General features: G+C 43.4%; 7 protein-coding genes and 1 long non-coding RNA gene across 12 annotated transcripts; 5 read left to right on the top strand and 3 right to left on the bottom strand.

Moving 5' to 3' along the window:
• Positions 1-738: 738 nt before the first annotated feature.
• LOC125021362 lies at positions 739-13,427 on the top strand. Its single transcript, XR_007114337.1, has 4 exons — positions 739-873; positions 6,536-6,707; positions 12,390-12,512; positions 13,146-13,427. It is a non-coding gene; the product is annotated as an uncharacterized LOC125021362 (long non-coding RNA).
• A 27,138-nt stretch (positions 13,428-40,565) lies between these two features.
• bhlhe23 (basic helix-loop-helix family, member e23) lies at positions 40,566-42,491 on the top strand. Its single transcript, XM_047593984.1, has one exon. It carries the CDS (start codon positions 41,102-41,104, stop codon positions 41,783-41,785), a length of 684 nt encoding a protein of 227 aa, XP_047449940.1. The 5' UTR covers positions 40,566-41,101; the 3' UTR covers positions 41,786-42,491.
• A 24,142-nt stretch (positions 42,492-66,633) lies between these two features.
• slc17a9b (solute carrier family 17 member 9b) lies at positions 66,634-79,319 on the bottom strand. The gene is made up of 13 exons (XM_047571435.1): positions 78,223-79,319; positions 77,098-77,295; positions 76,402-76,541; positions 75,071-75,170; positions 74,722-74,852; positions 74,504-74,600; positions 72,890-72,986; positions 72,062-72,149; positions 71,941-71,975; positions 71,666-71,781; positions 69,706-69,761; positions 69,555-69,584; positions 66,634-69,193 (listed from the first exon to the last, which is right to left on the bottom strand). The coding sequence occupies exons 1-13, from the start codon at positions 78,354-78,356 to the stop codon at positions 69,015-69,017; spliced, it is 1,401 nt and encodes a 466-aa protein (XP_047427391.1). The 5' UTR covers positions 78,357-79,319; the 3' UTR covers positions 66,634-69,014.
• A 900-nt stretch (positions 79,320-80,219) lies between these two features.
• LOC124997512 (glucose-induced degradation protein 8-B homolog) lies at positions 80,220-82,769 on the bottom strand. The gene is made up of 5 exons (XM_047571267.1): positions 82,666-82,769; positions 82,210-82,334; positions 81,914-82,110; positions 81,601-81,798; positions 80,220-81,262 (listed from the first exon to the last, which is right to left on the bottom strand). Exons 2-5 carry the CDS (start codon positions 82,325-82,327, stop codon positions 81,089-81,091), a joined length of 687 nt encoding a protein of 228 aa, XP_047427223.1. The 5' UTR covers positions 82,328-82,334; positions 82,666-82,769; the 3' UTR covers positions 80,220-81,088.
• Positions 82,770-87,057: 4,288 nt separating this feature from the next.
• dnah12 (dynein, axonemal, heavy chain 12) lies at positions 87,058-109,669 on the top strand. Its single transcript, XM_047571091.1, is given in 72 exon segments — positions 87,058-87,233; positions 87,400-87,636; positions 87,782-87,869; positions 87,946-87,972; positions 88,082-88,271; positions 88,566-88,629; positions 88,712-88,870; positions 88,970-89,165; positions 89,459-89,647; positions 89,736-89,889; positions 89,981-90,072; positions 90,174-90,352; positions 90,454-90,589; positions 90,673-90,933; positions 91,353-91,546; positions 91,625-91,868; positions 91,968-92,153; positions 92,244-92,444; positions 92,554-92,748; positions 92,834-92,955; positions 93,050-93,410; positions 93,617-93,736; positions 94,000-94,156; positions 94,259-94,431; positions 94,541-94,693; positions 94,802-95,041; positions 95,185-95,430; positions 95,526-95,645; positions 95,758-95,867; positions 95,991-96,174; positions 96,303-96,443; positions 96,523-96,606; positions 96,818-97,006; positions 97,121-97,240; positions 97,401-97,589; positions 97,666-97,817; positions 97,995-98,133; positions 98,286-98,452; positions 98,568-98,823; positions 98,943-99,239; positions 99,440-99,618; positions 99,718-99,910; positions 100,051-100,212; positions 100,300-100,494; positions 100,726-100,859; positions 100,945-101,107; positions 101,204-101,284; positions 101,378-101,554; positions 101,658-101,789; positions 101,866-101,955; positions 102,036-102,176; positions 102,285-102,526; positions 102,616-102,763; positions 102,863-103,008; positions 103,093-103,307; positions 103,396-103,588; positions 103,668-103,860; positions 103,939-104,111; positions 104,268-104,408; positions 104,535-104,693; positions 104,814-105,109; positions 105,186-105,439; positions 105,538-105,678; positions 105,773-105,910; positions 105,991-106,224; positions 106,308-106,496; positions 106,974-107,077; positions 107,166-107,370; positions 107,505-107,642; positions 108,737-108,828; positions 109,144-109,211; positions 109,344-109,669. Coding segments are annotated over 71 exon segments (12,006 nt in total). The 5' UTR covers positions 87,058-87,233; positions 87,400-87,415; the 3' UTR covers positions 109,538-109,669.
• Positions 109,670-110,439: 770 nt separating this feature from the next.
• On the top strand, positions 110,440-113,858 carry asb14b (ankyrin repeat and SOCS box containing 14b). Of its 3 annotated transcripts, none has more exons than XM_047571101.1 (10): positions 110,440-110,537; positions 110,964-111,118; positions 111,215-111,267; positions 111,353-111,484; positions 111,573-111,731; positions 111,816-112,061; positions 112,274-112,442; positions 112,535-113,069; positions 113,181-113,334; positions 113,436-113,858. In XM_047571101.1, exons 2-10 carry the CDS (start codon positions 110,994-110,996, stop codon positions 113,609-113,611), a joined length of 1,749 nt encoding a protein of 582 aa, XP_047427057.1. In that variant the 5' UTR covers positions 110,440-110,537; positions 110,964-110,993; the 3' UTR covers positions 113,612-113,858. The 3 variants fall into 3 exon arrangements, with proteins under 3 accessions (XP_047427057.1, XP_047427067.1, XP_047427075.1); XM_047571111.1 differs by having other exon boundaries at positions 110,459-110,537; positions 110,967-111,118; XM_047571119.1 differs by having other exon boundaries at positions 110,477-110,537; positions 110,994-111,118.
• Positions 113,859-114,272: 414 nt separating this feature from the next.
• Positions 114,273-127,565, top strand: tasorb (transcription activation suppressor b). 3 transcript variants are annotated; one of them, XM_047595403.1, is made up of 23 exons: positions 114,273-114,691; positions 116,052-116,197; positions 116,402-116,494; positions 116,587-116,659; positions 116,742-116,833; positions 116,914-117,048; positions 117,131-117,255; positions 117,351-117,382; positions 117,680-117,785; positions 117,970-118,073; positions 118,219-118,328; positions 118,669-118,741; positions 118,867-118,941; positions 119,055-119,987; positions 120,666-120,973; positions 121,061-121,160; positions 121,259-122,118; positions 124,141-124,263; positions 124,626-124,785; positions 124,863-124,971; positions 125,058-125,236; positions 125,411-125,545; positions 125,806-127,565. In XM_047595403.1, the coding sequence occupies exons 1-23, from the start codon at positions 114,388-114,390 to the stop codon at positions 127,044-127,046; spliced, it is 5,616 nt and encodes a 1,871-aa protein (XP_047451359.1). In that variant the 5' UTR covers positions 114,273-114,387; the 3' UTR covers positions 127,047-127,565. The 3 variants fall into 3 exon arrangements, with proteins under 3 accessions (XP_047451359.1, XP_047451350.1, XP_047451341.1); XM_047595394.1 differs by having other exon boundaries at positions 121,058-121,160; positions 125,809-127,565; XM_047595385.1 differs by having other exon boundaries at positions 121,058-121,160.
• Positions 127,566-134,535: 6,970 nt separating this feature from the next.
• LOC125003695 (amphoterin-induced protein 3) lies at positions 134,536-139,210 on the bottom strand. The gene is made up of 2 exons (XM_047577787.1): positions 138,692-139,210; positions 134,536-138,195 (listed from the first exon to the last, which is right to left on the bottom strand). Exon 2 carries the CDS (start codon positions 138,151-138,153, stop codon positions 136,771-136,773), a length of 1,383 nt encoding a protein of 460 aa, XP_047433743.1. The 5' UTR covers positions 138,154-138,195; positions 138,692-139,210; the 3' UTR covers positions 134,536-136,770.
• Positions 139,211-140,381: the final 1,171 nt, after the last annotated feature.

Genomic DNA, 140,381 nt, shown 5'->3' with positions numbered 1-140,381 from the left:
TCCGGTTTAACACAGTCAAGTTTAAAACAACAAATAACCTTATTTAACTGATCAGTTATCTCATAACCATTTATGGAGTTAACCTAATGTCTTATAAAATATTTTATTTTGAAATCCTGTATCGTCATCATTATTATTATATTTAAAAAAAAAAAAAAAAAAAAAAAAACGGGGTTTCCTTTTTTCTTGTATAATATAAATATTATATTTATCTCGCCTTTGCATTTATTTTTCCTACCTTTACGTATTTATACTTTTAGTCTATATCAGACGTAAACATTTCAAATTAGCGTAGGGCTCCAGGAGAGGCGTTCTGAAACACAGGAAATTTCCTATAAAACAGTGGCTGAAGTTTATCAAAGAGCAAAGAAACGAATCTCCGGTGCATTTTCCGTCTAAACCTCCCACACTTTTATACTGGCACTGCTACTTGTTTTGAGAGGCATATAAAGAGGTGTAATTTTGCAAACATTTCTTAAGTGCAGAGAGCCAGAAGGACCCTCTAGTATTGTCCAGGGAGAGAAAGAGAAACACGTTGACAAAGGAATCCATTGTTCCTGGTGAACAATTCAAGGGGCCTAGTAAGCTGTCCTCCGCGATCAGGCAGCCGGCCGCTGATTTGAATGCAAGGGGCCCTTCCAAGGAGAAATGGTAATATATGGCGAGATGCTACAAACACCAGCCTATATTAAACCATGCGGACCGGCTACTGCCAAGTCCCGTACACGCACAAGCACACGCAGAGCAGGCAGACAGAGAGACAACGTGAACGCTGGAAGTTTGAAACTTTACTGTACTTTGGATGCAGGATGTGACACCTGCTCTCTGTCTTATAGAGCCTCAGTAACGCTACTGTGGACCACGTGGTCACAGGTAAGCTAATATCGATGCAGAGATGTTGCCTTCAATTAAATAGCTATATATTTAAATTCTAACATTCAATCTAGTTTTGCTCTTAGAAAATTAAGTATACTTTAAGTTAATTTACAACAGCCTTGTCTTGTTACTGAAGATATCTTTGTTCCCGAGGTACCCTAAAATAATATAATATAATACCTTCAGGGTTAGCTCACAGGGTATCATTGCTGCAGAGTTACTCTGAAATATATATTTTTTAATTTCAAATTAAATATTTTGAATTATGTATAACTTGCTTACATTTTTTGTGTAACAAAAACTGCTAGTGTTGGCTAATTTAATTTAATTTAATATAATTTAATTTAATTTAATTTAATTTAGATTTTCTTGCAATAAAAAAAATTGTGCAGTAACACACCATTTATTTTGTGCACACGTAAAATTTGCAAACTTTTTCCAAAAGAGCAAAGCGAGGTGTGTTTGTGTTTGCATTCAAACTTGTCCTAAATGTAGTTTTTGTGAGTTTCTCAGTGTGAGCTCTGGAGGCGGACAGTTATCATTGTTTATCATTTCACAATGAGAAATATGTCACTGTACATTTGCTGGCGATGGACTGTCATTTGTGCCTCTCAGAACAATGACTCACGCGCACTCACTCTGTCATGCCGCAGAGACAAAAAGTTCCTCAAATTATCATGTTTTGTAGATGAATGAATTACATCTGTCCTTTGCTTTGTGGGTATCAATAACGCTGGGGCCACTCGACTATAGCGCGGTGAGCATCAGCACTAATATGGAGGTCCTTGACTCTATCTGATAAATGTCATGAGCTGTTTGCATTGATCTGTTTGTCACACTGTAGAAAAGGATCATTATCCTGACTGTTTCTATACATTTATCGTACGTTTGAAAGGTTGCTGAATCTCAGATCTCCCTTGCAGATGTGTGTTTTCAAATACATATCATGTCTGCACCCACTTACACGTGTGTGTGTGTGTGTGTGTGTGTGTGTGTGTGTGTGTGTGTGTGTGTGTGTGTGTGTGTGTGTGTTCGCGTGTTCGCTCAAACTACAGCTTTGAATAGATAAGAGCTATATGTTGATTGGGATGCTCGTTGTGAGCGGCACATATTTACGTATACAGTGAGTGGGGCAAATTTTTATTTGATTGTATGACTATGTTCATATGACTCCACTCATGCATGCATACATGCATGCCCTCTATTCATACACGTTGCAATTAGCCTGTACATCACTGCTGCCCGGTCATGTACTGCAGCTCCAGCTAGAGAGGACACAGACTCCTGAACATTAACTGCCTCCACAGCTACTTATTACTGTTGTAAAACAAGTCAAATTCCAATGAACGTAACGCAGTGGCAGCAAAGACTTTTTTTTTTCTTTGTATACGACAGAGATAGAGAGCAGAGGTGACGGCAGTGCCGAGGTGAGTTTTACACAAATCTTGCATGTCAGCCGTTCACATGAAAACAAAGGCACACGCTTAACCTCCCTTCAAAGCGTTGCTCTTACTGATGCTCATTCATGCCCAGCGGATGACACACACACACATACACACACACACACACACACACACACACACACACACACACAGCATGCAAACCTGCAACAATTCAATAAACTTATGCACAGCCCCCCAACCCCACCCCCACGCCCCCATCTGCACACTGTGACTAAAACCTCACTTTCGTCTCATATTCGCAGCACTGCTCCTCTTACGCTGTCAGTTAACCCTGCAATTAACCCACACCTCAGCCAAACATCATTAGAGAGAGAAGAAGACGAAAGATGGATAAAATGACATGCATTAGTGACGTGCATATGTGGGAGATTTGACCGTAAACGATAAACAAATCATCAAAGGAAGTTTTAGTTTCTAAATTCTTAATGTTCAAACATAAATCTTACGTTGTACCTAATGCATGGTGGCGTATGTATCTTTTTCAGAAATGGATTGTGAATAATTGAGCTACAATAACCACACAGCATCGCCCCATGACCTCTCCCATCCCCCACTTTTTTTTTTTTTTTTTTTTCCAGACTGGGTAGGCCTCCATAGAGAGGTTTGGGCGTTGGAGCACCAGGGAGATTTTGCATACAGCTGTATTGAAGTTAGCTGACAGGCTGTCGAACGGGTACATTGGAGATTTAAAAAAAAAAAAAAAAAAAAAAGCGAGGGGTGAAGGGGGGGCATACACTGAAACATACCATTTCAGATAATTTAATACATCAATTTGTTGCGGCTGTCGTCAGAATAACCATCGCGTTGGAACTGCTCCAACGCCGAGTATCTGAAGGGTGGTCTTCGATGAGGCGGTGGAAGCTAAATGCTAAAAGGATGAGGGTGCTGACCTTTAATCATCACTGATGTGCGTGTGTTTTTTTTTAAGGGGAATCTGACTCACAACAAAGCAAAACGAAGGGGACAACGGTGTACGTTTACACCGTTATTCTTGAGAATAGGAGGGTATAAACGGTGGCTTTAAAAGTCTGCTCCTCACTTGCACATAATTAAACAAATCCGTGCGCTGTGCTTGAACTGTTTATGGATATTAGATTTTCAAAATTGTACATCACAAGGCAAATTAAATATAAATATATATATGTGTGTGTGTGTTCTAAGTGTATATCCGACAATCTTTACCTGATTCTATATCCTAAAGAACTTACACCAGTGCTGCTGCAGATAAAATTGATGAGGTCGTACACTGAGGTTGCGATTCAGCCATTGTTTCACCCTGCGATGATGCAGTCCTCGTACTGCTACAGTGCGGCGCGAATTGTGTCTAGTGGGCATTGTGGAGTTCTTATGGGGAACTGTTTAGTCCCCCATAAGAAGATTAGAGATGATTGGTTTTATTGACCGGCCTATGCTGCGGTTATCAGGGCGACTTTCAGAGCACGGAGCCACGCTTTTGTCTGGCCCTCATTGTTCTTCCCAGCCCAAGACCCTGCACTGATATGAATTTGATATGACAGTAAAGTGCCAATTACGTACATACATGCAAGGCCCCGCTCCTTTTCAGCTCTATGTGGAGCGAAAAAGACGGGGAGGTGAGGAAGAGGAGAGGGAGGAGAGATAAGGTGAAGGTATATCTTGAAGGGTTGGCGAGCGGGGTCTTGAGGATAATTTGCCGCGAGAATAAGGTGTCGGTTATTTTCCCAGATCCCCTTATTGTCAATAAAACGCCGACATTGAAGCATCGATGAGTGATAAAGAGGGCACGCATCTGGTTTCTTTTCCACCCACGGGCCTGTCATATCTTATCAGCATCAGCTGCATCTGTGATGGACTGATTATTGTGATCAGTTCAGAGGTTAGTAAATTACAGATGGATGTTGCAGAGGTTACATTCAGCTATTAGATTTACTGGTTACTTACCTCCATGTGCGCATTAAAGGTATCTGAACTTATTCTAAATTATGCCTGATTACAAATTTAAATGAGATGAATATGTAGCTCCTGTGAGATACGTGCACCTGTGCGTGAGCTTGTGTTTACATCTGCATTGGTGTTCTCTGTAGTGTGGGTGGACCTGAAGCGGTCTGCCATTTGAAATCAAAGTTGGAAACGGGGTGTAAGTCCATTTCTAATTCCCTTTTATTCCCCTCTTCCTTTTTCTCTCTCTTTTATGTACTCGTCTTGGAAAAAAGGTGTTAAATCATCTAAATCATTCCCTGGCTATTATATCCAATTAATGCCTCCTCATGGTGTTTTATTGTGTTATAAACTGCTATTGCTTGTGGTTCAGTAGACAAACACAATGTGTGTCTGTGCCGCCTGCCACCGGGGCTGGCTGTGGCTGTGCTGGGGAGGGACAGAGGGGGACTTGGCCACTGCCCACGGGGGCCCTGGCCACTCTAAATCAGTTAGTTTTGGAGGAGATCCTAGTCGGCTTTTTAAGAGGGTCCATTATAGGCTTGTTAATGCCTCAGCCGAGGGGGAAACACTACTAACTGCACTCAATTCTCTATGCACTCAGTCCCCTTCTCACTCACTAGCACAAACACATACACCTACAAACACACGCAGACGTTTTTTTTTTTTCTTTTCCCCTCTTGCTTCCCCTGCACCGCGTGCTCCTCCTGAGGTGTGTGAGCGACCGCGCGTTGTCTGCTCTCAGCATGCAGTGTGTTTTTCGTTCACACGACGCGCCCGTCTCCGCCTCTGTACCCTCTTCATGAATTTCATGGGTTTGGCCTTCGCTGAAAGCAACACAATATCACAAAGTCTGCCCATTCCTTGCGTTGATCTGCGAGTCCCCTCCTTTGTGCGTGCACGTGCGCAGCTATGACCGTCCATGTGCGTGTGTGTGTGTGAAGTGTGTAAAATGTGTTAAGCAGATTGAGAGTTCCTTTGAAGATGTATTTTGGAGCCTAGAGGAGGATTCTGGACTGTGTTATTGCATATTTAGGACAGAGTGTGAGGGTCTTTTGAGGGAGTATGTGTGTGTGAAATTTTAATTCACACTATAAGTGTGAAGCGACTTACTTCATTTATCACTGAGAGGAGATACCCAGAGAGCTGTTTCAACTCCCAGTAGGTCCTCTGTCACACCAAGCTCAGGAGGATCCTAACTAGGTGCAAAACCAAAAACTGCAAAGTTCTTCAATTGCTTTTAGGTTACAACAGTCCCTACCATTACGCTTATATGATGTGTTTTCTTTCGCTGCTTTATGTCAGATTGTGTGTTTCTCCTCTCGAGCAGAGCGGTCATGGTTGCTTTGTTCTGCTCTTGGTCGAGCCATAGGCGCCAATATTGCCACACCTGAGGTGCAAGCTAATGTCCTCCATCTCCGCATTCTGAACTGTCGTCAAGGAAAGGTGCCTCTCGGTCGCCCTGGAAACCATGCCTCCCAGCATGCTTTGTGTGAGTGACAGGAGGAAGGTGTGACAGAGTGAGAGCTTTGTGTGAATGGACATCTTGTGAGCCGGACTAGCAGCTAAAGCCTGTTCTATTCATCGGCGGCGGCTACTGTTTCCTCCTCATGTTTTCACATTCTGAAGGCAATATTGTTACTTTTAACCACAGTTTATGCTGTCAATCCGCCGCATCGCTGTGTTCGAGGCGAACGCAAAGCCTTAAAGATATGCTGTAATTATCTTGTTCTTCTCGTGCTCAAATTCTCATTCTCGGGGATAAGACGTGCAAATTTTCTGTGACAATAGCTGCAACATAATTTTGCCGTTGAGGAGAATGAGCAGGATAAGTGGCTGCCATGATTGGTTACAGCAGTGGCAGCCTGTGTTCATCTCACTCCCCTCTGTGCTTGCTCATGCGAGACACTCCGAGAGTGTGTCCTGCTACAGGAAGACATGTGTGTCCTCTTGAATGTCACCAGAGCACACAAGTATGCTTCCTCCTCAGAACAAGTGCGACACTTACAGTAGCTTACCTTTTTGTCTATGTAGCGTTTCATGCACGTGTTTGTGCTTTTTGTGTGTGTGTGTGTGTGTGTGTGTGTGAACAATTCTGCCAGAAGTGTGCACGATGAAGTTAAGGGTGGTTCATCAAAACACATCTTGCGCAGTAGTTTGCAAAAGAATACATGTGTAAATAACTTCTGAAGTGTCGGCACTGAGATCAGCACAATCTACTGTTGAATTTTAAATATTTTATTTTCTGTGTGTGTGTGTGTGTGTGTGTGTGTGTGCAGGGTTCAGTCTCAGAAGCTGATAAAGAGCGAAACCAATAACTGATAAAGTATCAGACATCAGGCAGCGCTGTCCAGTGAGGACCTGGAGATGGACCCTTTCCTGAACACTGACCAGATAAGCAAAATCTGAAATAACTGACTCCTTGGAGCAACTGCCAGGACTTACTGATACGTGAGTTTAACTCTCAGTGCACTTTCAGTTTGTGCAGAGCTTTGCACGTACTTGTTTCCTCTTTTTTCTTAATTAAAAATCATCATGATGTTAACAAACGCTGCACCTTCCAAGCTGCCAAAAAGCAACTCAAAGTAGAGTACCTCTCACAACACGACACTGCGTCACGCATATGCAAACATCAGTATGAACTCGCCGTACTTCCAACATGCCCTCGTGGCATGGCATTTTGCACTCGTCTGAAAACTTTTAACAGCCGACAGACATAAACTTATCAACCTCATTTGAGACATTTTTAAACGCGCTCCATTAATCACAAATCCCCCAATCCCCACATCCACACATTTTCCCAGCCCATTATCATTATCACCATCTTATCACCACTTTGCGATTAGCTGTATCTAACTGTGATGGCGTCTGCGTTGTTTTCTTGTCTGCGTTGTGCCTTTAAATAGTTTCAGGGTTCGCTCGGTTGTTGCTGCTGCTGCATTAGGCGTCTTCAACAGACACATTTCGTGACATAAACGTGGCGCTGTGTTTGTTCTTGGTCTGATGGGAGGAGTAATGTTTGAGCTATTTCTGTCTTCTTCTCGTCTTCATATTTTTCCTTTGGCTTAAATCTGTTCATCTGTCCAGCTGGAGTATTTCTCATTAAGCTTATTCCTGTCTTTCTGGCCTCCTACTTATTTTTCTCATCCCTCCATTTTTTGCCCATTAGCCTACTTTCCTCTCCTCTCTCCTCCTCTTCTCTCCTCCTCTCCTCTCCTCTCCTCTCCTCTGCATCCTGCATGCCTCAGCAGCCTCTCCTTCCTGTCTGTCTGTGCTGGCATGAGCCTCCCTGGCTCTGCCCCCGCCTGCCCGCACTTTATGCTGATTGGACCAGCTGTTCCACTTAAATTCACCATGGCAACCACAACCTGTCGCCTAGCAACCCGGCTCTTCTCCCTGATTCCTGCCAGTGTTCTCCACAGGCAGAGGGAGAGAGAAAGGGAGAAGAAGAGATTGAAAATTCCTACTCAGATTTTTGTGTGTGTGTATGTGTGTGTGTGTGTGTGTGTGTGTGTGTGTGTGTGTGTGTGTGTTGTACATGGGTATGTTTGGCTCCTCTTCTGTGAGTCAGAAGGAAATGTGTTGAGTGTGCTGATGAGATGGTTAAATGCAGCCTGTGTTTGCATGTAGGCCAGAGGGACCTTCAGTTAGCTCCGAGTAGGCTCAAGGGCATAGATGTATGCACCAAATTAAAGTTTCCCTGCGTGCGTGCGAGTACATTTATGTGTGTCTCCGTGTCTCTTCTTGACTGGACTTGTCCTCTCAGGCGTGATGAGAGCAAGGGTACACGGAGGCTCATGCTAAAGAATTCATGGCGCTGCTGCTCTCAGAGGCCCCACTGTCAGAGTAGCCTCATAGCCCGAGAATACTAATCAGAAATACTGGATGGACACACACCCATAAACACCACAATGGCCTGAGTAGGCACTCTGTTCTGGCATGCCGCTGCATGCAGGAAGATTACCCAGGCACTAATAGACTTTTCCCGTGGCCTGGAAACCAGTCCCATGGCCAGGTAATCCCACGCATCAACACCAGCAGGTGAACTATCATCCCGGGGAGAGCACTGGAGAGAGCACGAAGCTCCCGTTCACCTCATAATTGGATCTCATTCAAGTCCAGAGCTGCTGTCTGGTTTGTTCTCACTTCACTTTTGAGTCGGAGAAAGATTAAAGACCTCATCCGCTTCTGTACAAGACATGTAACAAGAATTTGCCTTCATTGAATATTCGGTCAAGACATACACATAATTAATTATGTTACACCTTTATTATTACCTTTGTGGAGAATTTACTCTGGCTGTTTTAACGTGTATTTTTATCCTGTAATATAACCATGGCGTACACTTACGGGTCTTAACGCCCATTTTCAGCATACATTTTTTTGTCTGAGGTAAAAGTTGACAATCGTGTAAGATAAGCTGTAAAATCTTTAGTCAAGTCCAAAATAGATCAAACTGCAGAACAAGACACGTGGACTGATGGACAGTTTGGAGCGTTAGCATCTACAGGAAGCCTTTCATTCTGACAGCAACAGAAATGTTCGGCCGCATTGTTACGGTTTGACTGCTGCAAAACATCATTCAATCAGAAAGCAACAAAAAAATGAGTGATGGGCGATGTCATACGTCACAGTACCATTTTTAACATACAGGGAAAGAAAACACACAAAAACCGATGGGAATGAAAACAATGAAAAGTTGTGCAAAAAGCTGTGGCAAAAAAGTTTTAAAAAATTCTTATATTGTAACCTAACTTCAACATTTACTAGGCATTTTGTCACACAGTCTGACATGTCTCAAATTAATATTTTAATTTACTTTAATAGGTGTGGTTGCTAAAGTTGGCAATAAGTTGACTGGATCGTCTTAGTAATCAACCTAGTTTAAAAACACTGTAGGGAAAAGTGTAGCACTGATCCAACCACTTAACTTTATAACTGTTCCATAAATACACGATAGTGTTTCCCTACTGAATCAATGACTGATTCGATTGATCGAGATTACAACTAGGGGACAGTGTAAGCTTTATTAAGGAGATTTTTCTTCAGTTTAGTACATTTAATGGACACATTTGAATTTCTGATTCCACTTGTGTTAAGGCAGTGTGGCATTTTCCCTATATTTTATTTGTTTTTGCCGTGGATTAATATTTTATCCCGCAGCTGTCCATTTTGCAAAGCAACCACTTACTATTAAGTACACTAGTGTAAACCCAATGCATTCAAATGTAACAGTCCTGCAATTTTAGCTTCACGGAGGTTATGGTATTCAGCATTTGTTTAAAATAACTGAGAGCTGTTGATTCAATTGTGTTGTCATTTTGGAGGTTGTGGTTTGTAGTGCTATTGAATTGCATCGTTGGGCAAGCTACCTGCCATACTCATGAAGATAATGAACGCGGTAAGCATGCTGTAGGTGCTAACAACATGTTGACAGCATTACTGTGAGTGTATTACTTTCAGCATTTAGCTTCATTTCCATTGTCCAGCCTTAAATAAACCTCCTTGCATGGCTGATGTTAAAGGTTCTGATATTATGGATTCCATCTCACTTTGTGTTATTGCACACTTTGAGTGGTTTATGGCTATGGTTCCTGTTCAAATGAAATTATGTGGTTTTGAACTTTTTTTGTTTTCATCGAATTTCTGAAAACACTGCAACCACAGGGTCAGAGATGTGTCAGGGATAAAAGCTGATATCTCTTATAGTTAAGCAAACACTAGTACGTCTATAGACACACGTGGAGAGGCACAGATTAAGAGAATCTTGTGAAAAGCAACACCACTAAAAAGGACCTTGCTATCTGTGATTTGCATAAGATGTTACATACGTAGCCCATTAAAGAATAGGATGAATGGAAACAAGCCAAGGCTCTTACGGTAATTGAAATACGTTTCCTGAGAGGCTGCCAGTTGGCCCACCAGGATTTGAAGCAACACTTGGCCCTTGTGTCAAATGGGGCCCCAATGCCAATCTATCTGATTGGAAACCCCAAGTTCAAAACATGAAGGAACTGCCCTTGAGCACAGGGAGAGGGGTTCTGAGGGGTTTGAGATTTGTAACCTTCACAATGTGCTGGTTCCATTCAGCTATACGTTTTCTTTTTTTCCCGTCAAGGAACACAAGGTCTGGTTGAGCATTCACAGCACTTGTAAAGCCGCAGAAGATTGACGACCTGTGCCTCACAATGATTAAAATACTGGGCCAAAATCTTGATAATTTGGGTTATTTCAGGTAACCAGAGATTTTTTTCTCTTCTCAGTTGCTGCATTTACACAGGCACTATGGTCCTCTAACCACCTCAGTCATATCAGATCCTACTCAGTTCAATTGTATGAATAAAGGAATAAATGCAATCTTCTCTCCATGTTTGCTGCATTAGACGAATAGATAGATAGATAGATAGATAGATAGATAGATAGATAGATAGATAGATAGATAGATAGATAGATAGATAGATAGATAGATAGATAGATAGATAGAAAGTCAATACAGACAATATAAAATGCTATAAAATCATGGTAAAGTGGACATCTGAGAATGATTAGTTTAAAAAGATGACAACTATTAAAATAAGATATATGTTAAAAAAGTGGTGTGAATAATAATAAATATGTAGATAAAATGCAGCTATGAACATGAGCTGGCAAGTCTGGATACATAAATCTGCACAAGGGCAATGGGTTTGGAGACCTGAAGGCATTTTGCCTCCTATGTAAGTAGCTTCTTTGGTGGAACCCATTTAGAAAAGCAGATCTGTTTTCCTGTCTTCCAAAGTTTTAAAAGAAACTATGTTTCAATTATTATCCGAGGACAGTTATACTAATTTTGTTTAAACCACCCTCAATGAGCCATGTTGGAAGTTGACCGTTGTGTATTAAATCTAAAATATTTTATGGTCAGAAAAAGTGTCAGGGACCTATATGAGGGCTTTAATCTTCTTGCAACAACAGACAATACAAATCTGCCCTGATTTGTTAAGAACATAAAGTATACTAAGAGTTGATTTGCGAGGCCATTAGACCTTCTTTCTGAGCAAACTTCCAGCAGAGGAGCATGAACACAGAGATTACACAGGGATTAGTTGGTGTAATCTTTCACGTTGCTCTGTGATGCAGTCCAAAAAAAAAAAAAAAAAGTAGTACGAATCATTTTTGACTCACAGAACACAGATTCATGCAGACTTGGCAGTACACTGCTGAGACAATTTCCTTTAAAAGACAAACAGTAAACAAAAACAAAAAGCTGATGCTTACTTCTTGAACGAGTGAACAAAAAGGAAGCAGAAACTTGATAATACCTGCAGTCTGACAGCATTTTATCTTTCTGTTTTCTTTTTTTTTTCCAGAGCACAACACATATATAAAATGGCAAGGTTTTTGAAATTTCTCCATCGATCTCTTCTTTCGTCTATCCTTCTTTATCTGCTGCTGACAGATCGTTGACCTTCCTCATCTTTGCTTTTTTCTTTCTTCGGAGGAGGAGATAAAAGAAAAGCTGGAACTCTTGGAGGTTCTGCCGTGTTTGGGAGGATTGAGGATGATTATTTTGGGGGATGGAGGAGGGAAGAGGTTGCGGGATAAAACAGAGGTCCTGGCTTTGCCTTAAGTGATGCTTTGATTGCTGTGACAGTTTATCTTTATTATAAAATTCCATAATGGAAAATCGACCCTGTCCACTAAGCCTGGGACCTTATCTGGTGGAGTGTGCACTGGGTGGAAGTGTGTGTTCACATGGGTGTGTGCATCTGGGGCGTTATTCAAGAGATAAAAACGGCAAATCAAAAACGGGCAAAACTAATAACTGTTTGAATAATAATCAATCCAACATTACTGTTAGAGTTTAACCATATGCATATTCCTAGTCTCTTTGGGATTTGGGCTGCGTGCGCGTGATGAACAATGCTACCATTACTAAAGGGTACGTCACTGCGGTGAGGCCCGACGATGAGGGGCCCTACATTCACCCACGAGCCTGAAGGACAATAGCAGGCTGGGGCCTTGTTGCCGTCTCGGCAGCCTGGCTCTCCTTTGTCTGTGTGGATGTGTGAAGCTCAAGTGACAGATGGCAGGGACACACTGCCATATTTGTTACCTTTCCGAGTGACGTGCAATATGTACTCTTTCCTGCAGACGACCACAGAGAGACGGCAGCTGTCCATCCCTCTCCCCACACTGCCCTGCAAGGACGCAAACACACAGTTCACCAACAGCCAAATCCAAGAGCGGCTGGAAATTTCCATAAAGGATATTTAGGTAAGTGATATGTGAAAATCATATCACCGTGAAAATATTAAAATGGACTATTTGTGGTAAATTAGAGCATTTTGTTGGTAGACAGTGCTATTTTTCGGTTTATGCTAAAGTCATTCTTTGTTGTATGCTTTCAAATTTACATCAAATCAGTCCCCAGGGCTCCTCCGTGCAGAATAATATTGTGGAATTTCATAACCTATGTCGTCCTTATTCTGAAAGTTTCTCTTCTCCCGTAACACGGGTACATATAACGTTAATTTCTTTGAGCCTCTAGACAGAATCAAAAGCTATCTGTAATAAGCAGGCCTGATGAAAATATGTATGAATCACCAAGGGCAAGCCTGAGAAATTTCATTCTTTTAGCTTATATGACTCACAGTAAAACACTACCAATAAAAGTGTCTGCTTGCTCTCTCCATGTATCTGTCTGCGCTTATTTGTGTGTATGTGTGTGTGCGCGTCTCCTCCGCCCCTTTGATTTATAATGGCATAGTTCTAGCAAGGGCCTTTGGAGGCAGATCGAGGGGAATTGGTCTAATTTGCGTGAACTGCTGTTGATTTATAGCCCAGCCAGAGGTTAATGACGGTGTCGCTCATTGCTGCTTGTTCTTTCCACTGTAATGTCATTAAAAGGAGGCGATGCCAAGACCCCGCGGCATTGTATCCATCGTTTCTTTCCTCCCAGTGACCCTGCCGTCCTCCCATCTTTGCTATTCGCCGCCGCCACCTCACCTACAGCTCCACAGTTCATTCACTGGTGATGTACTGCGGGGGTTGATTATCTTTAAAAACAGACTCTTTTCGACAGATGCCTTGACCAAGTGCTCTGTTTTGACATGTAAGCTGCAGCAAAACATATTTTACTTAAGTGAAAATAGCAGTAACATTCAAAATGCATCGAGGTTTCGGCCACAGAGCCTATTAGAGTACCAAAGTATGCAATATGCAGCTGATTTGTACGTATTTATCCGTATAGTGTTATTATTAATGTTAACAGAATTTCAGTGGAACAAACACTATTTGTCTCCAAGGTCAAGAATGAATCCCCACCAAGTGGATTATATTTTAGCTAGTCACGATGCAGTATATACTGGTGCATAGTGTGAACGTAAATGCTTGTGGTGGAAAAATTACTCAGATGCTTTGCTTCAGTAAAAGTTGCAGTAGAAGTAGTAGTAGTCGTCAAAAATTAAGAATTTAAAATGTTTAATATTAAAATATTAATATTAAAAGCAAAGCTTCTAATTATGCCTCTATCAGATTATCTTTATTTATTTGGTTTAATATTGTAGTTATATTGATACCGAATCTAAATGGTGGGTGGGTGGGTGGTTCAGAAGGTATCGTAGTTCATTAAGCTGGACTTTTAAATGGAAATGAAAGTTTGTTACGTCACTGCCCTTTCCAAACAAGTTCACACAGTGTTAATTCTGATAATCAGGACAACGTCAATCTGTCTGTATTAATGTAGGATGAGGTGAGGTCAGTTAACGGTGGAAAAACAAGATGATACAGAAAGAGACTGACGACAAACACAGATTTCCATTGGTGTGGAGAACGGAGAGTCACCAACGTCGCCTTACTGCTCTTGGATGCTCAGGCTGGTCTATGCAAGATATTTGTAGGCTATGTAGCAGTTACATATGTTCAGTGTAAATATTGGATTGTTGTATTTTTGTCCCTATTGAAGAAAACAGCAAGTACAATCTTGCAAAATGTACAATCGCACATTGAATCACAGTAGACTTAATGTCAAAAATATATACATAAAATATATATCCTGTATGTCAAAGTGAAAACAAATTTCTACAAACAATAAAAATTGGGGACAAATACAAATAACAAGACGTACATACAATACAAGAGTCCTCTTGAATTCAAAGTGTAAATGCATGTTTGTCAGCAATTTGTACGTTCTCATGAGGATTAAGTTGCATGCAGGTCTTTTCTCAACACTCAACGACAAAAAAATAAATAAAAAAATAAAAATAAAACAAGACTTTCAGGACAGAATTGTTTGTTTATAGGCCTCATACAGTAAAATGAGTGCTTTTTCAAACTATGTGGCCTTTAAAACAAACTGACTGCAGGAGTGATTCAGCAGTGTCCAGGGTTGAATGGTTATCCAACCATGTCGTTTTTTATATATATATATATATATATATATCGTGTTATATTGTTTACTTTCTGTAAACAGCATTCTGTAGAGCACTTACAATTTGAACTACTTCATCTGTTGATCAGCGTCAAGGTAGCGAGTTCCTTCTATAAGCCCTGTGAAGTACATCAAATTTCATTCATGGATGATATAGGAAACTGTACAAACAGAACACTGCTACTCATAAACAAATGGACTTAAGTAAGAAGTGCATTTCTATCTGAAAAACAGCCTAGCACAAAAAGAAAGCACTCTACTCATGTTACATTTGGGATACACTGGTAAAAATACAGTGCTCCATCTACTTGAAAAAGTAAGGCAACTTTTTGCATCATTCTATCCCATAGGTAAAACAAGAGTAGTCTTTGTTGGTACAACAAAGCAAAATCAATTTACTTTTGCAGATGATGTAAACTCACTTTAACAAGTTTGCTTTACTCACAAAAGTCAGTTGACTTTACTAACAAAAGTTTGTTGAAAAACTTACTTTTGCAATTAAAGTCAATTTGCAAAAGTAAATTGACTAACAAAAACTACCCTTGTTTGATCTACGGGATAAAATCATGCAAAACGTTGCCTTACCTTTTTTAAAAGTCGTTTTTTAAGTATTTGGAGCACCATATTTTTATCGGTGCACCCCTTGCTAACGGTGCTAACTAACGGCTAACCGGTGTTAGCTCCGTAAGCTAACGTTATGTAGATAAGAAAACACATCTCTGCTTACTTTAAATGACAGTCATTTGCAAACGTTAGCTTGAAATTAAATTTGAATCAAGTGCCTCAAAACAACTTATTAACATTAGTTTTGTATGAAGCCTTTTGAAGCCTCTTGCTATTGTTAATTCCAAATTGCATCAAGAGTCTCTAGTTATTTTAGTCATTTCTACAACGTGAAACTTCAAAGACTGCAGCAATTATCAACTATATCAGTAACATTAACTTAATTCTTACCTTAAAGTTCAGTTCCCACTTTTCCCCTCTTTTCTTCTTTTGCAGAGCTAAATAGGGGCACAGTTGGAGCAGACTCAATACAACAAGGAAATTGCTGCTGTGGGGGTCTTCCATAAGATTTGTTGAGTCACTTAAATACAGCTTGTTAATGGAAAAATATCCATGTCAAGAGACAAACTTTGTTTTTTTTAATTGTTATCACAGGCTTAGTTATGTTAAAATTACATATTCTTAGATTGACCTTTTTTTAATGTATATAACTGTTAATTTTTTTTATTCATTTTACAATTACACAAGATAATAGGCAAAAGTTATACTGCAAACATAATAATAAACGTCTTCCTGACGACCATGGTCAAAAGTATCCGGTCCGTTTCACTATTTATAAAGACTAAAATAAAATGTATCACCTATTTCTCTGTTACATATTTTTAGCCAGAGTCTTGTAATTACTGTATAAATTGTATGCTTTTTTTCAGAATTCAAGGGCAGTAAAAAAAAAAAAATTAAATTATATGCAAATCTTGTGATTTAAAAATATTCAAGATAGTTAAGTACTATGCATAAGTAAAAATTCTCACTTACTTTCTGCAGTAAACATACATGCACGTACACACACCAGGACTTTGACACAGACACTCTGAAACTAATGCAGTGTTTCCAGACAGGGCTCATTTGTGTGTCTCCAGAAACAAGGAACGTTGGTAGCATCAACCCAGGAGAGGTTGGGTCTGTCTGCGCATGGATGCTGCCCTGTCACCCACCCCGCTGCTCCCAATCCATGCCTACTTCTGCCTCCCTGAGCAGCAGCATGAGGACCTTGAGACAGAGTCTGCATACAGAAGACAGAAGAGATGGCGGTGGGGAAGCAAAAACACACAAATGTGCACGGTGGAAGGCCACAAGTAATAATTTGCTCCTCCATCCAGCTTTCATTAATCTATATAAAATTCCTCCTCCCACATTAAACCATGAAAATGCTTCCTTTTTTTTTTTTTCGCTTGACCTGTGATACAGGAGGCTTTGGTGTATTTGTCACAGCGGCAGCGCTTTGACAGGAGGCAGTAAAAGTCTAATGTTGGGGGAGGATAATATCCAAAGTATTTACAAAACACCCGTGACACGTGTCAAATCAGCGTTGCTTTGCTGTTTGTAGTCGGCTCTTGATGGTACCAAAGCGTTGCCAAAAGGAATTCGGTGGCGCCGCGGCTCGTCATCTGGGTACTGCATCTTCTGCTTTCATGAAATCAAATCTGCGTGCGAGTCTTCCCCAAGAAACACTCATGAATTTTAAAATACTTTCACAGATTTTTCAGAGGCGTGAATGTATCTTTCTTGTGTGGACCCTTTCATCGCCCTCATTCCCTTTATTTGTGATTTCAGTCATATTTTTCAGTGAATCCACAAAGTAAACTGAAACTAATTATAAGTAAAATCAAGAGAAATGTGATCTATCTGTCTATCTATCTATCTATCTATCTATCTATCTATCTATCTATCTATCTATCTATCTATCTATCTATCTATCTATCTATCTATCTCCTCTCCCTCCGTGCCTGTGAAAATTTATCTGGAAATGTCAAACCTCTTGTTCTGTCATTTCTGCAAGCCCATTTAGGACAGTTATTAAATATCACCGAACAAGTGCAACAAAGGATCAGACAATATCATTTTCCCTGTCATTACGCATTGAGCTGCAGCGCGAGTGATACCGTCAGGTTCGCATCTTTCAAACGTGTTTGCAGTAGATGTGTATCGGCCGTCTGAAGGGAGCATTTACAGCCCAACGCGCTGTCGGCCACGGACTGAACGGTGGAACACTTCCCGTCGCTTTGACGCAACATGCATTCAGCCGCGTCTTACATTTCACCTGGCACATGTTTATCTGTTATTTATCTATTATTTAAAACCAACGCTGAATTTTTTTTTGCTCCTGAAGTTGGAAGGAACCATCCTTGAGATCTGATGAATGTTTTGGGGTTGAGTCAGGGTTACTCTTTGAGATTAAAGCTGCAAAGACAACTAATAGCCAACGTCAAAGGGTTGGCTGTAGCTATCCTGTATAATTGTGTAATGCATCACTGGAATTGTTTGCTGCAAAAGTTTTCTTATTAGACAAATGATTTTATTTTCAGGATAAAATATAACACATATTAATGCATTCCCTATATGTGATTCAAGGCTTTGGAAATTCTACTGTGTTTCAACACATGAATTTGCCTCTGAACTAACATGTTAACACACTGAAGGCCCAACATAAAACAGACAAACTAATGGTGATGAGACACCAGCAGCTCCCTCACCATCTAGGTACCGAAGTATAAGTGGGCCTTGTTGAAAATATCCTGCTGCTCCCTTTATTAAGTAAGAGTTTAGCGTAAACTGGGTGTAATAACACTATATATAATGTTATTACATTATCAGTCAAATAAACAAATACGAAACATTTTCCTTCATATGAAGCAAAAACATATGCTTCACCAGTTTCACGCAATTAAAGCTTTCTCATGGTTGCAGGTCAAAATAAGATGATACAGGAGGTGAAGGAAAAAACACTGGAAGACTGGAAGGTTAGGCTGAAAGCAGTTGGCTTGATGCATCATGGAGAGACAAGGTGCTCCTGCCAGACTTTGTAGGAAACACATACACACACACACATACATACAAACACACACACACACACACACACACACACACACACACACACACCATCTGTTATGGACACACATGCAATTCAGGGGCCAGACATTTACTTCACATGACTCAGACAGAGACACATCCACGTACCATATGCAGTTAATGCGCATACCACTTATAAATGCAGTAAATCTAGTTTGGGGGCAAAGGGTCTGTATTAGATTATTTGTTTGAATGAACCGTTTTGCAATTAGCTTTTTTTTACTCAAATGCGTTTTTGCTCATATTCTGCTCATATTCTATATGTTCCGTTCATTACTTTTTTTTTTTTTTTACTTATTCAACTTTATATTTCGCCAAAGGGGCGCATGATTGCAAGGTGCTGTTGATCGCGTCTTAAAATTGCTGTCAAAAACGTGGAGATCCTTGAAATGCAGTTGGCAGCAGACACGCTGTGAGCTAAAAACCTCCAGGAGTGTGTTTTAGATTGATTTTATGTGAAACAAACGACATCAGTCAAAGCATGATGCGAGATGGATGATAAATGCAACTATGCAACTTTGTGTTGTTGCTCATTTGCATGAGCCAAAACTCATAAATGGCCATAAATTGTGTTGTTTCAAAAACCATTTTACATCTCTGGAAAATTCAGAGCACTGTGCCTTTTTTCACATACATATAATTAAACCTAAAAAAAAAAATATTTAATTTCAGCTGCAATGAGCAAATGAAACTAGTTAGCATAACAATAATTGCTTCCCTTGCATATGTATGGTGTTTGATGGTATTGACTTTCTGCCACTTTGATGGATGAGTGTAGCGTCGGTCCTGCTTCATTATCTGAATGTGTGCGCGTGTGTCGGTGGGGCAGGTTGTGTTTGGCTTCAGATGGAGTTTGGGTCAGGACTGGAGGCCTGGAGGTCAGAGTGTAGCGCTGGCTTTGGGCTCCACCGTGTCATCTGTCATTTTTTTTGGGGGGGTGAGTGGGGGTAAATCAGATGCCTTCTGCTGGGGTCAAGGTTTGGTTAAGGTCAAAGGTCACCAACAACAGCGGGTATCTTACGAGGCAAGGTGCTGCGTCTGCCGCGTCTGCCGCGTCACAGACACAAAGAGCGCACACAAAGCTTTGAGGGCCTTATCTGACGACGCAACAGCCAGACGTCTCCCCCTGATGTAATGCTCATGTTTAAACTGCTGCTTATTCCGTCTGATCTCCATATCTAATTGTCAACCCCCACAACGCACACTCTGACCTCTACCCCCACAACACACGCTCATTACCATCACATTTTATAGACTTTCATCCGTGCCGCCTTCAAAACTGTCCTCTTCAACCCTCCATTATTCCTTTTTTTATGTTCACCTCTAGTGCTCCGTCTCAAAAAAAAAAAGAAAAAAAGAAAATACAACGCAAAAATGCTGCTCACTAAATGGTCTTCCTGCTACCTGCCCTACCCCCCATTTATCCATCCATCCATTGCTTCATCTCTCAGCTCAGCCCCCCACCCTTCCTCTCCCAGCCACCAGCTGAGCCCGCTGACGGCGGCGGCGGCAGCGTCGGGGTTGAGAGCTGTTTGTGGGTGAGGGGAAGGAGCAGAGGGATTTTGGGGTTGCTGGGGATGAATGAGGTCGTCTGAATGTGTGACACGTGCCGGGGCGACTGCCGCTCCTGCTGCTGATTCATACTATCACCCCCCCCCCCCTCCCCCTCCAAAAAACACAAGCTGGCACAAACGCACGCACGCATGCACGCACGCACACAATCAAACCTCGCAGCATTACCCTTTATATCTCACTTAATCCATCTATTGGAGCGTAAACGCTCGGGACGGACGCTCTCGACAAACATGGCGGTCTCCATGTAAAGGCACACAAATATGCGCGACATACATGCCCGGCTCATCCCTAATCCTGATTGGCTGAGCACAGCAGAAGCAGGCAGGGGGGAATTAAGGTCACATGGTGCATGCTGCTATAATCCTTTACTGCACCCAAGGACAGGTTGGCCTCCACCAGCAGCAGCGGTCGACCCCGACAGGAAAAGAAACAGGGACGGTCGGCGTGTGTAGGTCATGGGGATGCTTTAATATGAAGATCACACATGTTTCACGCACAAATATCTGGCGTCGCTGCTCTGTCTGCCCGGCGCTCCGTACAGTACAGTAAACAACATGGTGTGTGTGTGTGTGTGTGTGTGTGGGGACAAATTCTCTGTATATATCTGCGTATTCTTATAAATTTGAGCAATAGATGCAGAGACAGAGGGGAGAGTACAGTAGTACAGTATGAGGTGTTGTTTCTCTGGGGAGGCTGAGGTGACAGACCGGTACGCCTCTCACTCCAGTGATTTCGCCTGCCGCCTGCTGCCTCACATACCCACAGCTCTACAGTCAGTTGCCATGGAAACAAGCGGAAAGGGTGTATATTTTTTTGGTGAAATGTACATTTGCGTGTCGAGGAAGAAGGGGTCCGGCTAAGGCAGGGTGGAGTAGCGCCTCATTTGTCTGGCTTATTCATTTGTCTGCGCGTATATATGTGTATATACATTTATATACATCAAACACATAAATATATAACGCACACGTGTGCACGTGCGTGCGGGTTTCATGTTGTCGAGCCTCCGTTTTTGTCAAGTAGCTGCTCCCTTCCTGTCCGCTCACCTGAGGGACGGAGGATTAGATGATTAGTGTGAGATTATCGGGAGGTGAATTCCCTGGTTCTGCTAACGACTCAACAGCGGTTTCCACTTAAGACATCCACACATTCGCATGCACACACGTGCGCACGCACGGCAGGCACTGAAGCATCCCGCGCTCATTTCCCAGCTCCATCAGCGCCCCTTGTTCTGTCACACTCCTGAACGAACCGAAAGGCCCAGGCGAGCCTTCGAGTTCGCCAAAGTGCGAGCAAGAGTGTTTGCGCAGGCATCATAGGCATTCTTGTATTTTCAGTTACGTGCACCGTACATGTACATGTGTGCGCGTGTATCAGTCAAATTCCTGCGTATCACTGTTTGTGTGTCATTTCCCCTGAATCAGCAGACTCTGGGTAAACAGAAGCACGACTAGTTTTAATTACAATGTTAATTGATAGGAAACAAAAGGGGCTTAATTAGGTGCAATGAGGCAATGGGCACAGTGGCACTGTGGACTTAATGATTCAATGCACTCAGCCTGCCGATGCACGCACACACAAACACACACAGAAAATAGAGGGCACACTCAGAGAGACAGAAAATGCACGGGGGAAACCCAGAGTAGGGAGCGGACGAGGCAGCGAGGCAGAAATTTTAAGTTGTCGTAGTCATTTATTCAATCTGCCTGTTCTCGTTAACAATTTACTGATATGCTGTTGTTCCACATACTAATGTTGTGGAATCGCCAGAGAGCAGAGGAGGAGCAAAGAGAGAGAAGAGAGAAGGGGGGGGAGAAAAAAAAAAAGAAATCAGTGGAGCTGCAGCGGAACACGTTGCACAATCTAATCAATATTTTCTAGTCACAGCAGCCGGCATCGGTCTCAGAAATAAAGCAAGCTTGATAAACCACATGGACAATCCCAGCCAAACTCTGACGAATACACTTCTGAAAATTCCTCACAGTGATGGGGGGGTGGGCTTTGCGTGACGTTAAGGTAAACAGGGTGTCCGTCTATTTGCTTGGCTAAGCACACATGTTTGATGACTGTGATAATTGAGCTTTTGTTTGGGGCCTCCCTCCTCCTTCTCTCTGCTAACCCCCACCTCCTCCTCCTCCTCCTTCTCCTCGCCTCCCCTCATCCCTGGTGCCGTTATTGCTGTGATATTTTTCTCTCCTCCATCCCAGAAGTAATTTGGCTTGTGAAATTGCACCTTTTTCCTCGACCCCCCCTTGGAGTGCTCCTCTTCGATTTCCTGTCTGGGTGGCTGCAATCACTCTCGCCTTGTCCTTGGTCCGCGACCTTGGCGGCCGGCATCGACTCCAATCCATCGTCATGGAGATGACCCCACATCTATCACCATGGAGACAACCTTTGAACAGCAGCGTGCCACACCCACCCTAAGGACTCAGCAGGGTCACCGGTGCGTCTGCGCGTGCACATGCGCCATCGGCGAGCCCGTTTTTTTTTTTTTTTTTTTGCGTAAGATGCAGGGAGGACGTAGCCGCTTGTTTTTATTTTTCCGCGCTCCCTGCGAGCGGCCGCCTCGCTGCGAGACGTCTGAAAGTCAAGCGAGAGCAGTGTGATGGAATTCAAACGGAACTTTCTCACAAAGTGAACAGCACGCAAATAGATCTCTTAGATGCATCAGTCACAATGATATGCTGTGATTAAAGAAGGGAGAGATAAGGCGAATGAAAAGAGATGGAGATGGGCACATGAAAGGACAGAGCAGTGGCCCTTCAAGCCGCTTGATTAACTTCTCTGAATGCAGCTCTCCTAGTTCTATTTCCAGATATTAACATCAACAACAAGAAACAAAACAAAAAAAGGGCAAATAAGCATTACCAAGATTGTCATCCTCTTCCTCACCTTCGTCGTCAGCACCCTTCTTGTTAAGTGCATAATTGCCCTAATCGACAAAATAGTTGTCATCGCTCTTCTTCAAAATTTCAGATTGTGCTAAACGCACCACACATTTTTACCCGGGGACATCTTAGAGCAAGCGTATTGCGCTGAATTGCGGCTAAAATAAAAAATAAGCATAGCAGTAATTAATAAGCAATTAGCTTTTCCTAACACAAGGCACACACAGTCCTCCAGTGTGTCCATGTCTGGTCACTCAGAATCAAGTATAAGTCACTTGTGACTGGGCTGAATCTGAGACGCCACCATTGTCTTCTGTGTGTGTGTGTGTGTTTTTAAGAGCTCTGCCAAATAGACTTCCTCCATCTCTATTGCTGAAAGCCCAATTGGTCTCATGGCATGTGTGCATCTTTCATTACTTCCAATTCAACACTAAACCCCAGAGAAAAGAGGAGTTGGCAGTTAGGGAGAACGGGAGAGAGAGAGAGAGAAGAGGATGAAAGGAAGGAGAAAAGCGAGAGGACTAAAAATAACGCGCCACCCCTCCGTTTACACCCCCCCTCACCCTCAACCCCACCCTCTCACAGAAAGAGAGGGAAAAATCTGTGGACCCCTGTCGGAATTGCCGGTACCACTCAAGCGTACTCTTATGCAAATTTTGCTGTGTCTGTGTCAACGGTTGCCGTGTTAACAGGGGGAGCTGTGGTACGCAGGCCCTCCTCACTGCCACATCATTTGTTTAAGTCATCCAAACAAAAGCCAGGGGAGAGAGCCACATGATTGGTGAAATATGCTTGTGTGGGACCACTGCAGTGGAATAATGATTGCGGCATTACTCCTGCGTGTGCCAGGGGCTGTGTGGCCATTTCATGCCAGCACTGAGTGAATGTAAGGGATGTTTATTCATGAGGGAGAGACAGAAAAAGAGGGGTAATCAAGGATATTGGGAAGGTGGGAGACACCGATATTACTCCTCCGCGAGCTGCTAGAGCCTGTATGTGCGGAGACTTTGGACCAGCAGAGGGAGGAAGAGCTGGGAGGAAAACGGGAGGCCTGCTGGTGCATGTGGAAATGTGAAAAGCTTTTTTTTCCCCCTCTTTTCTCCCCTCTGAACACTTACCTGTGGGGTATGTTACATCGCTCGTTACGTCCGCGACCTTTGTTTGGACTTCGGCGCACACGGAGATTATTTCACGAGTTTCAAATCAAAGCCGTTGTTCCAATCCGTAGCGACTCGGTTGTGCTTGCAGGGGTACGATGCCCCACGCTCACTTTTATACTTTAGAGGCGACTTCAGACACACATTGCGCAGAATTCGTGTCTGTATATTGAATTTAACAGCACCAACATGTAAGATTTAATAACAGAATGTGCGCAACACGAGCCAGAAAACACTGAAATCGTACCATTCTCTCTGACCATCACCTGTAAGTGACACTATGGTCAACGCAACAGACTGCTATCAATAGTTTATAGGGTGATAGTTTAATTCTGTTCATCTCCCTTCTTGATCACCCTCCTCTCACATTTAACACCGAGCTAATTACAGCATGGAGAGAACAGTCTCACTCAGATGATCAAACACAGAGTTCTGTGTGTTTGCTCAGTGCTTCAGTGGGGGAATGTGACACTGCAAACAAAAACACACACTCTCTATCTCTCTCTCACACACACACACACACACACACACTGCGAGCTCTTGTGATTGGCAGCAGAGCTCAATTAGAGGCCTGCCTCGTACGCACCCATCAAGAGGAGCGCTCACAGAGACCTATCAGTCACCCATACGATGACATGCATATTTTAGGCTCCCCTTCCTGCACTCCACCTCTCGCCACTCCTCTCCCTCCACTCCTCCCCTTCCATGTTTGCCTCCCTCACATTTCCCACCTCATTATCAGCCCGAGAAATGACACGCTATCTACCTGTTCAGTAAATATGCCATCAGCCCTCAAACTCATTTGCAAACGGGGCCACTCCCTTCCGCCTTGAAGTGTCCTTTGAAATATAGATGGCGCGACGAACAGGGGCGAGATCCTCCGCGCTCGCCCCAAAACTGCGCAATTATTGATGTGTGTGTGTGTGTGTGGTTGCATGCGCGGGAGCGTAAAACGGTTTTAAATTCCTCCATTTTGTTCCCCGCTGCTATTTTGGCTCACTGTATTTAGGGATTATTTTCCCAATCACAACTGGAAGCGACAAAGCATCAAAGACGCGTGACAAGAAACGCGAGCCATGGCGACCGGGTTTGACAGAGAGACAAGGGGATCGGAGATATTAGGCGACATATCTTTAGACTGCTTTCACCACAGTGTTTTTTTTATATATATGGCAATGAGCTTCTTATTTTAAAATACCGTTAAGTAAATACTATTGTCTCACGATCTTACGCCCCCCTTTTTCTGTGCTTTGCAGTACAATAATCTACCTTAATGTGATCTTTAAAGAGTAAAGGTCAACCTGGTAAGTGCATGTGCATTCGCTGACTTCCCGCTGTTCCCTCCCTTTAGCACACATCTCCAGGCCCGGCGGCACATTTAACCAGCCAGGTGTGAAACACGGAGAAGGCCAGATGAGGAGAGAACCGCGTTCAAGTGGAGCATAAATAACGCTGCGTTGCTTATTTGCATGGATTGTCTGTGTGGCGTCTGGCGGCGTTCCTTGGAACCGCAGTTAGTGTTTTTGCAATTTGCTATCTGTGTTCTGTGTGTTTGATTCCAGGAAGGCTTTGTGTGGCTCTTCTCCACGCCGAGAACAAAAGCCGGTGCTGACAACGCGGAGCCTGAGCGCATTTTCGAGTTGCCGCCGCAGAATAATCCGCTAATCGCTATCTGTTCGAAACAAGAATTCGGAGGTGTGTTTGTTTTTGTACGTGTGTGTGTGTGCGTGTGTGTGAGCTGTTCAAATAATTACATATACGGCTGGACCTTTGAACACTGTACTGTATGTGGGGTTTGTGTGTGTGTGTGTGTAGGGGGGAGTTTGTTCAGATATGAATGCATGCCTTCGTGCATGTGTGTGTGTGTGTTTGTGTGTGCTGTTCCGTGTGTGTTGGTGTGAATATGTGTCAGGACCTATACGGCATGCTAATTCAGATGAGAGGCCACACTAGTTATCGGTATTGAACACGCGCCACCGTTGGTGTGTGTGAGCCTTTGTTTGGGGTCTGTACTGTTTAGTAATGAGAGGGACTCTGTCGCCTCCGTGTGAGCTGTGGAGGGAGAGGAGAAAGACGCAGGAGCAACACACACACACACACACAGACGCACACATACCAGCCCCCGTCTATTTTGCAATCATGGGCTCCTTTAACAGCCTCAACAGTGCATAAATCCAGGGCCAGTGGTAGAGCTGTGCTCTTTTTAAGCTCGACTATGGATTAACATTTTTTTTCCTCTCCACCTTTCCCTGCACTATTTTCAATTTCCCCCTTTGTGCCATTTTACGGAGAACTTAGTGTTTGTTGTTTTCAGCGATAAACTCATTTTTGGTGAGCAGAGCGATGCACAAAGCCAGTAGAAGTCTGTTTGAAGATTATATACTTCTCTGCGTTTTCTCGAGCTTGCAGGAGATTTTATGAATCTCAAATCACCCGGCAACAATAAAGGTCCAAAGTGACTTTATTGTGTATCTGTATGTCAAAGTTAAGGGACGGCGTTCCATGCACACCTGACGCACCTTGATGAGTAGGTTCATGAAAAATCACTGATACCTTTCGCTGAAGGGCCACCAAAAGCCGGAAGGAGAGGAGATGGATGTGAAAAGGAGGAGGGCTGACGGCGAGCAGCACCCAACTTTGAGCCATGTACACCAGCCATTCAGATCCGACCTTGTAATCAAAGAGAGTTGAAAAGCAATTAACTGGGACAATTATAGCAGTCAGAGTAGGCTGAATGGTTGGCTAAGTAAAGCAGTGTGTCATTGAATGGAGATTAATTGATGAGGGGAATATTTCAAGGTCTCTATTTGGCCTCTAGAAGTTGAAGTCGAACATGTTTTGTCACTGTCAGGGCACCGGAGCCTATTCAGGGATTTCCCCATTCTCGTTACCTGGCGGAGGTATCAAAACATTCGAGGTCAAAAAGAAAAAAAGAAAAAAAATGTAATAGTCTTTCTATTAAAGTGGTACACAGTAAAAAGTCCATAAAACAGTATGCCACTGGTTTTATGTGGCTATTATTGTCAATAATGTGAATTTAATGGCATGTCTAATGTGCCACATTAAAGATCACCTGTGTAATTTGCAGCCAGCTCTAAAGGGCTCGGCGTATTTTAATTTTGGAGAGGCGTAACAGTTCATTTAAATGTGAGGAAGACCCTACCGGTTCCCGTCACGCTGAGTTATGAGAGAGCAAATATCTTGACAAATAGAAAGCTCGCTAAATCTTCCCTGGAAAAAAGCCAATCTGATATAATTTATCCACTATTCAGCAGGTCCAGTTAATTCAGGATGAGGGAGAAGAATGGAGAGATCATTACAGTATATTCAGAGAGTTTGGACAGGGGCAAATGGTCAAAGCTGAGAAAAAAAAAGGTCAGAAAAGCAATGTGTACTAGTTTCAGTAATAGTTCAAATATGACTGAATGATGAATGCCTGCTAACTGAGTGCTATCTAAGCACTCTTGTACATCAGTTATTTTTCTTTCTTTTTTTTTTCTGCTGGAGCATTGTGTACTTGGACAACAAGATACCAGCTGGCTGGTCTGGCACATGCAGCTTCTCAACAGTCACTATGGAGAAACTCAGTACTCCTCCTCATTCTGTTACAAGCATCCGCACAGCATGCATCACACATGAATAATCAAATTTTATCACTACATTCAAACACACTCGAGCCCGGTACTCCTTCCCCCCTTTTCATTTTCTAGTGCAGCGTGCTCTGTCTATCAATAATTCAACAAGCGACAAGATGGAGGAGAATGATTGAGCTTGTTTTCTCTTTATGGTTGGACGACATTCAGTCCAATTAAAAGTGGAGACTGTGTTTTTTCTTTTTTTTTCCTTTTTTCGATTTCCCTTCCGTTTTTGGATTAATTAACGCGTATGTGCGGGTGTGCATGTGTGTTTTGAATAGGAGCGCAGAGCACAGAGCTCTGCTTGTGCCTAGTTATCAGTGAGGGCCAGCCACGCTGCCGTCTCACTCGGCCTCACACTCAGTCAACGGTGAACTAAATAGCGGAGAGAACCCTGTCACTCACACACACGCACACACACACACACACGCACATCTGCTCATACAGTATTCACAAAAGCACATGTTCTAATAAATATACCTAAATAGGAACCCAGGTTAGATGTGAAAACTCAAACACAGCACGCTCACGTTTTTGAATTCATCTGCACAAAGTCACATTGCCTTGAGGAATAATTCCTGTTAGACTACTGCGCCGCTCTTTGTGGTTATGGCTGTTATGGCGCTTTAATTGCCACAGTAAATGTTGAGCTCTGGGGATGTGAAAGCATCGTACAAGGTCATGCTGGGAGGTAGCGAGACCATCGGAAACCGCAAGTGAGCAAACAATGACACCTTGATGTAACGCAGGTCAAAGGCGATTCTGAGAGTCTGTCTGTAAACTGTGATGAAATACTACAACGGACAGTCTAGGTCAGGGGTGTCAAACTCATTTTCGTTCAGGGGCGACATGCAGCCCAATTTGATCTGAAGTGGCCTGGACCGGTGACATAATAGCAAAGTAACCTGCACTTAACGACAGCTCCAGATTTGTCCCCTTGTTTTGGTGCAAAGAAGAATAAGTACATTATGCAGGCCCTGTTTTTTACAAAATGATGAAATTTATTAATTAAATTATTGCAATTTATGTGCATTGCTGCCATCTGCTGTTTAATTCTGGTTGTCGTTGTCTTACGCCTGCAACTTTTACGAAAACGGCACAACCCTTAGTTGACAAATTAGGATTAGGTGCCAGTTTTATTTAAACATTGCAGTTAATTTCTTCTATCGAATTTTCGCACTTTGCAAATTCGCACCATTGGCCAATTTGGACCTTCTGGTGGAGGGCTTTGGCCCATGGGCCATACGTTTCACACCCCTGGTCTGGTTAATCATTTTATCCTACCACTTGGTTTTCCAACCTGGGATTAAAGGAAACTAAACAACCTTAAAACACAACTTTGCTGCAAAACAACATTTTGAACAACACTCATTTGAACTTTTCTTTCTGGACTATATCTCTTACCTTGTTGGCTTTTGGCCTCCATTAGCTAGTTGCTTCATTAGCTTTTCATTAGCTAGTTGCTAACTATGACAATAGGAGTACTTATTTTCACAGTTTGACTGATGAATAAATGGCTGCATTTGCTTCAGTATTGTAATTGTAACAGTTTTCACAAAACCAGTTTCAAGAGGATTCATCCTCTGGGTACCACGCATATCGCTATAAAATATCCTGGTAATACATCTAATGGTTGCTGAGATAATTTATTAGACGCTACATTTCTACAATTCACACCCTGAAGCCACGCTGCTAGCACTAAAATAATTCTAACTACAATAAAAGCTCCACATTGTGTTTGTTTTTGTGCCCAATTGAACTTTTTTTTAAAGCACATTCCCAGTGTGCAGCAAATAATGATGAACACCAGCTCATTGCTACTGATAAAAAACTAACGATAACAATAATATTAAAAAGAAACACTCTATATTAAAGCACAATTATCTCTGAAGCTGCGGACCTGAGACTTGACCTCGGCCTGCGTTGTTTACTGTTTAAGAATATTTACAGTTAAAAGATTGCGCCTCATAACTCTGCCAGTGCAAGGTTATCTGCGTGTTCTTCGTCTATTTTCACTTTGCGGCATTTGCGCGTAAAACGCCTCGGAAAACCACATATGCCTTGACATTGAGTCATCGCCCCAATGATCTCTATTAGGCTAATTAAGCCAATTAACCTAGTGAAACAATTCAGCGAGGCCACTGCACCACCTCGCCAAGGCAGAACGAAACCCTGAAGGTACATCACACGGAGGCGTGTGTGTGACTGATCCCTTCCCAGATACACCAAAAGGACAAGCACTGTTTCATATCATTAGCATAAACAAATTAGGGCATCGCTCCCTCGTTAGGCCAAATATGTCTCATTAGTGCCACAGCTGAACAAACCTCCTGATTAGGCCTCACTGTCTCCCTTTGAAGCCTGCAAAAGGAGAGTCTATTTTTTAATTAAGCTCATTTGCATTTACAAATGAGAACCTAATTAATGAGACTCGTTTTCTGTGGGTTTTCTAGTTTGACAGGAAGCACAAGGTACAGTTTCTACCTGCACGGTAGAGACGAAGAAGTAAAAAAAAAAAATAGAGGCCAAGGAAGCACAAACTGTGACTTAGAGCGTTGTTTGTTTGCACTCTCAAAAACACCTCTCGAACCGACGTTGTTACGTACCACGTTAGACAAATCACTTAGTGCAGACAAAACCTCTAATTTAGATGTTTTGGTCTTTTTATGTTCTCTACAACAGTTTGCAAATAAATCAATAACTTGCTCTCGTTATCTTTGATGGGGCACCTTCGCAGCGTCGGAATAAGGCACTCACTCAATGTTGTTTTCGTGGATTCACGCAAGCTGCGGGCCTCGCAAATCTCTGGGGAGCCCACTGTGGGCAGGACGGAGCTGGGTGGAAGCGTGGGCGGCGTGTCATGCAAGGATAAGAAGGTGACAGGGCAAATACAGTGTGCATACGTGTTAATGTGTGTGTCTGTGCGAGCGCGCACGTGTGTGTGTGTGTGTTGGAGGAAGAAAAAGCGGGAGAACAAGAGGGAGAGAAACAGGGAAAGAGAGGTGTGATATCATCAATTAAATAACCCTCCCACACAGCATCTGGTGCTCCCTCTCAGGCCGTCTGTCTCTGTCCCGACCATTACGCGCTGATTTTCTGCTTCTGCCTCTTCCCGTGTTATCACTGTGCCTTAACCTGTGCATGCTAGTTAGCCCGGGTCGGAGCGAGCAGCTTTACTCCCTCTGCCTCACTGAGCTTCACGTCGCTCATCCCCCACTAAAAACACTCGCAGGTTGGCTTTGACGCAGCAGCTGCTCGGAGGGAAACGGGAAAACAGGCGAAAAGTTAATGTAACCAAGTGTCGAGAGAGGGAAATCACTGACCGCACGTTAACCAGACAGATGTGCACACCTTCCGCCGCGTTCCCCCGCTCTCATCTCACCCCGTGATTGAATAAGAAACTTTTTCCGAGCTAATGAGACAACCGTCCTCTCCGTCCTCCTCTGCCTCTCTCCATCTCCCTCTCCCTGGCTTATCGTCGGATGAAGACGGTTCTTGTGTCTAACGCGAGATCCAATGATGAGGATGAAGAAAGCTTTTATATTAATAGGCAGAATCCAATTATAAGTTTGTGTGAACTGAGCTGGCAGGGAAAATGAATTTGCATTTTAACATTTCGTTTTGATGTTAGATTCAAAGATGAGAGAAAAGGAGGAGAGGCTCTGAAATGAGAAATGTGGATGGTGGGGTGGGGAGGGGGGAGAGGGGATTACAGATGCGCAATTTGGTGTGAGTGGATCAAGTCAGCAGTTGGATCTTACAAGGTAAGAAGTGACAAATGGAAATGAGGGGACCTTTTAACACATTAGGGTGAGACATAGGTTAATGCGTTTTTTCTTTTTTTTTTGGTCGTCTTTTAATGGTGGCGTGTGAGAGCGCCGACACGGGGCTTCGCCTCTTGTTTCATGCGCCTGATTTTGGAATCTAGGTCAACATAGTGAATTAGAAACAATCTGCATCCCTCTGCATGACTGCAGTGAAGCCCTCCAATGAGGATCCGCGTGTGCACGCACGCAAACGCCCACGCACACACGCCAACACTCACACGCGTATCAATCAAGACGGCAACAACAAATATAATCCAATTTTAGATATGTGCACAATTTTCTCAAAATCATTCTCAAAGATTTGAGAGAGAAAAATATTAAAGGAATTTCTATTAGGCCTGCTGACAAAAAATAAAAATAAAAAATGATGTGTGTCTGCTACAAATGAGGGCATTTCTTTTTCACACGGGAGTTCAGTGCATGAGAATGACACCAGTGTGTGGGAATGAGTGGGATTTGATGGAGTCTGCGCTTTGTTGTAGAAACACTCTTGGTAATGATATGCTTCTCTCATCCAGCCCGAGTCTCGGCTCCCTTCCTATTCTGCAAGCAAGAGAGATAACGAGGGAGCAGACAGCCCCAAACTTCACACAAAAGAGGAGGAGAGGAATCAGCGCGGCGCACGATCCCAGCCATCTCGCGGAGAAACTTTCTCTTCTTCCCTGCCTTCCATCTCCTCCGTCTGTTTCCCGACAGTCTTCAGATGCTCGTTCAAACTTGTTCAAATACACCCACTGATCAAGTAGGGGACAGCTGCACTTGTGTAACTCAAATGTTGGAGGGGCTCTCTGGAAACGAGTCCAATCTGAATGCAGTGTTATAAAACAAAACTGCATCGGAGCGCGGCTCAAGGTGGGAGCTGCGGCCGGGCGAAGGGGCCACTTTTAGGTCCGGGACTGTCGGTTTGAGCATGGGCCCGCGTGCACGCTTGCCGCGCACAGTTGTGGAGTCTGGGGGTGCGTGAGTCGAAAGAGCGAGCTTACATGTATTCATGCATGTACGTGAGACTCAGTGGGATAGAGGCTCGTCCCTCTCCAGAGCACAGTGCTCTGATGGATGTTAATGTGGACTGACGCAGGGGTGTCCCCCGAGGGAGGGAACATGGCCAGCAAGGGAGGAAGGGTGTGTGTGTGTGTGTGTGAGCGTGAGGGTTGGGGAGGGGGATTCGTTCCTCTAATCCTCTCCCTTCTTCACAGAGCCGGAGCAGGGAAGAGGCACTGAACCGCCCAATGAATAAATAAAAAGCCTCAGCCCCAGCCTCCTCCCCTCCCCTCCCCTCCAGCCCGAAGCCCTGCACAGGAGCACTTAAAAGCATTTTAACAAGAGAGTCACTTCATTAAATATGGACTTCCTGTGCGCAAAAAAAAAAAAAAAAAACCCTAGAAGGAAAACTCTGGGTGACTTTTCATATGGTGAAATATGAAGGAAGAGTGCGGGGGGTTGTGAGGGGGGCATTCACGGGCGACCGAGGCAGAAGGGGGGGGAACTACTGCGCAGAGACACAGGGGCAGAAATACAGGGCAGAGCTGGGATAAGGGAGGCGAGATAAGAGGGGCAGTGGCGTGGAAACTGGCGCAGACCTGTCAGGCCTCTCTAAATTTGCGCAGAGCGCTCATCGGGTCGGTTACGCGTTCGTAGCGCGCTCCGTTTTTGTGCATCACTTTCTTTGTTCGGAATTGAGACAGAAAACAAATGTCACAAAATCATAACGGAGACAAAGAATGAGATTTAAGAACAGAATAAGATAAAGATGCAGTGGGAAGCAGCTGTGGTAAAAAAACAAACAAAAAAAACACGAGTGCTGTTCCGTGATCATGTTGGTAGTATTGTCCTTATTCTTAGCCTAAAGGCTTTTCTTGTAGGATATTTTCCAGCTTGATAGATTCCATTGTATTTGTTTTATTATTATTATTTGAACACCTTTACAAGAAGTGCTTTGACTGCAACACTGAGGTCACTTCAATGATTCAATGAAGCATTATGAATAAATCATTTGTTATGAACAGTTGGGGTTGTGTACAAACAGAGTGGTGTTAAAAGTGAATATGTCACCTCTCTGAGCCCTTTTCACACAGAGACGCTTCAAACACAAGTTCAAGTCAAGTGTCACTGTGACTTTCCCTAGAAATTCCACTAAAATACGATACATCTTTGTTTGTCACCTACAAAACTGGAGCTATCTGAATTTGGATGTGAAATAAAATTGGAAATTTTATGAAGCTGTGGTCACTAAACCTATTCAGAGATCAGCATATAGGTAGTAATGATTAAAGGCCCCGTTGTGTACCCTTTTTAAACAAGCTAATATTAAGTCTCATGTGTCCCCAAAAGGTGTGTTTCAAGTTACAGCTGAAAATACAAGACAGATAGTACATCATACGATTGTCTTTATACCATTGGTTTTAACATTGTCCCAAACAGCCTGTTTCTGTGTCTGTACCTTTAAATGCAAATGAGCTTTTGCTGCCAACGTCTCTGCATCATGTCTACGATGGAAAAATCCAGGCAGGGGAACCAACATGGCTGCTAACAAAAACACAGGTCAGCTCTACGTTTGAACCATTGGGGGGCTAAATGATGTCTACTACAAAAGAAAGTAAAAGAAACAGAGTGATAATCCTTGCTCACATTTTGTCGAGTCTATAAACACACAGTGGACACGGTATAAATAAATAAATTCCAATTTTGGGGCACTGCCATGTAAACTGAAAGTGAAAGCTGGTTAGCATAACATGGCTGATTGGGGTAATTAAGCCCATTCACCAGCCAAGAATTATAGTTCACATTTTAGCTACCTGAAGCTAACTTAAGAAATGTGCATTTTTAAGACATCTAACTTCTTTTGAATATTTTCCCATGTCCTCATATTTATACAGCTGTGACAGACTCACATATCGGTTGCTAGTTCTCACCATTTATATTTTGCAGCCATGTGCTTCATACATTTATTTTAATTATTTTCAGTCAGCAGCCAGAGGGGACAGACGCAGCGGTAGGACCCTTGCCACCTGCAAAGTGAGGACGGTAACATGACACAACGTTTTCAAACTGCACTCCATTAGATAACTTTAAGTAAACACGGCCAGTAGTTGTGAGCCACAATGAAAACATGCTGGCAGATTAGTTTTATGGGAGGAGCAGTTTCTCTCCATGTGCTTCCGAGTCTTTACTGAGTGTATGGCAACAAATAGTGCGGCAATGGCACTTCAGCAAGTTTGAGGCCGACCACTGTTTGTCCTGTTACTATAAAAATGGCATTTGTGTGTTGAGAGAAATCCCTGGATAGCTCACAAAGAGATGATTCTTATGTTAGTTTGCACAACTTAACATCCTATCAACAAGATGCTGAATAATCTTTTCTTAACCCATTGGAAGAGCAAGATCATATATACAATGGTATATTATCTCTTAAAGTCTATCAGTCAAATCTATATGCAGCAAATCTGACATCAGCGTGCAGTTGAGCAATGATGAACTTAGGTTAGCCTCAGAAAGATGGATGTAGATAATTTTTGTCCACATTCTCTCAAATCAAGTCATTTGAAATCCTTTAACCAAAACTGTCTGTCTTGGTGGATCAGTCCACTCAGAGTCGTTTCGACTGTGTGTTGTGCACCTCTTTGTTTCTACGGAATAATGTCAAGGTGCCTTAGAGATGCTGGAAACAGCCATTTCTCAAATGTCATTATCACTGCTAGAGACTGAACTTCTAAAACAACAAAGTCACCCTCTGCAGGCATGTCAGTCCTCACAAACACAGTCACCACTGCCGGTCGGGTGCAGATTAGTGTGCAATCAATACTAAATAATTATCAATCTCACCAATTGTTATTCCAATTAGAATTTTAGTCAAAATGCACCATTTAGTGTTTTAAACTAACAGTGATGACCTCTCTTCAGTACTTCTCACTTCGTGTTTGTTATCAAGATTTTAACCAGGTAAGTAAGTAGTACGTATGATGTCACGGCTAAGCTTCAGTTTGCTGATTCATACTGTTTTCTTTAGATGAGATATTTGTAGTTATTGGTCATAGTTTTGGTTCTTATGCTGCATCTCCACTGAAATGCACTTGAGAATATGTATTAGTAAGCAACATATGTCCTTCCATACTGCTGCAACAGTCTGTGTTGATTCTGTCTTTTCCATGTTATGCAGGTTTAAAACCTAGAAAATTAGAGTGTCACGTTTCCTTAATTTGTTCATTACAATTATTGTGATTCTGCTTCTGCTGTTTTTTTATAACAAAATAACAAAAATCCGCTGATGATTTGAATGAAAGCTGCTGAAAAAAAAATCGACATCAAAGACAACAGACAGAATCAAAACCCTGTTTTATCGCAGTGACATTAAACAAGCTCTGCAAGACGAGAAACATAAATCTAAAACAGAAATATTCAGTGTTGCATGGCAATACCCACATGCGTGCGCTGCAGGGGCTCCTGCCCGCTAAGCTTTTATATATTACCAAATGAGTTTACCAGCATTGAAATGGAAGCGCTGCCACACTAAGCCCTCTCACAAACTAACTTGTGTGCTGCGCGTTTAGTCACTGACTGAATCACGTTCTCACCTTTTGACTTTACCGCGGCTGTATGCGCCTGCTGATGAGATCATTCAGCTCTACAAATATACACGACTTCGCCCATCTCAAGTCAGCTGCTACAAGCTCTTGTATGTACCCAGCACCCTCGGTACGACATGCCCAACCGCAGCCCGTACGCCGAAGAATACTAAAAAGACCGCTCGAGAGCTTTAGGGCTCGTTCATGTACCAGACAGTGGATTTGGTGTCTGTTAGCCTCGGGATACAAATCCTGGCTGCCTGCAGATTGTGGCGAGACTTGCTCCTCCTGTCTATCAGCTTCATATAACCTATAGGCAACACATCAATCATTAAACCATCAGTGCACTTTTGGGATTTAGTGCCAGAAATTCATTAATACGTTCAGTGAACATTAAACAGTAAGTAGAGTATTGTGAGGCTGAAGAGCCGCTTCTTGTTTTTCAGAAAACGTTTCGCTAAAGCTGTGAGTGGGCCATGCGCCATCGTTGTTAAATGGACTCAGTCTTAACGCAGGTTCTTAGATCGCTGTGAAGACGTATTTGACACCTGAGACCACCCAACTCGCTTGTGAAGTGCTTCAGTTCTTTGTGCCGCTCATTTAAACATCCCATGTTGACTTAATACAGAGCCGAGCTGCGGCACCTTTAAGGGCGGCGAAAGGGACTCCAAAGTGGGTCAGAGTAAAAATATCTTCAACAATTATTCATGGGACCCCGCCTATCTCTACCATACCTCCACCCTGTGAAAAATCTGCATTGCACTGCAGTGAGGGAAGACAAAATGGAGAGGGAAATAAATATGGAGCGAGAGGAGTAAATTTTTTGGGTAGAAAGAGCCAAGGAGAAGTCAAGAGTGGGTGCTGTGTTTACTTAATTTGGCTTGGCTCGCGATAAAAACGTAGGTGCAGCAGGCGGTGCACGGAGCACAATGTGCAATGTGTGCTCTCCAAACACTTCCTTTTATGCTCCATGCAACATTTTTTTTTCCCAACGTTTGCTCCGTCCTTGTCAGCAAAACCTCCCACCAAACACCAACACTGTTCCCACCATTCCTCCATGCTGCCAAGCCCGGCCGTATTAAACATTTACCGCACCGATCGCAGCTATCTCAGGATAGCAGAAACTTTCTGAAATCTCTCTGATTGGACAGGTATCGCCACGTTTGACTGAGCGGTGGCACTTTTTGGAGCCTCCGGGTTGTGTGAGTGCGATGCCTTGCTTTGCTTCACGGGCGCCAGTTCTGAAAGCGTCCTGATTGGAGCGATGAATAAAATAAAGGGTTGTAATTATTTGCAAAGAAAAACTGGATTCCAGTGCAGCAGAGGGGTGTCATGGCTGCCAGGTCCCTGTAGGTCTGCACTGTAAATCCACACATTAATCAGAGTCGGCAGGGAGAGATCAAAGGAGCCTGTTCCATCTTTACTCAGAGCAGCACTTTGATGTGTGCATTTGTGTGTGTGTGTGTGTGTGTGTGTGTGTGTGTGTGTGTGTGTGTGTGTGTTTGAGAGAGAGAGAGGGAGAGGGAGAGAGTCAGACAGTGGGAGAAGGGCTGGAAATTAGGATATAAGAGACAGCCTGAAGAGAAGGCTCTCATGTGTGGATCCTGATGGTGCTTGATATGCTATGGTAGTGATAATAAAAACCTGGTTGAACTTTAAATTTTAGAAGCAGCTAAAACCAGACTGTTCACATCCTACTACACCATCCACACGGTAAACAAACAGCTAAAAAAAAATAACACATTTATGAGTGACGGGGTAAAGTTGACACAGCACACGTGCACCATGGATGCTTGCATCTTCATGTCTGCACACACACAAACATGTGTGTGTATGTGCACACACACATGCATTGTTCCCGTTAGATGCGACTGCCACCCGCTCCGGAGCCATGGAAAATACTTTCCTGCCCCATGGTGGTCTTTTTCCCTCACTGCAACTGGAATCATCTCAGAGCGCGCACACACACTCACAATGTGGTAATGTCACCATTGCAACTGGCAGGCAGTTGAGCCTGCAGTTGCCATGACAACACAGAGCTGCGGCGCAGGCTTTAAAAACATCATGTATTATTAGTTGGTGTGTTGACACTTTTGCTTTTCTTTCATTCTCCGTGAATCAAGAGCTTTTAGTTCTCAGTCCTGCTGGAGGGGGTGGGGGTGGAGGGTGTAGTGCTGTCAGCTGAACACTAGGGGATCTGATCTCACCAGACTGAGAGATAACCACTGTGTCCTCATGTGTACACATTAATCTCAGTGGTTGAGATAGTAGTTTAAAAGTTCTTTTCTTTTCTCTTCTTTTTTTGTGAACATCTTGTTACAAATGTGTGTTATTAAATGACGCCATAGTTTGATAAATACAAATAAATACACGCGGGACAATATTAATCTTACAAAATTTCTACATTTTTTTTCTTCAAATCATGGACTTTTCTGCCATCTACTGGACAAAGTGTGGTAAGTTCATATTTGAGTATGAGCCTGTAAACGAGCACACGTGATGCTGACGACTTGCTTTAGTGCTTAAGTGCATACAGATTAACTGGTGATTTGATTGACTCCTGTTTTTTTTGTTGTTGTTTGTTTGTTTTTTGTTTTTCAATCAGGAGTCAATCAATTTTTAACCCCCAAACACCAGTGCAGTTGTGATCAGCTAATGTTCAAAGGTCTTCTTATCGTTGCTAACACCGGAGGGAAAGAGGATCTCGCATTAAAAAGTGCCCATATACAATGGTGCATTAACATTTGCAAGAATGTTATGTTTTTTCTGTAACTTTTAGTCAGAAAAAGTTTTGTTGTGAACAGCTCTATGTAGCTTCAGCCTGCTGCTTTTAAATCTGTAGAAAATCCACACTGTTATGTGTGTGGGATTTTACACCTCAAGGCTTTTTTAATTAAACACATTTTAACGTAAACGCAGGCAAATTTCAAAACTAAATAATAAGATTGGCTGAATTCTATTCATTATTCTGCATTGATATTGTAAATTACACTTGTGCTGTGAAACAAATGCTGTGAAAAGGACCTACTGTTTTTTGCTTTGCTGTCGTGGCGGTGGTGGTTGCGTATTTACTGCCCACTTCTCTATTCTATCATCTATTTCTTTTTCAATATCTAGCTTATAATTCCACATTTTATGCACATTTGACAAAGTTCTCCATCTGTAACAGTAGTCCACCACTGACGAAACCAGACACAGACATAAACTATATTTGATGCTTGAAAATCAATTTCATTAAAAATATCTGTCCATCTTGCTGTAAACAATAACAAAAGTTAAAAAAAAAAAAAAAAAAAAAAAAAAAAAAAAAAAAACAATTAGTAGCAAGTGTCGCCCTGATAGAAGTCTGTGATTACGGTTTTATTAGGGTATCTTGGATAGAGCATTTAACATTTACCATTTATCTCCAGACTTTGTAAACATGTCATTCTGCACAATAAAGGTCAAACATAAGACACATTTCTTGTTCGTGAAGGTGGACTTCACAGTAGTCAGCACAGCGGATCGCATCAAGAATACTAAATGAGTCCGAACCCCCATGTGTAACCTTGCCAGTTTGATATTTACTTGGAGCTGTGATTTTTGTCTTATTCCACAAGGAGACGCCATTGCACAAACATGAATTTACCTACTGCAATGGGTGACTGTGACTGTAGAAAGTTGTATGGTGAGTCGAGTTGTAGTTTCGAACTGGGACAATCATCGTGCAGTGCTCCATATCTGACACCGAGTGGCACCATTACATTCATTATTAAGTTGGTTGCAGTCAGGACACCTGTGTAGACTTATTATATTTCCTGTGTGTGTTTAGCTTGTAATTCACTAGAAGTTATAGCGATGCTTACTTTTTTGGATACGTTATAATAACTGCAGGATGTCAATAGTTTGATTTTAGTGCAAAAACCTACAAACTGGCCTATAAAATAAATTATTAGTATTCTGTAGTTTTATGAGAGTTCACCTCATGACCATTCTTCTTCTTCTTCTTCTTCTTCTTCTTCTTCTTCTTCTTATTATTATTATTATTATTATTATTATTATTAAAACAAATAAACAAAAATTGTATTTGACTTTCACGGTGTAAGATAAGATACGGTGACTGAATGTAACGTATCTTAGTACTTATCATTGGGCGCTGACCCTGCAAGCCCCCAGTGTGTACGGCCAGGTGGATTTACTCATTTTTGGCACTAGAGCATCTGTCCAGAGCAGAAACCACGACTAAAGCTGTCTCCGTCCTGTCATCTCTGTCACAGTTGTGTCAGTGATCCAGCCCAAAAAAACGTTAGGTTACACCAAAGGGATGCTGATGGTCACATTCCCAAATCTCACAACGGCCTTATGTCCTGTCAGCGTCCTCCTGCACCCCCGTGTGATGTCTCTCTCTGTTCCCTGATCTAGTCTTCTTCAGACAGGTGAGTACTTTTTTTCCCCACTGACCTTTAGCCTGCCTGTCCGTCACTGCTGCTTTCTGGCTTATAGTCTGTTCTTTCCACCGACTTGTATTTTATGTGTCATAGCACAAAGACTTTTAAATAGCACTGTTTTCATTTTTCATTTAATCTCCTCAGAAAGTTAAGCCTGTGTGGACGGTGGCAACGGCGACAGACGCGTCTGGCCCGCGCGCCAGTTTGCGTCGCGGTTATCACTTCGTGATTGAAATTGGGAGCAGACCTGCGCTCTTCCCGAGTTAATTAAAACGCCCCCCTGATTGGACGGGCGGATAATCCCGGCGGGCCGCGTGCTCCTACTAACTTGCGCGCGGGGCAGAGCGCCAGTCACAATCTGCCCAAGGCGAGGGAGGGCACGAAAGACGCGCGAGAGGAAATCGAGTGTACGAAGGGGACACGAGCGCTCCGGTCTCACAGAGCACAATTACAGAAGTGTTGTTGAACGTGGGCTATGCGCGCAGCAAGGGGGGAGCGCAGTGTACAGAGGAGGTGAATGCTTGTAGAGGCTCAGCTTCAGATTCACAGCCTCCTTCTTGAAGAGTCACTGCACTGACAGAGGGAAGGAGTGAGGCAAGGGAGGAACTCCTAGAAAACAGCAACTCTTGGAGAGAACGTGAGTACGAGCCACAGCCTTCAAAAACAAAAGATAGGATAAAGGGGAATCGGAAGAGTAGACTTTTCCTGGTCATAATCTGTTTTGGAAGAGAAAATGAATGTCAGCGAAGAGAACCTGCTCAAGTCCATCAGCAACGACGCGCTCCTCGACCTGACGCAGCGCTACGGCCAGTCAGCCTTCGGGTTTGGAGCTGGCCATGGTGCTGGAAGTCCCGGACGGTTCCAGCTCACGCCAGCTACCGACTTTCTCTCCGGGCAGACAGCAAAGTCCAACGAGAGCGGCGGGGAGCACACGAGCGACGACGAGGACGGCTTCGACTCGCTGGAGTCCCGGAAGAGGGGTTCGGCGTTTGGGGATGACAAGCCCGGGGGGCCCCTCGCCAAGAAGTCCAAGGAGCAACGGTCCCTGCGGCTCAGCATCAACGCCCGGGAGAGACGGAGGATGCACGACCTGAACGACGCGCTGGACGGCCTGCGAGCCGTCATCCCCTACGCCCACAGCCCCTCGGTGAGAAAACTCTCCAAAATAGCCACTCTCCTCCTGGCCAAGAACTATATCCTCATGCAGGCTCAGGCTCTGGAGGAGATGAGGCGGCTGGTGGCGTATCTGAACCAAGGACAGACCATAACTTCGCCAATGCCCACCGCCCTGGCGCCCTTTGGACAGGCTGCCGTCTATCCCTTCTCGGGTTCCGCGCTCGCTACCTGTGCCGAAAAGTGCACCACTTATTCCGGGGCACCGTCGACCCTCTTCAAACACTGTAATGACAAGCCTTGATTTGTTTTTCACTCTCTCTCCTGAACTTTTACCTATTCTGCGCCCATGTCGGTCTCTCTCCCACTCTAGTTATTTTTAAATCATTCTGTGGAAAAAAGAAAAAAAAGAAAACGATTTTAGTCTAATGCATAATCTTAAGATATGGTTAAGTAATTATACTGCAGTGTTTCATCCAGATTTATCAAACGCTACATAGAAAATAAACTGTTTAGGCCTTCTTATAGGATGACGTCCCTGTCACTTTGTCGCTCGTGCAGGCCATGTCCAAATTATGAGTTTGGGTAAATTTTAGGAAAGCTTCTGCTGTCAGCTCTCATTTGTAATCTATGCAACATTCAACGACAACAACACGAAAAACTAAAAGATGCCAAGAAATGTGACCTAATCTCAACTTTTAGATTTAACCACGAGCAATCGTGAAAAGACTTCCCCCTTGACTATGAGTATGATGCTGTGTAGAGGGACAAATCTGATGTGATGTTGGCTGATATATTTTCTGATACGATGTGTTTGTTTTTTTGGTTTTATTGCACATCTCTCATGATTGTATTGTTGAAAAGTCACTTGCTTCAAACCCCGGTTATACTAATGGTTATATGACTGCAGCCTATATAAAGCTGAAGAAGCGTTTTTTGGTTGTGTTGCAACTTGGATTTCATATATTGTTTATATGTCTTTATAATTAAAACACATATCTATGCTCGGACCCGGTTTGCTTCATTTCGGTTTCATTGCTTTAAAACATCTTCATACTAAACGCACATTTCCTTGGCCGGCTTAAAATACCAGTCACAGTTGCACACAAAATATAAGGTTGTACAAATTGTTTTATTTAAAATAATTAATTCAGACACATTTATTTTTGTTTATAAATAAGTACTAGACACGAAAGTTTATGAAACGCCAAAAGCGAATCGAACGGTAAAAAAAAAAGAAGAAAAAGGAAAAAAAAGTAAAATATGGAAATGAACTGTGAATCGAGTCATGGAAAATCAAAGAGCCGTCTCTCACGCTGCTGAAATGATCTCCTCACCCCCTGAGTGCCTCTCAGAAAAATGAGTTGGCAACTTTTCTTGTCTTGGATGCCCCTGACATGAAGAGATAGGTCTAAACGAGCTCAGTGGGGCTGGTGGGGCCCGTTTGGCACGCAGTGGGGTCGGTGGCGCTGAGGGGAAGGGCGCAAAGAGATGCCCGGGGCGCCCAGGACCTGTCTCAGGGTATTTGGGTGATTGCAGGCTTCCTTGGCGGGCTCTTATACCCTGGACAGCTATTAACACGATTTCGGCCCCTGTCTCTTTAGTCGACTTAATTCAGTGAACGTTATAGGGCCAGTTTTCTGTTGCAGGTTGGGCAGCGGGTGAATCCAAAGAAAAGCGTTTACAAATTTGCGATTTATTTTGGTTGTGGTCACAGTGCGGTGGCACCTTTATTCCCGAAAACCACGTTTGTGTGTGTGTTTTCTTTGTCTTTGTCTTCATGTTTCTGACAGCAGTCACCTTTACCTGTGAAATGACACTTGGTCAAACATAGTCTTTTGTCTAACGCTCATGTTTTCGTGGCACATTAATGCTCATTTTGGATCGCATTAAATTTCAACTTGGGCTCTTCTTGGTGCAAATAAAACACTTATAAATAAGCGAATGTTTGTGCATCTGTAGCCTACAAATTTACACCAGAGAGATGGGAGTTATTTTCCAATGTAATCCACTCAGTGTTGAATTAATTTACACTTGGATTACATTTATTGTTTTCTCTTTACTCAGCTGTAAACATTCTTTCTTCCTTCCAGCACCACCAGTCTGAAAAGTTTAACCAGTCTTTATATAACAGAAGAAGTCCTTACCTTAAATCTCACAGGTGCTTTTCGTTCATTAACATATTACATTAACTTGGTATTTGTGTTCATTCTCCACGAACATGGTTCAGAATACATTAGATCAGACATTTACATTAGGCCTGTCTCTTTATGCTTGTCAGAGGCTGACTAAGTGATCTGCGGTCTCTCCCTTACAATTTAGATACATGTCACAACACCAGGCCACCCATGGCATCTTAAATTGGCCCTCTGATGACACATGCCTTGTCTGAGGCCCCCACGAGACAGTCAGGGCAGGAGGGATGAAATGTGACAAATGCTGCCAGTGATGTGAGGACTCGGGCCCTGCGCTCCATCACTCTGTGTACAGCCTAATTGCCACAAATGAGCCGGTTGCTTTTGCATGCGGATAGCTGGATGGTCACTTTTCCTCCCCATAGGTCTCCGATGTCGAGCAGCTCGGATATACGTTGCATTGTGTCACGTTATTATCTTAATGGCCGTCAGTGTGCGTGGTGGCAGCGTGTCATTTACATCATGTGCACACTGAGACAGATTTGTGATGTGGCACTTTAGCCTGCTGGTAATGGTACAATATCACCAGTTACCTTTGTCTTTCTCTATAATGAGCCTGGTTTCGTAAATAAGGCTTCCCAAAAAAAGTCGTTTGTTTGTGTTTTTAACCTTTTCTTACATTTAAAATTGTAGTTGTAGATTGATTAAGGGGTAAAGCACAGTTGCCTTATTTTGCATATTGTTTGCTGATTTAATTTACTGGTAGAGAAAGGCAAATAATATTCAATATTGTTCTATTTTTAATGAATAGACAAGGTAGGATAAGCTTTATTGTCCAATATCAGATTAATATAATTCGGCGTTTTCATAAATGGAACTTGTCAGAAACTTAATTAATTATGTCTAGAAAATATAGTAGAATAAGAAGATGATTTTTTTTTTACGCTGTAACTACACAAAAACCTTAATTTAAGAAACCAGATGATTGCCTAAATATGCCCTGGGCAAAGCAGAAAGTCTGCCATGTGTGTCAAGATGAAAAAAAAAAAAAAAGAGGCACTAACTGAGCCTTTCCAAAAAACCTCAGAAGGCCACCGTAGTGAGACAATTTCCGAAGTTATTATTAACAGCTGTGAACGCTACTTAAAATATGCAATAAATGTATGTCAGTCGCATCTAAATAATATGTTTCAACACGGCAGAATGGCGACGCATTTAAAACCAGCGCTGCACAAAAGAGTATTGCACATGATCATAATTCGACCTATAATTGTGATTTTGTGTCATAATTACATTGTTCTTTTGGGACTTTGGTTAAGAGGAGGAATACAGAATTATAACGCATGCACACTGTTCAAAGAATATTAACAAGAGAGTCAAACGCAGGACACATTTGACAGGATGGATTCACACAATTCTATTACAGACATTAGGGACTATTATAGACGGACACCTCGCCGCCCGTTCTATTGTCTCCTGTTGACAGTGTCTTTATTCAAACAAACACGCTGCGCTACAGTCATTGCTCTACCACTGTCACGACAGCCCAGTGTGGTGCAGGAGTACGGACAGACTGTGTGATGTCTGTAAACATTTGTGTTTGCTCTCAGTGGGATAGGAAGGGAGTGATTTCATTAGCATGGCTCGGAGCTTTGAGGTATGTTTGTGTGCTTTTCTCCAACCCGATGGTATAGTACTAAAACCATATGCCCTTAAGTGTGTACCTCTGCCTAATGCATCTGACAGCGCTGTTTTCTCTAATTAAGTTCTCTCCATGTGCAAGCTCATGTGTCTGATGCACATTGTAGCACTCGGCTCCGCACACATACATCCCCACACACAGACTGTACTTGCAACAGGGGCCTTGAAGGAAAATGAACATGCTTCAGCTCCGATTATGCTTACAGTGGTGAGACCGAGGGCTTTATGAAACATTAGAGGTTTCCCTGCATTAACATTTGCTCACAGAAGAGCAAATTTAGATGTGAAGTGGCATAGGAGTCTTAGTTATTTCGTTTGGAGCAGGTTCATGAGGGGGAAGGGGTGAAGATGTGAGATAAACAATAGACAGAGACAAGTGAGTCCACGTGCATGTGTGTGTGTTTGTGGGGGTGCTTGTGTGTGTGTGTGTGTGTGTGTGTGTGTGTGTGTGTGTGTGTGTGTGTGTGTGCAAGAGGCTCATCGGTGTCTGAGGTGGTAGAAAGAGAGCACAGGGTGAAGAGAAGTGGGGCCAGCGGTGGCACTGTGAGGAAGCCCCACCACGCAGTCCCCCGACTTCACCGTGACATCACACTCCCTCGTACCTCCCAGCCCCGCCTTGTCAGAAGGGATGAGCGGGTGAGTCAGTTGGTTCCGAGGAGCCATGTGATTCGGGGCGACGTTGCTGCGAGTGCAGCAGGATGGGCCGGGGCCCTTCGTTCCTTAATCAGACGTCCAAAAGGGGGTGGGGGGTGGGTGAGGAGGGGATGTCTGCCTGCGTGTGTCTGCGTTTCCGTACGCCGAGGGTGCGTGTGTGTGTGCCTGCGCCTGCGTTTCATGCTCATATGGCTGAGAAGCCTCGAAACATGGCAGCCATGCAAAGCGTTTTGCCTATCGCCACAAGGCACCTGACACCACGCGTGGTAGACCCAGACAGTGTGGCAGGGGCCAAATTGGGCCTGGTGGGAGGGTAGCGGAGACGGAGGAGGGATAGGCGGCACTGGATGACAACAGTCTGAGCCATTGTTTAATATGATGTCCTACTCAGGGCTGCAGCTAGCCCACACAGGTGCTCCTTTTTGAGAGGATAAAGCTCGCACGGCTGCATAGATCTCATGCCTTCTCGAGTGCCCGGCTCCGTTGGGAGACGTCCCTTCCACTTTGTTAAACATCTATTTTCTCCTCCTCTTTTCTCCTTCCAACATACCCCTGTGTTTCTTCTTCTTCTTCTTCTTCTTCTTCTCTTCCTCCCACGCTCCCTCCCCCTTCCCTATCGCTCATCTCGTTCCCTTTTAGCTTGTTGTCTTGACAGAGGATACGAGCTGACAAACGGGGGCATCCGTTATTGTACCGCCGCCTAATCTCTGTAATGGCCCCACAGATACAGGACTGGTGGTGAGCAAACACTCACACGCGCACAAACGCACCTCGGCGCACTAGATGCGCATGCAGAGCCCTAGGGTCCGTAGCCATCTCTGCACCGAGCCTTTGGTCGATGCAATAACCTCCTCATTCAACCTCATTCACATGCACAGGCCGCTCCATCACCGCATCCCGCCCTGTCACACAAACACACAGTGTCCTCTTTCCATCATCTCAGAGGACTCGCGTTAATCTCTTGAATACTTTTCCTCACCTTCACCGCCACTGTCCCGACTCCTTTCCTTTAACCTTAAACCTCACGCTTGAATTTATTTTTCCCACAATCTGACTGACAGATTTACCAGTGTCCTCACAATATAAGTTATGCAAGTACAGACACACACATACACACACACAGCCCAGCACCCCTCTCCCCGTTCAGTACCAGCTGAGGAGCACCGCGGTTTTGTGGGGAGCAGGGGGAGCTCGTTATCCTCATTAATTAATGACAAAAGCGATGTAATTGGCCATCCATAATCCTCCATGCGGAGACGGTGTGACAGGCAGGGCCGGGACCATCCTCTACAGCGAGTGCAACTCATAAACACATGGGGAGAAAATGAAGACGCACTTCAACATGTTTTATTTTTTTATTTTTTCTGTGTGTGTGTGTGTGCAACAGAACGACGTGAATGAAACGCGTGACGCCGTGTGCTGCTTCAGCACTTCGAGGCCGCACACAAACGAAGGACAATTCAAAAGTGCGCCTCTTGATTTTTTTCTAATTTCTCATTTTGTTGGACTGTCTGAGGCTCCGCTGGGTACATGCTGGAGCACCAGGCGGCAACATGCTGCACCCCTCCACTCCCCCACCCCACCCCCCTCCATCTCTGGATGAAAAGACAAGATTAATGGCACTTCCTGTCGCCGACGATCTTGCACTAGCCTAATTAAAACCATTGGAACATGCGCGTGGCCAAGGATCAGTGGCTTTTAATGAGGAGCTTGTAGGCTGATTTGGGCCTCATTTTCTGCTTAATAAGGCCGGTTTAAAAAGTAATTTTGGAGGGATGTGACTCCTTTAAACCTGCTCATTATCAATGATAGCGCTTCACTTAAGTACTTCAGGAAACGCTGTGTTTAATTAATATTGTGTCGCGCACGTGGATTAGCTGACAGGCCGGAATAGTGGAGTGTGAGCAAGTGAGCAAGGGAGCTGGAATTGATGAAGAACTTTCAAGGGCACTGATTTCATTAAGCAGCTTCATTACAGCCCAAATAACTCTTCATGTCATTTCAATGCTTGGCTATCACCACACACACTCACGCACACACTCACACACAAAATAATCCCGAGCTGAGCGCGGGAAGGTACATCAAAGATTTTTACATTTTAAGTTAACATAAGACACTTTGGCTTCAGGTCGGCTCCGGCTGACACACATCTCCTCGTTCTTTGTGTAACGCTGCCACACAGAATTAACAACAATGTGTTTTGCCATTTCTTGTTTTGTTTTTGCGTATTGTGTGTTTTTTTTTTTTTTATCATCATTTCTATTGTTCTCTTCTCACAGCTTTTTTCTTTGAAAGCTCATAAACATGGCTTTTAAGGTCAAGCAGTTTAAGCGCTTGAGAGTGCTGTCACAACTTTCATTGTGCACTTCCAACCCTCCCACAACACGGAGGCTACAAAGGCTCTTAGAGACTCTTCATCCCATTGTGATAATCTTCTTAGCCCCCTGACTCCACTCTTCAATATGTATAGAGCAGGAAAGAGCTGGACTTGAGGGGCTTTGAGTGTCCGGTGCACGGCTCAGAGTCCGGAGTTTTCCTTTCTCTAGGACCAATTACCATGCACAAGCAGCCGGGAGCTCTTTGCTCTGTGACAAGTTTCCATTTACATCAGTTAGAGTTTTGAGCCTCCACGTAGGCGATTACTTTCAGTTTGACTTTGAAACAATTTGGGACAAGGTGCTCAGCCAAAACACCCTGAGTATGTCCATGATGTTCAACTTTACAAGCTTTGTCCAACATTAGAAACACATTATTAGCTGGTTCATTATGTAGCCAAGTTGATGTTGATGAGTTGTACGTTTCAACCATTATATGGAGCCAAAATAAACATACTTGTATACTTTTTAAATTTTTTTTGATGATCTACCTACATATCATCTGCCCAAATCACCACCACTCACACCTCACCTTTTTGTGCACTGCTTTTGAATTAGCTTTGAGATAGGTGGTGTCAGGTACCGCATTGATGTTCAAAACTGCAGATGGTCCGTCCATCTCTGTACAGAGTCAGCGCTTCGATCACGCATGCCACAGTTTAGTGAAAGCAGTTTTACAGTGTTTGAACAAATCAAGAGGAGAGAGGTGTGTTTGAGAGTTGAGCTAGCAGTGGAGGAACATGTGGAGCTGAGGCTAAATTGCACATCTGTGCGCAATAAAAAGGCAAAGGTATGGAGTAACGTCCAAGCAACTTTAAGGTCTGATGGTATTTTCCTGGAAAAAAGGTGAATTAAAGTAAGTTACTTAATAATTGAAAATATTGCAAATACAATGCCCCATTAATTCTCTCATCATTTACCACTTGCTAGCGTTTCTGCTAATTTCACTAAGACTTTTCCTCCGGACAAATCGTGAATGAATTCTGTTTTATGAGGTGCGTGACAAAGGAAGCAACCAAACAGGGACAGTGGGTCAAATCCAAGGAAAACCAGGCATTTCGGGGAAGAGATAAATTGGTGGAGAGACAGACTCACTGTAATCTTCACAATGGGGACCTGCTTACATTATTTTCAGCATGTCTTGTTGATAGTATTCACCCTCTACCACATCCTATCAGGTAATATCAGAGTCTTTGAAGGATTAGCGGGAATAAGAGGGCTTTTATTCTGTTTTGTGGAAGGGATAATTCCTCTGATATTTCTAACATGTTCATACTAATATAGAAATGGATTTTTGTTTTTTCTTTTTTACACTGAGGTTCCTTTAGGACACTGCATTAGACAGATTTTAGTGATTGAAAAAGAGAAACAGGAACAAAACGAAGCCGGGTTGTACTGAGATGGGTGATTTCAGCAGAGATGTGGAGAATAAGATTCAATAAACCCATCTCCGTACGAAACACTACCTTTCAAGACTTCTGATCTTCATGACCTTCCACGTGAAGATGTTAGCGTCTGGCTGCTAATGCTTATCCCCCAGTGGTTAGTACAGTAGCTCTAGATAAGCCACGGCTCGTCTACCTTGTTATTCCTTTTTTATAGAATACAAATAAGAGGATAATAACGCCGGATATGATCCCCGAGAGGCCGTTATTGTTCTCCGTTTGTTTTTGGTCCCGAGTCAAACAACAGAAAAACACCTCTTGTTTGTTCCCACGGTATCCCCCGTTGCTTGTGTCTGAATATCTGGAAGGAGACGAAATCCTGAGCGAAACGCACTGTTTTGCACTGTAAAACACCTTGTTAAAAGACAATATTGTTCTCAACTAATGACTCAATTAACTTATCTAAGTGCAGTGCTACTGTATAGAAATTAATTATCAAGGCTCCGCTAACCTCCCGTTGTTATCTCGGAGGTCCAATTGCCGTCCCCCAGGTCTCCCGTCTCAAGGTTGATCTGCACAGAGAACGGACAAGAGACAGCTGCCCATCAGTCTCCTGTTACCGAGGGCCATTAGAGGCTGTATTTGTGTCAATGTGTTTGTCATTTACAGGTTTAATTAGACAGTGCTGTTAATGGGGGAGATGACTTTGGGGCTGCACGTGAATGACACTTCGTCATCCCAGGCTGCAGGGATACAATATGTTTCGCTAAGAGTTGAAGAGGGAGGGAAAGGCAGAGAAATATGAGAGGGGAGTCGGGATAAAGCAGAGGGAAAGAGTGAAGGGTGAAGGGAGGGTCATGCTGATATTATTTATGAATGGATGCCTCCATGTGCGCGAGTATGCGTATGTATATATGTGTGTGTGTCTTTGTTAATGGAGCCCCATACTGTAGCTCTGTCGGTCCAGGTCACCTGCCGTTCCCTCTGTTGTGTTAAGGATTATCCCAGGAAGTGAACTGGAGCAACAGTAATGTGAAGTGTGCCTCTGACTGTAAGCCCGCCCAGGAGTTATTCACACACACACACACACACACACACACACGGTTTTCTGAAGAGGACAGGCCTTCCCCACACACTCAGTGTCACATATCAGCTGGTTCTGGTCATAATTTTCTGCTTTACTGATCAAATATTTTAAAAACTCACATATTGGTATTGCCTTGATCATTTCCCACCGTTTCAACTTTCTTGTCAGCCATTTTTCAATTCTCTACAAATTATTCGGGGAAGTGACGTTATTAGTGTTAGGGTAGTGGATAAAAATAAAGCTAACATCACAAGAAGAGATAGAACGTCTTCTTTTTCCAATTAAAATAAAAATGTGTCCAGGTGAGTCCCAATAAATTGATTTTTTTTTTAATTATGTAGAATGAAAACAAATGGTGACATATCTGGGACAAAATGAATAGACAAACCAGAGGAAAAGATTTTTTTACTTTTTAGATTTTAGTCCTACCCAAGAAAGTTCTTGTCTTTTCTGGCCAGTGTCTGAAAGTATTATACACTAAATGTGACGTCACTGTGGAAACGGATTTTGTGCCTCAACCGTTCTGATTAATCCACAAAACAACAGGCGGATAAGAAAAAAAACTACTACTTTATTTATTGTTATTTCATAAAAGCCACAATCTAAAAATCCAGCAGCACATTTGTGACGTCGTTTTGAGTTTGTCTGTGTGTCCTTGCAGGTACCTCCGTGCCGCCGTACCTCATGTTACAAACATGTTTTTCCTCCAAACGCACTGCGCACAAACAAATTAATTTGTTACTGCTTGGGAACAGAAACTCTAAATGTTACTAATCCAATCCCATCAGTCGTAATCTCTCTTCTATTAATATTGCAAACAATAAAAACAATAAAGCCAGGGAATTACACAGTGCACATTTATATTATCCCCTTTTATGCGCCCACACGCACACACGCGGTCCCATGTCCCTCGCTTCGGAGGACATTTACTCACACTAATTTGCTTTATACCTATCGTGAATCTAATAATAATTAAGTCATTTATTCAAGCTATTCTCCTGACCTTAGACCAGCTGTCTATATTAAAGTGTATTAAATTACATTTTGGGCATTTTTGTACCTCAGGAGAATGCTGGGTCCTCACAACGTGACTTTGTAAATGGATTTATGTCCACACAACACACACACACACACACACACACACACACACACACACACACACACACACACACACACACACATTTCTGATCTTCCTTATAAGGTGAACATGGGATTTCTGGTAATGTCCCGGCTCCATTTTCATTTTAATCACGACAATGGGATCAGACAAGCTAGTGGGGTGGGCTCGGCCCGGCTTGGTTGATTGTTCTGATTGAGTTTTCTTTGTTCTGTTTGGCAGATATGTAATACAGCCTGCTTAAGAGGATTTGATAAGGGGAAGGAGGTTATTGTGTGATTTAATCATGTTCACTGAGGTGAACCTGCTCTCATCCACTTCCTGACAGGCAGAAAATGGTCTTAATATCTTGGCACAGACAGGGACAAGTTTGTTGGTATTAACCCCATTCTGTTGCTACGTGGCACACGCCGCTCTTTTCTTTGCATTTCTTTGTGACGGTGCACTTGCTGGCGTGGGGCGCGGGTGAATATTTACTGCAGCAGGACAGAGGATGTGGAGTTAATCATCATATAATTATCATTATAATGACGGGAATATGACACCCAGTGCAGCGGCACAACTTACCTTTAACTGATTTTGACAATTTTGATTTGCGGCCCAGGTTCTTCCACGGCTCCACGGATGCATTGGTTCAAGAGAAGGTGTAGGAGGTGTAAGAGGACTGGATGTCTGGGTGGGTGGGTAGGCAGGGTTTGGTGTTTGGGGTTGTCGGTAGAGGGAGGAGGGGGGGACCTTTCCTATTTTAATGTGACACAGGATGTTTGAGAAGATGGATTAGCTGGAGGATCCCTGGACAGATAATAGACAGATTATGGTTAAGCAACTGTCATGGGGATAAACTGTGTCATGAACAATGCACCAAAGATTAAATTAAACAGTCGCTGACATATCAGAAGGGCTTCTGCCAAATAATAATAATAATAATAATAATAATAACGTTCATTTTTTCTGCTTTGGCCGTTCGTCTCCGTATTCATGTAAAAGTCCATCTTGGCCGCTGATGTGCTCCTACGACACCGGTGTTCTAAATATGTCCATAAGGGTTCCCTGATATCTGACTGGTCCTGCCGTCTGCCACTGGGAGGATTAACAAAGCTGAGGTGGGGGCGGGGGCGGGGGTATGATCCCTCTCTCCTGATGTTTACTCTCACTCTTAGATTTTCACCATGGGCTGCTGCTCATTAACATCGGCAAGATAATTATCACAAAAAATAAATAAATAAATAAATGTACCATCCGTAACTGTGGTGCTGCAGAGATTTAGGAGAGCAAACTTTAAATATAACGCATAGTGCCACGTTATGTGTGTGTGTGTGTCTGAGAGAGAGAGAGAGAAAGAGAGGCAGAGAGAGAGTTAAGCCTAGCTTTAGCTTTGCTCAGTTTGTGGGTTTTACTCCATCAGCAGTAGTATTATTTACATGAGTCCCAGCAGGGTGCCTTCTCCTGGTATGACAAGTCAGCTGGTTACTCTGTGCTATTTTGACATGACAGTTTAATTATAGATGCATGATACAAAGATAGATCCGAATCACCACTTATCTTATAGGATAAATGTGTCTTTTTACTGTTTAGCTGAAAAAGAAAAGACACTTGATTTTAATAGAGATTGTGCAGCGGATTTCCAGGTTCTAAGCGTCACAATATTAATATACATTTTTTAACCGTGTACCCTTAATTACTTAATCCTCTTAATGGGCCCTGCAGTGCTCTGAAAAACAGGGTCATCGTGTGTGTGTGTGTGTGTGTGTGTGTGTGTTGTGTTTCCTGTATGTGCTTGTTTGAAAGGAATATCATGTGAAAATCTGCTGCATGTTAGTCAAATGTGGCCCGATGAAGACACGGAGCTCAACCCAAACACACCACAGCTCCATGGCCTCAACAAATATTACTATTCAGCCCCTCCCTCCTCCACCTCCTTCTCCTCCTCCTCCTGTCGGCACCTCCAAACACACTCCCTCAGTCCCATCACATCATAACCAGATCAGGATTCATGTCGACGCACGCGAACGCGTTTCATTGAAGCGGCCCCAACTAGAGCAGCATCTCTAAACTTCGATATGTTTTCACACGCATTCACCAAAATCTCCCCTTTTCTGCACGCCCGCCTTTCGCTTTTTGTTTGTTTGCAAGTCTTATCTTTCCTTGCGTGCATATATGCAGAACTATCGCACCAAACTTCCTCTAAAATATCTCAAACTTCTTCTATCTCGCAGCATTTCTGGCCTCCTGGCTGCGCGGAGGCTTCGAGGCTGACTTCGCTGGCTGGTTGAGTGTGACTGGTTGGCTTAGCGTCAGCTGTTGGCCCAGCCAGGCTCAGCTCAGATTGCTCCAGATTAGGAGATGTGGCACTCTGAGAGCAACTATGATCCATATTAAAGCTGCATAAAATGAAAATTGCAAAGATTTAGAGGCGGATCATAGGCCACAGAGAATTTAATCACAACCTGGCAGTGTGTGTGTGCGCGCGCGTGTGTGCCACAAGTGCACGCATGTGTGCACAACGCATAATACAGAGTGCATAGTGACATGAGGATTATTGATGTAGGCTGTATTTACTTATCAGCCCAGTGTTCGGAGATGTATCACAAATGCTTTATCTGTGCGGCGGTGTTCTTCCGTCGTAGCGCCCCAAGAGCATGATGATGCATGAAAAGTGCACGGTTTTCATGTTTTAAACTTTGGACGAAAGTGCAGCGTGTTCACAGACAAAGAAAAAAGGAAAAAAAAAAAAAAAAAATCATGGATTTGTTCCGTGTTGGTGTGTGAGTGGGCGAGAGAGAGCGTGTGTTTGAGCCCAGGCGGGTATGATACTGTTCCGGTGTCCTCGGCACTTGTAATCTCCCCAAAGCTTTAAATACTGTTACTGTGCATTCAAGCCGAAGTCCAGTAATAGATCGCTGCACACGGGTCCTAAATTCAGTTATGATGTTTAAACTACGATTTCTTACTGTGTCATAAAATTTGTACTCTGCCTACCCTTTAAAACTATTAATTGGATTTTTCATAACTCAGCACTGACTAAAATTTCCACGATGTGGATCATTTGAGTGGCTAATAAAAGGCAAATATTTAAAGGGCACATCCCTGCACTTGATTCCAGGTTAGAAGTAAATATTGCACAGTTGAAAAGCTGGAGTAAGTATGAACAGTCCGGCATAAATAATACTCAGTCGGTTCACTAAATGTGAGAAACTGGATGACACGTTAGCATAAAACGTTACAATTGGCTCATCAACCATCTATGATATTAATTCTCCTTTACAGTCCAGTGTTATAGACCATTCTATATAATTACTACATTTACTTACTGCTAATAATCCTGCACTTTCACACCTTTTAAAGCAGTTTTTTTTACGTGATCTAATTGCTATTCTTCTACCAGTGAGTGTCTGCATATAACTCTGATATACTGTAGATACTATAGGTTTATAGATAAATCACTAACTTAGCTCACAGTGTTTCTTTACAGTGTCCTGGGAATGTTTTTGTTTCTGTGCGTGCGTTTGCAGCCACAGGCTACATGCGCTCGGGAAACCTGTCAGAATGCGTAACTTGCGTCCTATTTGTGCTCACCTGAATCTGCGTTTGTGTCGCATCAAAACACGTGTGATGTTTGCGTTACATGAATTTTTTTTTCTTTCTCTTTGTCTCCTTCCTAGCGCCGGTGCAGGTTTTTGTTGCATGTCTCTCCTCTGCTAGCTGCTCCCTCCTGTCTTTCTTCCTCCCTCCTTTTTCTTCCATTCCATATTTCCAAATCCCTCTCCAAGAGCACATTGTGTGTGAGTGCGTGTGTGTGTGTGTGCCGTGAGTGTGCGTCTGCATGATTGTCATACACACAAACGTGGACACACGCACACATGCACAGAACGCAGACTTAGACCGAGCAGATGGTGACCGTATTCGTTTTTTCCCCGACTAACATTAACCATTCATTATAGACAGCAGACTAAGCCAATCCCACATCCGCCCCCATGCAACACGTACACACACATCCACACACACACACGCACACACACACACGCTCACACTTAATGTCCAATAATTTTGCCATTAGCTCAGTGATGGTCCCAAAATCTTGCGTGCCCCTCAGTCAGTGTTGATACTCTCTCCTTCCAGACGGTCCCAGCTCTGCTCTGACTCAATCTGTTGACATTTCTGATTCCATCCTCATGACTCAAATTTCTCCTCCTTCACTTCGGCAACCCACAACAGGACTGAGGAGCATCTGACGATTCCCTCTGCCTCCCCTCCATCCAATCCATCTTTTTTTTTTTTTTTCTTTGTTCCTTCCAGTTTCACTGTCTGGCTTCTTCTGGCAACTTCCCCACAAGTAAGAGACACAACCACTCTGCTTTCTTCCTTTGTTTCTCTCTCACTGACATCGGCTCTCCGTCTCTGTCTAAATAAAATGGAACAAAAATAAAACCTGCAAAGCAGGTTTAATCTCTGGCTTGAAGAAAAGATGAACATTAATCCGCATCTGTCCATACAAATGTTTACCGCTCATATTTCAGACCTCATCGGGGCCCCGCTGTTAAGCTGCACGGTTATGTGCACGCGTGCAGGAGGAAACAAAGGGAAAGAGAGGCAGAGAAGCTAAAATTGTGTACAAAAATGTATTTTCGTGTAAATGCACGTAGTTTGCACGTTTGCCTCCGCACAAGGTTTCCCCGTAGCGAACAGTGTCCGCGGAGGTTCAGGCCCTCTGCAGCTCTGTGCAGTCGAAAGGGTGCAGAGGCCGGGGAACTCTTACACACTTAAACTAATGAGAGTTTTAGCTGCAGTTTGAGTTAGTGTTCCTCAGCCGCCCGCCGGACATCAATTGCCCTGAAAGGCTTGGAGGCTTTACTCAGTTTCTTTTGCTAAACTGCACACATCGCTGACCTCAACCCAGGTTCACTCACACGCGTAGACACGGCCGAGGCGTCCATCTAAACCTCTTGCGGCTTACATCAGTGCAACTCTGCTTTCACTAAATATGGGGCTGGATACATCAGCATGGACAGCTGTAAAAAAAAAAAAAAAAAAAAAAAGTTCTTCTACTTCTTTAAGGTACCCCCGTTGAGTTTTCAACCACTTAACACATGGTGAATACACATTACTTCCAGTTATTTCAGCTACTCTTATGTGTTTATGTGTTATATTGTGCATGTTTTATCATACCAATTCATGTTGGTATTAAATTGTGCAGGAAGATTTTTGCAATTGTTTTATTTAATTGTCAGCTTTATACGTGTGCAATGTCTGTAGTTTATTTAGGAAGAGCTTTGGTACCTACCTTGCCACTGTTTAGGGCGGGTCAGACGGGGTTATAAAGCTAGATTCAGGCCTCTGCCTCAGATGTATGGCATTGCTCTGTATCTCGCACCTTAACCCAATGTGCCTTCACAGAATTGTAACTACACTTTAACCAAACCATTGACCCAGACGTCTGCATGATTTCGGTAAAAGTGACCCATCATTTCACATTTTAAGTTCGACTTTTATTAACTTAAACTTGTTTAAGTGTGTTTAAGTTTTTCCAATTGCCGTTGTTTAAAGTGCAAAAAGAAACGACACGACTTGTATGTCTGCGGCGTAGTTAAATAAGAATGAAGACACGCTTTGACACAAGCCACTTTTGCAGACAACTGCAGTTTCCAGTTACAAGTTTCCAGATTTCATGCGATTGCCTGTGTACAACAGGTGTGCCCCCCATGCATTCGGTCGTGTCAGCTAGCTGCCATTCATATCGCCTGCTACGGCCGTGCACGTTATTTTTCAAACGCATCCCCTCCCCCCAAATTCTCTTACACCCCACTGCAACACAGATTAAAAGGCACTCCTTTCCCTCCCTTTGTCTCCTCTCCATCCATCTCCTTTCCTGTCAGTCAGCCCGGTGCCCTAAAACTGTCCTAAATGACTTAATCTACGGGGCAACAGTCCTCGGGAGAGGCTGCTGAGTGGGGACAGTGTCTGTGTGCTGTAAGGGGATTGCTGTAATTACTGGGATCTGTGCACCGTATTTATCTTTTCAAGGGACGGGTGATCCTGCCATAAAAAGCCCAACATTTGGCAGTTAACTAATGCACACCATTAGATTGATTGTGCTGGATTTGTGTTTGTGTGTGTGCATGTGTGCGTGGCCCATATTTATCTACTGCTGTCATGCTCTGTGATGTGTGTTAAATAATGCCTGGTTGTTCCCTGTAATCCTGATTAAATGGGGGTTAATGTGTGTCTGTTGAACTTTTTCACAGACTCTCCAACCGTGACCTTCTGCTACTAAATAGTTTGCATAAACGAACCGGCTCGCGAGACGTAATTGGATGGAGGGCGATGCGGCGAGACAAGGCGGAGGTATAAGGTTCAGGTAGCGCCAGTGGCCTCGTCTCTGTTGCTATCTTAATGTGGCATGGGAAGGGAGGCATTTTACTGCAAAAACAAATAAAGCCCATTGTCTGATACGCTCCCCTCTTGAACATAAACCTCAGCAGCTTTCAAAATCTGACATTAGGAGTGAAATAAAAGAGAGGAAATAATGAAAGAAAATGAAATTATCACTCTTCTTGGATGTGGCAGAGAAACAAACAGATTGACCACGCTCTTCTTTCCAAAATCCTCCCCCGTGCAAGCAACATGTTCCTCACGTCCATCTTGGCTGTTTTTTTTTCTTCTTTTTTTTTTTTTTTTCCTTCTTCAGATATTTGGTGTCAGTGCGTGTGTGTGTCTCTGTCTGTCTGCGAGCGTGTGTGTACGTGTAAACGCGTGCATGGGTTTGTGTGTGTGTGTGTGTGTGTGCGGGTTGTGAAGACGGAGGCTGCACCAGGCTGTCCAGCCTACACACAAACCGTCCCGTCGTTAAATCACCTTACTGTTCCATCCACCATCCACTGCCCTGAGCATGTTTTTCATTTGATGTGTGTTTTGGTTGAAATGAAAGACACACGGAGAGAGGAGAGCGAAGATGAAAATGCAAAGGTGCAGAGAGAGGATGCTAAAACGCTGCGCGCCAGAGTAACTTAGGACAGCGTTCTCTTTGCATTAATAAAACTAACTTTCGCCATCTTTGCCACTTTAACTACCCCCCGGTCCCCTTGCACTCTCTCATTTAATCTCTCTTCGCGTCCCCCTTCCTCCTACTTGTTCCTTATTAATTTTTATGCTTCTGACCTCAGAAACGGGCATGAGTACACAGATATATTACAGTAATTATCTAATTTTACAGTGCTATTAAATGTCACAGAATTTCAGAGTTATGGCATTAATACAATAAAGAGGTTTTGGGCCAGAGGGATGATAACTTACCGCTGGACGAATCTGTAACAAACTGTCCACTACGGATTTCTGCCAGTTTTGATCTGCCAACACCGTCAGTGTCTTTCGTGGTTAATAACGCTGCATACATTATACAACAAATGTATTAATATCAGGTTAAATCGTCTGTTCAATATCATGATACAGGCAAGGAGCATCATCAATCACTTCTGCATTCAGGCAGCCACGTTCTCCGGTAGGTTTCAGATTTACTAAATATTATATTTAGATTCTCCTCATTTTCCCGGATTCTGGCCGGCAATAGTGTTATTTACTGTGGCTCTGACTGAGGCACATTTGGGAGCAGTTCAAATTCAAATCCGTGCCAATCTACTCGTTCCTTTTTTTGGCTTTTTTTTTTCTTTCACCCCCTCCATCTCCCTCTATTTCTCTCGCTCACTCGCCATTCTTCTCTATGTACCCCCGTCCCAATAGATGGAGATGTGAAATATTTAAACACACTTTGTTGTTTGGGGACAATGCACTTCAGCAGATGGGCCATCGCTGCACAGACCCCAATGTATGCAAATCTCCATACAAAGCAGCCCAGGATGTTTTCAATATAACACAAGTGCCTCAGGCCTTGTTTTAATCCCTCTTTACCCGCAGCCAATGCACTGTTTCATCCAGTCAAACGCCTTAAGCGCTATGTCAACTTGGACATCTGGCCACATAACTGAACCAAAAAAAAAAAAGTGTGCATGTGTGTTGGGAAGAGAGCGTGTTTATGGAGGGTTTGAGGAAGAGATGAAGGTGGTAGGGTGCGTGCTACCGAACTGAAAAAAATCTACAAATGAAATTACAGGCTGAGAACAGCGGAGGACCGCTCGGTAGTGTAGTTTTCTGATGTCGTTTCTTCGCCCTCCACACCAGGGGAAACAGGTGCCAGTGTCGCTTTCTTCATTGTCTCTTAACTTGTTTTGCTGTTTTCTCACTTGTTTTTCTCGCCCCCCCGCCCTCTAGGAATGGGCAACCGCGAGCACACGTGGGGCTACACCCATGCAAATGCATGCACAGATGCACAAACACACACTCGCGTGCGCACACAAAACACACGTGCGCACGCTGCCTGCAGACTTTCTGGTCAGAACACTGATTTCTGTCGTTGTGACATCTGAAGGGCGCTGCTGCACAGCCAGACACCTGGATACACATGGCATCCTTCACTACTGTGTGTCAAAGTCCATGTGTGTGTGTACGTGCGTGTGCGAGAGAGAGAGAGAGAGTGTTTGTGTGCAAGCTAGGTGTGCATTAGGTGTGGGGGAAGGTGCCATAGAAGGCAGCATCTCCTGAGGGTAACTTGTGAGCTTTTCCTGGATGGGCCGCAAGTTCAGACGCTTGTGGCTATGTTGCGTGTCCTCACTGACCTACATGATGCCGAATACTCACGGACACGTATGTGCTGCATACCTACACGCAGCTACACATGTAACCTACAAGATTTGTGGATCCGCTCGGGAGAACAAAGTCACGTCGGATCACGCAAAGCCCTGTCAGCGTCTACATTCTGATTTGTTTTGTTTTTTTTAAGTCCCCTAAACCAAAATCAAATGCGCAAAAGGCAACACTTTACACGCTTATTAGACTTAACAAAGATGGAAAAAAGAAATACTGTTTTGTTCTCGGATTTATTTTCAGGAGAAGCATGTTTAACAAAACTGCTCGCAGCCTGAAATCTCTACATTTCCGCAAAAGCAAATATGCGCAAGACAACTTTCCGCTGTTTTTCCTCTGCAGGTTAAACCGGTGTGAAACAGACGGTGTGAAACAGACTTTGTGAAAAGACACTGGGCTGAATTTACACCCAGGTCACCTGATACTGCTTCAGTCATCATTTAACTGATCAAAATGTCAGTGGCACAGCCTTGTAATGCTAAAATTAAAAAAAAAAAATAGATGTACAGCTCTTGTACGACGGGGGATGTTGCTTCTCTGGGCTTTTCCGTATCTTTTGTTTGCCTATTTTTATCAAATTGCAAGAATGTGTTCAGTGAGTCGCCGCTATATACATATATCAGAGCTCTGTGAGCATATTCCTTTTGCACCGTGTTTGTAGCTGGCATGAGAGAGTTTGCCTGCAGCTTGTGTGATGGTCTGTGGATATGTGTGGATATGCGGGGGGTGGGTGGGTGGGGGGGGGTGGACTTGTGTATGCATGTGTACTTAAACCTCAGGCCATGAAAGCGTGCGTGTCTGTGTGCGTGCGCGCCTCATCTGGTGTGTGCGGCATGTGCGCGCGTGAGGATCAGCTTGTGTTTGTGTGTGACCGGGGGAAGAAAGAGTGTAGGTGAGTGCAGGAGACAAACCTGTCAGTTTCACAGCTGGTTTCCCTGGCTGCGGGGCTCAGGCCGGAGCAGGGGTGACACTCGGCATCACAGCACCACAGCACAGGGCCTGGGGTAAACACACCATCATATACTGTAGGCAGACACACTCACATACCTTGGTCGGCTGCCCTCACCCATAAGACCATGAGACCAGTGAAACACACCACCTGGGCAAGTCATCATATCTTGTCAAATATATTTATTTATTTTTTTCCTCTGCTTTTTGGCTCGATGGAGGTGTGAACAACATCACAGACCAGATTGCCTGGCAATGGACTGACCATCATGTTGTAAGGAAGGGGCGGGGGAGGTTGAGAGGAACACGGAGCGAGAGAAACGACAAGAGAAAAAAGTATAATGTAAGATGAGAATGCGTGTCTCTGTAGTCGCCTCGCTGAAAGTCGGAGTTGCGGGTCATCTCCCTGCAACCACGTGCGCCTGACGCGCCCATGCTCTTGAAGGATTACTGGAGATAGGAGTTGACGGGGACTATTAGCTGGACGGTCCTGCGTCGGAAAGAGATGCCGCATACATCGTTTGGTCTTATCCGGGACTCGCTTAGTTTGTTCCCGAGCAGAGCGGACTCTCTATGGGGGAAAATGGCCCAAGGCAGTACCCCCCACCCCCACTCCCCCTTCACAATCCCGCTCCCAAACAAAGCATGGGCCCACATCTCCCACCACCATCACACATATCCATCTCCACTAAGATGGAAGTGATGGCAATTTCTTCATGGTGTTAGAAGGATGCTCTCCCCCCCTCCCTTCCCGCCCTCTTTTTTTTTTAAAGTTCTCTTTTTTTTAAGTGCAGTTTAACATCAGTGCAACACAAAAAGACGGTTATAGCGCTGAGGTTAGGAGATGCATTCATCTGCAGTGCGTTAAGGTGATAATTAGAATTCCGGGCAGATCGGACGAGCCACGGAGCACAGGTATGTTCAGGTAAATATACGAGCACATTGCCGGATTCTTTTAGGGAGAAATAACCAGTGAGTCAGTTATAAAAATAAAGTAAACATGTTGACAGGAGAAATGAAACTGTGTTTTGACTGCTGCTGTCAGGGGAGGTTCCCCCTGTCTAAAGTTTACGCAGTAAATGATTATGCCTCAGTGATTCTGCCCTGGATGTGCCCGCGCTAAATATGTGTGTCTGTGTTTGAATGTGTGCACTCGGCGATCAACTTCTGCTAAATACTAATTACTGAATACTTAGTACGAATGCCCTTTCTATTGGGTCCCTTTAGTATAAACATTCATTATGGCTTTTTTTCCCCTCCTTTGTAGCTCCATCATCATTATTCCACCGCATCCCCCCAGGAGTGAGACAGAGCCGAGGCCGGGGCCGGGGCCGGACCAGGCTGGGGGAGAAAACACTGTAGAACCAGAGCGCCAGGACCTGGGAATGCACACAAGTGATATTTGTGCGAGGAGATCAAAAAGCATTTACCTTTAGATGTTTCCCTGATATGAATATTCAACATCCTTATTGAAATCTAATTTGGGTCTCCTTGTCTCAGGGGTCTTTTCATCAGTGCCTGTTGCCTGAGGCCACTGTTGATTGACAGCCAAACTTTAGTGAAGTGCGAGCAGGAAAAAAGGGGAGATCTGGTGGTGCTGGAGATGTGAGCCTTGTGAAGCTGGGGAAAGCTGGAACAGATGAGTGGAGGGGCACTGATGGGGGGGTTGGGGTATTTAACCTCCTTGTGTGCATGCACAAACAGAATGCTGCACATTATCAGAAACGAACAGTAAACACAATAAGCAGAGCTAACCTGAAATCCACCTTTCTACCAACATTGGTTTTATCCTATTTTTTTCTTTTTTTTTGCAAAGGATGATCATGTGGTATTTTTCGGCTGCAAATATGGGGGCAAAATCTGCTCAAAGCTGCAGTGATCAGATAACGAACGGACTGACTTCTGACAGAAAATTGATCTCCAACTATTCAAATAAATGATTCATTTTAAGCAGGATCCAGATGCTCCAACTGATTTGCTGCATTTAAATGTTTTAAATCAGTGGGAATTTCTTGCGAGCGTTTAATTGAGATAATAAAAATACAAATAAATACAAATAAACTGCAACCATCGATCTACACATGCAATTGCGCATGATTAAAATATTTCTAGGACAAACTCATTCACTGATTCCCAAATTGCTTACCCTCTTATATCGATGTTTTTGTTAGTCATAGCTGAAGCTGAAACTTTTGGTCAATTATTTAGTTAGTTGATGAACAGAGAATTCATCTGTAATCAGATTTTTAAGCAAAAGTGACGTCTGGTGCCTCCGGTCTCTCGTTGCACAGATTTGCTGGTTTAATTTTTTAGCGTTTTAGACAAAACAAGCAAACTGTTGTTTAAACATGTCTGACAAGAGCAATGATTCATCAAGGACATAATGGGAAGGCAGAAACTAAAATGATATAAATATTGTGAAGTAATTCTTCGGCGTAATGATTACCAGTTGTGATAGATTTACATGGCTGCGGGTGAACTGAAAATGCTTACTTTATTTACCCTGTTAGAGTAATTATTTTTTCCCCTCTTCTCGTCTTAATACTAAACATCTGACACTCCCCGCCGAAGGCACGGCACCATATTGTTTTCTAAAATTACATTTCTAAACATTTGTTCAGTTATTCATCTCTGTTTCTGACTAAGGACCTGTGAGTCCCGTTACCATTCATTTGGCAAAAGAAGAAAAAAAAAAAAATACAAAATCTGTACTCTCACTCTGACTGCAGGGGAGAGTTGGTTTGCAGTGATGGGAGCGCATTTGTGTCTTTGCTTTTCCTGGCTTATATAATAACAAATATTAGAGGCTGAAAACAGCCGGCGCTGCCCTTCTCCTGGCTCCGAAGACGGAAAGCACTTCGCTGTAAAGACGGAGTCAAACCAGACGTACCTGTGGAGTCTATAGGAGCAGACCTTTCTGCTCGGAGATGGACCTCACTTTGTTCTGGGAGGTTTAATATTTATATTGCAGGTGGCTGAATTAGGACGAAATGAATGCATCCACACACAGAGCACACACAAACCAACACTGTCCTCATCTGGCCAGTGGGTTGAGCATGGTTTAATGTTATTATTGCGCAGGTGTGAGTCTTGTCCCTCAGGGTTCCATTAAAACGATGCCCCTCTCAATGGTGGCTCCATTTGCTCTTTAGATTTAACACAGGCCATATGTCTAGCAGGAGGCAAACAGCTGATGGGGTTTAATTGACAGAAATCAACATATTTGGTTGTGTGCGCATGCATGTGTGCGTTATGGTGTGCTAATTGTGGAAGTGCTTGGGCATCGGGGGATCCCTTTAAAGGGTCAATTATGTATCAGAACGGAGTTTGAAAAGAAAGGAAACAGAAAGATGGAAACAAAGAGGGAGAGAGGGAGGGAGGGAGGGAGTGAGAGCTACAGCTATGGGAAAGAAAGGGGAAATCATTAAAGAGCCGCAGAAAACTGCCGCGCGGCCACGGCCAGGTTTAGCGTTGCGGGACGTAATCGTTTCCTTCATTTTGGAGCCGACATTCTTGTCCAGTCCAGGAACACCGCTGTGTACTGAGTGCTAGCTTCATGTTTCATCTAGCTTCACAAAGACAATGCGCCAGACTGCCGTCAAATCATGTAAAATTACCTCTGTCACGGAGCTGATTAAGGCTCAGGAGGGGACCCCGGAACAAAATGAGTGCATCCACCGCCGCGTTTAAACTCAATCAAAACCACGTAAGACGCCGCACTAACGAGATTTGACACACCAAACTGTTTTATTCGCACTTATTACGTATTTGGATACATTTGGAGGGCTAGGAGGATGGTTAAAAAGCGGCTCTAAGTCATGGGGGACGACCAAACGTTGGGCTAACAGGCGCAACGCAATTAGCACATAAAACCTGTCAATGGCCTTCAGTATCACAGCCCTCCGAGGAGTGGCAGAATTATAAAGCCTCCTGATCTATTACTACAAAGTGATTAATCCTTCCCACACAATGACCAGTCTTAAACTGGGCCTCTATATTATTAGGTAGACCTATATGGCCGTTTAGCTTTGCACTAATTAGCATTCAGATCAGGGACCCGAGAGACAGCCCCTCCACCACAGAGGAAGGACATAGGATGAGATGGCGACACAGTGAAATGTCATTAACTTGATGTTAATTAGTAATTAATGGGGCTATTTCATTTACATGTATCTCTGGCTCGCTGATGAGCCCCGCATTTACTGGGTTACTCTTAGCAGCCAACAAGTTGGGGGAGGGTTTATCCACCTTCTCCTCTGCTTCTCCCCTTAGTGTTTCATCTCTGCTAATTAAATAGTGGACCACTCATCATGATTATGTCCGCGTTTTACAACACTATTTTCCGTCAGTGAGAGAGCACTCCAGTAAGTGACCAACCACGCCTTTAACACTGTGGCTTGTTTCTGCCGTACATCAAAAAGCCGAGTTCCCGCGCCAGCTCACTCCGCTGACTTCTACCCGACTTGTTACTTTCACTCACTTGCGAGCCCTCCTTTTCTTTTCACTGCCACGCTGCAGCCACAAGCCGCCCGTCTCCATGGCAACCTGAGCCGTTCGGTCCCATGAGGAGGAGTGGGTTGGGTTGACTAGCGTCTGGCCATTCACACGTGGGTAGTGCCAGCTAGCCAACATGGCACACAGCATCCTGCCATATGGTGCCACCGCATACGTCCTGCTGGCCCGGACTCGGGATCTCTGGGCCTGCAGCGGGACGCTAGTGTGAACAGGCCAGACCTGCACTAGAACCCGTCCAGCTGATCCGGATACAGTGTCCACACAAATGGTTTGCTCAGATTGAAGGGGAGAACACTTCCCGATTTTTTTTTTTTTTTTTTTTGACATAAATAAAATTCAGGAGTTTAAAGACTTTTCAATAATAATAATAATAAAAAAACTTTCAAGAGATCAATGTGCCACCTCACAGAAGGCCCCTTTCCACCAAAGGTCCTTGGAGGCTGGGAGCTACCATGTGCTCCCCTCGTTATTGACACTGTGCTGCCTCTCTGTGGAGCTGCAGAGAAAATGCATGTAGAAAACACTGCCCTGACACAACTGCTCAGTGTTGACAAAATAGATCTTTATTCAAAGTTAAGAGCTTTTTTAAATACACATTTTAAACATATTTTAAAAGCAACAGAATACTGCATTTCTTGCATTTGTTTATATATAATTATATATAATCATTTCTTCCGGATCATACGTACAGTATGTTACAGATTATCAAAAACTATTCATCGTTAGGCTTTCACAAACCTACAGCATGATATGTTGGTGAGCTCACCTTCATTGACTTACCTTCACAATTTATCTTTGTAAAATGTGTAACAAAAAAGAAAGAAAGAGAGAAAACGGAACAACGAGATGAAGGTAGTGGTAAATAATGCACATCTGCAAAGGCAAGTCAAGAAACTGAGGAATAAGTATTTTGTACAGTTGTCTTACTTATATATACCGTGACCATTAAAAAAAAAAAAAAAAAAAAGTTTTTGAATCAATATGACATTTGGTTTAGATAATTTCTTGTAATAAATTACTCTATAGACAGTGCAGATGAGTGGAGCGGCACTACTACGCCCAATGGGTTTCTCTGTCTTTTTCAAACACACACACAAAAAATAATTTAATATTTTAGATATACAGAAAAGGGTGCCTCTGCTCTAAACAACAGAGAGGATAAATCAAATTATTTTCTAATTCTAACATTCTTGTAACAACTGACGATAGAAAACATCCAAGGAAACAGAAGCCTGTGTGTAAATAACGATGACACAAAAGCGACACACATCCTAGGCAGAAATCAAATCCACTGTTCAGTAACTGACACTGTGTCTCGCAGTTTTTTTTGTTTTTTTTTTGGCTTAAATTAGGCACAAAATAATAAATGCATAGATCTAAGGCAGACACGTCAAGTAAGCGTCAAGACTCGAAACGTGAAATCCTCCCAACGTAAAACAAAACAAATGTTAAAGCCGTGCTCTGAACGCCAAAGCTGAACGCTGCAAACAATGACGTCCACATCCAGCCAGGACCACGAGGCTAGCTTCACGTCGCTACATACACTGCAGCAGCAGCATTACACCTAGCGACCGCCTCAACGGCGCCGGACCTGAGGTGTCAACGTCCGACCCCCTCGTCGACCCCGCAACATTCGTCGCGCCAGTGAGGAAGCCGTTTTTTAAAACCGCGTTTAGAGACTCCATCACAAATACTGACATCGCTTCCTGTTAAGTGTCTAGGTAACATAGGTGTTAAGTGCAATAATAAGGGTGGATCCTCAACACAGAAAGTTGAAAATTCTTTCTTTTTTAGTTTGCCTATGCAGTTTTCTCCAACATGTTAAATCATTTAACATTATAACATTATATATTTATTACTATAACATAAAAGTAAGTAAGGATACTAAACTTAAAAAGGTCTACTTTTGGGTTTTCCATTCTGCATCACCTCGATCTGACTCTCTGTCTTACGCAACATCTTTCATTTGTCAGCCAGGTCTTTTTATTTAAAAAGAAAAAAGAAAAAAAAAAAGAACCCATATAAATATAAAAGTACTAAGTGAGGTATTTCTATAACATGCAATCACGTAGAAAGAAAACAGAATTAGTTAATAACCTTTGGTCTTCCAACTCAAAACGTACTTCATGAGATATTTAAGAGAAAGCGTTCGCTCAGTCCTCCTGCTTTCTGTGACCCCTCCGAAACGACAAGATGAGTTTGTAACCATGGAGACAGGGACAACAGAAGGTAAATCGTACAGGACGTTAGAGCGCCCGCCAAGTAATTAGTGGCAGGGTAATGAGGTGTCACTCCGACAGTTCTCTCGCTGATGGGTGAGCGGGGCGTACTAATAAAAGACTCCAGGTACGAGAGACTGCGACTCTCCCCGCGTCACCCGCGCCGCCTCCCCCATCCCTGCAGGGTGAGAACAAACCACCTTGGTCTGTCACAGCTGTCAGGGAGCCCCTGAGACTAACACATCTATCACTCACGCAGCTGCTTCGACGCGCCCCGCGAAACCCGCCAAAGCGGCGAGCTATGGCTTTTCAGACAACCAGACTCGTCTCTGCAACTTTTTCTGGCGCCGCAGTTTGGAAAAGACGGCGATTCTAAACCGTTTCTCAGAAACTGTGGAAAACCCGCACGCCGCCACAAAACAGGGACGCGGAGGTAGCGTGGACTTTTTCTGTTCCTCGATATTTATTTTTTTTTTTTTGAGATCTCTCAGTAACATTGTGCCGGCTCTGTGGTGTGCTTTTCAGTACGTCCTCACCGAGACACAGAGCCAATCAAACTTTTCCCAGATCTTGTCCGTGGGTTTTATCGGTGTACTGCTTAGCATCCATCGGATTGTACTTCAGTGCTGATAATATCCTAGCTGCTGGTCGCCCCAAGTGCACGTCTCCCTCGTCGACCTGCGTTTTGGTCCCATTTTGATTTTTAGATGTGTATGTTGTGGTGGCGGGCCTTAATGGAGTCAATGTCGAAGCGGCGGGCCTCGGCAAAGGCCAGGAAAGTGCAGAGGCCCAGCAGGTTGACTGTGGTGATGAGGGCAAACACCGACGCCCATGAGCCCGTTGCCTCGATGAGATACCCCGAGAAATACACCATCAGGACCCCTGCGCAGGGACATACACAGTCAACATTAGTAGCACATCGTCGCAAAAACTGAAACAACACACGGTAACTTTAACGCGCGGGAACAGCTCGGTTTCTCCCAAATGCAAATAGCTGAAGAGAAAATGTCACAATCCCTACTACGTCCCTCACAGGACCAGAGGACTGTCATCCTCTGTTCCCTGTATTATTCATCAGACAAACTTCATTCCGCTCCCTTGATGAAATATGCATGGCACATAGGAGCCACCGGGAGACTGACACATGAGCTCAAAGTTTGAATTTTTGGACTCCAATTCAATAGTGATAGCCAGAGCTGGTGAAAGATTAATCACAGATATTTCTTCAATAACGGAGGCTCACCTGAGAATGCGCCGCACGTATTCATTACACCTGTGAAAAAAAAAAACACAGAGGTGTCACACGGTTAAAATCTCAACTTCGATTGAAGAAAAATCTGTTAAACACTTCAAAAAAACAAAACAAAAAAACAAAACAAAAAAAAACTACTTACCAAATAAAGCTCCAGCACAGGAAGGAGCGAGATCTTGAACGTTTACAGAAACGCCGCTGTGAAGGAAACACATTTTTATTTATGAGGCGCCAAAAGGGCTGTTTGTGTATCTAGAACCGCCTCAACAACCAATGAGATCACAGCCTGCTATTACTGACTGCATCTGCATTTGTTCTGTGTTCATTATGACCACCTTCCTAATATTGTCAGGGGGGCTGATCTGGTCTGGTCTGGTCTAGGTGGGTGGTACCTGTCTAGGTAACATCCACACGAATACCAGGTTTAAAGGTTTCCCAGCAGAACATTTTATTGTCACGAGATGGTGTGAACGTCATTAACTGCCCCTGTCGGTGGTCATAATGTTGTGGCTGATTGGTGTATATTACATTTGCCAAGTCTAGAATCTGCACAAAACCAATATATTTATGAATATATCTATGATGTGAGCTCATTTAAAAATAGCAAGGAACATGACATTAAAGTCATGTATTTAAAGTATTTGGCCCAACATTAGAAATATTAAATAATTACTGAAGTTATTATTAAATAACTTCATCCTACAGTATGTTTATGGCTAATAAAGACTCATTAGTTTAAAACATTAACCCCGAGACCAACTACTACTTCACAAACATTAATATACAGTCAATGTGCATATAAATAAATTTGAAAAACATCTACTGTACTTGTGGTTGTGTTTCCTCTTGTGGTGGTGAATCAGTTACGCCCCACCACGTTCAGCTGTTAACACCACATTCAGCTTTATCCAGCACTGCTGTGCAACCATTTTATCATAGAGTGACGTGCATACACTGGCATATGAAAGACTATTATTTAAATACTACAAGTTCCATGGAAAGACATGAGCAAACAGATGATCCTTTGTTCTATTCGTCTGCTTTTATTGTTTTTGTGCCACAGAGCTCCACCGTCATTCAAACAAACGACTAGAAACTCACATAAAAGCGTGGCCGCATTGTACTACTTCACTGTGGGGATTTAGCCATTTTAAGATAAAAATAATGAAGCGATTTTAGGGGGTGTGACTTTTTCCAAGACAAATGATACTTGGTACTGACGCAAACGGTAGTAACCAGACCGAAAAGCAAGCAAGATTTCGGTGCTTCATTTCTATCGCCCCCTAAGCTCTTTTTTTTCCCTCCAAGAACTTTTGGAAAATCTGTTCAAGGGCAAATAACAAAAAAATAAAGTCCCACATGCCGACGGTAGACATGACGTCACTTCGGTTTTTCACCCGCATGAATGGAAGTGAACATTCAAAATGCCTGAGGAGAAACGGTCAGGAGTTTGGGTGTAATTCACCTCAAAACATACAGACTCAGCAACCTGCAACAATTTCCTCAAAGACGACATAGTGCAAGGGAGGCAACACCTGTAATTTGATCGAACATCAAATTCAGGTGTGACGTAGCATAGCATCGCAGAGTTACCAACATCGCAGGAGAGGAGAGCAGTTGATACACTGCTCTTATATTATTTACGTTCAACTTTCTCGACATAAAATAATAAAAAGGCACAGTTTTTGGATGAAGTTTGTATGTTTTCTGTCCTTTAAGCACCAGCAACGTTTCAAAAGTACTGTTTTGGGACCGGTATCAGATAAAACCTCAACGGTACCCATCCCTAATAAATAATTATCAAATCACCAAGGAAATGATTTGCATTTGCCGAGTGGGTTTGACAGCCACCTACAAAAGCTGAAAATTGCCAAGACTTCCTTGCCTAAAAGCATAATTTGAGACTTTATAATAAAAAAATTAAAAAAAAACAAAAAAAAGCAAAGCTTGGGGGAAGAGCTGGTGAGACATTAATGTCTCAAACAAGGCAAGTGGATACATTTTTTTTGATGGGGTGTAAAAAAAAAACTCCCACAAAACTAACTCTTGTAGGGACACCACATATAAATCTGACTGTTTGGAGTAATAGTGGGTGCTGGTACCTGTGACTGAAGGTGGTGAGGCCCATGGTGGCAGACACGAATGCTACAGCCCAGGAGAAGGTGGTGTTGCCGCACAGGAGAAGGGTAAACACACTGGAAACACCCATGGAGAAAAACTAACACGGGGACAAATGCACACAAAGACACATCCGTCAAAACCACACTTATCTTTTTGTGTAGAGGACATCCGTGCACTTTGGACTGGGAGGGATGAAAATACATATTGACACTAAATATATAACAAAGAATAGCGTGACCACTGACAAATATTGTACCTGCATCAACTTCCTCACTGAGGCCGTATCGAAGCCTGGGGAGATCAAGAGAGAAATTAGACGCTGTTGCTTTATCAGTCATGAGATACACTTCAAATGAATTCTGATATCCGTAAGGCACCTTGACTGATGAGGTGATCAGACAGGCAGCCGCTGAAGAGGGAGGAAGGTATGGCCACCAACCAAGGAATCACATTGAACACCCAACCCTGGAGGGACAACATATTTTATGGGTATGAATAAACAGAAAGAAGTGGTCCTATAAAGTGTCCGGCAGTTAGCTGTTGATTAGATCCGCCTTTACGTGGCTCTACGGTTGGCAACATCCGTGATCACCAAAGGTTGAATTGCAAGAACTTCAAGGTTTTTTTTATTTATCAATGCATGACATGACTTTAGTGATCGCCTTACTTTAACCTCCACTGACACCATTCCATTCAAAATTCTTGTCAGCTGTTTATGAAAAAAAGGAAGTGTGCATAGCTGTCACAGGTGTGGCAGCATAATTAGATTTATTTTTGGACAAGATATCTGTGTTGCCAAATGTCACAAGAGTTGGCTTCTGATACAGAGCCGGAAAGTCAATTTTCTCCTGATCTGTGTGCCTGAAAAACATGCCAATTTAGTGTCAGATTGCTCTTAACATTCTTGGTTTGTGAAAAAAAAATTAAAAAAATGGGTCCGGCATTTAATTTGGTGACCAAAGAACCAGTTAGATGTAGGCGTGTGTTCATTCCTCCCGTTGGAGTGAAAGGGCTGATGGTAATCTCCTTAAAGGGCCGAAATGGCGGAAAGACCCATGGGACGGAGATGCAGGAAATGACCGTTCATGTGCGCCACTTTGTTTACGGGCTGCCCCTGCCTCTCTTTTTATCGATTTTTCTCTCGTCTTTCGTAAAAAAACCGAGGTCAAATGTATGCTAAAAAAAATGAGGGTGAGGGTGGTTACCTTGGCATCGGGGAAGGTGTCTTTAAAGAACGTTGGCAGCCACGACAAGAGAGTGAAGAAGGTGCTCGCTGTGCAAAGATGCGTCACTATCACAGCACTGGTCAGGGATGGAAGAGAGGCAAACAGTCACAACGGTTGCATTGAAAATAAATTTGCATGTACTGTACTGAAGGCTTCACAGCTTTGTTAGCGAGTTTGGCGTCTGGGGACGGAACGTCAAGCGGAACTCATCTGACATATTTTGAGAAATCACAATAAGATCAGATGCATCAAATAGGAAGGTTTTCGCTGTCATTGAAATCGGAGTATAAATATCTAGCCTTAGAGGACGAGGATGGAAGGATGAGGAAGAAAGACAGACATTAAAAGATGAACTGAGGCATCCGGACAAGCTTGGAAATTGTCACTTTCCAGCATTCCTCCTCATAAATTACTCTTCTCCATTCCTGATTTTCTGTAATTGCCCCTGGTTGCAACACATCTGCAATTAACTAGAATTTCAAAATTACGCCGTAAATCAGTCAGAGGATTGTAGCAGAGCTTAGTGATGCAAGCGGGAAACCACACAGCGCATATAATGCACACACACACACACACACACACGTACGGGGACTGCTTAAAAGTAATTTCACCCTTCAATATTTTCAACATTTCCGAATAAAAATGACTCAAAATGCCAGTGGATTGTCAAGCAAGTCCTGACAGGACACAAAGAGAGCCAGATCAAACAAATGACATAAAAAAACATGACGCGTTTGCATTTGCTTATTATGCTTATGCTCTTAAGAAAATTAATCATCGGTACATGTCTGTATCTGTATCTGTATCTACTGATCCTGCCACAACATTTCTACTGGATTGTGGTCAGGACTTTAACTTGGCCATACAAAAACACTCACTTTCTTTAATCATTCTTTTGTAGTTTTCTCTCAAGAGTTGGCTCATGGACAGATGATGTGACATTTTCTTTTAGGATTCTTTGGTATAATTCAGAATTCATTGGCCCAGATGTAGCAAAACAACTCCAAACTAGGACATTACTTTCTGCACGTTTCATGAACGGGATAAGGTTCTGATACTGGAGTACACTGTTGTTTCATCTCTCCACATGAGCCTCTCAGTGAAGTGTGTTGTTCATTGTTCTCCGGATGGTGAATTCATAAACATTTACATTAGCCAATGTGAGGGAGACCTAGACGTTACCCTGGATTCCTTTGTGACTACTGAGACTTTTCTTGCTATTGGCGTGATCTTTGCTGATCGACAACTCCTGTGTCGAATCGCCTCTGTTTGTCTGACTGCGGATTTGTTGATTCCAAATTCTTCACAGAAGATTTGGTAATCTTGTCTAACCTGATGATCAACAAGTACTTCCCCAAAAAGTTCCCATAAACATGTGCTGTGAAGATCATACTGTGACAAACCCCTGACTGTTTTAACCCATGAGGGACTGAACATCACTTGATCCTACTACACTGACGGTTATATTCGTTTGATTTCCCTTTTTCCGAATTTTTATGTAGAAATGATGAAGTAGCTATAATCTGCACCGTATGAATAAAGAGACTCGGACGCACACACACACACACACACACACAAACACGTGTCACTCACCAGACTGCAGGTTGTCTGAGGAGTCGTAACCAGTGTCTTTTGGACAGTTTGGACTGCGCCCCTCCACTGCCCAGGGACTCGAGGGTAATTATCGGCCCTGCAAGTGCAAATGGACAAAGGCGCATTATGCGAGAGGACACCTGACTCCAAATATACAAATGAGCAGATAGAAGACGGGAGCGTGCAGTGACCGTTGACACGGATAAGGCGTCCCTTACCTTCTCCTTTGAGCAGATATTTCCACATACAGTAGGCCCACAGGACAGAGAGGAGACCAGAGACGTAGAAAACACTCTCCCAGCCGTACAGGTCCAACATGAGGGAGCCGGCCCCTCCAATGACCAGAGTACTGAAAAAAAAAAGGTCACAGTAAACCAAGCTGCACAAACACATCACCGCAACGAGATGTTTCAACACAGTGAAGACAGATCACAAAAAAAAAAAAAACATGACATGAGCAAAGCAAAAGCCAATAACAAAGGGATTGTTTTCAAAGGGATTATGGGATCACAACAGATATTATGCTTTTCTCACCCTTCCCCTTTCATTGCGAAACACTTGACTCACCCCAGGTAGGAGCCGCTACCCACGGTGCTCATGAGGAACCCTCTTTCACTCTCCACAACCTTTTGCGAGCACAGACTCGCCAGTGAAGGGTAATGAACTCCTATAAAGTCGAGGCAGAAAGAACAGTCGCTAAGAACTTAAGTGGCAATAATCACACAAAACAAGCACATAATCTAACAGGAAAAGGCAGATTTTGATTTTGAGTCACACGTTCACTACTGTGGCATCTGCAGAGCTATTTGAAGAACTATTTGAAACCCCAGCTCCTGTGGTTTGGATCAAAAGCCTAAATTTAAGTCAATTTAAAGACAAACGTATTCAGCTCATGTGGTTTGTATCAACATGTTGTAATTCACATATTTTTAAATATCACACCATTGTGCAATACTGCCAAAACAACCCGTTTCCTCTTTAGATACAATGCACCATGTAAAAGCTGTAGTTCCACAGACAGATAGAGCTGCAAAATAAAGTTCTCTGCTGTGGTCAAATTGTACGCATTAAAAGATCATAGTATTGTTTTCAAGCAATATTTCCGGTGGATACACTCGAGTCCAATCACTCTTAAGCCGCAAAGGGTTTTTTAGCAGAGCAGCTCGATAGACATTTAATCATAAAAAAAAAATAAAAAATTCAATACACTGCAATGTAAAATGCAAAGTCTGCATGACTTCACCTGGTCTGTCAGGTTCACAGGACAGAGGGTGGTGCAAGAAATGACGCCGCACCTGAATTATTTCTTGTTCTGCTTCTTGGAAATGAAGCTAAGACAAACTCTATCGATTCACAAGAGAAATTGCTTGGTCACAGAAGCTTACTTGCACGTAAAAAAAAGCAAAGAGTAAAGTAAAAAGAAAGATAAAGTAAAATAAAAATGAAATAATATAAAATAACATTAAAATTAGGCTCGTTCCAGGACATCCCACTGATACTCAATGACTCTAAGGAATTTGGAGGCCAGGTCAACACCGCCATGCTTTCAGTTTTTTTTTTAGCTGTTCTTAAACCGTTTTTGGAAGTAACATCCACATGAACGCTGAGTCCAAACGTTTCCCAGCGGAAGCAAGACGGTCGACGTTATTTACTTTGTCTGTCAGTGGTTTTAATGTTGTGGCTGATTCGTGTATACAAGAAAATTTACTTTAGCAATGAAATCAGGCAAATCTATGACCCATGGTACTGAAAGATTGAATAAGCTGAAAAACCGTGTGTGTGTGTGTGTGTGTGTGTGTGTGTGTGTGTGTGTGTGTGTGTAGAGCAGTGTTTTCTTGGTCTGGGTCTGTCACCTGACTGGCTTAATCTCATGTGATGACTCGTGTAGCACCCCTCACCTTGCAACAGGCCCATGAGAAAGCGGGCCAGTGTCATAGAGAAGATCGGCTGGGAGCAGAAGTGGGCCAGGATGGGGGTGAAGGCTGTCATTGACCCCCAGGCAGCGGCAGACAGCAGGAGGACCTTCTCCCCTCCCACCCTGTGGACACAGAATACAAAATACAGTTTGTATTTAACTGTTGACTGCTCAGAGAGCTGCACACATGACTGAATGTAAGAGACACTTCCACTCTTATCTCTTGGTTTATTCCTAACAGTAGTACAAAAAAACATAGTGGTCATGTGCGTCATTCTGCCAAAAATATTATCCTCTAGAGGCTTTTATACACATTTGGTAAAAACACAATTAGGCAGTGTGGATGTTTTGCAGGATATCTGGCAACTGGTGTATTTGGAGGAAGTAGTTTAAACCGGGGGGGGGAGAAAAGCATATAGCGCATAAAACTCTTTCAGCAGCTTATCTATTAACACTGGGAGCTGACATGATAACCGAGGGAAAACGTCTAGCTTTGTCCACTTATCTCTGCGGACTGAGCAAACACGACGGGGCTAGTTGCGTCAATGGAAGTAACGTCCCCATGCAAATAACACTGACCCTAATAAGGACCCTAAAAACTATATGTCAATTCGACACCGGGGCGACTGTCAGGTTATGTCGCGGCAGACATCCGTGTAGACGTGCGGACGGTCCTCACCGGTCGCTGACGTAGCCTCCGAACACTTGCGTGAAGCAGTATCCCCAGAAGAAGCTGCCCAGCACCATGCCGGACTCCCTCTTGCTCCAGTTGAACTTCTCTGCCATGCTGACGGCGCAGATGGGCATCGCCACGCGGGCGCAGTAGAGGAGGCACGTCCCAAGCAGCAGCACCACCGTCCATACCCTCGCCACTGGCCTGCACAGGGAGGGAAGCAGAGCGGCTTAAATATGGCTGAATGTCCCTAAACTATATTTAAAAAATAAAATAAATGAAATACATCAAACATCAACCATCTGGATTGGCTGGATGGGGAGTTGATTTTTATTCATTTTTTTTTTCACTATGTGTGGCACCAACCTGAAATGCACATGACTACCTAAGACCCCAAGGGTTTCTAGGTTGTTACTGGGTTGGTCCAGAAGCAAATACGGTGAAAATAAGAGGGCAGAAAATGTGATCTGAGTTGATAGAGAAGGCCTTGGTCATGTGGTTTGCACCACCCACAGATGCCCTGAAATCAAAACCTAAACTCAGTTAGAACTGAGAAGTTACTTGGGTGAAACGTCTTCATCAAGGAAAAAAGTACAGCTGCCTTTGTTTATTTTAACCTTTACCTTAAATAATCCAAACAGACATCCACAAACTATAGATCAGTTAATAGGGAATGACAGAAAGGTGAAGGATGTACATGGCCCCTGCAGAGCATTGCACAGGGGCTATAATGTCCTCAGTGGGTTGTTTAGTCAACATTAAGTCTGCATGGTTTAGTTAAATCTATAGAAAGGGAACAGGAAGGCAATGCAAACAGCTGTATGAATTACTTCCTCCTTTACATCCCATCTGGCCTATGTGGCACTGCTATCTTCAAGTACCGAACCAGGAGAGGCCACACATGATACGTGTCATGTCACTACAAGATCCAGTGAGAGCACAGTACAGATGTCTCTGATCACCACCTGGGGTTTTCTACAGGGCAAAGAGTTGCTCCCAAAGTATTAGCAACACACGATCGGAAACACCACGTTATCACATGTAGCCCCCTTTGGGGTAAATGTGCCAGACTTTCGATTTACTAAACACACAAAACAAGCAGGACTGGTGAATACACGTAAAGACCTTTACCTCGGCCAGTTGCTGTTGTGTTCGGGCCACTTCTTGTGACATCCAGGCACCCCGATCTTGTCAGACGGATGGTTTTCCTTGTGACAGACCAAATCTGGACTATAGTTCTTGCCATATTTTTGAATAACTGCCATTCAACGCGAGGTGAAGGCAGCCTCCTTTCAATCGCTTCGCCTTTTTTTCTCTCTCTTTTTTTGTTACTTTCTTTCCGGTCGATCAGACAGTCAGAGGGGGGGGGGAAAGGAAATCAGCCCTGATCACATATGCCAAATCACGCAGGAGTTTTTCGATATCCAGTTCCCTGACCTGCAAGACGGGACTAACAGGAACGGGTACAACCGATGAACTGAGGGAGGGAGTCTGTTTTTTTTCCTCTCTCTGATGCCCTAGGAGGAGTAATCCACGTGTCAGTTTTTCTCCCCAGCCTCCTCCTCCTCCTCCTCCTCCTCTTGCTAACAGCCAGCAGCGCAGTTCTTCTTCTGGTCGGTAGGGTTAATCAGGAAGTGATTTAACCCCGGCTTCGGATGCACAATCTGCCGATTCATCCGTCCCAAAAACGCCCGCCGGGTTGATGCGTCCGGGCTACGGGCCCTCTCCAGTCATGACGGTGCAGAAAAAATGTACCCGTGTCGTCTACCGGAGCATCGTCGGAGTACCAGGATGTAGGTACCCTCCGGATGCAGGCGTGGATGGTCCCCCCTCGCTGAGGAGCTGATGTGGTAGTCAGGCTTTACGCGGTTACCGAAATGGTCCATCTGCTCCTGGCTCGTTGCAGGAAGTCGTTATATAATAGCCTACACTTACCTATGAAGACGAAAGTTAAAGCACCACCACACTGTGATCTGACTAATAGAAGTGATCAATGTCATGGTGTCACTTAAGAGAAAGTACGAGTAAAGTAGGTCACACTGACACTATTGAGAATTCCTCTACATTTGAGGGGTAACCAACAGACCAGACTTTATATGTCATAACTTATATAACTTATAATTAATTCATTTTATTCAGAATGTATATGCATGTCTTTTTATATCAGACATATACACCGATCAGTCGCAACACTATGACTCCCTTCCTAGTATTGTGTAGGTCTCCCTTGCGCCTCCAAAACAGTCCTGACTCCTCAAAGAATGGACATGGGTCTTCTGAGAGTGTTTTTTGGTGTCTGGCAACAGGATGTTGTTAGTGGGGGTCTTTGGGTCCTATGGGTTAAGGCGAGGGGGCTCTGTGGATCAGGTTTGTTCCATTGTGTCCCCCAGATGCTCGATCAGTTTGGAGTCTAGTGGATCTGGAGGCCAGATCAACACCGTGCTGCTTTTCGTGTTTGTTTTATTTGTGATGTGCCTAAACCGTTTTTGTTGTTGCTATGGGGTGCAGGCGGTACATGTCTAAGTGACATCCACACAAATGCCAGGTCCAAAAGCTTCCCAGCAGAATTATATTTTATTCTCCTGTCAGTGGTTTTAATGTTGTACCTGATTAGTGTATTTACATATGCACATAATATATCTTGTGTCCATTGGATATTTTATACTGTTCTATATGTACATTTGTACTACTTTAACTGCACCCAAGCTGACTACAGAATGAAAAGCTTCTGCTGTATCAATAATATTTTATTCATTGTAACATACAGTAAATGTACTGTATCACATAGGCGTTTTTTCTTAAGGGAGTATTTTTCAATTGAGCATTGCTTTGGTGAGTGAAACAACTGTATTGTTGTTTTGTAGTCATAAAAGTAATTTATTTTACATGCTTGTGTAATTGGATGGTGTAATTCTTGACAATGCAGCCCATAATTTGAAAGTTCAGACTCCAACATTTGCAAAATATTGTGGAGTTGTGAGTCTTATATGTCTCTGTATGTGTAAGAAACAGAATACCTCAAAACTTAAAGCTGATGACAAAAATTGACCAAGTACATTGCTTGTTTACTTTTCATCTCTGCCAGCTGCCAGAATCAAAACGCACCCAGTTGCGTATGATACGCCCAATTTAAAAAGTCACTTTTATTGCAAAATAATCAATCAGCCCAAAAAAAAAAACAAGCACATCAATTCTTGCAAAACAGCTACATGTTTCATAAATGTAAATCTGTCTGTAGGTGCCTCCGTTGTCCGTGGACACAGAGTAAACATTTCACATCTTTAAAGACCATCTGCATATCCATATCTTAAAACACTATGAAAGTGAGGCTGACTTTAAGCTTGCACAGTCCGCCAAAAGGTTTGTAGCATTTCAGTTATCTTTTTTTTCCCCGCCCAGCTACAACCATAACGTAACGTCTCAAGCAATAATGCAGCATGAATCTAAAGTTGAATTTATGTTTCACAGTAGCCTGAAACACCCCCAAGAATCTTGTTATAGACTATTTCTGTCAAGTAATAGTACTAGCTGAAAGAATATTATCTTAAATGTCTATGTTTTGTAGGGAAGAAATAGATTTTAAGCAGTAAACACTGAGCCAAGCATTTTCCCTGATCAAACTTTGCCCCGTCTAAGTGGTCACACATAGAAAGTGACAGCCTAATTTAGGCTTTATTCACACCCTCTTATGCCAACAACTTTCCCTGCCAACAGACAGAAAAACTAGTGTAAATGAAATATACTAATTTTACATAAACAAATATGTAAATTAAAATACCAAGTGAAACAATGGTCTGCATGTTACTTTAGTGTGAGAAGTCACTTTGAAAATGCCATCACTCCGGTGTTCTGCACATTCTGAGTTAATAAAGTATCAAAAAGCAACCCTTACAAAAAAGAAAAGGTTGTACTCTATGAGTCAATTTCCTGGGGGTATAAATAGGTAAAGGAAATGTGTCCGTTTTGTAATGCTGTGGTACTTTTTCACTCTGGGTCCTCATTTGGGGTCTTCAATTGTTCCCTTGCTGAGGTCAGTCATTTTGGGATACTTCACTTTCTTTTGGTCAAGTTCATTTTGAGCCCAAAGCAGTAGCTTCAGGAGCTTGGCCAGCTTGGGTGTTGATTCTCTGTTTTCGTAGTCTAGCACACACTGATTCACTTCACTCCACACCTGAAAGACAAAGCCACATTCACGTTAACAGGAGCCCAACGCATTTGTTTTAGTTGGACTTTAAGTTGGACGACTTAAGTAGAACTCTTTGTCACGAGCGACGACTTATTTGGTTTCCAGAAAATGTGAGTTGAAAATTTGTCACTAATGATGAACAGTGTATGTAAATGTAAATACAACATGTAGATTTTTTTTTAATATAACCCACACTTAATCTGAGTACAGCATAAAAATAAAAGACAATAAACAAAGTCCTTAACACAATATTTCATAATAAATTAACAATTTTAAAGGACTCTATTCCATGTGAGACAGAAATACAATATCAGTGACTCTACCTTTTGCCTCTGCATCATATTGAGCAGATCTCCAAAAGGTGACTCCTCCGGGTTGTCAAATGCCAGTAGGGCCAGCGTCCTCTCCATCTCAGTCAGACATTCTCGGCTCTCCTCCCCTTGCTCAGCTAACTGAGATTGTGCAAATTCAAGAGCGGCTTCTGTCTCCCTCAAACGAATAAGCTCAATAAGATGCTGTTGCTACAAACACCAACAAGAAAAAAGACCATGGACTCAATCAATAGTGGACACAAGACAAGTAGTAAAGATTCTGTACAGATAGTATTCCAGATGCCTGCACTGTGTTTTAATTTACCTGTAGGTGAAAGTAGAGGTAACGGTTTGTGTCCAGCAGTTCTGGGTGCAGACTGTTGATTAACGCAATAGCATCCTGGATCTGTCCCTTCAAGATCATTTCTCTGATCTTAATCCGTTCATCGAGAGAATCCAAGTCCACACTGGGCTCTATTCCAGACTCCATCCTGAACTTCTCCGCTGCCTCCTTAAAACCCTCTGTTGGAACAGAAAACCCACACATTCAAACATCACATGCACATTTCAGGCTACAGACTTCTAAAAACACACGATGAGAAACAAAACAAAAAAGATCACCTGTCACCAAGTAGTTCATAATGAGTCTGTTCATATCGGCTCTCTGAATGTGGACGTTGTTGAGTTTATCCATCCACTCCTCCCTTGTTATGTCCTCCGGCTTCTCAGCATAACTCATTGTGACACTGTCCAGGAAGATGAAACAAATGACATTCAGACACGGAGCATCAATCACACAACGATAACGGTGTGAATATTAACTGGAGTGTTGATGCTCAGTCAGAAAGCTTCACGGCACCGGAAATCATACGAAACGATAGTTTGGGCCTTCGGTAAAAAACACAACATTGAAGCCTGACTTTCATCAACACGAATCAAAACAAAGGCAACGTCCGCCTCTAGATTTATTTATTTCGGATCTACATATTAGGAATCAGTCCTAATATATTTTATTGTCTTATACAGAGGCACAACTACTACTTCATATCAATATAATGTCGACTTTATTCACAATACCTGAAGATTTTGTCGCTACTTCCCAGCAGTAGCTAGCTTGCTAACGGTTTGTCCCTTCTTCTTCGCTCCTCTTGACAACTTCCGGTCTTTCGCTCAGACCCCGCCCCCTGTTGGCCCGCCCCCCGGAAACAGCACTGTGGGAGCGCGCACTCAAAGCTCGCCGACGCAGCGTTTTGCTGCTCGTATCAGGGGAGAGAACAAAAAAGCTAAAAATTGTTACTGTTAGCAATATTTGCGTGTTCTGTACCGTTTTGTAAAGGAGAAATGTAGTGACTGAAATAATCAAATGTATTTTGTTCCAATATTGTTGTGCACTGTAAACGGAACTTTTATTATTTTTTTTATTTACTTTTTATTTATTTTTATTTATTTACATGCAGCCTAATTGTGATGATTTTATGGTGAATATCAGACTGTTTTAGATTACCATAGTATATGATAGTATATACAGGTTATATGCTGTAACTGAAATTCACCCAGAAAGTTACTGAGCAGAAAAATTGTGTTCCAGAGTAGGGCAGGGTAGTTGCTAGGAATTCTGGGCTCCCTGAAAGAATATCAATGTGGGCCCCTGTACCTCAAGATTTTTCATTGCCACTTTTTTAAAACTGTGTATTAAGATGTTTTTCCTTTGTTTTCAACGTCCCTGTAGGTGCCTAATATAATGCACCCAATTTGTTGTCTTTTTTTAGGATTAACCACTCAATTCCCTTCACTATCTGAAGTAGCCTTGCTTTGGGGACATGGGCCTGGATCTGTCAACAGGAACAGTGACTTAAACTGAGTTATAAAAAGAATTATATACTTGAACTAGACAAGGGGTTGATTAATGTCTTGGTAATTGCCAGTGGTACAGCAGTTCACTAATAAACCAAAACAGCTGACCAGTGTCAACATCGCTCACTCGTCCTCAAAGGTATCATTGGGCTGCGTGAGGGGTGAGGGTCTGTTACTGGGTCAAACTCAGACAAAGCAGCCACTGCTGATTCTGGAGCAGCAGAGCATAAAAGCTTGTTATTCCATTATGTATTTCATTTTGTAAACATTAAATATCGTGTTTCATAGAAAAAAACTAATGAAGAACTAACCTAGTCTTGGAATACACAAAATCTAAATGGCCTTCTCAGCACCATAGCTCTTGGCAGACAGCTTCACTTTGCCATTGTAGGTGGAGGGCAGGCTCTTTTGAGTAATGTGACCCTCGTCAGGCAAAAAATATTAAAACCATCTCAAAGTCGCTGTAAACTGTCCAAAATTCTAAATTGTCTTTTTACTTTGTTATTATGCTATTATGGTGTCTTTTATTTTATATTGCTGTGAAAACAACAACAAGAACAAAAACTTTGAATAATAACTTGTTTTTGTACTTAGGCTATTCAAATGTAGCACCATTAACAACATTTTTCAAGGCTACATTTGATGTTGACCCTCATCTCATAATTACAGAGTAGAACTTGAAACGCGTCATAATACAATTCAATGCAGCCTCATAACTCACTGGGTACTTATACTTTGCTGTTGACAGATGCTATGTGTAATTGTGTAGTTACACTAGGAATTGTTGCTTTACAATGAACAGGATCTCTTGCATGACTGCAGGGGGAAAGGATGGCAGGCATGGCTCTTCTCAGTCAAGGTCCCTGCCCAGTCAGTGTGGAGGATGCTCACAGCAATTGGGGTGACAGGGAGGGAGAGAAAGGTGGCAGCTCGCATGACGGGGGAGAAAGCAGAAAGAGCCTCTTGCTGGTTATGGAGCAGGAGAGAGGAGCTTAGCTGGAAGCCAGGAGGAGTTGATGGGTAGTGATTTGGCCACCACTGCCGACCCACCAACGTTGAGGGTGTTGCGGTTCAAGGTTGAAACGCGTTGAAACATCTTTTTATGTAATTGTAATCGACAGGCGATTTGTCCAGAGTGCAGCCCATCTCTCACCCGATGACATTTAATGCAGACTGCCTGTTTAATAAGTGGTCGGTTACGGATAATGAATGAATGAACAAGTAATCATTTCAGCCATCCTCAGTAGTTTTACCATTCACCGTAACACTCATACAGCTCTTCAGCATCATCACCTCTTCTACAAGTCTGACTTCAAGAGGGGAATAACTATTTACTGTCTATTTTGTGCTTCTCTGCCTTCCCTGCCCATGCTAAATTCTCTCTAGTTAATTAGTTTCTCAGTCTCCTTTTGTGATTCACTGTTGGAATAAGTGATTGACAAATTTCCTACATAAAGAAGAAAGCAGACAAGATTACCTCACCTTCAGTTTTGCAAACAGCAGGTTACTGAGCAGGGAATGGTTCTCAAGGTTGAAGCCATTTTGCATGGAAATGAAAGAATGAAGAGGAGACAAGGTAAACAAGCAGCAGATTTTATGTTTGATGAAGAGCAGAGACAAATCAAAACACACAAATATATTCCAGGCAAAGTCATTTCAAACGCAGATGTGCTGTATGTTCTCATGCCTGATTTCAGTGATGGGATGTGCACATAGGCATAGCGTGTATACGCCTATGCGTGTGTAAAGACACACGTGTGTATACTCGTATGCACGCACGTATACACCTGTGTGTACGCACTCGCGTGTAGGCGTGTTTAGAGGAGTGTGTGTTTACACATACCTGTACGCGCCTCATTCTAGTGATGGCCAACAGCATGGATCTGACCCAAGTAAATGGAACAGGGCCATAATTAGGTGTACGTATGTGCATACGTGTACACACACGCATACCCGTATATACTCTTGTTAACGCACACGCATATACGCATATGTGTGTATGGAAATGGCTGTGTGTGAGAATCCAAGTAGATCAGCAGTTTCTCAAATACTCAGACCAGCCCATCTGGCACCAACAACCATACCACGTTCAAAGCCACTTAAATCCCCTTTCTTCCCCCGTTCTGATGCTCGGTTTGAACTTCAGCAAGTTGTCTTGATCACCTCTACAAGCCTGAATGCATTGAATTGCATTGTGATTTGCTGATTAGCTATTTGTGTTAAGCAATTTAACAGGTGTACCTAAAGGGGCCAGTTAGTGTGTGTATGTGTGCATATATATATAGTTTGTTTTTCCACCACATCGCCAGATGGTGGAGCTGGTGGAGCACTTCAAAAAGCACTTAAAAAATCTGACATTAATCCAAGATTACACTTGTATCTATGTAACATTTCATGAACAACTGCTGCTTTGACCACATGGGTGGCTTGCCATCGAGAAACACATCCCGACAAAGACCTCTATTAAAAACTACATGTTCTGCTGTGTTTTAGATGCTTTTTATTTGTTTATTAGTAGCAATCTTACTATGTTAAAATACTAAGTAACACAGAACAAAAATCAAGTTTTACATATATAAAAGTTATTTTTTATAATAAAATGATATGAAGATGAAACCTGGATTTTCAGCCTTTTAGACTATTTTATTAATTGACTTCTTTATAAAAAGATAAACTATTTTAATTAGTATTATAACTGTATTTTTTTCCTATACTTTATGACAATTTCAGGGCTGCCAATTTATGAGAAAACCTTGGAGTGAGACTTCGTGGCGGGGCCAGTCGGGATTACCACCATAAACCCAGTATATTTATCTATATGAATATTTTAAAGAGATGGGATCAAGTCACCCATGTACAAGTCTAAAGACAGTCCCAAGTTTTAACCTCAAGTCTCAAATAAGACCCAAGTAATTTGGGGGCAAGTCAAGTCAAGTCCTAGGAATATTGCACAAAACCAGGATAAGGGATTAAGCTGGGTTATGGTGGTTATCCTGGATGAATTTAGCCTCAAGTTGGTTGCACAAAAGCGGGTTAACTCTATCCTGGACAAGTAACCATGGTGATTTATCCTCTGCTAGCCTGCTCCTGACCAGGCTAACAACCAGGGTAAAAATCTTGTGGTGGATCTGTTGTCTGTAATCTGAGAAATTAATGTGTTTTACGGCATTTCCACAATCTTTCTATACATAAATTTAGTCATCCTGCATCCAAATATTTTAAATATAGTCATTTCATTCCCTGGTGAATTTATTAATTTATTTATTTATTTAGTTTTAATAGTATTTATTAGCACAGATTATATATAAAGACAAAAATCTATTTGAAATTTCCTTATTTATACAACACCAACTTTGAAAGCTTCAAACCGATACAAAAAAATCAGACCTTGCTCAAATACAATACAGATGTAAAAAAAACTATATATATATATATGTGGGAAAAAAATAGGAAAAATGATAAAATAATATATCTACTTAAACATTTGGACTATAGTGCAACTGACAGAAATTAATTTGGTTTAAATTGTCTCCTAAACATAAAAAAGCAAAGAAAGTGATGACTTGGTAGTCATGGGATTTATTTTTTTATTTTTTTATTTCAGATAATTGGCACAGACTAGCAACGTGAAACACAACACGCTCCGCCTCTTCCCGATGCTGCCCAGTTTACTGTTTCTATGACAACAACGCCGTTAACTTCAGTTTCGGATGTTACCATAGAAGCTAAATTGTGCTAAAAGAGCCGTGTACCAGAAAACCAAAGCCTGAAGACACTGGATGAACAACCAGGTAAACCAACGCTGAATCTGCTGTCACTGACTGCAGTTAAGTTGTGACTACTACTGCGACCTAACGTTTGGATTAGCTGAATCAACTTGATGTTAGCCTACTCCTCGCTAACTCGCTGCACCTGTAACTTCGCCTTCTTGTTGACTTTGCTCGCAACTCCTTTCAGTGGCCAGCTGTGACAGATGGCTACCTCTCCGGGAGTTTACAAAGCCTCACCGGCGAAGGACATGCCGAAGTTCACCGTGCTGCCTCCTATTGAAAAGACGCAGCACGGGTGGCAGAGGGATGACGTCCAGCAGACCACGGCAGCGAAAGAGGAGATAGTGGAGAAGATAATGAAGCACAAGAAGCTGCTGAAGCACAGAAGGAGTAAAGTGCAACAAAAGCAACTGCATAGGATATTGTATGTTTTCCCTCAGCAGTGTTTTCAGTACTATTATTAGTTACAGCTGTGCCAGAACACCCCATCTACATTTAACACGGGCAGGTAATCAGTTATGTATGTTTACATTCCTACAAAGTGACAGTCTGTACTAACATTATTACAGGGTTTCGAGAGCAATGGAGGATTACAGACAAAGCATTGAGAGGGAAGCCGCTTGCAGTGTGCCAGCAGAGCCAAACTTACCACCCTCTGTAAGACATCTTTAAAACTATTCACACATTTCAAATACGTAGAGTGATGCTGATGAGGTTTATTTTCACTTTACAGATGCTTAGTGAGGAGCGGAAAAGAAGGGTATGACTCAATTTTAGTACTGAATTTGATAAAGTTACACGAAGAGTCAAATTCCTGCATATGGAGATATGTTACACCTTGTATTGGAACTATTTTTCACCATTTGCAGATCAACTACAGGTTTCTGAAGGAGCGTGTAGAGAGTTGCCCCTTACCTCCAATTCAGCAAGAGTGGCTGGACTCGATTGTAGCTCGAGTCAAACCTAAACGTAAAGGGAGCCTTGAGACAAATAAACTTCTACAGGAGCTTTGCTTGGAAGTCACTGACGACTTCCGCAGTGTGACTGTCAAGCACACAGGTATTGCAAATCATTTTTATTGTAGGAATCTACTGCTGTGTGCAATGGTTTTAACCCTAAAATAAGTAGTTGTAAGTAAGAATAAGACAGACTGACTTTGATAATGTTGAGACCATGGCTCTGTGATAACAATATAATCTGTTGCAGGACTCTTTGTTCTTCTTGTTCCTGCATTTAGATCATTATGACGCTGTTTTGGGTCATTGCCATGCGACAGAGCTAAAAATTTTGCATAATATTAAATGTCTAGGCTTACACCACCCTGTCTCATTGTGCCAAATTCACTCCCTCTAGTGGACAGTGTAATAAAGAATCCAGACCACGTGAGCTCATTAAAACAGGAGACTGGCCAACCAAAGTGAGTCAATCATTTATGCACAGTAGCCAAAAAGCTGTTGACCTACGTGTTCAATCCCCACTTTTACTTTTAATCTCTGCAGAGTTCTTGATTTCTCCCAACCGTGGCATAATAGTTTTATCAAAAGTCGCAGGAGGATAAAGGCAAATTTGCACATTCTTCATCCTGTAATGCAAGCTATGTTGGACATTGGCAACGTGACGTTTTCTCCACTGACCCTAGTTGATCTCTCGGGATTCAGGTAGGGAAAGACGACATGGAGGCTCACAGACACGCGCACGAGTTGTCTCATATAAACATTTGCTTGTTTTGTTTTATTAATATTGTCGTGTTTGTATAGAGCTTCAGGACCTGTGGACTGCAAGAGCCTACAGAACAAAATGGCCGTGGAGTGTAAGAGGACAGAAGATCATATCATGAACACCTGGTTTCCTAAAATAATCCACTTACTGACAAGTAAAGATACGCTGAAAGGAGTTAAAGAGGAAAAGGTGGATTCTTTCTATGACTGTGCATCTACCCTCATTTCAAACCAGGTGTGAACATGCTCACTTGATGTTTGACTTTATCATGAACAACAAAGTTATCTAAATTAATCATATGTTACTCACTGGTGGAATCAAGATAGTACTAGAACATGTTAATTAGCAAGCAGGTTGCTGGAGACACAACTTGTCTTTTGAAGCTTGTTAAGATTTGTGTCGTAATAACTGCCTACTCAGCAAACATAATTGCCCGAAGAAGGCTAAGGTAAACTCTTTATAGTGAATTCTTTGTACAGCATGTCAGTTCAGCCAATATTTTTTTTTGTCCTTCTATAAATTTGTAGTTGAGATCCCTGCTTCACTCCAGTGTGGAGAAGTTTGTCAGTGTGTTTGATCCAAGCAATAGCCACTGCTTGCCGATCTTTCGCATGGCTTTGACATTTGATGAAGAAAATATGGAAATTTACCCCACCTTACAAGATCTGGAAGCATCTGTTCTTGAGATTCTTAACAGCATAACAAATACAATGCAGGTGAGGAGAAATAGCATAAATGCCACACTATTTATGTATTTGCAAAGTATTTTGAGATAGTATTAATATTTATGGCATTCATCCACAGAAAGTACAGACTGTCCAGTCATGGTTAACGCAAACCACATCTTCATTTGTGGATGCCAAGGTGGCTGCTCATGTCTATGACTGGGCTCGGGCCACTGTGAAGAATGCTTTGCGCAACAATTTAGAGGAACCTGGCGAACATTTCCAAAACTATGGTGATGTTCCATTGTCCAGACATCTCTCAGTATCACTCTATGGGCATCAATTGTGTTCATTGCTGTTAATTGCTGACTGTTTGTTTTATAGTGGACAACTATGAATGGCTAATCAATGGAACTGCACAGGCCCAAGTGAACAAGTTTGTAGAGGAGGAACACTCTTTTGATGAGTACACTAAGGTGACAAGTCATACAGTTCAAATTCACTCTGCATGTGTTTAGTTTATTTTCTTGCCTTGTTTTTTCATTTCCTTGTTACTGTCAATGCATAATCCCACCAGCAAGTGGAGGAGTTTCGTGCTGTGTCGAAGGAGATCATGAGTCATCCATCGAAAGCCCACTTCACAATGGTTCATCTGGACTGTGAGGAGCTCAAACAAGGGCTGGCCAACAAAGCCAAAACATATGCTGAAGTACTTCTAAAGAAACTGGTCAGCAGGCACCGTGAGCAAAATCTACAGTAAGTTACATCCTGTGTTATCCTTAAAGTTTGTCTTTCTCTTCCTTCTAAAATGTTCACACTTTGATGTTTGTTTAATCTTACTTTGTATTTGTGCAAAGGATCTGCTCCGACTTTGAAACCATCAGAACAAAAGCTCTGGAAGTTCCAGAGAATACAGAGGACATGGCTCAGATGGTTGAATACATTAGTTTCTCAAAGACAAAGGGATTAGAAAAACTTAATGAACAAATAAAGGTGACTACCCTCATGATTGGTTTGACCCATGTACACTATGGATTAAGTTCAATTTTAACATCATTCAACTTGTGTTCTGACAGGAAGCCTCATGCAGACTTAATTACATCTTGGATGTCCACGTCATTGAGCCAGAGGATGTAGAGCTTAATTCCACCATTTTTGCCTGGCCAAAAATGATGAGTCATATATTTGAAAAAAGTGACGAGGTAATGCTAGAGGCCAAGCAGAAAGGAGAGAAGGAGCTGATCACTAAAAGAGAAAGATTAATGGTACAGCTGGAAAAGTTGGGACGCAGAACAGAAGAGTTCCCACAATGCTCTGAGCTGGATATGATGCAGCAGGTACAGTGGATACAGATAATGAGATGTATGATTTGATAAGTCTGCTTTGGAGATGATTTGTTTACTGGACAGAGCCAGGAAAACCGGCGCCCCTTTCCACACTTAATGCAGTGCTCAACTAACTGGCTGGTTCCATCTTAATATTTGACAGCTACAGGAGTGAGATCTGACTTAAAATCATTTATAAACTAGGAGGGCTTCATATTAAAATATGAAAACTGAAATGGTCTGAAGTAGTAGGTTTTCTTGTAATATTATAACATGAAATGCAAATAATTAAAGAAGTTTTGGTCAAATAGCCACTGACTATTAGCTTTTGAACAATTGTCCTAAGTGCCCCTTTAATTTTGGATATCATCATAAATATACACATATATATATATATATAATGATTATGTTATCCCTTTTTGGAATGTCAGTATGTGGCGGATGTCAGAACAGTTCAGAAACTTCTCCAAGAGGCTGAGGACACAATTGTCTCCATTAACAAAGAAGAGGATTTCTATAAATCAGACAAAACTTGTTACCCAGAAGTGGAGGTCATCAGAGAGAATATTGAACCGTACCAGAAGCTTTTTGGATTGGTCTTGACGTGGCAACGCACAGAGAACAGGTCTGATTTCAATTTTGAGCACAATGTCTTTTAATGAAGCAAAACTCCCTGGTGACCTTTTATCCCCTTTTTGAGTAGATGGATGGATGGTTCCTTCCTGGATTTGGATGGTGAAAGCATGGAGGTAAAGGTGGATGAGTTCTTTAGGGAGATCTTCAAGATGCTGAAGTTTTTCCAACAGAAACAGAACAAAGCCTCGCAGGAGATGGAAAAGATTCCTGAAAAATCTAGGCGACGACGTAGTGAGGATGATCCAAGGAAGCAGGAGAACCCCACAATAGTTTTGTGTTCCACTGTAATGGAACAGATCAAAAACTTCAAGGTAGTTTATCCAACTGTGTTTTGTAAAAGCACACAAATGAATGGTGCTAAGTGAAGTGTTGTTTGTTGATGCTGAACTATTATGTGCTTAATTTAACAGGAGCACATCCCTGTAGTGTCCATCTTGTGCAACCCAGGTATTAGAGCTCGTCACTGGGACCAGATGTCAAAGATAGTCGGGTATGACCTTACTCCTGACTCTGGTACAACTCTCCGGAAAGTTCTCAAACTGAACCTGACTCCTTACCTGGAAGAGTTTGAGTCTATTAGTGCTGGTGCCAGTAAAGTAAGAACTGATAAAATGTTATGTTTGCTTCTACATATTTTAACAACGTCTGTGTTGAATACTATATATCCACACTATCTTTCTGCACAGGAATTTTCCCTGGAGAAGGCTATGCAAACCATGATGCAGTTTTGGGATGGGATTTCTTTTCACCATCAACCTTACAGGGAGACTGGTGTGTCTATCCTGACTGCACTGGACGAGATTCAGACCATGTTAGATGACCAGATCGTTAAGACTCAGACTATGAGGGGTTCGCCATTCATAAAACCATTTGAAAACGAAATCAAGGTTGGTGTCATGTTTTAGAGAGTTCTTATGCTTAATGAATAAATGCTTCAAGCTCCATGAGAGTTTTGCCGGCTGCCCTTCTTTTAACCGAGCATTTCTCTGATCTTAGCAATGGGAGGAGCGGCTGCTTCGCATCCAGGAAACCATAGATGAGTGGCTGAAGGTGCAGGCTCAGTGGCTTTACCTGGAGCCCATCTTTTCATCCCAAGACATCATGCAGCAGATTCCAGAAGAAGGGCGACTTTTCCAGACTGTCGATAAAAACTGGAAAGAAGTCATGAAGCACTGTGTCAAGGATCCTAAGGTAAAAAAAAATATATGTGATTGAAAAATTAAAATAAAATCTAATACATGTAGTGTTTGAGTTACCTGATGATTTGTAATCACAGATCCTGCCTGCAACCGCCCTACCTGGTTTGCTTGAGAAACTGCAGATTTCCAACACCCTCCTTGATACCATTATGAAAGGTTTGAATGCCTATCTGGAGAAGAAACGCCTCTTCTTTCCCCGGTAAAAAAAAAGAAAAAACGATTTTGCTGATTTCTTTGTCCGGTTCTTAATTAATATCACTAATTTTGAGATGTGCCATGAATGCTGCTGTTAGGTTCTTCTTCTTGTCTAATGATGAAATGTTGGAGATTCTGTCTGAGACCAAGGACCCACTACGAGTCCAGCCACATTTGAAAAAGTGCTTCGAGGGTATTTCCAAACTGGACTTCCTACCCAATCTGGATATTCAGGCAAGACAGTCACACATATTGTTATTGTTACATGACACGGTGGCTGATTAACACTGAGTAAACAATGTTGTTACCCAGGCCATGTATAGCAGCGAAGGGGAGCGCGTTGAGCTAATCCAGCTCATCTCCACGTCTGAAGCTAAAGGAGCTGTGGAGAAGTGGCTGGTTCAGGTGGAGGACGTCATGCTTCGCAGTGTCAGAGATGTCGTAGCCCGGTCCAGAGTGGTGAGATTGCTATTCCTCCATATCTGCAAAGCACATGTCCCCACTGTGGGATGAATTGTTGTAAAGGATTATCTTATTTTATGTTTTCTTAAATAATGCATACAAATGTGTTTTCTAACTCCGGTCACGTTGTGTATGTATCATATTATGCATGTATACAATGAGTCACCGAGTCAGTGACAGCCTGTGTGTGGTTGTATTGACAGGCCTACGCTGAGACTGCACGGAACCAGTGGGTGAAGGAGTGGCCTGGACAGGTGGTGCTCTGCACCTCACAGATTTTCTGGACTTTGGAGGTTCATGAGGCCATCAGAGCAGGGGCTGGTGTAGGTCTTTGTACAATTCACGCAGACATTCAACTTTTTTGCTTTTCAGATACTTGCAGCATCATTCATGGAAGTGGTGTTTAGTTGTTCCCCAAAAATGATGAGGTTTTCAAGATTGTTAGTTAAAAGTTTAATTTGTTTAATTTGTTAATCTATTATGTTTCGCCCTCCTAACAAACTGACCTAATTATTTGTTTTAACCAACATAATACTATATTGTATCACCTTGGGGAAAAAAATAAAAAGGCTTTTGCTCTCTGTAGGGTTTAAAAAACTACTATCAGAATCTTCAGACGCAGCTCAATGACATTGTGGAGCTGGTGAGAGGAAAACTGCCCAAGCAAACCCGGATTACTTTGGGAGCGCTCGTCACAATCGATGTCCATGCCAGGGATGTAGTCATGGAGCTTATTGACAAAGGTACAAAGAACTTAATTATTTCCATTACAGCAGCATAGTGTTGCACATCATCCAGTAACAACACCCAGATAACGTTTTTACACTGGTGTCCATTTTTACTAGGCGTGTCACATGAAACTGACTTCCCATGGCTAGCCCAGCTTCGCTACTACTGGAGCAATGACAATGTTCGTGTTCGCATAATCAACTGTGATGTTAAGTACGCCTATGAGTATCTGGGGAACTCGCCACGTCTGGTCATCACTCCTCTGACCGACAGATGCTACCGAACTTTGGTGAAGAAATCTCGCACATAGTCTTCTTAAACATATTTAATCCTAATTTAATATTAATACTTGTTATTTTCATTTAGCATTAAATTCCTAAGCCCTCCTTCTGTTTTAGATTGGAGCTTTCTACCTGAATTTGGGTGGTGCACCTGAGGGTCCAGCTGGAACAGGAAAGACTGAAACCACCAAAGATCTTGCCAAAGCACTTGCTGTACAATGTGTGGTTTTTAACTGTTCTGATGGACTGGATTATCTCGCTATGGGCAAGGTAGTGTCCACTAGACTAGACAATTAAAACGTATATTTTATTGTTATTCTATATTTACACATGTAAAATATTATATGTAAACACATATGTTTGTACAATTTCTCACAGTTTTTCAAAGGTCTAGCTTCATCTGGTGCATGGGCTTGCTTTGACGAATTCAACCGCATTGAGCTGGAGGTGCTGTCTGTAGTGGCCCAGCAGGTCCTCTGCATCCAGAGAGCCATCGAGCTGAACTTGGAGTACTTTGACTTCGAGGGGACCATGCTCAAACTCAATCCCAACTGTTTTGTGTCCATCACAATGAACCCAGGCTATGCAGGACGCTCAGAACTCCCAGACAACCTCAAGGTTTTTTTTAACAGTAGAATGTTTTGTCTGACATAGCCATTGTCAGTCAAGAAACCATTTCACCAACGTAACAAAGAAAAATTGTTCCACTGTTCAAACCTGGCGATTCTACATATTTTTTTTTTTCATTTTTCTTTGTGCAGGTGTTGTTCCGAACAGTGGCCATGATGGTCCCCAACTATGCACTGATAGCAGAGATCTCCCTGTATTCATACGGCTTCCTCAATGCCAAACCGCTGTCAGTGAAGATTGTGATGACCTACAGGCTTTGTTCAGAACAGCTCTCCTCTCAGTTCCATTATGATTACGGCATGAGGGCCGTCAAAGCAGTGCTTGTGGCTGCAGGAAACCTCAAGCTCAAGTATCCTGATGATAATGAGGACATTTTGGTATTTGTTCTCAAATGTATTAGTCTGTGCTTTATGTCTTGCATGTGTAGCGCAACACTCAGTTGACCCTTTCCCTCTCATGTTGTGACATTCAGCTGCTGAGGTCCATAAAGGATGTTAATGAGCCCAAGTTTCTCTCCCATGATATTCCACTGTTCAATGGAATCACCAGCGATTTGTTCCCAGGCATTTCACTTCCTGAGGCTGACTATCAGGTCAGATATGTTTAAGCCACTGTTTATTATTTTGCCCTAAATAGATATACCCTTGCATTCTTTCCAGTCGTCATGTCTTTTGTAATCAGTGTCTTTTTGTGATCCCTTTTAGCTGTTTCTACAGGCTACTGGCGAGTGCTGTAAAAATCACAACGTACAGCCAACACAGGTCTTTTTACAAAAAATTATCCAGACATATGAGATGATGATAGTTAGACACGGGTATGTCATATTTCTATATTTTGATATCATGTTTGACATATTTCCAGCTGTAAAATGTTTTTATACAATTAGGACATGACCTGAAGGGAGTACACATTATTTCATCATTATGCTCTCTTTCAGTTTTATGCTGGTGGGAGAGCCCTTTGCTGGAAAGACCAAGGTGCTACATGTTCTAGCTGACACTCTGACTCTAATGAATGAGAGAGGACTTGGCCTTGAGGAGAAGGTCATTTTCAGAACAGTGAATCCAAAGTCCATCACCATGGGTCAGCTCTTCGGACAGTTTGACCTAGTTTCTCATGAGGTAGATTTGTGCCCTGAATCTTTTTTACTACAGTTAAATACATACGTGTATTTAGAATGTTAACTTGGACCTCAGACAACAAGAAATCCGTCTCTTTTTGTTCCCTTTTTGTTTTTCTCTTGTTTTAGTGGACAGATGGGATTGTGGCCAACACATTTCGCGAGTTTGCATCAGCTGACACACCAGACCGCAAATGGGTGGTTTTTGACGGTCCAATCGATACACTTTGGATTGAGAGTATGAATACTGTGCTGGATGACAACAAAAAGGTAAAAAATAAAAAGCCAAAGTAAAAAAAGAGTACATTCCTGACTAAGCCATTGATTTTGCTTTACTCTTCTTCTACAGTTGTGCCTAATGAGCGGTGAGATCATTCAAATGTCCAGTCAGATGAGTCTGATTTTTGAAGCAATGGATCTATCACAGGCCTCTGTGAGTTAGATGTTACCACAGTTATTTTTCTGATTATAACAACTGCCAGTTGATTTGCTGTATTCTCACTGTTTGCAACAGTTAAATTTAATAATTCACCAAGGTGCTTGACAAGAATCTGAGCATCATTTGTTTTGCCAGTGTACTGGATATTATAGAATTACCCTGGTAAGGTTATCTGGGTGTTCCTGGTTCTCCTCTCCCACTGCAGCCTGCCACAGTCAGTCGATGCGGTATGATCTACATGGAACCCTCTCAGCTGGGCTGGGAGCCATTGGTGATCTCTTGGATGAACACTCTTCCTGACACTCTGCAGAGCCAGGACAGCCGCTCCCTGCTGCTCGAGCTCTTCCACTGGTTCCTGCCTCCCGCTATCAAGATGCTACGTAAACACTGCAGAGTAAGGACCCCAGGGCCCATGATAAGCCAGATTCAGACACAAGTTAACATTTTTTATGTGTGAAATACAGTAACTTTGCCATGCTAGATTATGTTTTTTGGTGTGTGCGTGCAGGAAGTTGTTCCCACTAACAACAGCAACATTGTGATGTCCTTGTGTCGACTGTTTGAGATGCTTCTCAATGAACCTGTGAAGTCAGGACCTGTGGAGAAAAATATTCGTACCTGGATCATGGTAAAGGCACTAATTATTATATCTGATTAAGTAATATCTTAATCTTATTTCTTCAAAGTACTGGTACAGATGCACACTTTACAAACATTGCACTGCCATACAGAGGTTTTTGTATGTACATTTGATATGTCTGCTGGGGTTCGTTCTCTTTCACCTGCAGGCAGCTTTTGCATTCTCTTTGGTATGGTCTGTGGGTGGCAGCTGTGACACAGACAGCAGAGAGAAGTTCAGTGAGTTTGTCAGGATGATGGTTTCGGGAGGAACACAAGAACATCTGATCCCGGAAACTGTAGGAAAATGGGAGTGTCCAATGGATGAGAAAGGCCTGGTGTATGACTATTTTTATGAGGTATTATGAGATTACATCACTCAGGAGAATTTCACCAGCGCTTAATCAGTTAATAATATTGTAATCTTTTCTACAGTTTCAAGGAAAAGGCAGATGGGTTCACTGGAATGATTCCATTAAGAATGTCAGCCTTGGGGACAAAAATACCAAAGTACAAGAGATCATTGTTCCCACTATAGACACGGTTCGCTACACCTACTTGATGGACCTCTGCATCCACTATGGAGTGTTAGTATTTTCAGAACTGTGGATTGAGCCACACAAATGTACATTTTTGCCATAAATTAGATTTCTTCATGTGCCATATACACTGTATATTTTTATGTTTATTGTATTTAACCTGAAGTCATTAATGTTTAATGTTTCTAAATAGATTTCTTTTGCATGTTGTGTTTCCCTGCTCAGTCCTGCCCTGTTTGTTGGTCCTACTGGAACTGGGAAGTCAGTGTATGTGAAGGAAAAACTGATGAACAATCTGGACAAAGACCACTACCTTCCCTTCTTCATCAACTTTTCAGCCCGCACTAGTGCAAACCAAACCCAGGTCAGTCATTAGGATTTTGGATTATTAAGAAGATACACAGATACATAGACTGTTTTAATAATTGCAAATGCCATATTATTATCTCAACATACAAGAAAGACTGTAGTTTTAAATATTTCTATTGTTTAATGTTTATTTGTTATGTCTTCCAGAATATCCTCATGTCCAGATTAGATAAGAGAAGAAAGGGGGTGTATGGACCCCCCATGGGAAAAAAGTGTGTCATCTTTGTAGATGACATGAACATGCCTGCTCTGGAGCAGTTTGGAGCACAGCCTCCTGTGGAGCTTCTTCGACAGTACATAGACCATGGAAACTGGTATGAGCCACACACTATTTCATGCTAACAAATTATAGATAGAGATAGAGATATCACAGGTTTACTGCATTAAGGCGCTGTTCATTAAAGAGGCAGACTTGTTATGCTCTCGCAGGTACGACTTGAAAGACACCTCCAAGGTCACGCTTGTTGACCTCCAGCTCATCTCAGCCATGGGGCCTCCCGGTGGGGGACGAAATGCTGTGACGTCTCGCTTCCTTCGGCATTTCAATATTTTTAGTATTAATGCCTTCAGTGATGACACCATGGTTCGCATTTTTTCCAGTATTGTGGCCTTCTACCTCAAAAACAATGAATTCCCACCTGAATATTTCACCGTGGGTAACCAAATAGTCACAGCTACAATGGAGGTAAATTCACTAAATGATGCAAAACCCAAATTAGGTGGATAAATATGTTTGGTACTTGTAATATACTATATTGGAATTCCAAATTCTCTACTGGACTAATTCTTTGCCTTTTTTCAAAGGTGTACAAGAAAGCCATGGAGAACCTGCTTCCAACTCCAGCAAAATCCCACTATACCTTCAACCTGCGGGACTTCTCACGTGTTATCCAAGGTTGCCTGTTGCTGAAGAAGGCGTCTCTGGAGAGCAAACGCACTATGATACGGCTCTTTGTCCATGAGGTTTTCCGTGTCTATTATGACCGTCTGGTAGATGACAAAGATCAAGAGTGGCTCTACACGCTGATGAACAGCATCCTCAAAGATCACTTCAAAGAGTCGTTTGACCAAGTCTTTGATCACCTGAAACAAGGCAGTAAAGTAAGTGGATATTCAGTTACCCGTCCTGTAATGTCTTGAGCTTAATTATTGCTATACATATTTTTATGATGTAGCAAGGAGGAGCTACTTGATTCCATTTTGAATAATATGTTTTTGTTTTCTGTCACCGTATTTAACATCCTTTGAACATGATTAGGAAAATCTATGAATTTCTGCAATCAATATGCTTTCACTTTCAGCTGGTTGAGGAAGACATGCGAAATCTTCTGTTTGGTGATTACATGAACCCTGACCTGGAGGGTGATGACCGCTTATACGCTGAAGTGCCTTCAATGGAAAGCTTTTCCCAGGTGGTTGAATCATGTCTTGACGAATACAATCAGATGCACAAGAATCGGATGAACCTCGTCATTTTCCGGTAAACCATCCTCAGAGCTGACTTGGCGATGATGAAACTCTGTTTTTATAATTCCATCTTTGCATGTAAACTTGACTGAGAATATCCTGCTTTACATAGGTATGTCCTAGAACACTTGTCCCGCATCAGCCGTGTGTTAAAACAGTCGGGAGGCAATGCCCTGCTAGTGGGAGTGGGAGGCAGTGGACGACAATCGATCACTCGCCTGGCCACTTCTATGGCTCACATGACCATGTTCCAGCCTGAGATTTCTAAGAGCTATGGCATGACTGAGTGGAGAGATGACCTCAAGGTCTGCTTTTAAGTTATTCTGATACGTTACATATGTTTGTTCTTAGTGTTTAATGGTGCCTTATTTCACTGGTATTTTTTAAAAGTTTTTAGCATATTCAGTCACTATACTCTGTCTTAATGAGTTTCCTTGAATTGCAGATGCTGCTGAAAAATGCTGGGGTGAAAGGACAGAAAACGGTGTTCTTGATAACTGATGCTCAGATCAAAGATGAGGCTTTTCTAGAAGATGTGGACAGTGTCTTGAACACCGGAGAGGTGCCCAATCTGTTTGCCGTAGACGAGAAACAAGAAATCATGGAGGTAAGCTAGTATCAGCCTTTACAGAGGAAATTATATAATATCCAGAAGCCCCATTTAATATAATAATTTCATCTCATCTTTCTCTAGGCAGTACGTCCTGTTGCCCAGGCGGGGAATAAGACTCTGGAGCTGAGTCCTTTGACTCTGTTCGCCTTCTTTGTGGCACGCTGTAGAGAGAACCTGCATATTGTTGTAGCCTTCAGTCCTATTGGAGACGCCTTTCGAAATCGCCTGCGCCAGTTCCCTTCTCTTATTAACTGCTGCACCATTGACTGGTTCCAGGTACTATACTGGCATTAGGAGGCACTCATTACATCTGCAATAAAATACTCCACATGCCAGGCACTTAAGCACTAATAACTATGAAAGACAGAGGTAACATAAAAGAAAGAAAGGGGAGGGGAACAGGAACATAGGTTAACTAACAGGCACAGGTCTTGATAGTGTCAGCAGTCTGTCTTTGCATGTTCATCTTTGATCTTCAGTATCCTTTTCATCTCTGTGCCCTGACAGCCATGGCCAGAGGAAGCTCTTGAGCGAGTAGCCAACTCTTTCCTTGAGTCCCTGGACATGAGTGAAAATGAGAGGCAGGAGGTCATACCCATCTGCAAAACCTTCCATACCTCTGCCAAACAGCTTTCACAGCAGTAAGACACGGTAGTGCATGACGTGTACATCAAAAGGCGAGGTACACGTAAAAAGCTTCAATTGCGCTCCATGCTTTCATTGCAGATTTCTCTCTGAGCTGGGTCGCCATAATTATGTGACACCAACATCCTACCTCGAGCTGATTGCAGCTTTTCGGCTACTACTCACTCAGAAAAGAGACACTGTCATGAAGGCAAAGCAGAGGTACACCAATGGTCTGGATAAACTAGCCTTCGCTGAATCTCAGGTATATGCACCATACAATTTATACCTTAATAATTATGCTTGTGTTATTTCTTGGTTTAAAATGCATACCTTTGCTGACACAATGTTTTTTCTGTAGGTGGGGGAGATGAAGAAGGAACTGGTCGACCTGCAGCCCAAACTGGAACAGGCAAAGATAGATAACACCGAAATGATGAAGGTTAATACTTTTTATTTCAAGTAATTTCTTCCCAATTGGAAACAAATATGGATTTGTGCATTTGAATATGTTTTTTTTCCTTCAAATTAACAGGTCATTGAAGTGGAGTCGGTGGAGGTGGAAGCCAAAAGTAAAGTCGTGCGTGTTGATGAGGAGGCAGCAACTATAAAAGCAAATGAGGCTCAGGCTCTGAAGAATGAGTGTGAGAGCGACTTGGCTGAAGCCATCCCTGCCCTGGAGGCTGCACTCTCTGCCTTGGACACATTGAAGGTGAGCACCCTTGATCTACACAGCCTTTTCTCTAAAGGATTTGACTATTCAGATCATTGAAGTTGAGACAGTTGAGTAAGTAGAGCTGTCTGTTTCATTTCAGCCCTCTGATGTCACAATTGTCAAGTCGATGAAAAACCCACCTTCAGGGGTGAAGCTGGTGATGTCAGCAGTGTGTGTGATGAAGGACATAAAGCCAGATAAGATAGCTGACCCAGCTGGGACCGGAAAAAAGGTTACATGACGAAAGAAAACTTACAGAGAAATTATAATTGGCTGGTACATATGAGTAACATGTTTTTTATGTCTAGGTTTTTGACTATTGGGGTCCAAGCAAGAAGTTATTGGGTGATATGAACTTTTTACGAGATCTTAAAGAATATGACAAGGACAACATTCCAGTGAGGAAAACTACTGTTGTTATTATTATTTTTAAAAATCTTTTGTATTTTTACCTAATGCATCTGTTTCTATATTACAGGTCCCTGTGATGCAAAAAATCCGCAGTGAGTACATGACTAATCCTGACTTTGATCCAACTATAGTGGCAAAGGCCTCCTCTGCAGCAGAGGGCCTGTGCAAATGGATCAAAGCCATGGAGGTGTATGACAGAGTAGCAAAGGTGCAGTGTTTCTGGATTTTTACACACCTTCTCTTCTCACTCGCCCTAATTATAGTGCATGCATCCCTCCATTTATTCTTTGACCTCAAACTCTCTTCTTGGTATTAGGTTGTGGCTCCTAAGAAGGCCAATCTTGCAGAGGCACAGGAGTCCCTGGCTGCTACCATGGCCCTCCTGGACCAAAAGAGAGCTGAGTTAAAAGAGGTTGAGGATCGCTTGGCTGCCCTTCAGAAAACTTTTGAGGAAAAGACAGAGGAGAAGGCCCAGCTTGAGTTCCAGGTGGATTTGTGCGCCAGGAAGCTGGACCGCGCTGAAAAGCTCATTGGTGGTCTAGGTGGAGAGAAGACCAGGTCACGATGATGCTTATAAGTATTATTTTGTTTATTATTTTCTGAAATGTAACAAACATATCACTTGCTGAATCCAAATGTGTCCATAGATGGTCCAAGGCAGCAGATGACCTGCAGAGTACATATGACAACTTGACAGGAGATGTTCTCATCTCTGCTGGTGTCATTGCTTACTTGGGCGCTTTCACCGCTGGCTTCAGACAGGACTGCACCAAGTTATGGACCAAATTCTGTCAAGTAACAGTCTTTCTCTCCTCCATTTTAATCTGTTTTAGTTTGTATTTGTCCTTAAGTAATTACTTATCATGTCTTTTTCACCAATCTATATATTTCCAGTCTAAGAATATTCCATCCTCAGATGACTTCTCTCTCAGTAAAACCCTGGGAGATCCCATCAAGATCAGGGCTTGGACCATTGCAGGCCTTCCCAGCGACTCTTTCTCTATTGACAATGGTGTCATTGTCAGTAATTCGCGTAGATGGTGAGTCTGTATTTATAAAATCTTTCACTTAACTTAATTTAATGGTTTATTATTCCAATAACAAGAGTATTTTTGTTCTCGTAGGCCCTTGATGATTGACCCTCAGGGTCAAGCTAACAAGTGGGTAAAGAATTCAGAGAAAAACAACAACCTCAGCATAATCAAGTTAACAGACGCAGACTACATGAGAACTTTGGAAAACTGTATTCAATTTGGAACGCCCCTGCTACTGGAAAATGTAGGAGAAGAGCTGGACCCTTCTCTGGAACCACTGCTGCTCAAGCAAACATTCAAACAAGGTGCAGGGGAAATGATATGTCTGCCCGTTTAAGATCTTAATTTAAAAATTGCAAATATTGCCAGTTCACACACTTTTGTTTTACCTAGGTGGTGTTGATTGCATCAGGCTCGGTGAGAGTGTGATTGAGTACTCTGCTGACTTCCGTTTCTACATCACCACAAAGCTCAGGAACCCCCACTACCTACCAGAACTAGCCACCAAAGTGTCTCTTCTCAATTTCATGATCACTCCGGAGGGTTTGGAGGACCAGCTGCTGGGCATAGTGGTTGCCAAAGAGAGGTAGATGTCTGCCACTGGAATACTGCAGTTAACATACAGGTCTTCTAGCTCACACTTTGTTTCTGCTTCATATTTTCAGGCCAGAGCTGGAAGAGGAGAGAAATGCACTTATCCTTCAGTCAGCTGACAATAAGAGGCAGCTGAAGGAAATTGAGGACAAAATTCTGGAGACGCTTCAGTCCTCTGAGGGAAATATCCTGGAGGATGAGAGTGCTATTCAAATTCTAGACTCAGCAAAGATCATGTCCAATGAGATTACCAAAAAACAGCAGGTGGGTAGTCCATGCAAATGAGACGGGGATTGTACATTTCACGAATCTTGGCCTAACTTCCCTCTGTGTATTTGATAGATTGCAGAGAAGACGGAGATCAAGATAGCCGAGTCTAGAGAGGGTTACAGAGCAATTGCCAAACACTCGTCCATCCTGTTCTTCAGTATTGCTGATCTGACCAACATTGACCCGATGTACCAGTACTCTCTCAGCTGGTTTGTCAACCTCTACATTAACTCCATACAAGACAGGTGAGTGATACATTTTGTAGTGTATTCTGCTCAACAAAGGGGTTGACCAGCAGAAACCCCCCATACTCTGGTGTCTGTCACGAACTTTTAGCAGTGGATTATGTAACTTTCAGTTTGTCCGTGTTAATCTGAAGCTTCTTGACTTTTATTTATCAGCAACAAGTCCAAGATTCTGGAGAGAAGGCTTCAGTTCCTAATTGATCACTTCACCTATAACCTGTACTGCAACGTCTGTCGCTCTCTGTTTGAGAAAGACAAACTGCTCTTCTCCTTCCTTCTCTGCTGCAATTTACTCCTGTAAGTTCAAAACATAACATTTTCAGAAAATAAGAGCAAACATAAATCTCAGGAAGCGCATTTGCATTTTTATTGTACCAGTAACTCAAAAAATGGTTTAAGACAATTGTCTTCTTGTCTTCCCAGAGCAAAAAAAGAGATTGACTACTCTGAATTAATGTTCTTGCTGACTGGAGGAGTGGGCCTGCAGAACACACTTGCTAACCCTGATCCCAGCTGGCTACAGGACAAGAGCTGGGATGAAATCTGCAGAGCCAGTGAGATGCCTGGCTTACAGGGAATAAAGTAAAAAAACATTAATCAATCAACAAACACTACTTTTCATTACTTGTGTCTATTATGCGTTTCCTCCTGCCATTATAATTTACTTTTGACTAATGGATTGAATTGTAATTTATTCCACAGAGAGGCTTTCATTAAGAGTCCAGGAGACTTCAAACCTATTTATGACAGCAAAGAGCCGTGCAACGTTGCTCTGCCTGCACCATGGTGTGAACAACTCAGTGACTTGCATAAGATGATCATTGTTCGCTGTCTGAGGCCAGATAAGATAGTACCTGCTGTGACTAAATATGTCACTGGCAATCTGGGAAAGAAATTTGTCCAGCCTCCTCCGTTTGACCTGAGTAAGAGCTACCTAGACTCTAACTCGACCATCCCACTTGTGTTTGTGCTGTCTCCAGGAGCTGATCCTATGGCTAGTAAGTCCTATACAATCAACCACTGATATATTGCTACACTTGTAAATCCTTAAAAATAACAATATCCCCTCCACAGGCCTACTGAAGTTTGCCAGTGACAAGAACATGGGCAGCTCCAAGTTCCAGTCTATCTCTCTGGGTCAGGGCCAAGGGCCTATTGCTGCTAAAATGATATCCACAGCCATGCAGGATGGGACGTGGGTGTGTCTGCAGAACTGCCACCTAGCAGTTTCTTGGATGTCCACCCTAGAGAAAATCTGCGAGGACTTCAGTCCTGCAACATGCCACCAAGATTTCCGACTGTGGCTCACCAGCTACCCTTCAGCTAAGGTATAAAAAAAAATCATTCAGCACAAGTGCATAGTGATATAGGACTTTTATCTTATTGTATTCCATATGAATTAAACAAAACACTTGTTCAAAATCAGTTTCCAGTGACAATCCTACAAAACGGGGTGAAAATGACAAATGAGCCTCCTACCGGACTCCGACTCAACCTGCTGCAGTCTTACTTGTCAGACCCCGTGTCTGACCCAAACTTCTTCAATAGCTGTCTCAATAAAGAGCTGGTGAGATCTATATTTTGCACGACACATGAAATCACATTTATTATTATAATAGGTCTGTTGCACAAATTTTCTGACTCTTTGATATCTTCACCAGATTTGGGAGAAGCTCCTGTATGGACTGTGCTTCTTCCATGCTCTCGTTCAGGAAAGGAAAAAGTTTGGTCCACTGGGCTGGAATATTCCCTATGGCTTCAATGAGTCTGACCTCCGTATAAGCATCAGACAGCTGCAGGTATCTATTCACAGTCTCAGTGGTGGAGTTTCTGTTATCAAAAATGATCTAAAATGCATTTAATTCTCGTTCCCTTTTAGCTATTTGTTAATGAATATGAGGAGGTGCCCTTGGAGGCCATAACGTATCTGACTGGGGAGTGTAATTATGGCGGCCGTGTGACAGATGACTGGGATAGACGTCTCCTAATGACGATCTTGGCCGACTTCTACAACAAGGAAATCATTGAGACATTTCGGTACCCTTTTTCACCTAGTGGCGAATACTGTGCCCCACCTAAATCTGACTACGATGACTACATTCTGTTTATCAAGGTACAAACAATTAAGGACGGTGAATGCACATCTATTTTTGCAATGAATTCCATGTCAGTAGGAATGTGTTTGCTGTGTTATAGAAACTTCCAGTCAGCCAGCATCCAGAAGTATTTGGGATGCATGAAAATGTTGACATTTCGAAGGATTTGCAGCAGACGAAACTGCTGTTTGATTCGTTGCTGCTCACTCAAGGTGGAGCAGCTAAGGGAGGTCCTAGCTCTGGGAGTGACAACACTCTGTACGACATAGTGAATGACATCCTCACAAAGGTAGACACTAATTAAACCCCCCCTTCATTTCATTTAGTAGATTTTAGCCATGTGACTAGTGGTTTCAAGAAAGGCAATGCTGGTGTTAGCCCAGAATGAAACATCTGGAATGGCTTCACTCGTTGTGTACATTCAAGATTCCTGGAGGACTTCTAATTTAAACGACCTCCTGATTTTCCTTTAGCCTCATCATTTTTCACTCTTCCTTTGAAATACAGTATTTCAGCATCGATAATGCATCGTACAAAAGGAATGAATTTGATAGAAACTCACTGTTCCCAGATAATGCCTACAATCCTGAATGTTAGAGCATCACTGTGCCTTGGTACGACCTCTACTGCGTAGGTGTAGACTCTTGCTGCAGATGCAGCTATGTTTTTTACATCAGATCAACTTTTATGCATTTCTTTTTTCTTGATTTGAATTCGCAGATACTGCACTGTACATTTATAACTGTCATGTTTGCTTATTCCCCAGATTCCACCTAATTTTGATACAGAAGCAGCTCTCTTGAAGTTTCCAGTATTGTACGAGGAAAGCATGAACACGGTTCTTGTCCAAGAGATGGAACGCTACAACACGTATGAACAAAAAAGCTCAGGGATGATCTTTAAGCCGTGCTGATCAAACATTTTCTACCATTTACCTGCTGTTTTTTTGTTTTCTTAGTTTGTGTAGTACAATCCGTGGAAGTCTACAAAACCTCTTGAAGGCCATCAAGGGCTTGGTGGTGATGGATGCAGAACTGGAGGCGGTCGCAGGCAGTTTGATAGTTGGCAAGGTCCCAGAGAAATGGGCCAAGCGCTCATATCCGAGCCTCAAACCTCTGGGCAGTTATGTTACCGACTTTCTCTCAAGGCTGAGGTTTCTGCAGGTGAGACTATTAACTAAGGTCATCTAGATTTGAGGGACACTCTTTTATTTTTGTTTTTCTTTTTTAATGTGCATGTTTTAGAGCTTTGGTGATTTCTTCACTTATAGTTTCTCTTTTACTTCGTATGCCTGTAGGTTTGGTATGAAACCAGCAAGCCCAACGTGTTCTGGCTGTCTGGATTCTTCTTCACACAAGCCTTCCTTACCGGGGCTATGCAGAACTACGCCAGGAAATACCATGTCCCCATTGACCTGTTGGGCTTTGATTTTGAAGTATGATGGCACACACGTCCTACAACCATTGATAGATACTGCAGATGGACATATAGTTGTTCTCAGTTACAATGTTATTGTGAAAAAGAAGAATGAAAAATGGGATCTGCTCTCTTTATAACCTGTCACTGTCACGTTTTGGTGGTGATGTATGCCAAGGAGCAAAATAACTTTAATGAAAACTAATAAAGGAACAAAAAGTGCTTAAGTTGAGAGACAGGGTATCCAAAAACACAACACAATAGGAAACACCAACAGGGGTAATTCTGCAAGGGTAACCCAAAGGAGTGACTTCATAGGTGTAACAGCACAGAAAAGCACAGAGGAAAGTCCACAGACAACTTGACAAAAACGAAGGGAAAGGCAGGACAATATTAGCGCACATGGGAAAACAGGAAACACAAAGAAATGAAACAGGATTATTTTAGAGGTACCAGAAACACAAGCACATGACAGACCATATTAAAAAATCCATATCATTACAGTCAGGCAGAGGCTGGGATAGATTTATTGTTCAGTGACCTTCTGCCGCCCACCGACTCAAAGGTTTTCAGGTTTTGATCATGCATAGTTCCGGTCCTTCTAATTACCTTATTGATTCTACTGGCATCTCTGGTCCTGATGCTGCATCCCCGTCACAGTCCAGCAGCACTTGTTATTACAGAATGGAAGCTCTGGAGCTTCTCGGTGCGGGAAAGCTTTGAGCTTCCTCATACTAGTCTGCTCATCCCTTTTTTGGACACAGTATCAATGTTGGTCCTTCAGTCTGTTGTTTCAAGTGGAAACTCAAGTAGACGTAGTGCTTGATTATTTCAACCTCCTCACCCCTGGTGTGTATGGGCTTCGAGCGCTGAGACTGTAACTTAGCAACAGTGGTGTGTGTTACACTGTTGTATCAATATGGAAGATGTGAATTCCCTGTGGATAATAATAAATAATATTATAGACGCTCAGTGATCGGTGAGCAAATGCAGCACATGTAGCGGTTCCTGTTTTTCACACAGCTCTTAATGGTTTAAAATTCCTCCTCCTCTGTCTCCATGTCTTTTTATAGCCCTAAACATGTGCCTTGTTTTCATGATTTGGCGATGCAGGTCCTTCCTATTGATGAGTCAGACACAGCGCCTGAGGACGGTGTTTACATTATTGGATTGTTTCTGGATGGAGCTCGCTGGGAAAAAGGAAGGTAGATAGCATAGTTCATAGCAGGATCATTGTTAGAGTAATAGCTACATGAGGCAGTGTCAGAAAATAACTACAGCGTGTCTAATTTAGAAGTACGCTTTTGAGATACTTTACGTGGCTTTTATTTTATGCTTTATGCTCTTTTTATTGCACACTGCTTCTACAGCACTGTGCATTAATGACTATACTCTACGCCATTTTTAAATTTATGTAATGATGTTTTGGAGACTTTGTTATTTATAGAGTGTTTAGTTACTTTTACTTCCTCCGCCACCAGGGAACTGACATGAGCTTTTGTTTGTCTCTCCATTATCAGTGGAGTTCTAGCTGAACAGTACCCCAAAGTCCTATTTGACACGGTGCCCATCATTTGGATAAAACCCAGTAAGTATTGTCCCACTTTGTGTACTGCTATGTAAAATGAATGCGTGTCATGCTCTCAAATGTTTTCTTTGACTACATTATTGTATTATTTCTGATGGCTATCAAAGTCCTGCCTCCTCCTCTCCCACACAGCTGAAAAGAAGAGCGGCGCCCAGCCTCAGAAACTGTACGTGTGCCCTCTCTACAAGACCAGTGAGAGGAAGGGCACCCTTTCCACTACAGGCCACTCCACCAACTTTGTCATTAGCATGATATTGCCAACCAGTAAGCCCCCGCAGCACTGGATCAAGCGCGGTGTGGCCATGCTCTGTCAGCTTGATGACTGAGATCGGACAGCACACTCCTGAAGACTGAAGCACTTTACTGTGGCACCTCTTGATACGACTTTGATGCCCTTTATGTGGATTTTATCCTTATCAAATGCAAAATTAAATGTTGACAATGTATTTGACTAGTAATGTGGTGTGTGTTTCAAAACTATGCATAAATCATGGAGATGAGCATGATATTTCTTTCTTTGTCTAGAATCCTTTACAAAATAGTTTTCTCTTCTTAAAAATGCATAGAAGTAATAACATGTGCTCACCTCAGTCCTCAGCAGGTATACCATTCCAGAAAGAAGAAGCCTGTAAAAAAAATAAATAATGCACAATATTTACTTTAATAAAATGAACGGCAATATATGTTATATTCTGTGATGCATTTACAGTCATGTACTGTAGCATGTAAAGTGAAACTGAAAATGACCATTCTTCTATTTTAAAATTAAAATAGCTAATTATAACAAACATTTATGAGAAAAACGGTGGCAGCAAATTCTTTATGCTAAATTATGTAGATTACTACATCTCAGAGTAAACGCTCGACCAAACCTGTTGGTCTGTTTTCTGGCCTCCTCCTCGTACACTGATCTGACACCGTCACTGCACCTCACAAGTTATTAATTCAAACACAATCTTTGAGACATACATCGTGTAAAAATATCTAGCTGGGCACAAATCATGCACATGTAAACACACATACACATGCAATGCCAACAGCAGTAATTAAACCACAGTGTAATAACGTCATTTGTAGAACATATTCTCATGTTTGTGGTTGGTGCAGTTGCTAAAAAACAGTGGATCTTGTGTGAGTGAGTGAGCTGACTGGTGACAGTTGTTGCAGTGCTCAGTGGGTCAGAGCTAGGTGCTGGCTGTGAAGACCCCGTGACGTGGTATTTATAGTCGGGGAAATATAAATAGCTGCAGTATATGTGGGCACTGAGGAGCCCACTGGCTACGCCGGTGTAACAACTGCACAGGGAGCACAGCCATTTCAGTTAAGGTAAACACCGGAGTGAGAAATATTTAATCTAGCTGAGAACTTTTTATTTTATTATTGTGGAATATGAGAGACATTGTGGTCGAAGTTTAAACACTGATGAGATTTATAATTTGTGGCATTTGAATTGCTGAACTTCAAATGTCTTGTTGTAGCCTAGGATCTGTTTATGTTTCTGCTTAAACATTAACTCGTATCTGTATGCTTTTGTTTTGGTGACAGAGAAATACTGTCACTTTTCGAATAGGACTTAATGGGATCATTAAATGCAATATCCTGAATGTATTTTGGTTCACGAAACCAGCAACAGGAACAGGAATAAGGCTGACGGATGCTTTTTCTTTACTTAGCTGCACTGGGCTGTGTGTGCTAGTTGTCAGGAACTAGATTTAATGGTGTTGTTTACCGTGTGGCCGTGTCTCCTCACAGCAGCACCTTACCCTGTGTCAACTCTAACAGATGAGCACGGAAACGGGACATGACTTTTATCAATCGGAGGACGACCTGGATGAAGATGAGGCTACACAATATATAATTGAACAAAGTCTCATTCAGTATAGAAAACTCAAAGGGCTAAATCCAAAGTTAGTCACCGTCAACCTACAATCTTTCCTAGAATCTATACATTTTCTGTTTTTTTTAATGTGTGGATTTTTATTCTGTGCAATTTCTTTCATCAGTGATCTGAAACCCGGTGAAGACCCTGATGAGATTTTCAAAGCGATCAAGGAGGGTGAGTGGATGCTTTTTAACCTGCCGAACTGAACTGTGTCAGAAGTTCTGATGTGATGCCCTGTACTCATCACCCGAACTCTAAGGTGATGAGGGTGCCCTGAACAGACTGGCCGCGCTACCAGAGACTCTGTCCAGAGTTGATGAGCGTGGATGGATTCCACTGCACGAGGCTGCGGTGCAGGAGAACAAAAAGATATTAGAAAACGTCTTCTCGGGTAGATATGAGCATAGCATTTCACTTTAAAAGATGTCTCTTTGTCAAGTTGTCACACACTGATTAGTTTGCGGGTGTTTGGGTTTTAGCGTCACCCCCCGGTGCCGCCCAGTGTCGCACTCTGAAGGGTGAGACGCCACTGTTTCTAGCCGTGGTCCACGGACTAAGAGAGAACGCCACATTCCTGTTGCAGAATGGTAGCAGCCCTGATCTCCAGAACGATGAGCAGGATTCTCCATTAGTGGCAGGTATCTCAACACCCTAAAATTTTTTACACGTGAACAAATGTGATCATTTCTGATTCTTTACACCTCCTGCTCCTCATCTCATAGCTATTCTGAATGACCAGTATGACCTAGCCACTCTCTTGCTTCGTTACAACGCCAACGTGGACCAAACGGGGCCACTAAACAGGACGGCTCTGCACGAGTCTGCCTTCTTAGGTTTGGAAAACTTTGTCTATCTGCTCCTGGAGTCCGGCGCTAACCCGAATGCATGTGACATCAAGAAAAAAACTCCTCTGGCTCTGGCAGCACTGAACGGACATCTGAATGTGGTGGAGATTCTGTTACAAAAAGGTAAATGAGGTGATTTAACTTCCTCTTGCGTGTTGTTTTATAAGGCAACAGAACATTAATGATATAAGAGGAAGTTGACACACAACACAGACCTTATACACATCATTCGCACAGACATAATGTGTTATTATTGATATCCAGGAGACAAAACCATCGCACACGCTTCCCCTATATCCTACACAGGTTAAATGTTCTTTCTGTTTATTTTGAAGGGGCCCATGTGTGGTGTGAATCAGAGTCAGGGACTATTTTGTTTGATGCAGCAGCATCAGGAAACCCTGATATAATCTCCCTGCTGCTGGAACATGGAGCAGATCCCAACCTGCCCCTTTACAGTGGCCACCTGCCAATTCACCGCGTGGCTTACCACGGACACCGACTGTGAGGAGAATCTATGTCAGCTCCCCCACTGTTCACACAGAATATTAACTAACGCCATGTTCTGACATTAATGTCCTCCTCCTCGTCGACAGGGCGCTGGAGCACCTCATCCCGGTCACCAAGCAGTCCGCTGTGAAGGAAAGCGGGATGAGTCCCCTCCACTCTGCCGCCGCCGGCGGACATGCCCAGTGCGTGGAGATACTGCTCAAAGCTGGCTACGATCCAAACTTCATGCTGCACCCGAGGGTGCGCCGCAACTACGACGACGAGCGCAGGTCCTCCCTCTTTTTCGCCGTGTCCAACAACGACCTCCAGTGCGCCCGTCTGCTGCTAGAGGCCGGGGCAATGGTGAACCAGGATCCCATCAACTGTCTGCAGGTGGCTCTCAGACAAGGCAACTATGAAATGATCAACACCTTGCTGAAGTTTGGGGCAAACGTCAACTACTACTCGCGCGTGAACACCACTCACTTCCCCTCAGCACTGCAGTACGCCTTGAAAGACGAAGTGATGCTGAGAATGATTCTGAACCATGGTTATGATGTCAAGCGGTGCTTTGAATGTCCATACGGAGACAGTTCCCATGACTATCCTCCTTGGACAACCTCGGTCATCAAAGATATGGTGGTGAGGCCTAATTTGTCTGTGAGAAAAATAGCTTGAAGAGTGGAATATAGGCAGCAATGGGGGAATCATTTTTGTCTCTCTCAAAGCTTCTCTTTGTCTTTCTTTGTCTAGTTCTGTGAGGTGATAACAGTGTCCTGGCTGAAGCACCTATCTGCCCAGGTGGTGCACATCATGCTCGACTACACCGACCACGTCTCCTTCTGCACAAAACTCAAGGAGACCTTGCAGGAGCAGAAACAGTGGCAGGAAATCTGTCACGTTCAGAGTAAGAAAACGCGCTGCGATCCATCATTTGTTACGAAGCAGCAGAGGCACATTTTTCATTCGTTCTACTGATTGTACTAACGGCTGAATCTTGGCTGGCAGGAAACGCACGGAGCCTGAAGCACCTGTGTCGGTTGCGGATAAGGGAGCATCTCAGTCGCCTGCGCTTGAGAGCCCCAGTTTTTATAAACTTCCTTCCTCTTCCTCCCAGGCTGAAAGATTACCTTCGCTACAAGGAGTTTGATGTTTACAGCAGGGGCAGCATGGTTCACCCCTAGCGAACACACATGTACGAACGTCACAGATATCACTGTTATATTGTGTAAAATACTGCCTTGTTATTATGTGCTCTGAAAACGACATGTCTTATGAACTTCATGGCTTGCTTTCTGTTATCGGCTACAGTAGGATATTAAAATGAAACATTGTATTCTTTGTTACGCTTGGTCTTCTGGTTCCATGCACCATTATAGAGGGGACATTAAAAGAAAATTAAATATTGTGACAGTGTTACTATACATAGAAGAACGAGTGCCTCGTTGTCATCGCCCTGTGGTAGAAGGGGGTATTACAAGTGTGGGGTTGTCATGTAGGTTTCACCTGCAAGATAAACCCATATTCATCTACTCACGATGTCAGCGTTAAGAAAAGATGGCAGGTGATTTAAAAATACAACCAGGTTCACATGGCGCACGATGTTCACTGTGTGCAATGAGTCATAATTTTAGAGTAGTATTCCGCACACTTTGCTCCACCCCACGTCTTACTGTGCATTGTGTAAGGTGAAAACTATTTTCACTTTCACCAGCGTGTCGTGCACTCCACACGCGTCCCGTCGCTTCCATTAATGGCTGCAGTGCGCCCAGCGGCCGCTGGGTGGCACGGCTTCTCCAGTATGTAAACACAGTGACGGCAGCGTTTTGCAGTGGTAGAGAAGAACGTCTACGTCATTTTCACAATGGCGGAGGCTGGGTGAGGAGGATAGTGTGTGTGTGTAAAGCGGCGCCGTAATCGTCAGAGCTACTTGCCCGTAATACGTGCACGGTGCCCGAAAATGGCCCTCAACCCCAACGCGGTTGTTAAAAGGGACTCAGGATGCAGCGGGACGGGCGATCTCCACCCGGAGGGCGGCGAGCCCCACAAGAATTCAACCGCCACCTCGGCCACAGTCAACCAAAATGGCGATCAGCCTGGATGTGGAGACGGTGTAATGCCCGAACAAGAAGCCCCTGAGCGGCGGAGGAGCGTGCAGGCGGACGCCCGGAGCTTCAGCAGCTCTCCCGTGCCAGTCCAAAGATCGAGCGAAGAGCTGCCACGGAAGAATTTCCAAATCCCGAGGAAGATAAAAGAGCGGAAAGGTGGTAGCTACTATGTCGCTGCTGTTCCGAACACAGCCTGTCCTGTCTTTCATAATTGTGCTGCTGCTGCATGTTGCCGGCCCGCGAGCTAGCTGGCTGATTTCTCTAAGTTTAACGAATTTAGAAGAGGGTTTTGGCGACATTGGGTGTGGGGGGGGGGCGAGTTAGGTTACCTCCCGGCTGTTCGGGCACGCCGACGGAGTTGACCCGGTGCTGCGGCGCTTGCAGGCAGACATAGCTGCTGGGCTCAAGTTTCCAACGGGCGCAACGTTTCTGTGGAAGCAGCAGGTTGAGAGGGCGTGCATCTGAAAGACCACCTTGTTTGATTTCTTCACCTTTCCACGACACCACGGTCTGTGCGTAAGGCAGCAGCAGCAGTAGCAACAGTAGCAGCAGCAGCGTTACGGCGCTGCAGCCCCTGACAACAATGTGGGTGGCTCTTTGACCTCAGTGAAGGGCACGTGTGTATCCACAGCCCACCCGTCCACCCAAGTTGTGCTCACAGTACCACGGCACATTTGTGAAATCCAAGTCCGCCCCAAGCTCCTCGATGCCCCTGCTATTTCAGAGCATCCCCGATAACACTTTCACCTCAGAAGGGTTCAGATCAGAGCATCACTCCTGTGCAGCCTCCTACACTTTACACTGGACCCTTGGCAAAGATAGGCAGGCAGACAGTGGCTGATGCTGTGAAACATCAAGTGTACGCACGCACGGCAAGCTGAAATGACGTGGTTGGACTTACAGTTTTAGCCTCTCGCAGGCTGTATTAACCCCCCTCACCCTCCCCCTTCCCATGCGTTTGCATAATAACTGTATAACATATCTAATTGTGGGAGTCAGACCATGCTGTGTGTGCTCTCCACTGGCCCGTCTCCAGCCTCCGTCCCTTTGGCTCACAGAGGAGATGTTTACTACCTGTCAGCTCACGGCTTCAGGCTGATGATGCTCCACGCTCGCGTGTTGCATGTAGTCTGCTACTTGTCGTTTCACCTCTGTGCATGTGTTTTGGTTTGAGCTCGTGTGAATTAAGGCCGCGGATACAGAGGATTCATAGTTGCTGCTGCTGCTGACCTTTTTTTTTTTTAATCAAATTGGAATAGCTTACTCCTCTGAATTGTTGCTATAGAGGATATGAACATAGTTGAGTGCTTTTTACATAATACCTACAAGCAGATTTGTTTTTACTTGACATGTGACTCGCATATTGAGCTGAAGGCAGGACATGTGTTTTTGTTTAAGAGCCGTTTTAAACGAAGGAAGCGGTTGCTTGTGGCCGTTATCTGCCGCCGCACAGTCGTCCTGGTCCACGTGCTGCTGGGTCTTGTATGCTCATCTGCCGACTCTTCCATGTGTGCAGGCTTGTACCAGTTCCTTCCGCCTGACAGCCGGGAATTTGAGGACCTCGTGAAGATTGTGTCCTCGTTTTACCTGGACGCGTCTTCGCGGGGAACCTTCACCTACTGCAAGGCCAGGCTGATTCACAACGAACTGCTGGAGAAGGAGGTTGGTCTTTTTTTTTTTTTTTTTTATTATTTGCCCCGTGCAAATCTTCAAATAATTGTCACCCTTTCGCGGCGAAGGTGTTAACGACTCAGCGGCGCCACGGCCTCCCAAGTCAACCTGTGATCCTCTGAGTGACACAGTCTGAGTTTGGGAGGCTCACGCCCCCGCGCCACTTACTGTCTGCTCCTGCGTTGTTGTTGACAGTTCATCGAGAAGCGGAGAGAGATGAAGCAGGAGGGCCGGACCGAACAAGAACTCACCGAGTCGTACTGCTTCCTCTATCCAGACAAATCCAAGGTTGGTGGTGCTTGAGAAGCCTCACAGACGTGTAGAAAGGTTGAAAAGCTTAGAGTTTTGACTCTGAGGCGTTGTGTTTTATCTGTGTCCAGCTCCAGTGGACCTGTGAGAAGGGTTTGTCGGTTGGACACTGTAAGATTACTACACTAGGAAACCCAGCAGCAGGTAAGCTTGACTCATCTATGCCACTGCATGGGAGGGTGTTTCTGATGGGGCTTCCTCTAATTCCGTTCTTTTGTCATTGCAGGTGTTTATCTCTCCAAATATTCTGATCTGCTACAAATCAATCCTTTCGAAGCTGGTGCGTCTGGAGACATGATAGTTTTTAAAGTCATGAGGGTAAGCCCGTCGTTCTTCTTTCACGTCTTGTGCGTCGTTGGCGCTATTCTTTGTGCCAATTGGTGTGTTTTGTCTCTCAGGGGCGAATAAAGCACATCCACGAGATCATGCCTAAGAACGCAATAGAGCCCACGCCCAAGTTTGACTGTCACATGTCCAAAAGTGCCAACAGGGTCACGTCCTTGCTGTCCTACAGAGCTTTTGAGCTCACGCAGGTAAAACACGGGCTCTGTTTTGTTTCGCACGTCTCACTCGTCGGACGATTAAAATTGAAGCGTTTTCCTCCGTGTCTTGCAGCAATACTTTTTCGAGTTTGCATTTGAGGAGATCAAGGCGCGGCCCAGACATGTGTGTCCCTACGCTGTGGTTTCCTTTCAGTACAAAGGCAAGGAGGCTGCAGCGACTCCTATGACTGCGCACAGGTACGTTATTCCTATGGGAACCGGTGAGACTAATCAAGCATCTCCGAAGAGCCTAGAGAGACATGTGTGACATCTCCTGCTTGTTTCTTCACCAGGTTTAACACTATTTCCCGAGAAGGAACTACAGGTAAAACATTTATTTTCGCCTACTTGTGTTATCCAGAAAAACAGGCTTTGTGTGTTGTAATGTCCGTGTAAACTGGCAAATAGATCAGAAGCAGAAAACAGGTCACACAGCAACTGCAGATGCAGTACATTGTAGTGAAGATTAAATAGTCCATTCCAAAATTATTCAAATTCAATCCAGCAGTCGGTGCACATGGAAGATTGTGCATCTGCCTTTTCAGTGATAAAAGAATAGTGAGCTCTGCTTCCTCTTTGTATCATGTCTGACCTTTGACCTGGGCCGTTGATCTCCTTCCAGGGAGGAGCTGCTACACTGTGTGGAGTGGTCCACTGGTGAATAAGGGCCACGAGTTATTCCCAATCTGTTTACGATCTTCCTCGCGCCCCTACCTTCCTTTCAAACTGTGAGTACAGTCTACAGTCTCTCACACATGTGCTACCGAAGTCTTCACAGCAGCGCTATACATTTCTTTATCAATCATTGACGCCGCAAACGAGCTGCACGTGACGGGCTATAACGCTGCACATATCTAATCTTGACTTTGTTGGTGTTTGCTCTCTGACGCGTCTCTCCGTGCTCACCTGCAGACCTGAGAAGTTGGAGGTGGATCAGGGCATGCAGCTGGAGCAGGTGAAGCGAAAGATTCCCTCCGTGCTCTTTTCCTGGGACACCTACAGTATATCACGTGAAGGTCAGCTCACACCACAGAGAAATCTTAAAGCATGCACTGGATCGTGGACCAGTGTTGCAGCTGTAAAGCCATGGAATTAGGGAAAAAAAAAATTGCACTATTTTGCGTACGGACCCTGTTTCAACGTGCTTATTTCTGTCTGCAGTAATGAAATGCGGGATGTCCTGCAGCCTGTTTGAGGTGGTGGACGGGAAAGGCAAACCGAGCAGCGGCAGTCTGGCAGCGCTGGTCAACAAGCTGGAGAGGGACCGCATGGTGAGTCACGCACCACCTGCTACTTACACGGTTAACATGCTGGGAATTCCCCAAAACATAAAATTAAAGATGGAAATTGTCTCGTGTTGTTCGGGATTCATATGGAAACAAAACTCCTTTGGGTGCTCGATTGTAACATCATTATGTACCGTCTTCTGATTTAATTAAGTATCTGTAAGGAAAACATCTGGTGTGCTAATCGCTGCTACGCTAAATTCGGCAAAAGTTCACGCGCACAGAAAGATAAAACCTGTCCAGCGACAGACTGGTACTATGACGGCTCACAGTACGCAGCAAGCCCCGAGTGTTTCTCACCACGGCGTCTACTCTCCCCATCCAGGTGCTGGTGAAGTCCTTGTTCGACAGGGGCTTTCTCTTCCTCTTGTCCTCATCGCAGATGGCTGAGTCCAAAGGTGCCAGAAATCTACCTCTTTTCCTTCATAGTAATACCCCATTGTGCCAGCCGAACACCTACTTGTTGCCTCGGGATGAGTGTTCACTTTTCTTTTTTTAAAAAGGCCGCTGTTTGTTTTTGCAGAGCGGCGGGGGCGTGCGGAGAGGAACCTGCAAGCATTATTCATCTTTCAGGAGTCAAGGATGGTTGTGAAGTATTGTAAGTAATATTCACCGTCCTTTCTCCCGTCTTTTGACTTGTATTAAGCGGCTCTCGCCAAAGACGCATCCATCTCTTTTATATGACACTAATGTGCGTCCTCCCCTCCACAGCATCCAGACTGTTTGAGCCAGAGCCGCTGACGGTGGAGCCCCAGCCAGCTATCCTTTCCTCCACTGAGCCTTTCATCCCTGCACTGCACTATGCCATGTACAAGCTGCGCCCCAACCCGGGAAAGGACCTGAGCTCCGGGGTGGAGCGGCAAGCCACCGAATACCTAACTCGTAGGGAGTCGGGCACAGTGAGGCCGTTCATTTTGCCCGACTACAAATACAACGTGGACGAGAGGATGAACCCCGTCCCGGTGCACAGACCCAAGTTTAACATGGACGCTGTGCTGCGCTCCTACGTCCACAACCCCGCCAACTACATTTTACCTTTGAACAAGGCCAAGGACATCATCGAACGAATACGGAACCCCGCACCCATACCAGTGCTCACGCCGACAGTAACGCCTACGCCGACGCCGACCCCCGCGCCAACGGAATACAGCCCTGTTTCTGACTGGGGCGGCTCGGACAGAGGCTCGGACAGAGCAGACAGACCCCAAGAAAGGCCGTCACAGGAGAGGCCGCCTGCGGAGAGGCCAACTCAGGAGAAACCACCCCCAGACAACAGCAGCAGCAGACGGAGGACAGGGTCGGCCCACTCGAATGGGGCCCAGTTGCAACAGAAGCCTCACAGTGAGCCTCAACCTCAGACTCAGCCTCAGACTCAACCTCAGCCTCAGCCTCAACCTCAACCGCAGCCCCAGCCCCAGCCTCAGAAGTTGCGGCAGAACGTGTACGATAAAGACAAAATGAAGCAGCTGCTTAAGCTCATTCAGCTACATAAGAAAGCTCTCGTGAAGGACCCTTCGAAGGAACGGGGAGAGGAGGACGGCTGGGACGCCAACAGCTTAAAAAGGAAGTTCGACGGGGAGGAGAGGGCAGACGCCAACAAGCACCAGCGCACGGATCAACTGAGCAACGGCGAACCCAGCAGAGGTGAGGCGGGCCGAAGCCACCTGTGTAGCTCCGTGTTAAATAATTTTTAAAATTGCCACCTGTTGCCCTCAAAGTCTGGTCCTTTGAGCAAATGAATCATTTATTAACACGAGGCTGATAGGTTGTTAGTCATCGAATAAATTAAAGTCACATTTAATCAGGCTCGTTTTAGGATGCACGCGGCTTTGTAGCTGACTCAGGAAAGCTGTTCATGCTCCTGTGCATTTGTGGAAAAACCTCTATTGCCGTGGCTGCGAGTTAAATGCTGAGACAAAGCGGGCATATTTAAATTGGTGAACGCTGGAGGATGCACATTATTTTGTACAACACACATAAAACCGCGATTTTGCTATTGAAGAACGTGTAAGTCGGCCAATACGGACACTATATATTTGAAAGTTTAAAAAAGCTGCTGGTTCAGTCTCAGTCTGTTCTGTTTGGAAGTACGCACTATAAACAATCAGTCTTGATACTAATACTTTAAATTGAACTGAGCAGGAATTTTGCAATTGAAAAATGAATTTGTCACTCACTTCTGATGGATAAACAAATTGAAACCACCACTGGCATATTTGCAATGAATGATGCATCACATGTAGCTATAAGAGCTCCAGATATTCCTGTACGCTAATGAACCAAATTCCGCAAATGTCTCTAATTAACTGTGCGCCCCTGTAGGAGTACAAGCAGACGAGATGGGAGACGAGGGCGGACAGAACGACAACCTCACGGCAGTGATGGAAAGCATGGGCATCTATGACACTGACCTGAGGTCCCGGGACAACGCCAATGCTTCAGCGGTCAACGAGACCCAACGCCTTCTCAAGATCCTCCTCGCCACGCTCAATAAAGCCGTGGTCAGAGGTTCGACGTCGAACCACGGCGAGCCGTCAATGGGCTCGGGGAGAGCGGAGCCAGCTCTGGCCGAGCCAGATCTTAGAAAAGTAAATGAGCCAACACAAACAGCACAAACAAACTACACGGAGGTGAGACTTGAACGGTTGGTTCTAGGATTGTTATCTGTCAATGTTTTTAGCGTCATAGTCCTAAGAATATCTTTTTGCGTTCAGGAGGACATGGACTGTAGCCCTTGTAGTCCATTCAGTACGGGTTCCCCAGCAGAGCAAGCGCAAACCTCAGATAACACATCCTGGGACGCCCCCGCCAATGAAGGTGCCTCAGATCGATTAGTTCACACAGGCCTTTTAGATATATTTAGCTGTGGTTAACCGCTCATCACTGAGACAAATTTCCCGTTTTCTCTCTTCCAGAAAAAGCTCAGCCTTTTCCTCAGCTGAAGCCGGAACACAAGTCCGAGGGTCCGGAGGGTGTGACGGTGCCGTACAGCGAACCGGAGCCCAAGACGCCCGCGGCGGTCGAAGAGATAAAGGCGGCTGCGCCCACGTTACCGGTTGCAGAGGAGGTCACTTTCAGGCCCTCCATTAGCCTGGACACCATCCTGAACCAGGAAATTCACAGCCTAACGTCTGACATTAAAAATATCATGCAGACTTACAGCATCTGCTATACCTCGCAGCTGCCCCCGCGGTTGCCGCCCCGCCACTGCTGGCTGCCCAACAGCTGCTTCTCAGATTTCGTTGCGCCCTACGTCTCCCCCGTGTCCGTTCAGGGGCATGTTAAAGCCCTGAGCGAGAAGATGGACAAGTTGATCCCGGCCCCACCTGCTCCCACCAAGGTCACTTCCCCGCCTCCCACGGTGACGACGACCAATCTTACGCCGCCGCCCCCTGCGCCCGTCGAGACTTCCAAAACTAAAGAGGAGCCCCCCCTGAACAAGGTCGCCGCCCCCTCTCAGAGCGATAAAACTGGCACCGTCAAAGACACTGCTTCCAGTAAGGCTAAAACGGAAGCCGCGTCAACGGAGGTGAAGGCTGATGCCTATTCTCCCACCCAAGTGACACCGAGCTCTCCAGACGGAAACTCTCAAAACCCAGGTTCTACTTCTGGCAGCGGGTCCACCCTGCTGGCCGGCAGCCTGATAGGTCAGCTGAAGCCGGAGGTTTTCAGCAGCTTGGTGGAGATTTTTAAGGACGTCACCAAGAATACTGTCAAATTCTACATCTATTCTGGGGACGAGGGCGAGGAGAGCACTGTCTGCAAGGAGATCAAGGTACGGTAAAGCGTGGTCCTAAAGCGAACTGTTGATTAATCAGTGGATTCAGTGGGAACGATGTGCATTCTGTTACAACTATTGATTTGATTTTGTCAGAAAATGGTGGAAAATACATCCTGGCAGTTTTGATATGTTGTAACTTCCTGTTTTATTAGGGTGTGAAATGAAAGTGAAACTTTGACTAAATATTCTTAAATTTGAAAGGTTTGTCAATGGTTTGAAACTTTCCTCATCTTTTCAGTTAGTCAGACACACCGATCAAGCGTAACATTATGACCACTGACGGGAGACGTAAATGACACTGAATATCTTGTGAAAATTCAATGTTCTGCTGGGAAAATTCGCGTTGATGTAACTTAGACATGTACCACCCACCTAGACCAGACCAGGCACCCCCACCCCACATAGCAATGACACTCCTTGGTGGTAGCAGGATGCAGGAACAATGTAGGAACAACTTGACCTGGCCTCCAGATTCACTAGATCAGAGGTCTTCAACATTTTTCAGGTCAAGGACCCTCAAACTGAAGTAGGGACCCCCTAGCTACTATATGTGTTCAATAATAAACTCTAGTACTAACCTAGTACTATTTATCAACATACATTATTATTATTATTATTATCATTTTTGTGCAACAGAGGGTGGCCATGCAACTGATTAATTAGCTCAGCAGTGATAGGGGCAGGTCCTACTGTGGACTTTAGGCTGTTGAGACAGCTCATGTCTCGCGCAATGTGTTGACTGAAAGATAATGTCTTCTGTCTCCATTTATTCCTTTACTAAAATATGCTAGATTCGTGTTAATGTGTATTTAAAGAAATTTAAATTTGCGGGGGAAATGTATAAAAAACAAAAATTACCTCCACGGACCTATGTTGAAGACCTGTGCACTAGATCCCGAACTGATCGAGTATCTGTGGGATGATCCACAGAGGCCCCTTCCCCTCAACCCATAGGACCCAAAGGCCCCCACTGAGAATATTCTGTTGCCGGACACTGCAGGACACCCTCAGAAGGACCATGTCCATTCTCTGATGAGTCACAACTGTTTTGGAGGCACAAGAGAGACCTTCATAATATTAGACGGGTGGTCATAATGTTATGCATTATCAGTGTTTAGTGAGTTGCAATCAGTTGATTATCTTAAGCTGGAGTTTGTCTGTGAAGGTTCTCAGACATCCAGGTCGGGGTAGTCCAAAAGGCGATGAATAAGAGCAACTGGACTTCGCTGCCAGCGAAACGTCTTCAAGAAAAGTCCGGTTGCCCTTATTCAACGCCTTTTGGATTAAAATGGAGTTTGAATCGGACACAACGAGCATTTTGAAGGCAGCATTGTGGGCTCATAAAAATAAAATTATGAATTTTCAATTGTGGAAAAAATCAGCTACACCGAACATGAGTCATCCTAAGGATTAGTTAGGCTAAGGATTAGTTGAAGTCTTAACCTTATCATTTCTGTCCGTTTTACAAAGTGGTACATCGATTTCATTTAACCCCCCTGTTCTGTGGGTCAAATCTGACCTCTCTCTTATGTTACTAAATAACATAATTGGACATAAATGTGGTCTGCTGCACATTTAGAAGTGTATATCATGTAGTAATTAGCTGAGAAGAAGTCAGCTAACAGTGTGTACCACTGAATCATTATTTCAGGCTTTATGAATAGTCAAACGGACCGGGCCAGTTTTGAGAGGGGAGGACAAAAGGTGCATGGTTGATGAGAATACGATATGAGGGCTGCACTTATTCCAGATCTTTTTTTTTAAATTTTTTTTTTTGAGCTGATCAGCCTCCACAGCTCTCCGCAGCAGTAGTGACTTGAACAGGCGCACACGAGTGAAGATACAGGTCGGCAGTGGGAATGTGCTCCACTAGCTCCTCTTTGTCACCATGTGTTCATGTCTCGGTGCTCGGCTCCTGTCAGTCACTCACTCACTCAGTCAGCATGTGTAAGAGAGGAGGACGCTTTCTGTCTGTCTCTAACAATTCTCCGTCTCCCCCACCTCTCTCAACTGAAGGAGTACTTGAAAAGTCTCGGCAACAGCGAGTGCAGCCCGCAGACGTTTCTGGAAAACAGCGGCAACCTGGACAAGCTGCTCATCATCATTCAGAACGAGGACATCGCCGCACACGTGCACAAGGTGCGTAGTTCACTGTACGGCGCCGGAGTTTGAGCCACCGAAAGCAAAGTGTTTTCTTTCACTTGATTTTCTTTTTAATTTAGACTCTCAGTTGTTTACTGTAATCCCAGAATGATTCAGTGTTGTTCAGATCAGGGCTCTCTGGGGGCTGCACCATCTGTTGTTCTCGCTGCTGATGATTACACTGGCTGTATGTTTTTGGGTTGCTGGTGTGCTACTGGATGAATTCGGGATCAATCAAATGCTTACGTGAAGTTTATTAGCTGATGGAGAAACGTGTCTTAAAACGATTGATTGAAACGTTTTGAGTGTCTTCATCTTCAGACGTTTTAAGGCGTAAGAACAATCATTTCTTTGAGCAGATCCCGGCTCTGGTGTCTTTGAAGAAGCTGCCCTCGGTGAGCTTTGCTGGAGTGGACTCTCTGGACGATGTCAAGAACCACACCTACAACGAGCTCTTTGTGTCCGGAGGCTTTATGGTGTCGGACGAGTTCGTCCTCAACCCTGATCTCATCACGCAAGGTAGGTTTTGCTTTCCGTTCGCGAGAGAAATATCCACCGGGCGATGCTTCAGAGCCTGAGTTGTTTGTTTTGCGCAGATCGCTTGCAAGGGCTGCTGAAGTTCTTGGAGGAGCAGAGCACCCCTGAACACCCCTGGCAGTGGAAGGTGCACTGCAAGTCCCAGAAGAAGCTTAAAGAGCTGGGCAGGTCTGTAGTCACAGTTACAATCTTCCGTCCTACTGGCCTTTGGAACACACTTCGGCAACATCTCAACGCTGTCTTCTCTCTTAAAGGTTGAACTCAAATGCCATGGGTCTCTTGAACCTTCTGACAGCCTATCAAAAGAAGCACTTGGTGGAGTTCCTTCCTTATCACGAGTGTGACACCCAGTCACGTCAGGCTCCAGATCTGGATTGCCTCATCAAGCTCCAAGCTCAGCACACGCAACAGCGGCACCTTATCTTCCTCACGGGTACGTTTCCAGATCGTCACCCTCACTGCGGCCGTGCGCTTCACAGATTGTGGGTTTTTTTTTTCTGCTCTCTGTTTGACTTCTCATTTAATAGATGACACCTATTATTAGGATGATAGGAAAATTGTTATTGTTGTTATATTTTTGTAATTGTTATTGTGTTGGTTTTTACAGAGAGGCCATTTGAGATGTTCCTGCAGTATTCCAGAAATGGAATAGTGATAGCGAGCATTGATGATGTTATGAGCGGTTTCCACAGTTTGATTGGTTCCATCAATCAGAATGAGCTTCCCACGCCTCCGTCCACCGGTGGGTCCCGTCAGCAAAACCAATAAACACCGAAACTCTGTGGATTTCAATTTTGCAGTAACTGTTTTGCTAAATTGACCCTGTTTCTATGTAGTTATCCTGCCAGTAAAGATTAATGTGCTACCAGACACTGTTTTTTTTTTTTTTTTTTTTTGTAAACCCGTTTGATGCTGTTAAAGCATCTGTAACACATTTGTTGATAAAAATCTCTCTGTGCACTTTTCCCATTTCTCCCCCTCTGCCCTCTCCTGCTCTCTCAGTAGTGAATGATGAGTGTGTGGAAGAGGAGGACATGTCGTTAGATTCTGATGATGGCGAGCCACAAACCATGGCGGATCCTCCAAAGCTGATCCAGGGAGTTGGATGTCCGTGTCCGCCCCCTCCGGACATGGACGAGTTTCGTCCTCCGCTCCCGGACCGCCAAGTCACGCCGGAGAGCACTCCATCCCTGTCTGACTATTGTGCACTCAAAACAGCCATCTCTCAGTTCAAAGCCACCAACCAGATAGGTATGGGCCCCTCAGACATAGGCAGCTTATCACCGGGAGGTTTCCCTGTCAACCCCCACCAGAGCTTCCTGTGCCCTTCGGCTTCGTGGTCGTCCTACGCGGGCTCCTCCAGCTACGCCGCGTCCCCCGCCTACCCCGCCTCGCCCTGCAGCAGCACACAGGAGCAGGACTACCGGCCCCTGACTACGGCTTCTTCCACAGTCCCAACCCCACCTGTCATGGCGACGGCAGGACCTTTAGCCAACCTGGCTTCCCTCCCGCTGGAGGTCAAACCCCCCCCTCCGCCTCACCTCATGATGCTCGGTCACACGTATTCCTCAGACACTGGAGGGGCGGGGCCTCCGGGAACTTCTCCGCTCACCACCGCTCCCCCCTACACAGACCATAAGGATGCAGCCCAGCCGGCTTACATGGCCGGCATTCCTAAAAACGCCATCGGGACCCCCACACAACACGACAGGACACTCAGTGGACCTGGGGAGGGCGTATGGGCAACGGGGACCACCACTTGTGAGACTGCCAGCAGTCAGGGTGTGGTCACATCTTGCCCAATGGACCCTAGCGGACTCCCTAAGACTGGTGAAACCCTAATAGGAAGCACCCCTGGTAATCACAGGGGCAGGACTCAGGTGAACTGCGCTGACAGCCTCGGATCTCATGTGGGCATTCCCACAGGGGCCACTAGAGGGGGACCTGTACTAAGACCAAAGCTGCCTCCACATCCAATGTGTGGAGTAGGCTATGGTAGTATAGGTGGCATCCCCGGACACATGAATCACGGACCTATGCGGGGTGCTATGGGTCCTAGTTCTATAGGGACCTACAGAGGGAGAGGAGCCCCACCAGGAGGACCTTGGCCTCGACTAGGACGAGGACAAGAGCGAGTGGATGGGACTGGAGGCGGTCACTGCTCTTGGTACCCAGCAGGACGGGGCGGGCCACAGGATTACTACACAGACTACACATACTCACACAACTATGCCCCTGAATAGACAATCAACAGGATCAAAGGGGGCAATGCAAACACAAGAGACTATATGAGCTGAATGTATATATTTCCTTGTCATAAATGCATTGGTTTAAATCCGTAAATAAGGATCCTGGTTTTCTACATTAATAGGAATTGATACAGGCAGTGCCGAGTGTCCTACTGTCGTGTAAACTGTCTGTACACTTTTTCCATGTGAGTTATTTGAGACCCTGTTCAAACCACTATATTTATATTTGCCAAGAAATGTTAATGGCCTTCCAACTTCTCAGAAATGATCCATATTATTTCTGTTGTGCTCCGCTTTTGAAACGGTTTGTGAACAAGGGGAAAGGCTGATATTTTTTTAAGGAAAAAAACAAAACAAACGAGTGAATGAAGTTTCACTTTTGCTGTCGGTTTTCTTTCTTTTTTTATTTGACATATTTGGTTGTCCGGAATTCAATTAAAATATTTCAAATCTCTGGTGTGTGTGATGGGTTTGATGACGGTGTCGAGCAAACCATTAAACATATAAATCACAGGTGTCTTACTATTTTTTTTTTCAGTGACCCCTTATTCTCATTTGGAAGAGGATCTTTTTTTGTTTTGTTTTTGCATCAACATACACACTGATCAGCCACAACATTATGACAGGGGGAGCAGCCATCTCCAGCAGGATACAGACTGAAACAGACACACAAAAACAGTTTAGGAACAACTTAAAAAACAAAACATGAAAAACAAATTCCAAATTCAGTAGATCACAAATTGATAAACTGTTGGATGTACTAGAACAAGTCTGATTCACAGACCCCTCCCCTCAACCCATGCGTATAGAAGGTCCATATTCTTTCTCTGATGAGTCACAGCTGTTATGAAGGCTCAAGGGAGACCTACACAATACAAGTAAGGTGGTCATAATGTTGTGGCTGATAACTAGCATTTAAATACTGGGGCAGACATTACTGTCTTTCTGACCATGACGGCAGACACTAAGTGCTACAGCAGTGATCAGCTAAATCTATATTCTCCGGCAGTGTGAGCTGTGTGCAGAAAGCCATTTGGTGGAAGAGCAGCACTTAAAGTCGTCTGAGGCTCCGTGCTGAGTACCAGTGGCTCGTCAACTCCACCGCCATAGAAAGAATCATTAGACGGGTTGATGTCCTCTCCGTGTGAGTTTATCGTATTCTCCCATTAAGTCACCGGAGCAGCTGATGCGAGCAAACACCAGAGGGCGCCGTTTCCCCTTGATTTAGAAAACAGGTCATCAATTTATGCCTACCAGAGCTTCTCCATGGTGACATTGGAAACTGTGGGGGGAGAAAAGCAACCAGCAAGATGTTGTTATTTATTTATTTTTTTTTTGCAGACTCAACACACCGTACACGGTTATTTGTACCTAGAACACTACACAAATTAAATCTTGAGCCACTTGAACCTTGAGTTTAAGTCTGGGACTTAATATATATAGTCCACTGATGGTGGAGAAGGCTCATTTGTAAACAAACTCCAGAGTTTTTAAAGGGACGTAAATATATTGAGTTATGAAGAATATGACCGTAATAAAAAGGAAATTAAATTCAGATAAAAGTATGGTCTTTGGTTAATTCTAGTCACAGTGACGTCGCAACGTTAGCTGGAGGCAAAACAGAGGGAAGCTTGAGGCTTTATGCTACTGGTCTATTTCTGATAGAAATATTAACTGGGAAAAAGTATGGCTCTTGCCTCATAAGTTTTTATTAAGGTCAAAGAGATATCCTTTAAAATGCTTCATAGATTTTGCCCGAGTAATCGCCATATACTAAGGCTTAAGAAAGACATTGAGGTGACTTGTATTCACTGTGACTTTGTCAACGAAACATGGTTCATTTATTTTGGTCTTGCCCACACACCAGACAACTCTAGAGCAAACTGACACGTTTTATCAGTGTTCACATTTACCCCCAGTTTAATTTATGCTGGAAAAATGTTTTGTGTGGTTACATTGAATATGATAGAAAACTAAATTCCCAGTTTAATTTGATTAACTTTTTTATTATTTTATTCAGATTTTACATACACAAGTCTAAATTTTCTGGTAAGAAACTACATTTTCTGGAACTGTCTGCATATATTAAACAATATCTCCTGCCTTTATGATTGTGAAAATAAAAAAGCTGTGATTTATGTACATTTATGTAAGCTTTTCAAAATTATACAACATTTCATCATCATTGTTTACACTGTTCTCAGTCTTACGTATACTCTTGTTGTCAATAAAGTTTATAAAAATAAAAAACAAACAAACAAAACAAAACCCACTAATAAAAAACAAACGAACAAAAAAAATAAAACAGAGGGAAGTTTGAGGCGAACACTGTCACTTTCACCCGGAAAATCCCATCGTGTAGTTTTGGTGCCAAAACTGAAAAAGCAAAAACATTAACTTTACGTTTTATCGCATACCAGCCACTGCCAGTCGTGCGACTTTGGTTGAACGCGATCAAAAGAAAGGACTGGAGTGAGACAATCATCAACAACTCTCTGTTTGCAGTCCACATTTGATATCAGGTAAGATTTTTGATACACGCTAACGCTAATGCTAATGCTAACCGCTAGCTAACGCAGCGTTAGTTGTGTGTTTCTATGTATTTGTTGGAGAGGCTTCATCCCCTCCGTGTCCTCCATTGGTCAAATGTCCATCCAGTGAGTGAGAGTGTAGTGAATGTCGTCCCATCAGTCAGAGTCAACTTTTTAAAATAACAATAATAACGGAGAGAGAGCCTATTCATATATTATCTAAAATATGCGTTTTCCTCGTCCATTCTTGCAAACACAAACAAACAAACTGTGAATGGGTCTATTGTCGTGTGTATTCGCAAATATATATGAATTATTGATTTTTTTAAATTCAGTAATTGAATTGAATTTGTGTCAACGTAAATTGTGCTTAAAAGTAACGTCTTTTTTTTTTTTTTTTTTAAACTGGTGTGGGGAGCGGAAATGGACCCAACATCACCTTAGGATAAAATGTGATCATACGGTTAGCCACTTACTTTCCTGCCAAAGAGGGACACTGACATGGATATGGGTTCAAGTCGGTGATTAGTAAGTTCAATACGCACTTCTTCTCGTACTTTGTGAAATGTGTGATTATACTAAATGCTCCACTTTATTTAACAGCTAGCTTAGTGGCTAACTATTGGTGTCTCACCAGATGTTGCTCGGGCCCTAATGAGCTAAATGGTTGGTTTCTTCAAGGTTTTTCATTTTAAAGTTGCGAGAGTGATGCTGTTAAAATGAAGACGCGTAAATGTCCTGTGGAGCCGAGGTTAACCACACAGTTCATCATGGTTATCTGTTTGTCATTAGGAGAAGTGGTGGAGTGTAACTACATTCAGTCAGGTGCTGTACTTCACCACTGAAATGAGCTCCTCCACTGGAGCATTTTATTTGACTCTCTTTCGTCGCTTTAGTGTCGCTCCACCACAGCTATTTGACTATCACTTTATGTAGGTTGGATACTTTACACGAAGCTTATCTCGTGGTGGCTTGCCTTTGTGTCCTTACAAAGGTTGGCGCTGGTTATCAACATTGAGATGTCTGGAGAGAGATTTCCTCTGGAAACAATTATCTGTGCAGCAAAGATGAGACAGGAGCCCGAAGAATTAGCATAAACCCATGTAGCAGAACATTAGTACTCCATTAATCATCTTGCAGCACATCAAATTCATTAAAACTGAATATAAAGTATTTAAAACTGGTTGAACAGGTTCAATAGTAGAGAGCAGTTCATGCATTGGTGCACCAATAGTAAACGTCTAATCAAGTCATAAATAATAATATGTCAGACACAAGGGGCAAAATGTAGTTAAAGTATGCAGAATGCAGTCAGTATGTGCAGTGCTCTACTGTTAATAATACATTGTCTGGTGTTATTATATTTACCCCTCTGTGGATCAGGATTGTTCTGGTTCATCTGGCGGAAGCTCAATTGGACTGGGATCGGGAAGAGTCTGGAGGGCGGATCGGCGCTTTTAGCTCTTCGTTGAGTTGAGGTGAGCTGTTCACTAACAGTTCTATGGTGTGTTAGGGCAGGGTTTGAAGGGGAGAATCACCAATCACCAATTAACCCAATGAGCCCCGATGTGGGAGGGTGCCGGAGCACCCAGAGAACGCCCGCAGGCACGGGGGCGACATGCAAACTCCACACAGAAAGGCCCCAGTCAGCCGATGAATTTGAACCCTGAAACCTTCTTGCTGCGAGACATCAGTGCTAAGCGCCGCACGACTGAATAATTGAAATAATTCCATTTTTAAAATAGAAACCAATTTTACAGGATTAGAGTTTGCAGGGGGATAAATAACCAGGTCAAATAGAGTGTGGTTGTTTTGGAACAGGTTCTCTTACCTTACAAGCCTCCACTGCAGGATGCAGGGCTTTACAAACACAGATCTGACAGCTTGTAAATAGTACAGTGTCCTGTTTTCTGTTTTGTATTTTGTGTTTGAAGCACAAGAAACAACATTGCCTTGGAACGGGGCAGACATAATGTACCAAAAGGACCTCTCTTTTGAAGACCTTGTGCTGGGGAATCTTAGTAGTGTGGCTGGACATGCAAAATCATGGAAGTGACACAGAAAAAAACATCTAATCCAGGTATTTTTATGAGGCTACATCAGCCCTCTCTCTCTCTCTCTATATATATATATATGTTACTACAGCTGAAATGCTGATGCAATGCGGGCAGCTCAGCGAGGCTGTACTTTCACACATCAGAGCTTTAAGCTACATGCCAAAATACTCACTTGTTTACATGACAAAGCTGAGGTGTTCACCGACTTAGCTAATTATTTTTCCATTCGCTAATTAGATTGACACACAGGGAACAGTTATGGCTTAATGCCATCAGTTTTGCTAGAATGTATGTCATGGCAACCGAGGATAAATCAGAAGATAAATCAGGACATCATCAAACAAAATTCCTCTTGGGGATGACATGAATGTGTTATATTTCATGGCAATTCATTCAGTAGTTGTTGTGATATTTTACCCAGCATTAGAATATCATTGTGGCAGCAAGTAGGTTTCATCCTCTGGGATCTATTATGCACGTAATAGTTACCGAAATATCAAATTTGGTGGACAGACCAACACAGCCATTCCCAGAGCCACGGCGCTAATGTGGTGAGGATACCCGTATCATAAAGTACATTGCTGAGTATACTGACACAATAACACACTGTGGACAGGGCACCAATATTGTCTCTGGTAGTAAAGTTATTTTTAATAGAAATAATAAAGCCGGAGTTTCATCAGAGTTTGTGGTTGTCTTTTAGTGGACAAGTGTGACAGATAATAACAATGGATCCACCAGTACATCGTGATACAATAGAGCAAATGGGAGAAATTACAAGAGCAGAACGCTGACGAAGAATAAAAGACAAGATGTTGTAAAAAAGAAAGTGGTCCTGAGCCACAATAAAAAAAAACTTAAAACACTTTGAGTCGTTGTGCTTGTCAAATCCTATAATATCCAACTAAATTCCACTTAGTGAAGCACATAAGAGCTCCAGAGAGACAGTGAGTCACGAGGTTGCTACCAGTGGGCTGTATGGCTTGGGTTGTTTGTCACTACGCACGCTCATTTGTTTATTTGCAGTGACATCTGACCCCTAGATTTGTTTAAGGAAGCATTTGAATGCTACGTTCCCCACAGTGCTCTCACTGGGACCTGGTTCCTGCATTGTTCTGCTTTAAAAACAAAGAACATAGCCTGTGTTCATGTTCAGCACGGAGGCATGATGAACAGCCTGTTGTGTGGTGGTGCAGTGTGCATTACTTCTGGTCTTTTTTTGGAAGCATCCGACCTACCTTCTAAAAAAAGGTCTACAGTATAGCTGTAGAGCCTATACTGTTCTGAAATAAATGCTTTGCGTCCTTCTCAAGCTCTATATTCCAAGCTAAGTGTCCTGTTAGAATAAAATAAGGGTTTTATGTGACACTGGGTTTCCAGTGAGCTTGTGTATGTGGTTGTCATGGCGTTTGAGAGATGCGTTCGTATCTGCCACAGCTGGATGCCTCCACTCTTGCCTGATGACTGTTTTGACAGTTCAGTAATAGCCCGTGTTGACAGTCAAGGCAGCCTTGCATGAGTGAAAGCAATTCAACTTGTTCTATTCAGAGTGAAACTCCTCTTTCACAGTAATTAGATTCTTGACTAAGATGATTTCCAATCCCTGGGAGCCCAGCCGAACTAGGAAAAACAATTAATCTGGAAAGGGAAGTGCATGCTTTAATTGAAGCCCGATGGAGTGTTTTGCTTTGGAGGAGGGCATCTTTTCAAGCATCAAGGGTTGCTTCCTTTGCATCAGCGTAATTTGTTAGAGCGGCTGAGGATCATTTGCAGAAAGCAGGCACGCTGAGCCACATAGGCTCGCGTCTTCCTCTGTAGACTAGAAATTAGACTTTCATTTTGCAGTGTAATTAGGACAATATAACAGTGTGTAAATGTTAGCATTAATGAAACAGAAACTATTAAAATGAACCAGATTAAATTTGTCCTCATGTTTAATTGAACTGGGACGGTTTGATAGAGGAAAAATAATAATATACCGTGATTGATATATATATATACACACACATATATAGTACTGTGCAAAAGTTTTGCTTTCAAAATTATATTTGATCAATTTGCAAAATGCACAGTGGGCGAACAAAAGAAAAATCTTAATCATGTCAATATTTGGTGTTACTACCCTTTGCCCTCCAACCAGCATCAATTCTTATTGGTTCACCATCACAAAGTCAGGGACTTTGTAGGATCGTAGACACAGTGGTCGGTCAAGGAAACTTAGTGCAGCAGATGAAAAACACATCACGCTTATTTCCCTTCTAATTTGGAATATGTCCAGCAGTGCTACATTAATGAGTGTCTGCAGGCAACAGTGAAGCATGGTGGAGGTTCCTTTTAATGTTGGGGCTGCATTTCTGTAAATGTAGTTCGGGGGTTTGGTCACAGGCAGATTGGAAACACAGGCAGGTACTTACCCATCATGCAATACCATCAGGGAGGAGGATGATTGGCCCCAAATTTATTCTGCAAACATACAGCGAAGGTCATTAAGAACTATCATAATGACATAAAGAAGAATAAGAAGTCCTGGAAGTGATGGCGTGGCCCCCACCGAGCCCTGATCTCAACATCATGGAGTGTGTCTGGGATTAAGAGACACAAGGATTTGAGGAAGACTGCCTCCACAGATGATCTGTGGTTACAACGTACCAGCCGAGTTCCTTCAAAAACTATGTGCACGTGTGCCTAGAAGAATTGATGCTGTCTTGAAGGTAAAGGGTTGTCATACCAAGTGTTGATTTGATGTAAATTACTCTTCTGTTTATTCACTGCAGTTTGTTAATTGATGAAAATAAACTATTAGCACTTCCATATTTGAAAGCATTCTTAGTTTACAGCATTTTTCCCCCACACCTGCCTAAAACTTTTGCATAGTACTGTGTGTGTGTGTGTGTGTATATATATATATATATATATATATATATATATATATATATATATTTTCAAAATGCACTGTTGAGGCCTCTCATTATCGGTGAAGTACTTACTTGCTGTCACAGGGTTAAAATAAAAAGCTGGATGCCAAATGGCAGCAGGATGCTAACTTCTCTCATCCTAACTCTGACATGCTGCCTACACTGATTCCCTAAATCAGCAGCGAGCTTACATAACCACGGTCACCTGTGGACCTTTTTCGGGAAATAAAAAGCCTCACGAAATGCGTGGATCATGTCCTCAATGTTTGAACCTGTCTGATAATCATATCAGAAACAATACATCCCAAACCAGCTGTGTGTGCACTCTGTCAGAGAGTGGCACCAGATTAGAGGGATTTAAAAACACTGAAATTGACAAAGCACCTGGTTTTTATCCCTGTGGTAATCTGCTAAAACCTAACCCCAACCTGTCACACCATTTAATGTCTCTAGCGCACTCTCTCTGAAAAACATGGCTACGTTACATCACACGGGCACATGGCAGCATGTTGTGTAATCGTAGGATTTTAAATGCTGCTCACCTTTGCTTAACTTCGCTAAATACTGCAGGTCAGTAATAGCGGGATTATATGTAGTGGTTCTTTACAATACGGAGCCCTTTTGGTCCATCAGATTCTCACTTAATCCCTGAGAGTTTAATAGTCCTGGAACTCATTGCTGTTGGAGACGCAGCTTGCTGCAGTTTCATGCACGGTTGCCCATTTGCTTTCAGTTTTCTGCCCCTTTTTCTGTGTGCAAATTTGAATTCAGGTCGCAAAACAATATTGGTCTCCTCTGGCTTTAAAGGAGTCAAGTTTTAATTAAGGATTTAGAAATAATCAAAGGCCCCTGCTCCAGCGACATGCTCTGTTTTTTGAGATGTGGAGTTACTGACGACTTGGCTCTGACATTATATGAGGGATTACATTTAATCCTTTTCAATCTTGATGCAATCTTTAGCCCCATCAAATGTTTGCATTAAGATTAAGGTCCAATTTTAAAACACTGTAGATGCGTGGACTCTAAGAAATTCATTTGTTTCTTTTGAGGATACTGTCTGTCTCACTAGGCTTTAAATACGCCTTGAACCTCGACCACCCATATGCTGTCTTTGGTCTTTCGTGTCGTCAACTTCATGTTCTCATCCCACACACTTATGTTCCTCCATGACGCTGCATGCAGCTCCTTCTTCAGCATCTTTCATCTCTGTTGTTTCGGTGTATAATTCTGCCATTTGAAGCATGTTAGTGCTGAAATACAAACAAAGCTATACAAAGTAAGATCCCCTTTGGGGTTCGCGTCAAAGCTGCTTGAAGAATTTGTCACTTCAGTTCAAATTTAGTGGTTGTGTTTGTTCTGCAGCGTTCAAAGTGCTCTGCTGTGTTTGATCAAAGCGGCGCCGTCTTTGAAGAGCCGTCCAATTTCAGTGTGTTTTCGGTTTGTTGACACTCCCGATTTCTGTACTTTCACTGTTTGCCAGATAAGCAGAGCTCAGATTAATGCAACAGGTTTGTATCAGATATGTATATGTATGATGGATCACTGTGGGGATGCGCCTCTGTTTTCTGTTAGATAAGATTTTTAAATGTTTGCTGAAAGCTATAGCTTATGCGCAGCAATAATACGAGAACAATCGCCTTCAAAGTACATCAGCGTAGTGTACCGCTGATCTATGAGCACTGATTAGGAAAATGGGGAACAGGCGTATTCAGGAGGTGGAAAGAATTCAAAGGTGCTGTATCAAAGATACATTAGCGAAAATTCCTTCCTGCAGTGCAGGATGGTCCTTGCACACTTTCGCCATTTTTGTGGGAACTTGAATTGGCGTCAAACACTTTGTCAGCCGGATTCATTCTCTGATCGCACATTAGTGTACCTGAGTACACAGAAAAGTTAATAGGGTCCATAACGGCTCTGCTGTGATTTGGCAGTGTCAGTACACTGAGGGTAATAAACCACTGTGGAAACTAATTTTCGCTACTGGCCATATGACAGAAGGGAGCAAGACTGGAACAGCAGATATTACCTTTTTTCTTTTTGTTCAGGACGCCGTTCTGCTGCAGACGGCTGTCAAGAAAGAAACATTAAGTTCTTTTATCCTTTGACGGTGTTAACACCTAAATAACATCTTGCTACTAGTTCCTGAGTAAGGGATCTTCCTTTTCTCAGAGGTCTTCTGTTTCCATTTGAAAAAAAGATAGAACTTTGCTCAGCATCAGCTTACAGGCGTCCATTCTATTCCTTCTTCATTTGTCATTGGCTCAATGAATGCTACATGCCGGTCGGTGGGGATTTTACACTGGTCTCTTGTGGAGGGACAGAAAACCGATGTGAGGGTGCTGGGGTCGTAGGTTGCGATGGGGATGACTGGAGGTTTTGGCTGTTTGCAGCAGCTGCAGCGACACGGAGTCAGGTAAAGGTACATGAGGATGAGGACCAGAGTCACTACACAGCCTAGCAGTGTTGTGTAGCCGGTGTTGAACGACTCGGCCGCAGGCAGCAGCACCGTCACGTTTACCTCCCGAGTTGCATTCAGTGATTGTTTAATATCGACAGCTGTGCACACATACAGACCTGAGTCGTTGACCCTAGCTTCCTGGATCTCCAAGGTGCCATTAGGAAATAGACTGATTAGTGTGTCATTTGCGTTTGCCTGGGTGATGTACCCCTTGCTGGGAGAGAGCCATGTAAATGAGAGGTCTGTGCTGTTCAGGGATGTCTGGCAGTCTAGACGCACCGTCTCTCTCTCTGGAACCAACACGCTGGAGAGCAGAACTGTCACGGGCTCCGAGACCGCTTCCTCTACGGTGCAGTTGCGGAAGAAGCGGTTGTGTCGCAGGAACCGAATAGACGCTCGCGGGTCCCCGGTAACGCTGCAGGTGTGCTCATCCGTGAAGTCCCTTATTGAGTCGTAACCCCTGAGATCCCAGTGCCAGAACACGCTGTACATGGAGCAGTCGCAGATCAGAGAGTTGTTGTGTAGATACAGCCCTCGCTGAACCAGCCCGGGCAACGCCTTCACGTCCTCCCACGGCAGGCGGGACATTCGGTTGGACGAGAGGTCCAGCATGGCCAGGAATGGATGAGTGTGGTCTTGGATGGAAAAGAACGGGAAGTGCGTGATCTGGTTGAGGCTGAAGTAGACCTTTTTTAAGCTGCTCAGACCTCTCATCGTGCCGGGCTCCACCTGTGCGATCTTATTGTTGAAGAGAAGAAGCTCCTCCAGCCTCCAAAGCCCTTGGAAGTAGTGCTGCTCCACCACATGGAGCTTGTTGGAGGACAGGTCAAGGTGCCTGAGGCCGGAGGCGTTGTGAAACACGCCATGACTCAGAGAGCCGATCTGATTGTGGGCCATCCGGAGGTTTTCCAGTCTGGGCATCCTGTAGAAGCTGCCTGGACCCAGCCAGGACAGATGGTTGTGGCTGAGGTCGAGGGTAACGGAGAAGGAGGGCAGGAGCAGAGGTAGTTTAGTCAGACCACTGGAGCTACAGCTGGCTGAGTCAGATATACAGAGGCACACAGATGGGCAGGACTCCTCAGAGCGATGGAGGAGACAGAGCAGCAGCAGGAAAGGGCTTGGATTTTTTCCACAGGTCATATTTCTGATAGTCTTCGGGGTTTCTAATCCCTCAAACTCTCCCTGGTTAGATAGGAATCAAATGAGAAACAGCATGATACATTAGAAAGCTATTCTTTTTTTTTTTTTTCGAGCTCTGAGCTATATAAGACGACTGCAAGGTTAATGCCATACAGGAACCCTCAGTATCTAGGGCAGGAGATTAAAAGTGGTTCACTGTAGTACCACATTTTTCACTTGGAAGAAATCTTAGCTTTAAAATAAGAAAATGCGTGAGGCTATTCCATGTTGTAAGAAGCAGTACACATTTTCTGAAATGCAATTGTTCACAGAACTATTTTTGTTAAGGATTAATATGTTGACTATTTAGTTTTATAAACCGATTAATTTACTGAGGCATGACTCACATTTTTATCACTGCAACTGAAAACTCAGAGAATTTAAAAAATAAAAATCAATTAGAGACATTTTCTTTTCAAAAAGTACGTGATGAAATAATTGCCGATTCATTTTCTTTTGGTAATTTTAAATGTCAACTGCACAGAGGAAAATACTTCACCTGAAAAAAAGATGTTTCTTCTTAGTTGCTACTGTAGGATTTAAAGTCGAGCATTGTCACGACTACTGACTTGTGAAGTCTACAAATTTGAAAGCAGAAAGGGAAAAAGTTCATACCACTTCCCCAGAAGCAAGCAGTTTGGCTCACTTAGTTAAGCTCCTCCAAAAAAAAAAAAAAAAAAAAAAAAATCCAAACATCAGAACCACAAATCCAATTTAAACTGCTTTGCGACGGCGTCAAACTCCAACTTCACAGCGAATGTTCTCTTTCGAAGTTGCATCCCGTCAGTGCGAACCCGCAACATTTGCCGCCTAATCCTTATCTTCTCCTTGGATCCTCCTCCCCGAGGTGCTCGAGAATAACGCGCCGCTCTCGCCTTTCTCCTCAGCCAAGTTTAAGGTCCCCCTCACCCGCTCTTTCTCCTCGTCCCAGTGGTGACTGTCGCTCAGCAAACATCCTGCGGTGCTTTGCAGTGTATAACAAACAGCGCGGAGCTCGCGTAATCTCCCACAATCCCCCTCCCCCTCCTCCTCCTCCTCCTCCTCCTCCTCGGCTGTGTCATTTAGAGACCAGCCTTGTGTCTCCCTCTCTCATCATTAAGTAATGATTCTGGTGGCTGCCCTCCTCTCGACAATATCACTTTTCATTTTCCATTAATGTTGTATTCCATTAAATTTTTTTTTAATATTTGGCTCACTAACAGATTAGTAGAACCTAGTGGCTTTGCTCATGAATGTTACTCGTGTTATGTGGTGACCTTTCCCCAGTGATCCCAGAGGACTGAATATGATCCCTGTATGGATGTGATTTTACTTTTTACTTTGATTGACTGGATGTGGGTTTTCTTACTTTTGGAAATGCACCTCTTCACCTTTGCGTATTCTCAGTGCTTCTGTGGCGAAAGTCTTTCTGACTTTGAGGGACTTGACTTATCTGCGTGCCTCGTTGTTACTTTACAGTGTCTATTTCGGTGTTGTTGAGTGGACGGATGCTGCCTTCGCCCGTCCCCACACATTGACACAGACGCACTCCTTCTCTCCCTTGAGTGCCTCACGCAGTACATGCCATCCTTTTCTTTCTGAGCCTCCGACATCCCTCCTTTCCCTCGGCTGTGGGTTTGACTGGATATACGCTGTCCATGCTGCTTGGTCATGGTGGTCCTGACAGCTCTGATTTCTGTCACAGTGAATTAGCTCTGCCTACCAGCAGCCACCTCCTCACTGCTCGCCCCAGCCCTCCGTCCCCCCCCCCCGCCTCCTCCCCCTGTAAGTGCTCGGGGCTTTGACTGACTCCCACTCGCTCGCTCACTCACTCTGCAGAGGCACGCAGCACATTCCCCACGGATTCGGACGCGCCGCATGGGGTTCGCTTCTCGGGAGGTGGGCTGATGGAGACAGATGTGGAGTCCGCGAGAATGTGGACGGGGCGAAACCGAAAGGCGCCACGACTTCATCCAGAGCCCCTCCTCAGATTTTAGGAAAAGACTCGTTCGAAACGAAGGCGCCGTTACCATCTTTGGCGTCGTGGCATTAACACACAATCTTGTCCTAAGGCTAGTCATCAGCTTGGCTGCAACATGCAAGAAATGTGTACGCCCACGCATGTACATTTCTGATATGTTAGAAAGGGATTCTAAACAGGCCCTCCTTGTAGGTGTTATGTTTATATTCCACTGTGGCTCAAGTGGCCT

Source organism: Mugil cephalus, chromosome 1, assembly GCF_022458985.1.
Source record: "Mugil cephalus isolate CIBA_MC_2020 chromosome 1, CIBA_Mcephalus_1.1, whole genome shotgun sequence".
Classification (NCBI taxonomy): Eukaryota; Metazoa; Chordata; class Actinopteri; order Mugiliformes; family Mugilidae; genus Mugil; species Mugil cephalus.
Note: the sequence above shows the minus strand (reverse complement) of the source record. Positions and strands in the feature narration are given on the sequence as shown.

Coding starts and splice junctions, on each gene's coding strand:
- bhlhe23 (XM_047593984.1), top strand. CDS start 41,102: ATGAATGTCAGCGAAGAGAACCTGCTCAAGTCCATCAGCAACGACGCG.
- slc17a9b (XM_047571435.1), bottom strand. CDS start 78,356: ATGGCAGTTATTCAAAAATATGGCAAGAACTATAGTCCAGATTTGGTC. Junction 76,542..77,097: donor GGAGGCTACGTCAGCGACCG/GTGAGGACCGTC, acceptor CTGTGTCCACAG/GGTGGGAGGGGAGAAGGTCC. Junction 74,601..74,721: donor ATATCTGCTCAAAGGAGAAG/GTAAGGGACGCC, acceptor TTGCACTTGCAG/GGCCGATAATTACCCTCGAG.
- LOC124997512 (XM_047571267.1), bottom strand. CDS start 82,327: ATGAGTTATGCTGAGAAGCCGGAGGACATAACAAGGGAGGAGTGGATG. Junction 81,799..81,913: donor ACCTCTACTTTCACCTACAG/GTAAATTAAAAC, acceptor TGGTGTTTGTAG/CAACAGCATCTTATTGAGCT. Junction 81,263..81,600: donor ATATGATGCAGAGGCAAAAG/GTAGAGTCACTG, acceptor TTTGTCTTTCAG/GTGTGGAGTGAAGTGAATCA.
- asb14b (XM_047571101.1), top strand. CDS start 110,994: ATGAGCACGGAAACGGGACATGACTTTTATCAATCGGAGGACGACCTG. Junction 111,119..111,214: donor CTCAAAGGGCTAAATCCAAA/GTTAGTCACCGT, acceptor TTCTTTCATCAG/TGATCTGAAACCCGGTGAAG. Junction 111,732..111,815: donor GGATTCTCCATTAGTGGCAG/GTATCTCAACAC, acceptor CTCATCTCATAG/CTATTCTGAATGACCAGTAT.
- tasorb (XM_047595385.1), top strand. CDS start 114,388: ATGGCCCTCAACCCCAACGCGGTTGTTAAAAGGGACTCAGGATGCAGC. Junction 117,256..117,350: donor ACTCCTATGACTGCGCACAG/GTACGTTATTCC, acceptor TTTCTTCACCAG/GTTTAACACTATTTCCCGAG. Junction 124,972..125,057: donor AAGCTTAAAGAGCTGGGCAG/GTCTGTAGTCAC, acceptor TCTCTCTTAAAG/GTTGAACTCAAATGCCATGG.
- LOC125003695 (XM_047577787.1), bottom strand. CDS start 138,153: ATGACCTGTGGAAAAAATCCAAGCCCTTTCCTGCTGCTGCTCTGTCTC.